This window comes from Marmota monax, unplaced genomic scaffold (genome assembly GCF_021218885.2).
Source record: "Marmota monax isolate L192 unplaced genomic scaffold, Marmota_monax_Labrador192_F-V1.1 WCK01_AAM20220418_F8-fsc00024, whole genome shotgun sequence".
NCBI classification, from domain to species: domain Eukaryota; kingdom Metazoa; phylum Chordata; class Mammalia; order Rodentia; family Sciuridae; genus Marmota; species Marmota monax.
Genome location: NW_026695224.1, coordinates 35,336,456 through 35,460,307, shown reverse-complemented (window position 1 = coordinate 35,460,307; position 123,852 = coordinate 35,336,456). Strand labels below are relative to the sequence as shown.

General features: G+C 64.0%; 2 protein-coding genes and 1 long non-coding RNA gene across 5 annotated transcripts; all 3 read right to left on the bottom strand.

Moving 5' to 3' along the window:
- Positions 1-24,855: 24,855 nt before the first annotated feature.
- On the bottom strand, positions 24,856-80,910 carry Zfpm1 (zinc finger protein, FOG family member 1). Of its 3 annotated transcripts, none has more exons than XM_046434594.2 (10): positions 80,803-80,910; positions 58,625-58,756; positions 56,366-56,494; positions 39,087-39,220; positions 31,280-31,382; positions 29,550-29,750; positions 27,349-27,582; positions 27,007-27,102; positions 26,780-26,926; positions 24,856-26,597 (listed from the first exon to the last, which is right to left on the bottom strand). In XM_046434594.2, exons 1-10 carry the CDS (start codon positions 80,840-80,842, stop codon positions 24,916-24,918), a joined length of 2,898 nt encoding a protein of 965 aa, XP_046290550.1. In that variant the 5' UTR covers positions 80,843-80,910; the 3' UTR covers positions 24,856-24,915. The 3 variants fall into 3 exon arrangements, with proteins under 3 accessions (XP_046290550.1, XP_046290551.1, XP_046290552.1); XM_046434595.2 differs by lacking the exon at positions 80,803-80,910 and adding an exon at positions 79,305-79,382; XM_046434596.2 differs by lacking the exons at positions 56,366-56,494; positions 58,625-58,756; positions 80,803-80,910 and adding an exon at positions 46,289-46,724.
- Positions 70,443-74,442, bottom strand: LOC124086423 (uncharacterized). Its single transcript, XR_006849797.2, has 2 exons — positions 72,989-74,442; positions 70,443-72,721 (listed from the first exon to the last, which is right to left on the bottom strand). It is a non-coding gene; the product is annotated as an uncharacterized LOC124086423 (long non-coding RNA).
- A 10,133-nt stretch (positions 80,911-91,043) lies between the features above and the next one.
- Positions 91,044-105,564, bottom strand: Znf469 (zinc finger protein 469). Its single transcript, XM_046435074.2, has 2 exons — positions 105,394-105,564; positions 91,044-103,431 (listed from the first exon to the last, which is right to left on the bottom strand). Exon 2 carries the CDS (start codon positions 103,302-103,304, stop codon positions 92,151-92,153), a length of 11,154 nt encoding a protein of 3,717 aa, XP_046291030.1. The 5' UTR covers positions 103,305-103,431; positions 105,394-105,564; the 3' UTR covers positions 91,044-92,150.
- Between the last annotated feature and the right edge of the window lie 18,288 nt (positions 105,565-123,852).

Genomic DNA, 123,852 nt, shown 5'->3' with positions numbered 1-123,852 from the left:
CGCAGCTCTGCGGCTGATCCCGGCGCGGGCTGGCTGCCCTGCGAGCGGCCTGCCCCTGCGGCCTCCCGGCCAGCACACAGCGGAAGCAGCCGATGTCCTGAAGGAAGGACAGAAGGTGGGCTGTCATCGGTGCGTGGGCATGGGGTCCTGACATCGGCTGGCCCGGAACGCACCGGGAAAACCCGGGGAGAGCGCAGCCCGCGGGTCACGTGGCGCGATCCCGGGCTCCGGGCCGAGGCCGGAGGCCCGAGCCCCGCTCCGCACTTCTCGGGTGGAGCGCTGGCCTCCAGCTCCTGTGTATCGGAGGTAAGGCCTCTAAGGGAGTAAGGCTGGACGGATTGAGGTCGTAAAGTGGAGCCCTGATCCATGGGAGTAGTGACCTTGTAAGAGGAGACACCGGAGAGCTCTTTCTTGCCTTCCACCCGGGAGGATGCAGGGAGAGGCGGCCCTCTACCAGCCAAGGAAAGCCCTCACCGTAACCCGCTGTGTGGCCCGTGATCTCAGCCTCTAGCCTCCAAACAGAAAATAAATATCTGCTGCTTAAATCACCATCTAGAGTACTTTGTTGTAGCAGCCCGAGATTACTCATCTATTTTATTTATATGCAATAACCAGAATAGGAAAATTCACAAAGTCAGGAAGAGTGTGAGGCGTGGAGAATATTTGTTGGGTACAAGTTGCTTTCCGAAGTAATGATTATGTTTGATTAGGGAACGGTAGTCCCACTTTGAGTATATAAGACTCATTGAACTAACTGCATGCTTTAAAAGGGCGAGTTTTGCTGAATGTGGTGGTGTACACCTGTAATCCCAGCAATTTGGGAGACTGAGGCAGGAGGATCGTAAGTTCATGGCCAGCCTGGGCAACTTACTGAGACCCTGTCTCAAATAAAAAGGACTGGGGATGTAGCTCAGTGGTAAAGTGCTTACCTAGCAAGCACGAGGTCCCTGGGTTCAATCTCCAGCGCCACATACAGAAAAAAAGGGTGTGTGTGTTATATAATGTTTGAATTATTTATCAATAATGATGATTTTTTTTTTTAAAGAAAAATGAGGGGAGATAAAGGGAAGGGGAAAGGGTAGGAAGAGATGGGGCAAGTCTGCCTTCTAAATGTATCTTAAATTGTCCTTCCCTCTCTGCTATCCACCCCTGGTTCCTGCCACCATCACCTGCCAGGGTAAATGCCACAGCTTCCCTATTGTGTGGTTCCTGCCACTGTCTCATCTTCCCAAGCATCGAGAGCTGCCTTTTCTAAATCTCATATAGGTTTTGGGTCTCTCACTTCAGCTTGAACTGGCTTTCTCTGGACACCAGATAAAACCCAAACTCCTGAGCATGATGTACCAGGTTGAAACTTACCTTCACGCCTGGCTTTCTCCACCTCTTTCTCTGCCCCCAGGTCTTTGCACAGGCCGTTCTGGTTGCCAGGAACATGGTTCCCACCTTTCTCCTTTGCATGGCTTGCATTTCATCATTCTTCAGGTCTCCCGGCATCCAGACGCTCTTCTCAGGAGCCTTCCTGATGCTCCTGAACTTTATTTGTCACTGGAAAAAAGAAAAAGAGGGTGAAGTTCATAATTGATGCTGAACAAAAAAGCCAAGTGGCAGAAGAAAACAAAGATGAAAATTATAAAATGAAAATCATGAGCTTTTGCAAGGATGTGGGGCAGGTGAGATTCACTGCTGCTGGGAGTGTAAATGGTGAATCGTCCTTGAGACAGGGTCTCACTGAGTTGCCCAGAGCCTTGCCAAATTGCTGAGGCTGGCTTTGAACTTGAGATCCTCCTGCCTCAGCCTCCTGAGCTGCTGGGATCACAGGTGTGTGCCTCCACATGCAGCAGTATAAATGTTATATAGGAAGACGCGCCAGGAAGTGGAGCTGAAACCAGTCACCTCTTGGAGTGGAGTGGGAAGGAAGAGGGACAGGAACCAGCTTTTTAAATCAACTGTACGAGTGATTCATGAAGTGTTGGGGGCAGGGGGGGCGTTTTCGCAAGGTGGCTGCCTCAGTCCCACCCGACTGTCATCACTCTGTGGTAGGGCCTGGCCCTTTGCTGTACAGGGCACGCCTCCCAGGACGCCTTAGAAGTTTTCCTCCAGTCCCTTATTTGTAGAAGGGAAGGCTGAAGCCGGGTGTGCCTGGCCACTTTTATGGTCAGATCTCCCAGCTCCTTTTTGGGTCCACTCTGTGAAGTTGCTTCCAAAGAGGATGGTGACTGCACAGTGAACTCTTGAGCAGAGGAGTAACAAATTAGCATGTAGGTAATTTTCTTTTGGTGCCAGGGATTGAACCCTGGGGCACTTTACCACAAAGCTACACCCTGAGTGAGCTCTTTTTAATTTATTTTTTGAGACAGACCTTGAATTTGTGACCCTCCTACTTCAGCCTCCTGAGTCCCTGGCATTACAGGTGTGCACCACCATGCCTGGCTCGTGTAGGTGATTGTAAAGGCCCTTGTTGATAACGCCTTTGTCCCAGTCACCTTCCAGTCTGTTGCAGTTGAGTGTCTTTTCCCTGGTTTTCGTGATCTGGTCCCTTTTGGGAGCATGCCTGGTAATGATTTAATGCTGGCCGTGGTAGATCTGTTACTTACTGTGAGGGGACCAGCGCAGTGTGGCCTGCTCTAGACTAGGTGAGGCCTCCCTATATGGCAGCCAACCTGTTGGGGCATCCTGGGGGCCCTGTTAAGGCTTACTCTGGGGCTTATAGAGCTGCTGTTTATTTGGGGAGCCCTTGCCTCTGGAGAGGAGACTTCTGTGCTCTCCTGGGAGATCCCTGGGGTGTTACCGGCCTTGCCTTGGTGGGCTCAGGGTCAGCCTGATCCTCGCACAGGGCGAGCGCGGGACCCTGCAGCTGTTCCTTCCTCAGGAGCTTCCCAGGCCTCATGCAGCTTGTGGGCAGGCCATAGCCTGTAGGGAGTCTGCACCAGGTTCCTGGGCTCCTTCTCCAGTTTTTCCCTTCTAGATTTGCCTAGCTCCAGTCCTGTTCCTCAGCTCAGCAAGGTTCTCTGTTTTCTCTTCTCTGATCCACCCTGGGAAGATGCCCACTGGGGAAGCCAGGGAGCACAGGCCCCCTTGTTTCCTTCTCTCACGGCCTCAGGCCTGGGGCGCTGGGTGCCCTGCAGGCCTCAGTGCTTGTACATGCGTGCTCACGCTGTCCAGCTTTCACAGTTGTCTTTAGCCAGAGGGTTGCACACAGCAATTCTCTCTGCAAGCAACATTTTATTTATGTAAGATTTTGGTGCATTATGATTTTACACTCCTAGGTGCACATACATAATCGGCTTATTCCCCAATATCTCCTCTCCCCCTTCTGCTTGCTGTGCTCCACTCTGCTGATAATCCTTCGATTGTTCTTCTTATTTTAATTAATGCGTTATAATGTGCAAGATTCGTTGTGGCAAAGTCCCAGGATTTCATTCCACCCCGCTTCCTCTTGGCTTAGAAGCTGCATTTTAGGGCAAACCTTCCCTAATTCCTCATGTAGCCACCAGAGGGCACATCTGCCTGCCTAGCTTGTGCTCAGGTGGGTCAGGCCCTGGGCCTGTGGGTGCGGCTTGGAGGAAGTCCTGCACCCTAGGCTATGTGGGACCCCCACTTCCACCACACCCTGCTTCTGCTGTAGGGAGATGGTAACCCACCCAGTCTCCTTCCCGCCCTAGAGACATGCAGGAGCCCCCAGTCCCCCTGCTTCCCTGAGGAGTTAAGACCCCCAGGGCACTTGGGCAGGATTCCTGGCCCCCCACGCTGCGCCAGGTAAGGTCCTGGATGGCCGTAGCAGGCTGGGGGAGTGAATGCCGAGTGAAAGAACAAGTGTCCTCTGCTTCTACCCAGGCCTGGGATTCACCGAGGCCTGGCATTTCTTCATGGGGTCACAGCTACACCCCAAAGTACTGCTCTGTGTTGGTGTGGGCCAGGGAACCACTCTGATCATCCCGGGCCTCCCCACTCTGATCCAGCCAGGACCTCCCCACCCAAGGCCTCTGCCATCCGCAGAGCCCTTTCTATAACAGTGGCTGTGGTAGCCAGTGTCCAGACGGCCCAGTAGACCACTGCAGGGATTTGTCCTCCTGTCTGTGCTGCCTGTGACTCCTAAACCAACAGATGCAGGGTGTGGTGTGAACCTCAGGGAGGCCTGGCGATTTCCTGCCCTGTAGGCAGTGTGGGGAGTCTGGCTACTCTAGCCTCATCTCAAGGAGAAGAGTCACCTAGCTGGCCCACAGGAGGGGAGACAGCAAGGCAGCAGTGCTGAAGCCCGCCCCAGCAGAGGGTGCTCACGCTCCACACGGCATGCCGGTGCCAGCTGTCCCTGCCTTTGGCCCACCTCTGTCACTAGAGGTCCTGCCTGAACGACAAGCCTACCAGCCTCATGTCCTCGTGCCGACCTCTGCATGTCTGTTTCCACCTCTTATGCAGCCAACACCCACCCCTTCCACTTAAAAAAAATTTTTAGATGTTGATGGATCTTTATTTTATTCATGTATTTATACATGGTGCTGAGAATCGAACCCAGTGCCTCACACATGCTAGGCAAGCGCTTCACCACTGAGCCACAACCCCAGCCTCACCCCTTCCATTTTTGGCCTGGACCTGCCCACACCTCTCTGACCAAATTTCTGCATAATCCACCTCCCAGTATTCCTGGGTTTTGCTGTCAGCTGACCAGAAGGATCACAGCAGTGGGACCAGAGGCTCGCCCTTGACTCCCAGGTTGTGGAGGAGGCCTGGAGGGTTTCAGGGTGGGGGTAGCCAAGGTGGAAGGCCCTTGAGCGCTCAGCACGCCATGTGGAAGTGGCCAGTGGTTTCAGAGCTGGCGCAGCCACAGCCAGACCTTCTCCAGACACCCTGCAGAAGTGTGGGGGCCAAGCCTCCTTTCCAGCTGCATTTGCACCACCTGCCAAGCCTGAAGCCTGAGGATTGGTGGCTGACCTTTAAACGGCTCACTGTGTCCCCCACCTGAAGGTGGAGCAGCCTGTCCCCCGGCCTGCCCACCTCCACTGTGCAGGACCAAGCACAGGAGAGATGCCACAGAGAGGCAGCTGCTTGAGCATGCTTCTCCCCGTTCATAACAGACAGGGAAACACGGGAACCCAGCTGGGGCCCGTGTTCTGCCCTCGGGCTTCTCCAGAGTCCTGTGGGAAGGAGGGCTGCCCAAGCCTGTGCTGAGCACAGCTTTGTGGAAGCAGAGTGTCCAGTGCCGGCCCTGCATGGCTGCTGTGGGCCTGAGCCTCACCTCTCTCAGCCTCTGCTTCCTTTTTGGAGAACGGCAGCAAGAGCTGTGAGAACCTGTGGGTGGTTGTGGCCATGCAGATGCCGGGTGCCTTCCCAGCACCTGGCTGGTCACAGTGCTGCTGAATGCTACGCTTTGTGAACTGTCCTGCACAGCCTGCCTGCACACCTTCAGGTGTCCTGTGGACGTGGCATCAGGCTCCAGCCACGAGTCTCCATGTGAACAGAAGCGAGCACTGGGGGGTGCTCTGAGGCCTCCTTGCTGCTGCCCTGCTGGTCCCGGGAAGCAAGTCTCCTGGTGCACACAAGGTGCGTGTGGCGGGAGGAGAGCGTCCCTTGGGCCCTGCGCAGGCAAGCTAGCCGCATGAGGACTGGGGCAGAAGCAGGGGACCTCCTAGGTTGCTGGGCAAGGTGACCATGGCTCTCTTGTCCTAGAGAGAGGGGGATGGAGAAAAGGAGGCTGCCTGTGGGTGAGCTTTCTTCTAGTTGTAAGCTTGTTTTGTTATAGGCCAAGGTGGTCCACGTGTGACCTTGACACTGTGCCCAGTGTACAGGACGCATTTGGTAAGTCCCAGCTGTTGTGGGAAGTCTCACTGGGCTCCAGGCTCTGGGGCCTGGGCAGGTCATAGGCTGTGGACTGGCGCTTTCCCTTCCACGTGGGGGAGCATGGGGTTGAAGGCCTTTGGCTCCTTCCTGGGCCACCTGTTCCTTTCTGCTCCAGGTTGGGTGCCTCTGTGGTCATGGAGCTGGGGTGATTTCAGCACCTGCTGGGGCAGACAGCATCCTAGGAGCCATCCCTGGGACTGAATTTGTGAGGGCCACCTGGAGCAGAAGACGGTTGCGAGTGAGGTGGGCTGGGCCAGCAGCTGGGATGGAGAGGTGGGGACCCATGTCCACTGCTGCAGCCAGTCTTTCAGGCCACAGTGGGTGATGGGATGGCCCCCTGCTGATCCAGGCAGCTCTAGGTGAGCTGTGGGGTGTTGACTGGGAGACCTGGGGGGGTCCACAGCCTACCAGGTGTGGTTATCCCCTCTGCCACCACTTCCTCTCCTGACCTCGCCTGCCTCCACTCATCTGTGAGGTCCTGAGAGTCAAGGCAAGTGGATGGAAAGAGCATCAGCTGGAATTCTTGTCCAGGGTGCTCCTGGCAGCCTTGTCCCAACCCACGACTGGAAGCAGCCAGGAGCCCATCGACGGAGTCGTGGTTGAATACATCCTAATGCAGCCTGACTGTGACCACGCAGTGGGCACATCCCAGTCCAGTCCGAGGATGGGGTGGCTGCATCGTCACATCTAGTCTAGTCAGCCCACATGGTGGGGAGAAGAGGAGGCACACTTCCATAGCACAAATGCCTCTCCAACAGTCGTGCCAAGCAGATGCTGTGAGGAGCTCCCAGGTGACAGTCTGGCGTTAGGCGTCACCTGACAGTGATGGGCTGGCCTGGAGGCTGCAGCAGTTGGCTCCTGGGCTTGGGGTGCTCCAGTGTCGCCCTTGTTGCAGTACACTATGATGCATGAGTGTGGGGCCTTGCTCTGCATGCTGCACTTCAGAATAATAAAATCAAGGGTGAGGAAGGCGTTAGGGGCCATTGGATTTTCTGGGGGAGCTGGCTACTAAAATCACCCCCATGGCATCCAGAGCCGGGGGTCCTGTGGGTCTAGAGTGCAGCCGGGAATCTGTGGCACCTCCACCTGGCTCTGGGGCCTGGAGCTGTGCCACTGGACTGGATTGTGCATTTTTAAACCTCTCGGCCATTTGAGGAGATAGTCTTGTGCCTAGGACCCCTTCAGACCTTCCCCAGCGCTGAGGACAGTGCCAGCTGTCCCCATGGGGGAAAGCTGTGCATCAGCCCTAGCTGGGAGGGCCTGGACACATCGTGCCTCTGTGTCTCGCAGCCTCCTGTACCAGCCCCTGTGCCCCAGCAGGCTCCCCGCGTGCCAGTCTCCTCCCAGAGGTCCTTGCCCTGTGGGAATTTCTGACTGGGCCACAGGAGCTGCCTGGCATCATCCCTCTGCTCCTTTGGTCCCAGATCACTGTGTGTGTGGGGGGGCCTGTGGAGGAGTTGAACACCAGAATCACCTTTAGATGCCAGACCCCTGGGTACCCCCACCCCATCCCTGTCATCCTGGCCGGACTTTCCATGGACAACAGGACCTGGGGACCTTGGCCCAGCACCTCCCTTGGCTCCTCTCTGGGTCTCTTCCTTCTCTCAGGCCAGGGATTGCTCAGCTGGCTGGCCTTCTGAATGGGTGATATCCAGGTCCTTGGCATCCTGATAAATCCTGGGGAGCCACTCACAGCCTAGGGGGAGCAAGGGTCCCTATGTCCTTGTCACAGGTCCACCTGCTGCAGAGGCGTGAATGCTAGTGCAGCTTGAGCTTTGCTTTGGGCTCTGCAGGGGGAGGGATGGGGCTGTGCACGTCTGCACATCGTGTTGCCTCAAATTGGCCTCTGGAGGGAGGGGGGCTGTTAGTCTTCTGATCAGGTAAGTTCTCGGTGCTTAGAAGTTTCTCTTGGGGTCTGGACTGGGAGGCGGTGGTCCCAACTGCATGAAGAGAAGGTTCTGTAGGAAAAGAGAGCAGGTGGGGTTCATGCAGATGAAGCTGCAGGGGCTGTTCCTGGAGGAGCCACTGTGAGACCCTGGTCCAGCCACTGGGAGCGGCAGCCTCTGTGGGCTGCGGTTTCTGACTGTCACTGGCTCCAGCTAAGTGCACAGGGCTCATTTTCAGGAGCGAGAGGACGGGGTTGCATGGAGCTCTGTGTTTGCTCTGGTGTGTGGCTCTGTGTGCTGGCTGAGTGCAGTCCTGCGCTGGGGAGGAGCTGGGCCTGCACACCTCTGCCTGGGCCCTGCACTATGGGCAGGGCAGGCACATGTTGCACAAGGTGCTGCATTGTGTAGCGTCATGTGGCCAAGCTTTGTGCTGTGTCCCAGGGGCATGCAGGTGTGTGGGTGGCATCCTAGGAACCATGGCTTCTCCCTCTGCTCTGCAGTGCCTGGAATGCTAGTTCCTGCCCCATGGTGGGCTGCGGGGGTGCCACTGGGTCAGGAGGGGTCCCCTGTGCTGTCTGCCCCCGTGACCCAGGGGCTTGGCCGCCACACTCTACACATGCTGCAGGGGCACAGGGGAAAGGAGTGTGTGTGCACACACGTGCACGCATTGTGCTGTGTGTTTATTGTGTAGGGGGCCGTGTGTATAGGTATGCTGTGGGTATTGTGCATGCTGTGTGATGTGAGTTGTGTAGGTGTGTCGTGTGTGTGTGTGTGTGTGTACTCCAAGCCCTCAGCAGTCTGCCCAGTCCTGGCTTCCACTCTGCTTGCTGAGCGGGTCCGACTGCTCAAATCCAACTGCTACCTGGTGAGCCTGGCCCTCATCATGCTGCTACCTTGGGCTACCTCACATCTGACAGCTTGGCAGGACAGTGGGTCTATGGGCATGTGGGCTGCCTGGGCATCAATGTCTCCTGCTGCATCCTGGCAAGCAGACCCTATTCTCTTCCTATCGCATCTTCCTCACCACAACACAAGGGACCAGGGCTGCAGAGGGGTCCCTGTCAGGCAGAGCATGATCCCATTCATCAGAGCTGCACCTGACAGTTCTCCAAGCAGTGTTTATCGGTACCTTGAGGTTGGGGACATCAGAGCCATCGTCACAATGACACTAAGAGGAGAACCTGGAGCACTGATGTTCCAGGACAGGAGAAGGGGGCACCTCAGCCCCAGAAGGCAGGGAAGCCCCTGTCCTGCATCCTTTTGTCCCACCTGGGGTCAGGGCAGGTGGATGGTGACGTCCACCTGGGTGATGGTCGTCTTCACTCACTGCTATCCTCCAAAAACACCCAAGACCAAACATCCAAGGGGATGACGTCTTCCCCCTCTCTGTGCCCTTAGCCCAGTCGTGTGGACATGGAGTCAGCCCCAGAACTGCAGTAGAGCTCAGCTCTCGGACCCCTCCTCCTGTTGTGCTGAAGCAGTCAGTTGGCAGGAGCCTCCCCCAGTCCTGGCCTTGTGACAGTGCCCCTGTGGGTCTGAGTGCTCTGACCTGCCCCTCTCCCAGGGAGCTCTGTTCACAGGAAGTACCACAGTGGACCACAACCCTTGGCAGGAAGGACATGGCCAGTGCTTCTAGGAGAGCAGTGGAGAGTCTCCATTGGAATGTTGGATTTGTGCTTGCAAAAATTTTTGCAAGACTTTTGGAAAACCTGTGTCCACCACTGTGGGGCCACAGCAGCCTCAGGCAGCAACTTCTCTGGTGAAAGTGGTGGGATCCCAGAGCTACGTTTTGGTGCCCATGGTGGAGTGTCGGCCACCTTCGGGAGGACCATGTGACTCGGCAAACTTGTATTTTCCAAGTGCCCCAAGGCTACATGTTCCACATCATGCCTGGCAAAAGGTCCGTTCGGATTGCAACACAGACCGATTGGATTTTCCTGTTCCAGGAGGAGGAGAAACATGATCACAGGCTGTACTTCACGATGCTTCCAGAACCTTCCATCGCTGAGCATCCCCGCCCTTCCCAACCACATCATTTCCCGAGTCTGGGTTCTCTGCGTACATTTCAACCAAAATAAATCTAGCAGTGAATTGAACGCAGACACGAATCTGCTGCCGTCCAGGCCCAGCCTTAAGGAGGTGAGCATCACTGTAGCACAACGCCCTTCTCACTGAATTTTCTTTTCACCTTGGAAACTACTTTTTTTTTTTTTTTTCAAATTGGTCTATTACATGTAATGGGTTCATTCGTGTAATTTTAAATAAAATGAATATTTACATATTCTCAGTGTTCATCTCTAATGTCTATTTATTTGGTACCAGGGATTGAGCCCAGGGGTGCTTAACCACTGAGCCACATCCCCAGCCCTTTTTACATTTTATATAGAGACAGGGTTGCTTAAGCCTTTCCTAAGCTGCTGAACTGGCTTTGAACTTGCGATCTTCCTGCCTCGGCCACCACCGTCACTAGGATTACAGGCATGCACCATAGATACACTATTTCTAGATATAAGCCACACAATTCAGAGTTCTTTGGGATTCTCAGTAATTTCTAAGAGTGTGAACGGCACAGACACATATGTCTGGGAGCCATGCAATCAGAACACAGCTGGGTTTTGAACTTTTAACCCGAATGATTCACCCAGGTGTATTTTCTTGCCTTAAATATTGAATTTTAATTGCCAAACTCCTAAGAATGAACTCAATGCAAAGGAGCTGATTTTCCTTTTCTCCCTTCTCATTTTGAGCGAGAGTGGATGGGCAACAGCCAGGGCTCTGTGTGGAGCCCCCAGGCCTCCTGTGGCCTATGTGGAACCCACCAGCCAAAGCAGCCCGAGTCGCAGGCTTCAGTGACTGGTTGCTGTGTCTTGCAGTCGTTTCTTGTGATGCTTGCATTTTGTTCTGGTGCTCGCCACAGTGTCAACGTGCTAAGGAAAGGGTGGCTTTAAATAGCATTACAACATCTGAAGTTAGCATGCACAGTGCCTGCCAAGTTCTTGATAAAGAATTATTTTTTTCCTTCTGCCTTGATTTCGGGAAACTGAGGCAGAGGTAGGAGAGACTTATCTAGGGTCACAGGCAGGACCAGCAGCTGCTGGTCTTCCACAGGACACTCAGCTCTGCCCACTCTCCACCCCTCCTGTCTCTTCCTCCCTCTCATGACTCCTGAGGGCAGCTGGGTGTCCTTAGGACCTGTGCAGAACCTACCCCGGGCAGAGCATGCCTTCCCACGCATGCCAGGGCCACTGGGATCAAAACCCTCAGAGAAGAGCCGGGTGCCATGGTGCACAGCTGTGATCCCAGCGACTCTGGAGGCTGAGGTGGGAGATCGAAAGTTCAAGGGCAGCCTGAGCAACTTAGTGAGACCCCACCTAAAAAACTAAAAAATTAAAATTAGATATTTAAAGCAAGAACAGTACATCTGGGGTGTGGCTCCATGGTAGAGCACCCCTGGGTTCAATCTCCAGCATGGGGGAAAAAAAGCCCCAAACTCCTGTGGCATCTCAGAGACTGGGCGGTAGTCCTTGCCCTGGAGGAACTTATGTTCCAGGCCTTAACCTCAACACAGTCACTGTCACTTTAAAGTGACAGAACAGCACATGCTCATCATGGAAACTGGAGAAAGTGAAAAGAGCGCACAGTAGTTCTCATTCAGTGTCCAGCACAAAGCTGCTCTGTCCCGTCCACGAATTTCCCTGCAATTCACAAGGGGGCCCCCACCCTTTGGTAGACCAGGAAGGCGTGGGGGCACCCGCGGTTGACTCATACCCCAGGCTCCTTCCCATCTTCAGCTGTTGGGGAACTAAAATTGACAGCCACCCTCCTGCCAGCCCAGAACTCCCCACAGGTGGAGGGTGGGGAGACAGACGCCTGCCCAGCAGGGGCGGCCCCTCCCACGCAGTCTACAGACAGGAGCTGGTCCTTAATGTGGGACCAGGCTGCAACTTTTGTCACGCACAGCCCATCCGAGTGGCTGGGGTGGCTGGAGGGTCTGTTGGCACCTGCCTTCATCTCAGCCTCCACAGGCACCTGCTGACATTGGGCTCTGCATTAGCTTTTCCCCTGCTATGACTAAAGGACTCGTTCACACAGCAGTAGAGGAAGGGCTCACAGTTCAGAGGTCTCGATCCATGGACAGGTGCTCCACTCCCTGCAGCTCAAGGTGAGGCAGATATCATGGTGGAAGAGTGTTGCAGAGGGAAGCTCACAGGATGATCAGGAAGCAGAGAGACTCCACATGCCCCATAGCTATGCCCCAATTCCCACGTCCTCCAGCCACACCTGCCCGCCTCCAGTTACCACCCAAATGATCCCATCAGGGATTAATTCATGATCAAGTTAAGGCTGTGACCCAGTCATTTCTCCTCCAAACCTTTTTGCATCGTCTTACACGTGAACTTGTGGGGGACACTACATCTAAATCCTAACAGGCTCCCTCCCTGGAACACTGGGAGAAGGCTCTAACTTCTCATTCATGGCTCAGAGGAATAGCCCTCAGGTCCTTGAGAAGGATGCCCCTGGATTGCAAAAACAGCTCTTATTTAGCTTTATAGAAATGTTCACATGATTCAAAGGGGGCACAGAAGAAGTAAGCAGCCATCTCTAAAGCAAATATACTAAGAAAAGCAAAGGGAAAGTCCCCTTCCCCTTTTGCACCAGGGAGAAGTAAAGTGTTTCCTGGTTTTTAGTTCACATTTGCCCGTCTGGAGAAAGGTTGGAAGTTCTGTGCCAGCTTACGTCAGACTGAGCAGAGCCAGAGGGGCAGATGGCAAGGGGTGGAGAAACAGGCCCAGGAAAGGTGCAGGAGCTCAGGGATGGCCTGGGGTTGAGGGGCCCTGCCAGGTCGTCACAGGGCCCCGAAGGTGCGGAGGATCTTGATCAGGTCGAGGGAGCCAGGAGCTGCCTGTGGGGTGCAGCTGGGCTGTGCAGGTGGAAAAGAGAGGCTGAGGGGGCAGAGGAGAGAGGAGCCCGGCGAGCCCAGTGTGGCCTCTGGGGCGCAGTGACACAGTGCCCTGGCTGGGCTGGGTCCGGCAAGGCCCCCTGAGATGAAGGCCTGGGCACAGCATCTGACTTTGAAGGTGTGAAAGGAGGCAGTGAAGGCAGGTTCTGAGCTGTGCGTGCCTGGCTCCGACCCGTGGGGCGCCGCTACCTGTGGCTGTCCTCTAGGTGCTCACTCCTGAGGACAGGAGGCGATGGCTCTCCACTCCTGCTCCATCGAGTGACAGCTGACTCGGGGTAACCACTACCCCCACCCACCCCCATTCTGTGCGCTCTGTTAGGCGGCAGAAAAGAGCCTGGTGGGGCCAGGCACGGGCATCCCCCCTGCAGGGAGATCTGAGTGAAGCCTGGGGCACAGGACAGTGGCCGGACGCAGGGAGGCGGAGACCTCCCAGCACACCCTGCCCTGCCTTGCAGGGAGGCCACAGCCCAACGGAGGAGAACACGCACAGCTGGGTAAGCAGCTGCACAGACCGCTGCTGGGGACGGGAGGCCATAGGTGTGGCCAGACAGCTCACCAGCGGCTGTGGACGTTCCTGTGGGCCACCAAGCAGCCTGCAGGCGCTGGGGGAGGCTGAGCCCAATTCGGGCCCTGGGGACCAGGGCTCTGTTCCACAGCAGGGAAATGGCTGCTGGGACCGCCGGGCTGCAGCTGCCAATAAGCAGGTGTCTCGATGTCCAGAACCAGGCCCGGGAGAGAGCTCAGCTGCTGAAGGGCTTGCCTCGAATGTTCAATCCGCAGCACGAAAAAAAAAAAAGAAAAAAAGATGTCCAGAACCACCGGAGCCCCCGAGTCTGCAGTCAGCTCAGGCCACATGGGAGACCTTCTCAGAAGCAAAATAAGATTTTAAAAAAGTGACAAGACGGATATGCACTGACCAGTGAGTGGGTGATAGATGTGGTCCACTCACACTGTGAGTGGCAGCAGACATGCAGATGGGTGTGCCCTGTGACAGAGACCAGCCTTGAGACATGTCATCACAGACTGGACACAAAGGCCAGCCGTGGCCGGATGCCCTTCCCTGGATGTGGGCAGCACAAGTAAACCCACGGGATGCCACGTGGATTGTTGGGGGCTGGGGAGGGTAGGGGGGGGCCTGCTGCTGGGGCAGGGTCCTGTAAGGGGGAACGTTCTGGAACCAGATAGAGGTGAAGGTTGTGGGGTGAAAGGGCCCTCAGGCTGCCTGGAGGGACACTCCCTCCCACCTTGGCGCCACTTCCCTCTGGGACTTGCCACCCTGACCCTCTGTTGGCCACCCCAAGGACAAGGACACGGGCTACTCCAAGCACATTGCCAGGGCAGAAGGATGGATGACCTTTCCCTCTCATTGAGACTGGAGTGGAATGCTGACCCCGAGTCTCCCTGGGCCATAGGACAAAGGGCTCAGAGGGCTGCCACCTAGCGAGTGTCTTCAAAGTCTGGTTTCATAATTTTGGGGTGTGTTGGGGAGCCTCTCTTGTCTGTGCTGAGCTTGGATCTTGGACTCCCCCACTCCCGAGCCCTGAGCTCCTGGAGGGTCATTGGCTACCCTGACCTTGCTCCACCACTGCTCTTGCTGGGCTTCTGTGAGACACGTCCAGGGCCACCAACTGCATCCTCTCTCCCAGGCTGGCTCAATGCTCCTTGCTGCTGGCCCAAGCCCACTGCACAGGGAAGACCTGAGATGTGCCCTCCTAGCACTCGTGGGATTGAGGTGTGTTTTTACAAAATATCAACAATATTAAACAACAATTTCAATAATTAAAAAAATTAATGTTGGGACTGGGGTTGTGGCTGAGTGGTAGAGCATTTGCCTAGCAAGTGTGAGGCCCTGGGTTCGATCCTCAGCACCACATAAAAAACAAATAAAATAAAGGTATTATGTCCAACTACAACTAAAAAATAAATATTTTTTAAAAAAATTAATGTCAGTATCTGGCAAAAATAAAGCAAGGCTGGCGCTCCCGTGCCCCGGGAGTGGTTATTGATGGTTTCTGGCTTGTGATTCTTTGAAGTCCAGCACCCCTGCTCTGAGGTGGGGCCTGAAGGGGCAGAGGCCCTGGGAGAGAGTTGGAGGCTGAGCTGTCCAGTCCAGCCAGATGGGACAGTCCAGGGCTCAGTCAAGCGGATTGTCCCTGCCATGGGGCCTGGCAGCACCTTCTTCTGTGAGTGGGTGGGCTGATCTTGTGGACAAAAGGACTGCAGAAGCCAAGGGCTGGAGCCAGGGCTGTGCTCCTCTGGCCACCAGTGGGCTGGCCTGGTGCCCACCTGTGGAGGAGGATGGGCACTGAAGCTGCCCAATTGATGGTTGCCATGAGGAGTGACCGGGGACTTCTGAGATCTGGGCCTCTGTGACACACTATGCTGCTTGTCTGACCCTGGGGACCTCCTGCCTTCTGTGCTCCCCCTTGAGGTCCTGAAATCTGGCCATAGAATAAGTGTACTCGCCCTGTTCAGGTTCCCCTGGAACCTGGTGCTTTCTGCTGTGCCCTGTGCCAGTGACCTCCACCCCCAGCTTCCCCGTGCAGCCTCTCCACCCCACACAAGGGCCACTGCACATCTTCTCCGGCTTTGGGACAGGTTCAGGTCTTGGTCTCAATCTGCTCGGTGGTGACTCTCCAACCCTGCGTGGAATCTCCGCTGCGGCCAGCTCTGTGTGGACGGTGTGTCCAGCCCACCCTCAGGAAGACCTGGTGAGGACAAGAGTCCTAGAGGGGAACCTCCCATCGCATGGCCTGAGGGGTCAGGGTGGGGTTCTGGCCAGGGGCATTCTTACCGTTTCACACCTGGACGATCTTTAGCTTTTGCTTTTCTCACCTTTGGCCTGGAGACTTGGGCAGAGGTTTCTCCAGAGCAGGCCTGTGAATGGACAGCAAGCACGGGCCAGGCACTCAGCCTCCTGGCCACCAGCTCAGCCACAGGCTCAGCTACAGGTGGTGCCACATGCAGAACAGGGCTGGGGGGACATGCTGAGCTGGAGCCCTTGCCTGTGGCAGGATGGGGAGGGGCACACTGTGTGGCAGCACCGCAGGCATTAGACCTGAGTTGCGTGGGCCCCAGGAGAAGGGACAACACAGCCACATGGGAGTGCGCTTTAACAGTCACTTCACTGTTGACAGAGGCCAAAGGAGAGCTGACATGTTGATGGACAAGCCAGAGCAGTCCACCCACAGGGAGTGCTGCTGAGCCTGGCCGGGCCGGGTGCTGACCCGCCACCGTGACGGCAATCCAGGCTGGCTGGAGGTGAAACTGTGAAAACCGATGGTAAAACACCAACACTGGAAAGGGGTCGGTCTCCCCAGCCTTTCTCCAGGAAGCTGATTAGCCCTGGCCCCTACCTTGTGATGGTGAATAACTGCCCTGGGAGTCTGGCCACTCCCCCTGGAGGTGTGAGCGTGCTTCCTGTTGGAGACCCTGCACAGGCCTTCAGCCCCAGAGATCAGGGATTTTTTTTAATACATATTTTTTAAAATTTTAGGTGGACACAATACCTTTATTTATTTTATGTGGTGCTGAGGATTGAACCCAGTGCCTCACACATGCTAGGTGAGCGCTCTGCCCTTGAGCCACAGCCCAGCCCCTAGGGAATTTTTTTTTTGATGAAGAAAAAAGCCTTAGGTGTATGATGGGTGAGTCTGGGCTCTGAATCTGGACTTATCTTTGGAGTTCTGCTCCTCTCCGAGTGCTGCTTGCTGCCTCTCCACTGGCCTGTTTCCAGCAACACCATGGCGTTGGAAGGACAGGGACACAGACGCAACAGGCCTGCGTCCTAGGCTCCTGGCACCCAGTGCCCATCAGGCAGATCCAGAGGTAGAGCGCGGTGAGCCCTGCGTGGGCTCCAGCACCACCACAGGGCTTTGTGGGCGCTGAGACCGTCCTGGAAACAACGGTGGGCGGCGCACAGCCCTGGGGGGCTGCTCAGGGTGGGCCTCTTGCCTTGCCTCTGACTCAGGAGCCAGATGGCTGAGGTGGAGCTCTGCCCCTCGGGGAGCAAGGGCGGCAGGGAGGCCCAGCCTGGAGGAGGGAGAGGCCGGGCTGCCAGAGCCCAGGTGGGACCCACAGCCCTTGCTCCCTCCAGGGCACCACAGGAGAACCCCAGGCTCCCTCCGGAAGCCTCTCCCTTCCTTCCTCCCTGCCTCCTGGCTGGGCACCGTGCACAGCTGGTCAGCACAGGGTGAGCACAGGGTGAGCAGGGCTCGGTTTCCTCCTGGAGAGCGAGGCTGGAACTACCCTGCCCACCGCCAGCCCCTGCCCTCGCCGTGGTCTGTCCCCCCTTGCCCCGTGGCTCTTCTAGGGCTCACTTCCTCTCTCTGCCCCTCCCTTCCCAAGTTGAGGAGCCAGGAGCCCAGGAGCTGGCAGAGGCTGGACAGGGCCCACTGGAGCCCCGAGACAGCACGTCTGGCCTCCGGACTGTGAGAAGTGTCCCAGTGTGTTGTCTCGGTTCTGGCTGCCCCAGAAACTCATCCAGGGAGGGAGTCACGTCAGAGGGGTCAGGAGCAGGGGGCAGTGGGGGCCCGGCTCACCTCGTCCATCTGCCCCTCCCCACATAGCCTTGTCCGTAGCAGCCTCTGCCCCAGGGGAGCAGGGTCCCGGCTAGGGGCCCCTGGTTCAGGGGAGGCCCCCTCCTGCTCCTCTGCACCCTCTGTCCGGCGGCCACCCACGTCTTTCTCAAGCGCCAAGGCTACCTCACAATGGCGCCAGCATGGCTGTGCTCAACAGGGTCTGACCGGCTCTTCCCCTGCTGACATCCTGACAGGCAGTGCGGGCCAGGCAAGCCCCACCACCTTCTCTGTGTGGGCACCTTCGGGGCAATGGTGGCGGCCTTGTTCTGAAGACAGCCAGCAGGCCATAGTGCTGGGACGGACCAGGTCCTCACATGCCTGGCACTTGCTCCACCTCTGAGCTACACCCCATGCTGGCCGTGGGCTTTTAAGCAGGGCATTCACCTCTGGACACCTCTTCCCCTGCGGATCGAGGAGGCACTAAGGGAGGGATGAAGCTCACTCTGGGTGTCAGGAAGCGTGGCTGGCTCTGTGAGGGCAGATGACGCAGAGAAGGGCACACTGCGGTGCCAGAGCACCCGCTCCTGGGATATGCTGGGCGTCCAGTGCAGTGTGAGCTCTTGTGTCTCCAGAGTTCCACTGTGGGGCTTTTTTTTTTTTTTAAGCCAATAAAAAAACTTGAAAAAGAAAAACAGGCGGCGGCAGCCTGATTTCTCAACCACAGGCTGCACCACGAAGGTTCACCACGCTGGCCTGGGAGGTGTCTGGGCTCTCCCCTCACAGGCTCAGTCACTGACCCTCAGATTCAGGGGCTGTCACTGGGCCGACAGGTGTTTCGACCTGGCTGACCACATGTAGGTCAGCCTGATGCAGGGGCTGGAGACGAATGTCAGCACATGTTGGCTCGCACTCCGAATTCTTGCCTTTTGGTTTTTAAAAGTGCGTTTAAACTATGCATTTGACACACTGTGACACAGGAGAGTCCCCTGTGCACCCCACCACAGTCAAGTCTCCGTGCAGTGGTAGAACTGAGGTGTTTCTCTGGGCAGTGGTGGGAGACGGGTAATTTCTGGAAAGTGCTAAAAGCAATAAAAAAAAGCACACAAAACTCTACTCCAAAGAGCTGTGTGTTCTTCCCCTCTGTGGAAAACCCGGAAGGACCCCTGCAGCAGTTGGGGGGCTGAGGCTCCACCAGAAGCCAGGGGCAGAAGGCAAGTGTGCTGCTAGGACGGTCAGGAATCACAGGCTGGGGAGTCAGGAAGGGGCTGGCCTGGGTCTTCGCAAGGTCTGCACCCTAGGAAGTGAGACTTAGTGGGGTCTGTCTTCTGGGGTGGACCTGCAGGAAGGTCGGGGAGGGAGGGAGGTGATGTGGAGGTGACTGAGACAGAGGTCGCTAGGCACCATCTTTCAGACCTGGGCTGAGGTCCCTGATGGACAGAAGGTGAGACAGGGTGGGAGCCTCATGCCCGTCCGCATTGACTTGGGAGATGGGAAGGCAGACTCAGCTCGGATCAGGATATCTGCCCCCTGACCCGAGCTCAGCCTCATTTACCCACATGTGTGTAAGCAGAAGCCTGTCAGCCCCAGTGGAAACTCACGTGGTCTAAAAGAGGAGAGGGCCCTGGCCCTCCCAGGGTGGGCTCGGGGGCAGTGCCTCACCCCCAGGGGCCTGGGGTGTGTCCACCACCGGGAGGTCCTTCAGCAGCTTGTCCTCTAAGTCTGATTCTTAGGAATCTGTGTTAGGTCGCATCCACAGCAAGAAACTTGGTTGGTGGCCTTGCTTAACCCATGTGCACTCCAAGCAGCAGGACACTGTTCTCTCGAGGCTCAGCCTTGCTGCCAGTGGCACCAGATGAACCCAACACTTCTCGGTCCTCTGCCCTGGGCAGACAGTGTGTGCCTTTGATACTGCTCCCTGTCCAGGGAGGTGCCTCCAGCAAGGGGGGGAGAAGGGAAGGGGCTGCCTTAAGCCACACCAGCCACCTGTGTGCCCAGCTGGGCAGAAGGCACACAGGCGAGGACAGAGAGCCACCCGGCCTGCTGTGCCGGCCTTGGCTGCTCGCCATTGCCCGCAGAATTCCATGGAAAGAGTATCTGCCACCTCTGCCAGCTGAGTCCTCCCCTGCCCTTTGGCTGATACCTGCCGGTGCTTTCTGAGTCTAACCCGACGCCTAGCAGGGAGAAGGTGCTCAGTGGCACATGCCCAGGGTCCTGACAGTGACACTGGCTTAAAAACAGGTTCCTAACAATGTTGGAGTAAAAGCCCACAGGCGTCCACAGGCCCCATGGCAGGCAGACTCCTGCACTGAGGAGGCTGATAGGCATCTGAGGTGCAGGACCAGGTGCAGTCAGGTCCTGCTTGCTGCCCATGGAAACCAGCTGCGCTGCCCTGGGACACCGCTGCTCCGGGAGCCGGCACGGGGCATCTTAGCAGCAACAGCTCCTGGGAGACAGGCCACTCAGGCCCAGCCCGGGATTCAGCTACGCGTTGCCAACACATACAGAGGTGCAAGAGTGGGTGTAGGCAGCAGCTGGCCCCAGCCGCCCACCCCTCATCCCCAGCAGAGGAGAGTAAAGGCTGGGATGGAATGGAGGCTGCCCATCAGCTGGCCTCGAGATGAGACTGCCCTGGACTGCTGGGTGGCGAGGAACACTCACAGGCTCCTGTGAGTAGAGAGGAAGGCGGGGGTGGTGTGCTGGCTCCAAAGAGGGGACCAGGAGCCCAGAGGTGCAGAACCCCCCACGAGCTGGAGAAGGCCAGGGTGAGATGGTCCCTGGAATTTCTAGGACAGCCCTGTGACCAGCACTGTGCTCTGTAGGCACCAGGTCTGTGGCCTTGGCTGCAGCCCCACAGGAAGCACGCCACACCAAACTCGAGAGAGGTCGGGCCACGGCAGGCATGCTGGCCAGGGCTTCAAGGTGTCCTTCAAGCTGGGCATGGACAGGTGCCTGAGCTTCGTGCCACCTACTCCTCTCTCACCCTTGAGGTGCCAACACCAGGACACCACTCAGGCTGATCTGGAGGGGAGACAAGAGCTGCGTCACTCCCCACCAGCAGGAGAGAAGGGTAAGTGAAGGCAAGACTGAGGAGGCTGCACTGAGGAGGCTGATAGGCATCTGAGGTGCAGGACCAGGTGCAGTCAGGTCCTGCTTGCTGCCCATGGAAACCAGGTGAGCAGGGCGGACGGACGCAGCTGGCGACACTGAGGAATGAGCTGGAGGGACTGTCCAGTGGGAGCCTCCAGGGCCAGGTGGGGGCGGGGACACTCTCCCAAAGACAAGGAGTCAGGGTCCTCAAGGGTCATCGTGGTCCTGTGAACAAAGGTGTCTGAAGGAGCCGTACCCCAGGGGGTCAGGTCACACACCAGAAGGACATGTGAGGAAACCAGCTGGGGCCAGGTCACACAAAGACCCAATGACAAATCATCATCCGACCTACAGAGTGAAACCAGCCCAAATAAAACTGAACCGTCGAGGACAGAGGGGGCTGGTGGGGGGGGCGGGCTTGCCCTGGGGGAGGTGAGGGCAATGCTGCAGATGCCCGTGCGTGACTCGAGGGCCACTCCAGCAAGGCAGGAAGAGCCCGTGGGCTCCATAACAGTATCGGAGGCCGGAGAAGAAGACCAAGGAGTCCTGGGAGGGCCGGGTGGCGGCTCAGTGGTGAGCGCTTGCCTAGCACCCGTGAGGCCCTAGGTTCAGTCCTCAGCACCACGGAAAAATAAATAAACAAAAATCAAGGTTTTGTGTCCATTTACAACTAAAAAAAAAGCACTAAAACCTGCGATCCATGGGAAAACAGGAAGGTGGGGGGGGGGGCTGTGGCCTGAGGGCAGGGGAGGCAGTGAGTGGCGGGTGGCAGAGGCACGCCCCTGGCCTCCAGCCTCAGCCCACACCTGGGAGGTGGGCTGTGTGCCGGGGCAGCAGGGGACTCAGGGATAAGGGGTGGGGTGCTGACCATCTCTCTTCGGCACAGGGAGAGTGCCTGATGCATCCAGTGGCCACAGGGTCCTCGTGCGTGGGGGCGGGGGGGCTGGGCACTACCTCACTGGTGCACTGTGCTGGGAAGTCTGTGCCCTTGCATGGGCCATCTGTGACCTCTGGGGGAGGCAGCTCTGCGGGTAGGGCCAGTCTTCCTGACTGCAGGTGAGCGCCCGGCTGCCCTGGCCTCTGGACGGCCTGGGGCTTGGGCTTGACCCAGAGCAAGTGGAACACTCAGGACACTTCTGAAGAATTCAGGACCCTCTTCCGCCCTCCCAACTCAGGTCAAGAGCCCCCACCAACTGACCCCCCACGGGCCATGGCGTCTCCAGGCTCATGGAGGCCCTCCAGGCACTGGTGGGTGGGACTGCAGAGTGGGGCCAAGGCAGGCTTCTGTGCAGGAAAGGGTGTGGCTCACTTGGGGCCCAGTGCAACCCCTCCCTGTTCCGCCCATCCCAGCTGAGGAAGGCTCAGTGGCTGACCTGCACTCTGAGGAGGAAGAGGGTGGTCACACTCGTACCTGCTGTGGGGTGAGCTTGCCAGAGAGGCTTCTGAGGACACCCTCTGTCCCTAAAATGTTCATTGCCCACGGCTCAGGTGATGCTGGGGCAGGGGTCCCAGCCCTGAGGCAAATGAACTCTAAGATGTGCCCAGCAAGGGCTGGCCCTCGAGCCCACAGGGCCTGCTCAAGGCTCTCCCTGGGCTTGTCGGAGTCTGGCAGGTGACCTTGGGGGAAGGGGCATGGCGTTGGGGCTGCCCCTCCAACCCTCCTTCCTCCTCAGGGAGAAGTGGGGCAGACCCAAGGTTGGCAGGCAGCACTAGGACAGGTCCACTGGCTGCTGGCCCCCTGCACCAGTTGCTGCTGCCCTCTGCTGTCAGGAGGCTTCACTGGCCGAAGTTCCTAAGGGCTGTTTGCTAGAGCAGCCTGCAGGGTGAAGGTGCTGCAGATGGGACCAGGCGTCCACCAGCAGACCCATGCATGATGACTGACAGCGTGCACACCCCAGAGCCACAGCTGCTGTCCTGCTCTGTGTGGGGAGGTCCTGGGAAGGGGGGATTGCCATCAGCATGGGGACCCCCATTTGCACACTTCTCTGGGCAGTAGATGGGGGCTGCTCAGCTGACCGCAAGTCGGGTTGGGCTGGGAGCCAGTACCCAGTAGCATGGCCAGTAGCTGAGAACTTGGGCATTGGGAGCAGGCAGATCGACATGGTCAAGGCCCAGCTATACCAGTGGGGTGCCCTGGGCAGGTGCCGGCCCCACTGAACCTTGGGGTCCTCATAGAGCAACCAGGAAAGCTCCACACCTGGCTGAGAGGGGTTTGAAACAGTGAGGGTCCCCAGAGTCCCTCTCATGCCAAGCATTGTACAGGGTGCAGGGATGAGGTGGACACAGTCCTGCCTGGCTGCTGCTGGCCTGGCCAGCACAGATGCACGGCTTTGGGCTGCAGGTCAAGCAGAAGGGGGCATGGAGGAAGAAAGGTGGGCCAGAGCCACCCTACCTGGAGGATTCTGGAAGGAGGCAGGCTCGGGGTGGGCTTACGCCAGTCTTGAGAGGGCAGGAGTTGGCAGAAAGGGCTGAGGGAGGCAGGGAGGCTCCCAGGGGCTGGGGGCAGGCAGCAGTCACCAGGGCACTGGCTGTACATGGGACTTGGATAGCGTTAGAGACAGTGGACTGTGAACGTGTTCAGTAAGTGGGGTGGCATGTGTCACTGGCGGAACACTGTGGGGGTGTGGCTGAGGACGGGAGACAGTGGGGAGGGTCAAGAGGATGGGAAAAGAAAACCTGGTGACCTGGAGAATGAGCTCACCATCAGGGGAGAAGCGGGTAGAGGACCCTAAGTCGGGTGCCCACACACGGGCACAGGGGAGCCCTTCAAGGTGCTGACCTGAGTTGCCAACCACAGCCAAGGGCGTAGTGGGGTGGGAAGGACAGTGCCCCAAGGGGCCTCCTCCTCTGTGCACCCGAGGGCAGGGTGCCACCTGCTTAGTAAATGATTGTGGACCCAGCAGTGGAGGAGGGTCTCACATGGGTAGAGTGCAACCCGGAGCCTGGCAGGGGACCAGGGCAGCCCCAGAGGTAGGGGTGTGTGGCAGCTGTTCCTAAAGGCCAGCTGGGGGAGGGTTTGGGGAGAGGGGACCTGGGGACAATGCCTAGGCTGAGACTCTGCAACCTGCATATGGTTTACCAGACTGGAGCTCTGGAGACATCAAGTTGCTCCGACAGCAAAGGCCAGCAGGACCTGTCAGCAGTGGGAGGGGCAGAGGGTGGGGAGGAGGCACAGTGCAGGGGAGCCACTCTAGGACCTGCCCTAGGAGGGCCTGGGGGCTGAGGTCTTTGAGCAGGGGGTCTAGAGCTCTGGGGCTTAGAAGATATGGAGAGATGCAGGGGCATCCCTGTGCTCCCAGGGCTCGGGGACAGTGTCTTGGGGCAGGAAGCAGGCTCCCTGGGGAAGTGGGAGGAGTCTGGGGCTAGTCTAATGTGTGCAATGGCTGCTGGGGCTGTGTGGGGTAGAGGCAGCATCCCAGAGGGATTTCAGGGAGAGTGGGGCAGGGGCTTCAGGGGACACAAGGAGACTAATGGCACCTGTGGTGCTCCCTGTGGAAGGTCTCATCCCAGGGGATGGGCACATATCAGAGCAAGGTCCTTGGTGTAGGTGGAGGCTGGCACAGGCCTTGTGTAATCCTAGGACTTGGCAGGGTAGCCAGTGCCCAGCCCTGTGCCATGGGGGGCAGCAGAGGCTAGAGAATCTGCTGCAGTCTGAGGCTTGTGCTGCTGGTGGTGGCAGGGCTTAGCCCAGGCTAAGCTCCCAGAAGGGGCCACAGGACTGTCTCCTGCCATTTCATGGGTGTGGAAACTGAGGCATGTGCGGGTGCTGGGGGGTCTGAGAGTTGGCCATCTTCTGTGTGCTGCAGCAGCAGTAGGGTGTAGGATGGGACAGGAGGGGACAGAGGGAAGCCTGCCTACACCTGGAGCCTGCCTTGGGTCTTTGGCCCCCACTTCCTGTCTGGCCTTTATGGAAAAAGGACCAAAGCCAGGCACCCTGGATCGAAGGATCCTTTCTCAGCCCATTACCCTGGGATCCAGGGCCATATCCCCAGCCCCCCATGCCCAGTGGCCTTGGCGGTAGCCTCTGTGGTCTGTCTCCATGGGTAGGGCCTGTGAGTCACGACTCTGGGGACTTTTAACTCTTGTACATACCCAGGCCCAATAGCCCCTCACCCCTGAAGGTTGGGCGGGAAGGAAACAAGCAGAGGAGCCACCTGGGTGGTTGGCTGGGTGACACCTCAGCGTTATTCCTGGAGTGATCACTGCGCCTCTGCAGGATGCCCAGAAAGACCGTTAGAATTGGTAGAAAAAGGGTATATTTGTTTTCTAGGTAAATCCAGCTGGAAGGTACCCTCACCTGCCCCGCCGCAAAGCCATGGCCAGACTGTTCAGCCGAGCACCGCCTAGGCCTGATCTCGGCCTGTGCAGGGCTTAGCTCTGGCAGAGTGGGCTGGAGGTGGTGCCCGTGGGGAGGTCGCTTTGGGCCTCCGCAAGCACGCGCGGCAACCTCCCAGTGCACTGCCAGGTGGCCCATGCCCAGCTAGGTGCAAGCCCTTCTTTTCCCGGGCGTCGGGGGCGGGGCGCAGGGACGGAGCTCAGAGAACCAGGCCCGCGGCCAGCGCGCTGGTCACAGCGAAAGTCTTTATTGAGTGCCCGGGTCCACGCGGGCTGGGTCCGCGCGGCTGGCTCATTTCACGTGCTCGGCGGCGTGCGATGAGCAGTAGTACTTTTTGTGCGCGATGAAGGTGGACAAGCTGCTGAACCTGATGTTGCACAGGCGGCAGTAGCGGTGGCTGGACGCCGCGGGCGCGGGCGGGCCCTTGCTGGGCGTCGTTGTGCCCAGGTCGGCGGGGTCCGCATTGGGAGCGGGCGGGGACGGAGAGCGCGGCGCTCGGCCCTCGGGGCTGTCCAGCGTGCTGGGCTCGGGCCGGGCCACGCGCAGGCCATGCGCCAGGCGCAGGTGCTCCAGCAGGTCGCCGCGGGCGCGCGCGCTTGGGGGGCAGTAGGGGCAGGCGGCGGCCGGCCGCAGCGGCGCGGCGGGACACGAGTACTGCTTGTGCGCCAGGTAGGCCTCGAGGCTGTGGAAGCTCACGCGGCACGCCGTGCATTCGTGGTAGTCGGCGAGCGCGGGCAGCGCAGCCGGGGCGTCTGGGGGCTGGCGCCGGGGCCGCTTGCTCAGGTCAATGGGGCCGTCGGCCGCGGGCTCGGGGGCGGGGCCTGCGATCCCGCTTCCCGGCCGCGGCGAGGCGGGCGGCTCGGGCGCGGGACCCGGAGGGGCGGGGGCGGGGCCTGCCGCCGGCGGAGCCGGACCTGCCGCGTGCAGCTCGTACAGCTTGCGGCGCCTGCGCGTGCGCACGGGCGGCGCGGTCAGGGCGGGCGGCGCGGTCCCCGGGGTGGGCGCGGGCGCGGGCGGGCGGCGGGGCGGAGGGTCGTGGCGCGAAGCGCAGTAGTAGCGCTTGTGCACCGTGTAGGTCTCGTGGCGACTGAAGCGGATGTTGCAGGCCTCGCACAGTGTGCGGCTGGGGTCGTCCTCCGCGTCGTCCACCGAGCTGCCCGGGCTCTGACTGCCCTCGCTGCCCCGGCCGGCCGCCTCGGCCTCGGGCGTGGCCGCACCGCCCGCCTCGTCCTCGCGCGTCCCGGGGCCCGGCGACGAGCGCGTCGCCTCAGGCTCGGCGGGCGGGCCGGGGGTCGCCCGCGGCGGGCCCGGAATCGCCTTGGGCCTGCGCGCGGCGGGCGTGTCCTCAGGCGGGCGGCGGCCGGAGCAGTAGAGCCGCTTGTGCACGTAGAAGTTGTTGACGTTGTTGAAGGTGATCTCGCACTCGAAGCACGTGGCGCCCTTGGCCCCTGCGAAGAGGCCGGCTGGGGTCCCGGCCACGCCCGCGCCCTGCTGCAGCCGGCTGTGCACCAGCTCCGACATCTTGGCCAGGATCTCGGAGGCCTGCGGCGCGCCCGAGGGAGCGCCCGCGTCTGGCCCGAACACGTAGTGCGGCAAGAAGAGCGCTCCAGCCAGGCCCAGCTCGCCGGGTCCCGGGCTGGAGCCGGGCGTGGGGCTGGACACCTCGGCTTTCACCCTGGCCGCAGCCGGACTGTGCGGTGATGGTGTCCGCGACAGGGCCTGGGCCCCTGGCTCTCCAGGGCCGGGAGCACGGGCTGCCTCTGGCTCCTCCACCGCCTCCACCTTGATGCTCCTGGGAGCTGCAGGGGTCTCACTGCCGTCGCCATTCTGGGGGGCCACTCTGGCCTCTCCGTTGGTGGCCTCAACCAGGACCTTCCTGTCTTGTCCTGGTGATGGGGCAGGTGCCAAGCCTAGGTCCCCCGAGGCCCGGGGGCCATGTGGGGCTGAGTGTTGCTGGATGCTGGCAAGACCGTCTGCAAGGTGACCACAGGGATGGCTTCTCAGGCCGGGGCCAGGCTCTGGCCGGGCCAGAATGGGAACAGGTGTGCTTGGCAGAGCTTTGGCACAGCTAAAATTGACCCTACCTGCCTGCCTGTGGACAAGCCCCCTTCCCTCCCTCCTTGAGGCCTGTGGGGCAGTGGCAGGGACTGCTCACCTGGGGGCAGCTTGGCAGCTGGATGTCCGGCCCCTGGAGAGTAGATCTCACCCTTAGAGCCGGGCTGGCAGACCATGTGGTTGGTCACCAGGTGGCTGTAGAGGATGTCCCTTGTGGTGGAGATGAAGCCACAGCTGTGACAGACACCTATGGGCCATGCTGTGGTGGTCAGAGCCCTGTGGCCGAGGTCGTGGCCCACACCCCCTCCCGTCCCCCAGCCCACCTACCACTGAGTGTGTCTGTGTGCACCTTGAGATGGCGCTCGCAGTTGGCCTTGGTGGTGAAGGCTGACAGGCAGATGAGGCACACGAAGGGCCGCTCTCCTAGAACACACGGGAGAGTCAGAGCCAGCTCCAGCGTCCCGCCTGGCCAGCAGCTCGAGGACCAGGAGACTGGGCCCTGAGCCAAACCTTGCTGGCATGGATGGCCTGGTTTGGAAGCCCCCTTTGGCCCCTAGGACCAGGCCTGGGCTGACTACCACGTGCTGGGGGAGCCCGGTGCCGGCCGCAGGGCGACGGCATGACTGCTGGGTGTGCTCGTGTGGCTGTGCTGGTCTAGGAGGGGCTCACCACTGTGGCTGCGCATGTGGATCTCCAGGGAGCTGGCACTGGGGCAGCTCTTACGGCACTGGGGGAAGGGGCAGACGCGCTCGTTGGGGTAGGACTCCTTGGGCTTTTCCTCCGTGGCCGCCGTGGCTGGGGAGCCGGCGCTCTGGCGGCTGGCACAGTAGTAGAGCAGGTGGGCCTGCAGGTTGCGCTCGCTTCGGTACCAGATGCCGCAGTCCTTGCAGGGGAAGACATCCTCTGTGGGGCAAGGTGGCACCAGCTGAGGGTGGGCACTGAGCAGCAGGTCTGCCTACCAGCCCAGGCAGGAGCGGGGCCTCTCCATAGAGGGCCTGAGATTGTCTCGCCCTGTGCGGTCACTTCCTGGCTCTCCTTTAGTAGCCCTGGCCCCATCTGATGGACTTTGAGACCTCGGCCATCCCCAGGCCAGCCTCCATGCCTGCTGCCTCGGAGACCCCTCCCAGGGGTGAGCCCTGAGGAGACGTCTCTGATGACCCCTCGCCTCAGATATACAAGGGTGGTGGCCTTGCCCTGCCCCAGGATGCTGCCTCGTTGAGGGAACCTAGCACCTGCTGGCGGGGGGAGGTGGCTTCTGCCCCCCATACCTAGTTTTTCTGGTGGCTTCTGCCCCAGCTTCTCCTGCTGTGCTGTTTACCTCTGTTCTTGGGTTTTGCTGATTTGGGTCTCAGGCAGCTCTGCTCTCTCTGCTAAGGCCTGTGGGTCTGGGCTCTGAGAAGCCACTGCTGGGGATTTGTCTGTCTCTGCCAGGTCACAGCTAGGAACTCCGCTGCTGGCTGGGTGAGGGGCAGGGGCTGCAGCCCTGGGCCTGAGCCAGGACGGCCACCTACTGCTGCCAAGGCCAAGCCCTGGGCAGATGTAGCTCCGCTAACGGCAGAGGCCTTGGGCTGTGTTGCTGCTGACCCTGAGCCACAGGGAGGACACAGGCCTGGAACCTGGGCCTCAGGAATCAACCTGGGTCTGGCTTCTCCTAGTTGCCAGACCCCAGCTCAGCCTCTGCCCACTGCCCCTGGAGGAGCTGGGAAGGTCTCAGATGACAAGGTATCCATCCCACCGTGGTGTCCTTCAGCTGGCATGTTCCGTGGACAGTGCTCTGTGGGATTGAGGTGCTGACACCAGACCCGAGACCCTGGAGGAGGAAGCTGGGGCCCTCTGCAGCCAGCCCTCTGAGTGGCTAGACCCTGGGGTGGGGGACACAGTCATGCAGGCTGAAGGGGGGACATGGGACCCTCACTAACCCACTGGGCCACTGTGTCTCCCTGGAGTCAGGTTTCCCAGGCACCCTGGGAGCCAGCTGGGTAGCACTCCCATCCCTGCCCAAGTCAGGTGGCCGCCCTGGCCACCCATCTCCCTCAAAGGCTCATTCCCGGGGGAGAGACCAAAGCAGACACGCCCTCCCCATTAGCTTACTGCCACCACTTGGCCAGAGGACCTGCCTTCTCCCCTGCCCTTCTCCTTCCTTAAACCCCGTGTAGAGTCCTTATCGGAGCCCCTTGCCTGAGCCACCTCTGAGCTTTGCCTCCTGTCAGCCTCCTGGGGCCATCTCCTTCACAGATGTGCCACTGTCTGGGGCTGGCTGCTGTCTGTGTCAGGTCAGGGAAGGGCTCTGCAGGGTGGCCCCACTGCTGTGCGCCATGCTGGGGCATAGGGTTGTGGAGTGTGGGGTGTGGGTGTCCTGTCCTTGGCTGTCCTTAGCTTTAGAGGCAGCTGTCCAGTCTGGGGCTCCAGGCGAGCCATAAGCTTCCTGTTGAGCATAGGGGGTGCAGAGTCCAGTCTGGACCTCAGGCCAGTTTGCCTCTTTTCCCATGGTGTGCCTGGGCTCTGGGGGCCCTGCTGTCCCTGCCCTGGGCTTTGCCCCCACTGCTGCCCTAAGGAGTAGTGTGCCACCTGCAGCCTGGCACCGTCTTGCCCTGCTCCCTCTTGTGGAAGCCTGCACCCAGCTGCGCTGTCCTGCCCTGGCAGCCCCCCTGTGCTCTCCAGCACCCAGGTGTCCCAGCCTTGGCTGTGGTACTGTCCCTCAGTTCAGTGGTCTGCCAGGGGGGTAACATTTGACCCTTTGGGGGTTCTGGGGGTGAACCCAGGGCCTTGTGCTTGCTGAGCAAGTCCTGCCCTGAGCTACCTGTGGCCCCACCTGCAGCCCCGAGCTCCTGAGCACACCAGGACCCGCCCTAGGGAGGCGGGGCACTCACTGTTGATGACTGCAGAGGCCAGGATCGATGCCATGCCGGCCTGCTGGGGCAGGAGCTGGATATCGGTGGGCACTGGGGCTGGACACTCGGGCTCTGCGGGCTCCTTCTTCACAGGGTGGCCGCAGGGCTCGGCCATGAGGAACACATGCAGGAGTCCACCTGCAGGCACTGGCTTGGTGACCCTACACCAGAGGGTGTCATCTGGAGGACACAGGCAGCCATGATGCTGGGCCTCAGTGGCCACTGGTCCCTCCCCAGCATCCCCTCCCCCGTCTGGTCCCCGAGGACCGCCATGCTGCCTGCGGTAGAGAGCAGGTTCCAGGCCAGCAGGAGGTTCTGCACCTGGGTTCCGTAGCTGTGCCTGGCTGGTTTCCATGGTGTGCCTCCTGCCCTCTGGTGGCCAGCCCCACTGCCTCATTCCCAGGAAAGCAGGTACATAGCCACGTGGGCTCCCAGGAAAGTGGCTGGAGGGTGGCCTCAGGTGGGGACCTTAGAATAGTTCCTCTGGGAATTGACTGGGTATGACTATTCCCACAGAGGCCTCTAGGGGGCAGTCTCTGCCAACAAAGCCCAGGAGAGCTGGGCCTGCTGGTCTGCCTTCTGGCTGGCAGTACATGGGCCTGTGCTTCCCTGTGCCCAGCTTGGCCAGGGAAGGAGTGCTGCTGGCCTCAGGAGCAGCAGCCTGCGCCTAGACTGGGGCTCCCTTGGCCCATCAAAGCCCAGAGGCCTTGGTGATTGTCATGTCCGCAACCAGTGCCTGGCTGGGGCTCCCAAGGCACAGCGCCACCCAGCGCAGGCCACCTTGTCAGCATGGCCACTGGAAGGAGCCTTAGCCTTCCCAGGTGGCCACACCTGGCCAGAGCCCCATTGTACAGGCCGCAGGAGGGGTGGGTCAGAGGGTGCTGACCAGCTCGTGCCCCAGGCAGGCCCACAGCTGCCTGTTCCCTGCCGGCACCCAGCCCTGGTGCCCAGGGCTCTTTCTAGCTGGTCTCTCCAGTCCCCAAGAGTGTCTTTTGGTGAGGAGGATGGGACAGGGGAGACAGGCTCATGGGGGCAGGGTGCTGGCCTGGGTCCTGGAGTCGAGGGCAGGCAGAGCCAGGTGCAGCCCTGCCCCAGTGCCTTTGGTTCTGCCTAGGGTGAGAGCTGCCCCTGGGAGGGAGCTCTGCTTCTGCTGGGCATGCTGCAGGTGACCCCCAGGACAGCGCTCGAGCCCCGGCTCTGGACAGGAAGAGCCGAGGGAGGGTGAGGACGGGCAGGGGCAGGCTGGCTGCAGTCCTCCTCAGGCCCTGCCCCTTCTCGGGGGGAAACCTGGCCTTGCCCAGTCCCACAACACCTGCAGGCACAGCTAGGTTTGGACTCAGCCCCCCAGCCCAGCAGGGTCAGTCAACACTGTAGCTGTCCACCTGTCAGCCAGCCTGGGCTTCCCAGAAGCCCTGGGAGCAGTCCCCCCGGAACCGGGAGGAGAGGAAGGAAGCACGTCTTCCCCAGAGGACAGAGGGCAGCCCAGCCTCCTTGGGCTCCTTTAGGAGCAGGTGGGATCTTCATGGGACGGCAGCTCCCTTGCCTGCAGGAGTGTCCATCAGGGTGCTGGGCTGTGGCCTGAATGTCTGGCCTCCCCAGCCTCAGTCCAGACAGGTGGGTTTCCCTTTAAGGGCCAGCCCAGGCAGAGCCAAGTGACCCCACCTTCCGGAAGGCTGCTGGGAGGGAGGGAAGCGCCACATGATACCCACCCTTCCTGTGGATCTCTGCGTTGGCTTCGGCCTCTGTCGGGGCCTGGGGCAGTGTCCTCAGCCAGCAGGCCTCATCCACCAGAAGCAGGGTCAGGGCCGGGCCCTGGGGAGAGCAGGGATGGATGGGCTCAGTCAGCCAGGAAGAGCCACTGGGGCTCCATGAGACAGGCTCCACTGTGCCTGGTGTGGCCAGGCTGTGGGGCTGCGTGTTGTGGGCGGTGAGTGGCTTGGCAGCTGATGGACCTGTGGCCCACATCCTGTGTCCCACAGCAGTATGTCCACTGCTGGGACTCAGAGCCACCGCAGGGAGCAGCAGCTGTAGTTGGGTGCTGGGTCCTTTTGGAAACCAAGGCCCAGGGTGGTCAAGCAGCAGGCCCAAGGTCACACAGCCAGTGAAGGGCAAAGCCTGAATTGCAGCGAGATCTGTCCCCGCCATGCCCACCGCCTGGGCGTCCTACACCCACATGCCCCTGCATCCTCCAGATGAGCTCTGGACTGAGGACATGAGCCCAGAGACCGACTGACCCCTCCGTGGGCTGCCTCTGTTGCAGAGTGGGGAGCAGAGAAGGGCTACCTTTGTCCCTGTCCCTGAGACTGGCTGGCCGCTCAGGCCCAAGGCCAGTGGTGTCATCTGGGTTAGCCCTGGGTCCACCTGGCCTATTTCCCGGGAGCAGGCAGCCTCCCCGTCTCCTCTGCCGCCTGCTCTGGGCTGGCCTCTCTTCCCGCACCCTTGCTGGCCCCCAGCTCCAGGGCAGAGAAGGCCCAGGCCCATCCTGTGCTGAAAGAGGGCCAGGGTGGGGCAGGTGACCCTGGTCATGCATGAAGGGTGAGGCGCAGAGTCCCAGCGGGCAGAGGGTGGGGCCTGTCTCCCGCAGCTGGGCCTCAGCTCCAGGATGCCCTTGCTGTGTGCAGTGGTCCAGTTCCGCCGGGGCCTGAGGACCGCGGTGCACTCCACACACGCCTTCCTGTCAGCCCACTCACTCCGTTTTATTCAGACAAACACCTTTTAATCAGAACTCGGGGCACCTGGAAGGCCTCTGCTTGATCTGTCCATCTGGGGCACCCGTGTCTGTGAGACAGCTGGCCACAGCTCCCAGCGGGAAGGATGAGCCTGAGGCTGGGGTGGGAGGTGGGTGGTGACTGCCAGTTCCTCAGCAGCCCCTGCACCCCCCTGCCTGGTCTTCCTCTGCCCCCAGGCCTGGCTGCTCACTCTGCCTCAGAGCCAGGCGGCAGGTCCAGTCCAGGCTCACCTCCCCCTGCAGCCCAGGGCCACTGCTCTGGACCACCTCTGCTCAGCCTCTGCATGTGGCATGCAGGGAGCCGGCAAGATAGGGCCTGCCGGGACAAGGCCCAGCAAGGTTGGGGCGGGAGGGCCAGGTGGCTTCTGCGTCACCTGCCTGCTGCCACGTGGCAGTCCTGGAGCAAGCGGGGGTGGAGGTAAATCAGCCAGTGGGCTGGGGAGAGCCCTGGCCTGGGAGGGGAGTCCCACAGCCTTAGCTGGAGCCACACTGTGGCCTTGGCTGTCCATCTGGAAATGGGGTAACACCTGACCCTCTCCTGGAGCTGCCGTGAACCCTGAGAGGGCCCTGAGCCCTGGCCTGCTCTGGGCCTGACAGCCTGCTGCTGGCCACTGCCCTCCCGCCTTGACTCAGTTTCCCCAGGGACGCTGGGAAGCAGGGATGTGAGTGTAGCCCTCTGAGCAGTGCCTGCCTGGGTCACGGCAGCACGTGGGCTCCGGCGGCCCTGCTGCTGGCTTCCCCTGGACCAGGAGGACCAAGCAGTCGCGGCAGCGCCTCTGGGTAGGACTGTCAGGTCAGGGCCAGGCAGTGACCTCCAGATGTCCACTGGGCCTGCTGCAGGCAAGCTGGAGAGCAGAGGGGCACCCTACCTGGGTGCTCGGGGCTGCGCACCAGCTGCGTCTCTGTCACTTAGCAGAGGCACCTGTGAGGGCTGGGAGCGGACCCCAGGACCGTGGCAGGTGGACGGGGCACACAGACTGGGGAACTCGGCTCCGGCGCCCTGCTGCGCGGGCCTGGGCTCTGGCGGGCGGGCGCTGGGGCTGGCCCTCCCTGCCTTGGCCTTCTGAGTCTCTAATGAATATTAATGAGTGGAGGAGGGTGAGAAAATTAATCTGCCTGATCCTGCGATGGGTGCTGCCGTAACGATATGAAATCTAATTATTCGTCCCAATATTTCTAAACCCTCAAACTGAGACTGACAGCCTCGCGGTCGGTTTAATGCTTATCGCCCTCAGAAGCAGCGTGTTCACAGCATGATAAAAACGCGTGGCTCTGCTGACGCCGCACAACCTGGTTTTCCCGTGGAGGTCTGGGTGCAGGCGGCACCAGGCTCCACCAGGCTCCAGCTGGCACGCTGTGGGTCTGGCCCTGGGGGCGGCTTGAGCAGGGAGGGCCCGGGGACCTGGCCACCCCACCTGTGGGCCACAGCCAGGGGATGGGGTGGCCACCACTCCCAGGCCAGCCCCGGCCAGCTGCCGCCTGCCTTCCCCTCAGCCCCTGGGGCAGCCGGGCTCCTCTGCTGGCTTCAGAGCAGCGCTGGATAGGAGCCTCTCTGGTGCTGAAGGCCCCTCCTGTCCTGCCCTCCCAGGGGCCACGGGGACAAGCTGTGGAGGGGCCTGTTCTAGCTCCCTGGCCTGCCGCGTGGCCAGAACATGGGAGACGGAGGCTGGACCTTTCCCCCCCACAGGCTCCTCGCCTGGCTTGGCCTGGCAGGCGTGTCCAGGGTTGGAGAAGGGCCCCAGGCCTGTCCTGCTTGCTGCCCCTCAGAGTCACTGTCCCATGTGGCTCCCTGGCCAGCCCCACTCCAGCCTGGGATGCCGGTCAGCCACTTTAAATTCCCCAGTGGATCTGAGAACCCTCCTGTTCCCCCAACAAAGAGGTCAGTGTCTCCGCTCTGCGGGCCGATAACATCGGAAACCCTATCTGCGCCACATCCGCTGTGACCACTTTCTCTGAGGCTGCCCCAGCCCTTGCTGTGCCTATCACCAAACCACTGGGAGGGGCTGGGCCGTCCTGGTGGGGCGGCCGGGCCCAGGGGACAGCGCAGCTCATGGAGGGCTGGGGCTCCAACCAGGGCCCGACCACTACCCTCTAGCCCTCCTCAGGTCCCTTCACCTGCCCCAGATGCTCCTCGTGAGGAGCTGGCTTGCGGGTGAGGGCTGAGGCCTGCGGAGGTGGCCACACAGGACGAGAACCCAGGGCGTCGAGGCTCTGATCCCCAAGCCTTGTCATTCAGTCCCCCACTCCACTCAGATGGTCCCCAAGCACCCGCTGTGGCCAGGTGCAGGGGCCACACGGGACGGGGAGCAGCTGGGGACAGGAGTGTGACTGGCTGTGTGTTGAGGTCAGCAGCTGTGCCCTGGGTCCCCACAGGCAGTGAGAAGCAGGCCCTGCTCAGTGCTGGGAGGCCCTGGAGGCTGTGGACAGGCTGTGTGCCCCTCTTGCTACCATCCAGTCTCAGCTGCCCGCCCCCTGACTTCCAGCCCTTTTCTTGGGGTAGCCCCTGGGCCCAGGGAGAGAGGCAGCCAGAGGTGGCCCGGTGGCCATGGCTGCCCTGGCCCAGGACAGGAGGGCGCTCCCAGTCCTTCACTTGGGTCTCTCTGGGGGTGGGGCAGGAGGTGTCCCAGAGCCGGGGTAGTTTCCAGGCTCCTCCTCGTGCAGGTGGGAAACGAGGCCTGGGGCAGTGTGCCCAGGGCCAGCAGGGCCAGCAGCAGGGCCTCCTGCCTCTCCATGCCCGATGCTGCGGCAACACTAGGCCCCGCAGGGTCATCCTGTGGAGGGTCACGGTCCTGCCTGGGCTGAGCCGCCTCTGCTACTTGCCAGCTCTGGGGAGTGGGCTGCGTGGGGCCTCCAGAGATGCCCATCTGGAGCCCGTGCACACAGCCTCGTTTAGAGAAAAGGTCTCTGTGGATGGATGTGTTCAGGATCTCAAGAGAGCATCTTGGATCAGGAGGGCCTAACTCCTGTGCCTGACAAAGAGGTGGGGAGGGTCAGGGAGAAGGCCACAGAGGCCGTGCAGAGTCCAGGTGATGTGTCCGCAGCCGAGCACCAACTGGGGCCACCAGAAGTTGCAGAGGAGCCTTGGACAGGTCCCCTCAGAGCCCTGGAGGAACCACCTGCCCCCACCTTGGTCCCTGACTTCTGAGAATAGAACTCTAAGACCCAAGGCTGTGGTGCCCAGGGGGGCTTAAGTGGGCATGAGTGTCTGGGCTTTGCCTGTACCAACCTCCAGGGCTTCCTGCGCAGCCAGGGAAGGCCCTTCAACCCTAGTGGTGCCCTCAGAGATCCCAGCCCTATCTCTAGGTGAGGGAGTCTCAGGCCACTGTGGCTTCAAAGGGCACTTCAACCCTCTCTGAGCAAACACTGGCCAGAGTCGTGTGGCAGGGGAGTCCACGTAGCCACCTCAGTCTCTCTAGCATGGCTTGTCCATGGTCCCAGTGTTGCTTGGTAGCCAGGGCCTTTCCCTGGTCTCACTGAGACCATGGTGGGCTCATGGCTAAAGTGAGTGAACTGTGGACAACAGGATAGACAGACGGGCAGAGCCAGCACAGACCAGGCTGCAGTCAAAGAGTTGGCTCATTAGCTCATCCCCCACCTACCCATTCATCTGAGCATCCACCCATCCCATTCCACTTACCTACCCATCCATCCATCATTCGTCCATGTACTCATTTACCTACCCATCCCTGTCCCATCTATCCATCCACCCACCATCCATCCACTATCTATCTATCCATCCATCCACCCACCATCCATCCATCCACCATCTACTTCCCTCACTATCTGTCCTCCAGCCATCTATCCACCTACCTATTCATCATCTCATCTACCCACTTATTCATTGTTCATTACCCACTCACCCATGCATTTACATCCATCAACCATCCATCCATCCATGTCTATCCATCCATCATCTATCTATTCACCATCCACCACCCATCCATCCACCATCCATCATCCATCCACAACCATCCACCCACCATCCATCCATTCACCATCCACCACCCACCCATCCATCAGCCATCTACCCACCCATCATCTACCCATCCATCCATCCACCCATCCACCACCCATCCATCCATCCATCCACCATCCACCCATCCACCACCCACCCATCTATCCGCCATCTACCCACCCACCCATCCACCACCCATCCATCCATCCATCCATCCATCCACCATCCACCCATCCACCATCCATCCACCACCCACCCATCTATCCGCCATCTACCCACCCACCCACCATCCATCCATCCATCCCCATCCATCCATCACAAGTGTTCCTTCTATATGTGAATATGAAGTCTGGAGCTGGCTGGGCCCCTGGGTCCTCTTCTCCAGTGCCTGGTTTTGCAGTGGTAGAAACCTCAGCTGGCTCAAGGAAGGGACAGCAAGGTAGACCCCCCCGTCCCCCTCAAGGCACTGTCTCCTTCCTGGGTGCCAGGATGGGAATGTTGGGTGCCAGGCACTGCGAGGGGAGCCTCCCCCAACTCCTGCCTGCTGTGAGCAGCCCTAACTCCAGCCTGAGTCCAGGGGGAGAGGGTCGTCCTATCCCCTCCGTGCCCGCTCCTCCTCCCTCTCCAGAGAGAGAAGACAAGTGCCCGGCGGCTGATAGGACAATCTGGGGCAGAGGCAATGTCTTCCTAGGGAGGCCCGGGGGAGAGAGCTGGGACCCATCAGCACAGTACGATAAGGGGCCGCCGAAACGTTAGCAAAAATATTTAGACAATAACCGAAGTATCAGAAAGGCGGGCGTATCTCTCAGAAATCAATCATCCTGCATGGTGTGTCTGGACGCTCGGCGCCAAGGCAGAGATAGGGCCTGCTGGGGAGATAAGGGTTAATCGAGGGTGGATTCTGCAGGAGACAGAGCAGGGAGCTGCTTCCTCTCAGCCCCTCGGCAAGGGCCCCAGCGGCGTCTGTGCTTGGCTCACTGCACTGGACACATCTTGGCCTGGGAGGGCTCCTGCCCTCGGCGGGTCTCGCCAGGCCCACCTGGCCTGGGGCCCAAGGGCAACCCTGGAGGGGGCAGGCGCCCGGGGAGGTTCCCGCGGGGAGGCTGTCTGGGAACCTGCAGGTCACTGGGGTGGGTGTCCTCCAGCTCTCCCCCTGCTGTTTGATCCTGGTCACTGGGGCAAGCCTTGAGCCTCTGGGGACTCAGTTTTGTCATCTGTAGAACAGGGGCAGTGGACCCCTCGGAGGGCGGGGCCACACGTGGATAGCATGTGGAGTGTGCCTGTCCATCCAGCAAGGGGCGCCCCAGGCCCAGCCCGGCCCTCCTGCCTTCGCCCTGGTCACTGCGTACAGGTTCTCGGGCGCAGTGGGAGTGCAGGGGTGGACCCCCAGAGCTTCTGTCCTGCCGCCCCCAGCTCCGCCTCTCAGCACCCTGTGTCCTGCGGAGCCTGCTCATCTCCATGCAGGCCCAGGGCAGCACCAAGCCTCCTCTCCCACACAGGGCTTCTGCTGTCACTCTAACAGGCCTGCACAGTGGCAGCCCACGGACGACCCTGCCAGGGGCAGGCACTACCCTGGTTTCTCCCCTCTAAACCGCCTGGGCCCTGGTGGGTGGGCTGCGGTTGGCTACACTGCACAGACGGCTGGCTGCTCGGTCCCCGTCTCCTCCTTAGGCAGGCGGAGGGTCCCAAAGGCTGAAAAATGGAGGCTCAGGCTGGGCAGGGCCTTCCTGGGGTCCGCAGCAGGGACAGCTTGGAGCAGGGACAGCCTGGGTCCCCGGCAGCACCTGTGGCTGAAAGGCTGTGCCGGAGGCTCAGCAGCCTTAGCGAGGCTGCGTGTGAACCTGGAGAGGCCTGGCCCGGCTCTGACCCCCACTCGGCTGGAGGCGCTGTGAGCAGGGTCCCGGGCTGTGCCCTGTTCTTATTGTCAGACACTGCTGTGCCTGAGTCCTGGAGCCTCCCAGGGCCTCCCCAGGCTGAGATGGCCGCGCTGTCGGGTCAGAGTGGGCTACCACAGCCAGGGCAGTGTTCTGCTTTCAGGTGCTAGAGACGTCCCGCCCACGCAGCTCCATCCTTGCCTGCAGAGGGCGCCAAGAAGGCTGCCTCAGACCCTCAGGACCAAGAAACCCAAGATCGTGTGACACTGGCCAGTCCGTGCCTACCCTGGATCAAGCCACACCTGAGTACCACATCGGGAAATAAAAAGGGCTCAAGATGTGCCCACGTGCACAGGTCTGCAGCTGCTGCCCCCTGCTCTTGCCCAGTGTGCTCAGCGAGGGCTGCCTTCCTCAGTTGAGGCACATCTGGAAGGGACCTTTGTGGCCCAGCAAGAGACCAGCCTGACCCACCCTGAACAGGGGGACCTCAGAAGCAGACCCAGCAAATGCATGGGATGGGGTCTGCCTCAGAAGGCTCCGCCAGGCAGGGAGGCCTGTGACCAGAGCACTAGGTAGCGGGTCCCCAGCAGGATCGTCACTGCTGTCAGGAGGAGGCACGGAGGCTCCGGCCTCTCCAGGCCCTGCACTGTCCCAGCGAGGTGAGGCCCTCCTGCTGCTCCCTGGGATGCCTCTCCCGGCTGTGGCCCGGCCTCCCTGCCAGGGCTGAGGCTGGACCCCGTCCTGACGTCCCAGAGGTCCTGCGTCCCCCCCACCGCCAGTGCTCCCAGGACCTCAGGTCCCGTCTCCTGACAGGCTCTGCACCAATGGCCAGAGCTCCTGGCTGGGTCTAAGCCGGGCCTGGCTCTGGGGGGCCGAGGGGCCCACACCCTGGGCTGAACACTGCCCTGAATTCGTGGGTGGGCAGCGGCTCGGCGGGCTGGTCAGGGTGGGCTCCTTACCGGTTCTGCGGGCCGGGGGGACGAGGCTCTGGTCTGGATGCTCCCCTGGAACGGGCCCCAGGACAGGCCCTCGGCGAGGCTGAGTCGGGCCTGCACGCACCTCCGCCCGTCCCGCAGCACCGGCTCCAGCTCCTCTGCGGAGAGACGCGGGGTCAGGTGGGCCTGGTCGAGCGACGCCGTGGCCTCCCGCTGGGCCGCACCCATGTCCGCAGTCCCAGTCCCCCAAAGCAGCTGGGTTGGGGGACAGAGAGGGAGGGTGGCCGGAGTGGCGGTGACAGTGGCCAGAGCCCGGGGTTCTGGGGCAGCCTGGCCCTGGGGGGACTCTGGAGCACAGTGGCTGCGGACACAACGGCAGGGAGTCCTGTCAGCCACCTTCGCTGGGGAGGGGCTGTGGGACCCGGCGACACTGCAGGGCCCTGAGGGGCTCAGGGTGGCCTCGGTGTGCCTGGGCACAGGGACGGAGGGATCAGGGCCGTGAGGGGAGCTCATCCTGGATCAGAGGGGCCGAGGGGGCAGCTGGCGGCCGCGCAGGGCATGGCCACACGGCTCCCAGAGCCTCTGGGGGGCGCTGTGTCCTGAGCCTGCGGCTTCTGGCCTCCAGAGGCGAGGGACGGGAGAGGGACATTTTCACCGTCTTCACCTCACATTGCTCATGTGTGGGTGGCCACAGGACGCTCACGTGCCTGGCTGTCACCTACCCTCCCCGAGCCTCGGCCTCCTGGCTGGACAAGACTGTGGTGGCCACTCCCTTGGCGGGCGGTGCCTCCCTGGCCGGCCACCTCGTGCCTCACCTGCCACGGGGTTGCCAGGTCCACGGAGGCCTCACATGGCCTGGCCCAGTCCCCTGGCCGAAGTGCCGCGGCGGCCCGGCTTCCTGGAGCCCCCTGGCAGCTGCGGCCTTAATGGGCGCGATCATCAGATAGCTGCTGCCTAATGGCAGAGATAAGGTGTGAATATGCCAGGAGGCCCGCGGGACGCTCCCCTGGGCCTTTGTCTTCCTCGGGCCAGATAAGATGGCAGCGGCCCAGCACCCGGAGGGAGGGCCCCTTATCAGTGCGAGGAGAGAAGAGCCAGGGGCTGGAGGGCCTCGAGGTGGGCTCTACTCTGCTCGTGTGGCCCACCCCAGCCTCCACAGCCCACCCAGGATGCCGGGGGCCTGGCCTCTCCAGACTTGGCACAGAGTGGACACTAGAATGGGCATCGTCGGGGTTGGGAGGAAGCCTGGACAGTACCGTGTGGCCTCAGGGGAACACATTATCCCTGCTCTGATGAGGAAACTGAGCCCTGAGAGGCCCCCGGATGGCAGTGGGTCCAGGTCTACCCAACACCTGACTGCAGGTGGCCCACGCTGTCCCCGCGTCCTGGCCTTATCTATGTCTCTGGTCCCCACTGGCCGGCCATCAGGGGACCCAGGGGAGGGCTCACAGGTGCCCACTTGCCCATCAGTCTGTACAGCCCCCCCTCCCCCCAGTGAAGCACCCATGTGCCCGGGCCCTGCTGGGGCCCCACAGGGACAAGCAAAAGAGTCCCCACAGACTCAGCATGTGAGGAGCGAGGCAGCTGGCCCGGGGCACCCAAGGGCGAGGTGTGGACAGTTCAGCCCCCTCTCCCAGCCTGCAGTGTCCACGGGCCCCTGCCTGTCACACCGTGGCCAGGAGAGGGCCCTGGGCCTGTCTTGCCCAGCCTGGTGGGGAGGTGCAGGAGTCAGAGCCGGGGCCCCGCCTGCCGCTCTGCCTAATCGGAGCCTGCGGCCATGGCCAGCCTCCCAGATAGCAGTGTGGCCAGCGTCTCCCACGGTGGCTGTCCCGCTTCCCGGGTATCAGCCCCACCAGAGACGGCTGGTGCTGATAAAGACAGCAGCTCCCCGGCCTGGGCAGGACCCGTACCAGGGCTTGCTGGGGCCAGTAGAGGACAGGGGTCCTGCGGAGCCTAGCTGGTGGGGCTGGGGACCTACACTGGTCATCACCATGCCCACCTCCCTGGCCAGGGCCCAGATGGCCATCTGAAGGCTGTGCATTGAAACGTCACCTCCTGTGGGTGGCCGCAGGGCCACACAGGCACCTGGACGGTGAGGGAGCACAGTGGCCTCAGCCTCAGTTCATCCCAGGGCCTTGTGCAGGGACAGCCCCTGCCACTGTCCAGAGGCCTTGGTGATGTTCAATGTCCAGTGCTCAGACTACCTCTTTGTCCCCTCAGTCCTGCCCCAGCCTGCCTCATCCAAAACACGGTCCGGACATTAGCGCCCCGGTGGCTCCCTTCCCAGCCAGAGGCACACTGCATCTGGACAGTGGGGCTGGCCGAGGCCGCAAGCTCCTGGCAGCTGGCACCTTGTGGGGCTCAGTCTCAGGCTGAGGACGAATGAGGACGAGCTGTGGGCAGGTGCCGCCTGGGGGGAGCTGGCGGGAGACTAGTGGGCACAGATGGCCAGTGAGCCCAGGGGCCCGAGGAATGACTGCAGCTCAGAAGGTGCGTGGGGCTCACGCAAGTCGCAGCCTCATGGGGCCACAGCCGGTGACTGGACGCCTGTCCCCCGTTACCCCAGCTGAAGACCAGGCAATGCCTCTGCCCAGGAGTGCCCGTCCTGCCACAATCCCTGGCGAGTGAGTGCCTGGAGAAGAGGGGCTCAGAGAGGACAAGCAACCAGCCCCAGGGTGCCCAGCAGGTGTGGGGATTTGAACCAGAGCCCCAGCCCTGCTCACAGCCAGGACTCCACACCCACTGCCAGGCACTGTGCCGTCTTGTGGCTGTCCCCTCGGTTTCCCGTCTGCAGACTGGCCTCCTCTGAGGTGGCCCAGCCTGTGCTGCCCACCGGGGGCTGGACCCCCACTCCAGGCGCAGCACCAGGACAGGGCTGAATCACACAGATGGACAGCGTCTGCCCCGCCAGCATCTTCCCGGAACCGAGGGAGAGGCTGCAGGCTTGGTTGATGTGACGTCCGCGTCCTGGGGTCTCAAGCCCTGATGACACCCGGGACTGTGGAGCCCAAGGCAGGCAGCTCCCTGGCCAGCAGGGAGCCCTGGGCAGGGCCGGGCAGGACAAGCAGGCTGCCGCGGGTCCTGCCTCGCGGGCTGGTGCCCGTGTATGCTCCGCCCGAGGCTCCCCTCGCCCTGCACAGGCTGGCGTCCCCGGGGGTCGCCTGGCTGCCACGCTGGGCACACGCGACCTATCACCCCAGACACACAGTGGGTAAAGCCTGGGGCTCCTCTGCTGTGACCTTGGGCCACTGGGTCCTGTCCCTAAGGCCGGAGAGCCCTGATGCCGCTGTTCCACAGCACACACAGTTCCCAGCCCTGGGGTGGCCCTCTCCCCTGGGCACGGCAGCGGCTGTGGGAGGCCCAGAAAGTGCCACACGTGGCTTATGGTCAGGTAGCCAGGAGTGGACCAGTCGGACAAGACCACTGCGCACTCAGCCCACCCTCCTTCCGGCCTCCCCCCTGGCCCCGCTGGCCTCCTTGTCCCAGGCCTCCTCGTCCCTGCTGGCGGCTTGCAGGCTGTGGGTGAGCTTGGGCTCCCTCCTGTACCTGCCAGGCCCTGTCTCCTGCTGCAGTCGGCCTCTTGAGCACAAAGTCCAGCTGCCTGAAGCCCCCGCCCTGAACAGTGGGCTCTGTGGTCGGCATGTGGGTGCCCACCGGTGCCCAGTTATCTAATCGGCCATCACCCCTGCCCGCCCCGCCCTGTGGCCCGCAGGCCAGCTGGGGAGCGGCCCTATCTCAGGGATCGCACTGTTTGCCTTTGATAGAAGTCAGAAAAAGAAAGAAAAAGGAGTGCGGGGGAGGGAGGAAAGTCCCAGGCTGGCAAGGTTCTAGAAGACTCTGGGTGTGGGCAGAGTGGGCATGCCTGGGAGGCCAGCAGGCAGACTGTGTGGACCCCAAGGACACTTGCTTCCACCCCGTACAAACATGAAAGCAAGGCCCAGAAAGGGCAAGCGACTCCCTAAGGCTACACAGCCGACTGGGAGGTGGGGATCAGCTGGGCTGAGTACTCCCTGGATCAAACCACACCTGAGCACCATGTCAGGATAGGAGAGGGGCCTGCACCGGATTCCAGTTCTGTCCCTGTGGCCACAGCACCTCTGGAGAGGCCCTGCCCATTGCAGGCCACAAGCTCCCCAGTGACTATCGGGAGCAGCACAGCGTGGGAGGATATGGGGAGAGTGGCCGTGTCCCCTGCTCTCCACTGAAGGCCTGTAGAGGGGCCAAGGACTTTCCCGAGGCTGCGCGTCCAGCAGGAAGCAAGCAGAGCGGAGCCCAGGCTGGCCCCAGCCCAGTGAGCGAGCGGCCTCGCTCAGCGAATCCCACTCCTCAGGCAGCTGGCGAGGAGGCTGCTCTGCGGCCCCCCACTCAGAGCCTCTGAGCTGGGCAAGGGGGCGCGAGGGAGCCCAGGTGGAGGGCCTGATGTGACCGCTCTGCAGAGGACAGGCCGCAGGAACTGCTGGCACCGGGCAGGAGCACCAGCAAGGGAGGCGGAGCCCCTCCAAGGCCGGGACTGGCCCTCGGAGAGCCCGGTTCCCACCCTGCCCCAGGGGGCCTGGAGTGCTGGGGAGGGTCTGTGTTGCCCACCTGCTGTATGCAAACACGGGTCAGCGGTCATCACCGAGACTCTGACCTTCATGCCATTTAGGATTCTAGCTGAGCTGGGAAACTGGACCCTGGGCTCCCGTAGGCCATGAGAGGCCTGGAGCCCAGGACAGTGCACGTCCTGCCCACCTGCTGTGCTGACCATCACGTGGGCATGCCTCATTCAGTGGTCAGTCTTGGTCACTATTATCAAGAACTGGGTGCTGTGGACATGACCATGGACAGCCCACTACCGGACACAGTGCCCCTCTGCAGCAACAACTGTGGCTCTCGCCTGCCCGCCCACCCAGCCAGGTCTGCTCAGTGTCTGTACCTCTGGGCTGGGCACTGCCCCGGGTGGAGCAGGCAGGTGGGTGACATTCTGGGAACTGATGGCTGCAAGATGGTGCGCAGCGGTGCTAGGGCTGTGGGTGCAGGTGCAGCGCTTGCCACGGCCTGGGCTGGGAGGGCTGGCCCACAAGGTGCTGCCTGGACGCGGGAGCCTCGGCAGCCCAGTTCTGCCTGTGTCCAAGCGGCCTCCTGCGCACGGGAGCAGTGAATCCTGTCTCAGGGTTCCAAGTGTGGGCACCTCCATGGGGCACTGGGAGCCCCGTCTCCCTTGTGAATTGTCTGCCCACTGGACTGCTGGCCCTTGAAGGTGGCCAGTCGTGCCTGGACACAGTGCAGTGGCTGTGCTTGAGGTCGGGCAGCTGGCTGGGCGCGAGGGCCTGGGCCTGTCCCTCTGCTCTGCCCACCCCCAGCCCCTGGGAGCTGCAGAGGCTGAGCTCTCCGGGCTCAGCCTCCTGCTCAGGCGGCCCAGAAGGGGCAGGTTCGCTGTCAAGCTGCCCGTCACGGGCATCGTGGGGCAGCAGGCAGGAGGCTTGGCCAGGGTCTGGGGCAACTGGAGTCTGCTGTGGATCGTCTGCAGGGCTGGGGCCAGGGCACGGGGGCTGCCTGTGCTGCAGCCCGGGCTCCACCCGCCCTGGGCCTGTGAACCCTCCCAAGCCCCGGGGCACCGGGGGCCAGTATTGATTTCTGACGCGACACCAGCCTGTGATATCGGCTGAACCCTGGCCCCGGAGACCGGCAGAGCGGGTCCACCTGGGCTGAGCAGGCTGCACAGGGCAGGGCTGCTCCCTGACCGGGGACTGCAGGGGGCATGTGGGGCAAGGCCCTATCTCCCTCCAGAGGGGCCTGCTGGGCAGTGGGCCTTGCTGAGGTCCATCGCCCTGACTGGGGTGGCACAGGGCCCCAGATACCTCCACAGCCCAGGGCAGCTGGCCCAGCAGGAGGAGCCTCAGGGCCTACGGACCTGCGGCCCTCCATGGCCCCCTGGGCTCTGAGGCCTGGCCCTGGGCTGGGTGCCTGCTCCCCTGGCCTGCCTTGGGCTGTCCGGCTTGGGGTGTGAGAGGAAGTGCTGCTCTGCTCTCTCTGGCCATTACCAGCCGGGGTGCCCAGCCCCTGCCCTGTGGGCCCATGTCCCTTCCTCTTCTTGGGCCCATCCTGGCCAGCCTGCCCTGTGCCCAGTGCTGGTCAGGGCAACCTGCTGCTCTGCTCGCGTGCCCTCTGGGCATTGCCTCTAAATAGGCAGGAGAGTGGGCTTGAGGGCCAGCGAGGGTCTGGTCAGTGGCCAGAGGTTCCAGGAACACTCCTGCCGCTCTGAAGCCTCAGGAGGGTCACAGTGCTCCCAGACCCCACAGCATGGGCTGGTCACTGGGCTCTGCCAGGGGAGGGTCCAGCAGAGTGTGTCTGGGGAGCAGACTCTGGGGGACCAGGGCCTCTCCTCTGGGAAGAGCCATCCTGGTTCCAGAGGAGCAGGTGGCTACTTTCGTGGCCTTAGCTCCATCAAGACGAAGAGATGGAGGGTCAGCGAGGACCTGACCACTTGGTAAGACGGGTGACTGGGAGCTCAAACCCAGGTTCCCCACAGGGCTGTCCTTCCTTGAGAGGGACTGGGAAGAAGGACACCCAGGTGTGAGCAGGTCACTATCTGGGAAGGGGGTGGCCTGGAGGGCCTGAAAGATGGGTCCTGCCCCAGGCCCAGCCCTCTCCTGCTGTGCCTCTGCCAGGAACCTCAGGGGTCCCCGGGGTCCCCCAGATCAAGCATCTGGCCCGCCTGTCCAGCAGAGCCGGGTGGTGGCCACTCCCTAAGGCCTTGAACCAGGAGCAGGGCGCTGCTCCCACCCCTTAGCAGCCTAGTGCTGGCCAGAGCAGGGGCCTGTCCTTTCAGCCCACAGGGCCGAGCCCTGGGGGGGCCGTGGGCAAGGAACCGGCCACAGGCACAGGGCGGCCACGGGGGCAGGAGGTCCAGGGAGGGGTTTCCAGTTCCTTCCTGTCCTCTCGCAGAAATTTTGCGGGATGAGAAGAAGGCAAAGCAGCCTCCCTGTCTCCCTCGGGACGGGCTGCCAGGTCACCTGCGCTGTCCACGGCCAGTCAGTGTTCCAGGGAAGACTCCTGGAAGTCTGGGGTAGGTCCTGAGCTCAGGCAGCCAAGTGCGGGCTGTCACCAGACCATGTGGCCAGGACGGGGTTGGGAATCCCACCGCACCTGCCCGAGGTGAGGGACAGGCCGAGGGACCAGGACGGCCAGCTGGGCAGGGGTGGGCAGGCCCCGTGAGACATAGTAAGTCTGCGATAGCATCTCACCTCGTCTCAGGCCCTTTCGTGCAGGATATGACCAGCCCTCGAGCCGACGGCGGACCCTTTGTCCCATCTCTGGGGACCGATCTTATCAGTGGAGTCCACGGTCATCGTAATGGAAAAACGCAGCGAGGAAATCAAAAGTTACGGGGAGAGGGAGGAGCAATAAATAGATAAACAGAGCGTCCTACGGCGGGCCGGCCAGGGCCTCAGAGGGCACCGCCGAGCCCTGGGAGGTGGCGGGCAGTTCCTGGGCCCAGTCCACGTACCAGCCTGCCCACTGGCATGAGGGCAGTGCTGCTGTGACTGGGCAGGGTGGAGAAGGAGCCAGACCTGGGGACCTGGGGACCTGGGGACCGAGCCGAGCCCCTCCAGGGAGGGCCGCCTGCGCCCACTGGGAGGAGGCCCAGGTGTTGTGGGGCCCAGCACAGCCCGGGCAGCCAGGACCTGACCTGAGCCCAGATGGGGAGGGTGCCCACGTGGGTATTGGCCCGCCTCTGCTGGCCTTGCCCATGTGACCCACACGGACCAGGAGACCTGAGCCTGGCCTGCACAGCAGACCATAGGTCTGCGGGACGTGGGGGGCGCTGGAGGCAGGTCTGCGGGGCCAGGGCCCACGAGCCAACCTGCCACCGGCAGTAACGGTGCTGGCCACGGTGACCCTGCAGGGACAGCCATGCCTGAGGACAGAAGCACAATGGCCGCGTGGGGGAGGGGGCTGGGGCACTGAGGTGCTGCACGAGTGGCCACAGCAGGGGCAGCTCACGGAGGGCACAGGGATGGCGCTGGTGGCACCGTGGGTGCAGTGGGGGGTGGTTTCCAGCTGGGCCCAATCTGTGCCCATCTTACTCCAGAAGCCGTGAGCTCGGAGGGGTGAGAGACACCCCCGGCCTCAGCACGGGGACAGCAGGGGACAGCAGGGGTGTCTGGAGCGCAGCAGCGGGGCTCCCCCAGGCGGGGCTGGCCTGTGCACTGTCTGGGCCTGCTGTGGGGACAGCTGGCTGGGCAGGAAGCGGTGGGAGGGCGGAGGAGGAAGCGGCTTGATTAGCGCCCGTGGCCAAGATAGGCCGCCCTGGCCACAGATAGTGGCTCCGGAGGTGGGTGAGGTCAGCAGGCCACCCGCGGCACGCAGCCAGGCCAGGCCTCTGCCACAGATACGCTCCCTGCTGGGCGTCCAGCTGTCCATTCACCCTGTCTGCAGGGTGTCCACAGAGAGCCCCTTGGGACTGGGCCTGTAGGGATGGTTGTCAGGTCCCGGGAGAGGCTGGGTCCAGGCTGCCATGCCCTGGGCCTGGGTCTCCTCAGTGCTGCTGCCAGGCCTCGGTGCTCTCCAGTCTCTGGGCCTCCCTGTCCCTGGCCTGTCCCATGACAGCCAGTGGACCCCTCCCCTGAGCGAATTGCCCGGCTCCCTCTGCCCTGTGCTCAGTTCCCTGTGTCCCTGCCTGGCTTTCGGAGCCTGCTGCCCCAGCTCTGCCCGTGAGCTGCTCCCCGGGTGTCGGTGGCCCCCCCAGCCTGCCGAGCCCTCATGCAGCGCGGAGGACCGGGCGGTCCTGCTCCCCTGGCCCAGGGTGCACTTCCCGCCCTTCCCTGTGACCGTGGGCTGCAGTGTCCTGGCATCCTGGGTGGGGCTGCCCACCTGACGCCCTGAGTGGCAGTGTGGGGGACAGTGACGGGTCTGGCCGGGGCCCTGGCCCTTCCCACAGGCCCTGGACCCTGAGGCCCAAACGCCCTTGTTGAGGGCGGAGATGGAAGTTGGCTCCGGGGCTTAGGCAGCCGGCCGTCCAGCACCCCTGACCTACCTGGCTGAAGCCTGTGGCCTCTGAACTCTGATCCAAGAGCACAGGCGGCATGAGGCCTGGCCTGAGCTGCCGTCCCTCTTTACCCTGCCCTCGGACTCCGCCAGGCACCCCGTCACCGGCAGGACGGCCTTTCCAGCTGGATGCGGCCCCGTTGGCCTCACCCTCCCACGCACAGCAGGGGCTCCTGGGGGCCGGTCTGTGTGGCCAACGGACCACCGGCCCTCCTGCCCGGGCCCTCTGGCCTGTGTCCCCTGCGCACCCGGAGGCGGGCCATCTGTTCTCCCTGCCCCCAGGGCGTGTGCCCCGCATCTGGGCGAGGAAGTGCAGGCTGCAGGAAGGGTCCCTCCCAGCCTCTCAGTTTGCTGGGCCTGAAGGGCGGTCAGGGCAGGCGCCAGCCGCCAAGGGTCTGCGAGGAACAGGACTCTCCAGGGGGCCTGGGGACCCTCGGGACACCCAGGAGAGGTGGCTCCCCGTCCAGCTGCAGGGCCTGGCCTCTGCAGCTGACCCCAGGCTGACCCCTGTCATCTGCCAGCGCCCCCTCCCCCGCCTGTTAATCTAAGACAAATAGGTCTATCGCCGGCAACGCCAGGCCGCGATAACAAAATAGCTGAAATGATTTTTCCCACCCACACATGCTGGCCAGCATATCGGCCCATCTCCCGGGCTGTCCATCAGGACAGGCCGTCCTGCCCCAGCCGCCCGCTGCCCGATAAGGAGCCTTGAGGTTCACGTGGAGACTCGGGCCTGTGAGATCAGTCAGCCGGGCGCAGCCCCGATAACCAGCCCGACGCCCAGCTCACGCTCCACGGGACGTTCCCAGCCTCCAGCAGCCAGGGACCCCGGGAGGGGGTCAGGACTGGGCCTGGGCAGGAAACGGACAGCAGACTCCTCTGGCCCATAGGACTGCACCTCTGCCCTGGACCCCAGATGCTCTGGCCCTGGCCCCTTCTCCAGAGGCAGCTGACCAAATGCCCCCCAAGCCCTTCAGAATCTTCACTTTATAGCCAAGAACTCAGGGCCTCAGTGGGGGGCAGCTCTGCAGCAGAGCACCTGGTCAGTGTGTGCAGGCCCTGGTTCCATCTCCAGCACCATGAAGAAAATCAGAACACGAGGTTCATCCTTGCCGTGCAGTCCCAAGCCCAGACCTCCCCATTTCTCCCATCCCCACCTGGCCTCTGAGGCTCCAGCCGCACGGTGCCATTTGAACCTCAGGCCCTTTGCATATGCTGGCTCTGGCACAAATGCCTACCCCACTCTAATCTGTCCTTGGGGCATCGGCTTAGAGATGGGGGTTGGGGCCCTCTTACGGTGCTACTATCCACCACAAATCACACTTGGTCTGACCTCGGGCATCCCCTCTGCTGACCACGGTTCCCAGGGACAGTTGCCTTCCCACCTCTGCCTTTAGGGTTGGGCTGGAGCCAGACAAAAAGCACCTCTTAGGGTCCGGCCAGTGCTGCCAGGAGTGGCCCAGGCCCTCAGAGGGCCTGGTGGAAGGGACATGCTGCCCGTTCCATCTCTCCTCAAGCCTGCCCCAGCCCCAGCCCATGGAGTCTGAGGGAGCCCCACTCTGCCCTCCTTCCTCAGGGAGGCTCTCGTTATGGGCCCAGGGTCATGGCCAGCCGTGGCCAGCCGGGTCCTGCTCAGAGAGGCAGCCCATCTCCCACCTGCTGACCACACCCTTTCCGAGGCCCGTTTCTCAAGGGCCAGGCAGGAGACCCCCCACCCTCAGCAGGCCCTCTGTGCTGACCCAGGGCAGCGGGCCACTGTGGGGTGCTCAGGCGGCTCTCCCAGGGCCTGCCCCTCATGTCCAGAGAACCCTGGCACCTAGAGCTCTATCTAGGGATGGCCAAGGGGATCTTCCTGGGTCAGGTGATGCATCCCCAGAGCCAACCCCCTGGGCATGGAGTGGGCACGTGGACACCTAGGACATGTGCACCTGCACTGCACTCTGCCCGACCTCAGGGTGGACCACACGTCCTAGTACCCTTCCTAACAGGCCCTGTCCACCTCGAGGCTCTGCCCAAGTTCTGTGAACATGGACAGAGGCTCCCAGGAAGGGGCTCCAGGCCCTGAAGAACTTGTGGGCTGCAGGGACCCTTGCCGAGGCCCTGGCCCCCAACTCCTCCTGGGCCCTCCAAGTGCCACCTGGCAGAGCTGGCAGGGACCCCGTGGGTCTCCCTACTCCCATCCAGCTCCTCTGCTGAGGCCTCAGCTGACCTTCCCACCTGGGAGTCAGGGCCAGAGCAGGAGGGAGGCTTGGCCAGCACAGGTGGGTGGCCGGGGCACAGTCTGGGACCTCCGGGCCACACCAGGGACCTGGCCAGGCCCGTTCCCCGAGTCCTCTGCCCTGGTGGAGGAGGGTGGCCAGTCACAGTCCCACTGAGGCTGGGAGGAGATCCTGGACCTCTGGGCCTGGCCCTGCTGGCCCCAGCCCCTTCATCTGCTACTGGACCAGGCCAAGGGATAACAAGTACTGCCTCAAGACAGAAGCCAAGCAAGGCCAAGGTGGTGTGGGCCAAGGTGGTGAGGACCAAGGTGGTGAGGACAAGGTGGTGTGGGCCAAGGTGGTGAGGACAAGGTGGTGAGGACAAGGTGGTGAGGACCAAGGTGGTGAGGGCCAAGGTGGTGTGGGCCAAGGTGGTGAGGGCCAAGGTGGTGTGGGCCAAGGTGGTGTGGGCCAAGGTGGTGAGGGCCAAGGTGGTGAGGACAAGGTGGTGTGGACAAGGTGGTGAGGACCAAGGTGGTGAGGGCCAAGGTGGTGTGGGCCAAGGTGGTGTGGGCCAAGGTGGTGAGGGCCAAGGTGGTGTGGGCCAAGGTGGTGTGGGCCAAGGTGGTGAGGACAAGGTGGTGAGGACCAAGGTGGTGAGGGCCAAGGTGGTGAGGGCCAAGGTGTTGAGGACAAGGTGGTGTGGGCCAAGGTGGTGAGGACAAGGTGGTGTGGACAAGGTGGTGTGGGCCAAGGTGGTGAGGACAAGGTGGTGTGGGCCAAGGTGGTGAGGGCCAAGGTGGTGTGGACAAGGTGGTGTGGGCCAAGGTGGTGAGGACAAGGTGGTGTGGGCCAAGGTGGTGAGGGCCAAGGTGGTGTGGACAAGGTGGTGTGGGCCAAGGTGGTGAGGACAAGGTGGTGAGGGCCAAGGTGGTGAGGGCCAAGGTGGTGAGGACCAAGGTGGTGAGGACCAAGGTGGTGTGGGCCAAGGTGGTGAGGGCCAAGGTGGTGAGGGCCAAGGTGGTGTGGACCAAGGTGGTGTGGACAAGGTGGTGTGGGCCAAGGTGGTGAGGACCAAGGTGGTGTGGACAAGGTGGTGTGGGCCAAGGTGGTGAGGACCAAGGTGGTGAGGACAAGGTGGTGAGGGCCAAGGTGGTGAGGACAAGGTGGTGAGGGCCAAGGTGGTGAGGACAAGGTGGTGTGGGCCAAGGTGGTGTGGGCCAAGGTGGTGAGGGCCAAGGTGGTGAGGGCCAAGGTGGTGAGGGCCAAGGTGGTGAGGACCAAGGTGGTGAGGGCCAAGGTGGTGAGGGCCAAGGTGGTGTGGACAAGGTGGTGAGGGCCAAGGTGGTGTGGGCCAAGGTGGTGTGGACAAGGTGGTGAGGACCAAGGTGGTGAGGACAAGGTGGTGAGGGCCAAGGTGGTGTGGACAAGGTGGTGAGGACCAAGGTGGTGAGGACAAGGTGGTGAGGGCCAAGGTGGTGAGGGCCAAGGTGGTGTGGACAAGGTGGTGAGGGCCAAGGTGGTGAGGGCCAAGGTGGTGTGGACAAGGTGGTGAGGACCAAGGTGGTGAGGACAAGGTGGTGAGGGCAAGGTGGTGAGGGCCAAGGTGGTGAGGACCAAGGTGGTGTGGACCGAGGTGGTGAGGGCCAAGGTGGTGAGGGCCGAGGTGGTGTGGACCGAGGTGGTGAGGGCCAAGGTGGTGTGGACAAGGTGGTGTGGGCCAAGGTGGTGAGGGCCAAGGTGGTGAGGGCCAAGGTGGTGAGGGCCAAGGTGGTGTGGGCCAAGGTGGTGAGGGCCAAGGTGGTGAGGGCCAAGGTGGTGAGGACCAAGGTGGTGTGGACAAGGTGGTGAGGACAAGGTGGTGAGGGCCAAGGTGGTGAGGGCCAAGGTGGTGAGGGCCAAGGTGGTGAGGGCCAAGGTGGTGAGGACCAAGGTGGTGTGGACAAGGTGGTGAGGACAAGGTGGTGAGGACAAGGTGGTGAGGGCCAAGGTGGTGAGGGCCAAGGTGGTGAGGGCCAAGGTGGTGAGGACCAAGGTGGTGTGGACAAGGTGGTGTGGACAAGGTGGTGAGGGCCAAGGTGGTGAGGGCCAAGGTGGTGTGGACAAGGTGGTGTGGGCCAAGGTGGTGAGGGCCAAGGTGGTGTGGGCCAAGGTGGTGTGGACAAGGTGGTGAGGGCCAAGGTGGTGAGGGCCAAGGTGGTGAGGGCCAAGGTGGTGTGGGCCAAGGTGGTGAGGACAAGGTGGTGAGGGCCAAGGTGGTGTGGACCAAGGTGGTGTGGACAAGGTGGTGTGGACAAGGTGGTGAGGGCCAAGGTGGTGTGGACAAGGTGGTGTGGGCCAAGGTGGTGAGGACCAAGGTGGTGTGGGCCAAGGTGGTGAGGGCCAAGGTGGTGTGGGCCGAGGTGGTGAGGGCCAAGGTGGTGAGGACAAGGTGGTGTGGACAAGGTGGTGTGGACAAGGTGGTGTGGGCCAAGGTGGTGTGGGCGTGGACCCTCATAGCTCTGTCCAGCCATCTAGTTTCTACTGGCCTTACCTGGGGAGGCTGGGGGAGCGGGACACGGTGTGTCCCCACTGCCCAGGACCTGGCTGCTGGGACAGCAGTGGCAGACTCTGGTTATGGCTCTTGGCCTTTGCGTGTCAGAATCACACAGCCATCCCTCCATCACCCCAGTCCCTTCAGAAACAGCTCAAACCTCCCTGCCTGAGCACCCTCTCCTTTCCAGGTGGACTCCAGGCTCGGGGTCAAGGGAGACCAGGTGGTGGCCAAGCGAGGGTAGCCCTAGAGCCCAGGGCCAGGGGAGGCTGTGCCACACGGGCCTGGCGGGGCCCTGCTCCAGTGCTGGCTCTGCTCAACCTCAGGTCCACCAGGCCCACCCTGTCCTCACTGCCCCTGCTCAGGCTTGGACCCCCGTGCCCCAGCTCTGAGCCTGGCCCTCCTGGGGCGTCTGACGGCAGGATCCCGTCTCACCCTGAAAGGCTCCTCACGGTCATCCTGGGGATGGTTACTCCTCACCCAGTGCACTGAGGGCAGGGCTGGTCTGGTCACCCCTACCTTGTGGCACACCACAGCCCACTGCAGCCTGTGGGCCTCTGCTCCGTCCCTGTGGCCCCAGACAGGTCTGCCACTGTCCCTGCTGCCCAGAGCAGGACATTGAGGCCACACTTTAGTGTCACCACATGGCTGGTTCTGCTGGAGGCTAAGATAACTGCTGCCATAGGGAGCAAAAGTGGCTTCCCCTGCCTGCGGTCAGCTGTCCAGGCATGAATGCAGGGTGCTCTCAGCCGCTGCAGGGTGTCCGCAAACCTGCCTCACACTCCCACGCCTAAGGAAGCCAGGGTGTCACAGGTGGATGACGAGCCCGAGGGCCCTAATGGGTCCCCTCATCACAGTGGGACAGAGCAGGAGACTGAGGTCCAGAGAGGTCAGCAGCCTGCCTGAGGGCACCAGGGCCTGGGCTCCTGCCTCAGATTCACCCACTGCTCTGGCTCGAAGCTGCAGTGCTCAGGAGCGACGCCACGGCAGCGGGCAAGGTGCAGAGCCTGATCCTGGAGTCTGAGGCCACAGGCACGAGGTGGGCAGGAGGGCATGGGACCACGCTGGCCACCCGCATGCCCCAGGAGCAGCACTCGAGTGTCTACGAAGCCCTGGCGTCCGAGGCCTCACTGTGCTGCCGTGTGAGTCCTCGGGGGGCTTCGGCCATCTGATCAAGGGCAGGACCACCAGGAGGCAGGACGGCCTCCTGACCCCACGGTCAGGAGGGAGGGACTCTGGCGGCTCTGCAGGGGCCGATGTCCACCTTCTGGGCCACACTGCACGGCAGCCCTGAGAGGCAGGTGTGAGGATGTCCAGACAGCGGAGGGCAGTGTGGACAGAGCACCTCCTGAGAGCTGAGCCCTGGACACTGGCTCTGGGATGTGACAGTCCCTCCCCGCAGCCAGCAGATGCAGTTGCACTGGAGTCCCACAGCCCTCCATAGAGACTGGCGGAGGGGCCTCCAGGGATGGCGCCCAGGCCAGGGGGTGCCCAGCCTGCACTGCAGCAGGTCAGGGGTCAAGGTAGAGACGGGGGAGACGGGGCTCGCACAGGACCGCGCAGAGTGGGGCCTGGGACAGAGGTGGGGCACCTTGGAGAGCCCGGCAGTCTGCAGGGTCAGCCACCGAGCTGGGCACTGCCCTCAGGCCCTGACCCTGGTGAAGCCCAATGTCGGCATGGGCGGCCCCGAGATAAGAGCCCACTGAGGCCCCCGGCTGCCCACCAGGCGATAAGCGCAGCCTGTGCGGGGCCTGATAGGCCGCGGCCACTGCAGCGGTTGGCCGGTGGCTGCTGATCAGCCCATCACTGCCCACTGCACAGAAATTCGTATCTGCGGGAGCCGATAGGGCGCCTCCAGCCCCGGGGATGCAAATAGTGCAGGAAACACGGGGGCGTAGCCCAGCCCCAAACCACGGCCCACCGCCACCCTGGCCCAGCCTTCCACAGACCGGCCTGCCGCCTGAGGGCTCTGACTGAGCAAGGGGACAGCCGATGCCCACGTGGCTGGGCAGGGAGGTGCTGAGGGCAGTGACGTCCACTAGCCGGCAGCCTGGGCTTGGGGCGCCTGGTGCTCTCAGATACTCCTTCTCCATCCCGCGCGGGGTCTCCTCCAGGAGTGGGGGCAACACTGCTGGGCTGCCCAGTGGCCATCGGGGTCCACAGCAGGCCATGCTGGCTGAGGGGATGCAGGGCGGTGGGAGGACAAGAGGCCCATCTCGCCACCCACTCAGGACGGGGAAGCGGACGGGAAGCCGGGCAGTCTGAGCGTAGGCCTGCTGCCCACCCCTGGCTCCCTCCTGTGAGGGGAAAGGTCCGCGTGGGACCCTGGGCTGTGAGACCTGAAGCTCTAGGCGTCCCCTAGAGGTTTCTGCCGGGTCACCCGGCCCTGCCCTGCCTGTCACTGGCTGCTGGGGTGGCAGAGGAGAGCCCTGGGGCCGCTGGCTGCGAGGACCCAGGGCCGCCTTGCCTGGCACCCTGCTCCTGGGCGGCCCCACACCCCATGGGGTGACGCAGTGTGTGGGTCTGGTCTCCACAGGCTGTGGGGCCACCACCCTGGTGTAGCCCCCAGGCCAGCACCCCCGCGCGCCGGCCACCCTGCCCACGTGGGCTGCCATCCATCAGTGCTCTCTGGAGAGCCCACGCGTCCCGTCAGGAGGCCTTCCTGGCCTCGCTAGCCTAGCCCCTGGGCCCCTCTGCCTCAGCAGAACCTTCCCGATGGCCAGCAGGGCCAGCCCTCTCCACGCGCCTTCTCCTCAGGTCGGCAACTGCTCCGCCAGGAGCCATGCACCCAGCCCCGCGCACCCAGCCCTGCGTGCGAGGCAGGTACTCGGCAAATGCCTGCAGCGTGCAGGGCTCCTCTTCTGATGCCCTCCTTGCCCGAGGACCTCACCTCTCGGCCTCCCTCCCTCACCGGCCAGCTCTGCAGGAGGCCTGGTACCCACCCCGAATGTGCTGCTGGGCCCAGTGCTGATTGACCGGGCAGCACCGCCTGGCTGCTGGCCTGTCCTACAGTCACAGGTCTATGGAATCTGCCAGTCCTGGAAGGGGTGGCCACAGGGACGTGTTCAGGACCTCTGAGGTCAGAGCTTGGCTCTGAGTGAGTCGCAGGGCAGGGGTGACGTGACCAGCCCTCGGGGACTTCCAGGCCCAGGCCTGACCCAGTTGGCAGCCAAGCCTGTCCTGGGTGGGGCTGCAGCCACTCAGGGTTGGGGTCCTCCCCTGCCCTACCCAGGGCACTGCAGGCTTGGAACCCAGCCCCTCTGTTGCGAAGCCTGGGCCCAGGTGGCTCTAGACACGCCCTTTTGAGTCCCTTCCTGGGGACAGGGTTTCTGCCACCACCACTTGCTCCTCGTTCCCAGCCAGGTCAGACCTGTCTTCCAGGAATCCTCCAGGTGACTCTCTGCCCCCGTGTGGCTGGGATCCAGACACCACCCGCTACACGGCCAGCTGCACAGGCCCCATGGACCTCCAGAGACTTAAGAACCGGGGGTGGCCCAGCTCCAGAAGCCGGGCCACGGCTGCCCTGGGGACCTGCTGGTTACCTGGCCCACTCCAGGGGCTGGCTGCTGCCGCGGCTGCCTCCTGAGACCGGGCCTCTGGCTCCTGCTCCTCCATCTCCTCAGGGCCTCCTGGGGACGTGGGGGTCGCTGGCTCTGAGGGTGGATTTGTGTCTGCAGAGGGGAAAACACCATCACATCCCTGCCGAGCCAGCCCCTGGGCACCGGGCTGCCCTTCCTGAGGCCGGGAGGGAAACTGAGGCCTCCTGGCTCAAGTTGGAGAGGATGAAGGGGACAGCCAGCATTCCCTCTGGGCCTTCTGAAACCCCTCACTGACTGCAGCTGCGACTGCCAGTCCAGCTGCTCTGGGTGACTAGAGCAGAGGCCACAGGTGTGCCAGGGCAGAGGCACGAGTGGCCCCCGGCTCCTGGTCTCTGCCGGCAGTGGCCCCTCCACCAGGCCCTGCACCCAATTCCAGCCCAAAGGGCATATTTGCCTTTCCAGCGGGGCCTGATAACCACCGGCCCCCAATCGATGCGCTCCCATAAAGCCCCCCGGTGACGTCACACGCCCGGCAGATTATTAATACCCGAGATAAGGGTGTGATTAACATCAAATAAATCAATCACGCAGTATAAAAGTCCTATTATTTTTGGCTATAAATCAAAGTGGCTGGCATTTGAGCTCCAGCCACCGGGAGGGAGCGCAGGCCCGCCTGAGCGCATAGGCTCCGCAGCCTTATCGCGCCCATCGCTGCGTTATCACCGGCCGGTGCCAGGTGCAGCCCTGGCTGTGTTTTCCAGCTCCTTCCCTGGCCCTGGCCCCGCCCCCGCCCCCTGTGCAGCCCCAGCTCCCAAATCAGATAAAGGGCCTGGCTCCCGGAAGGCCGGCCGGGCAAAGTCCACGGCAACCCGCCACATGCCCTTTGGCAGGTCTTGCCCGGCCCCTCCATCAGCACCCAGTGGTGCAGATGGTGACAGAGGCCGGGCAGCCTCCGGTGCTGCGGCTCCCAGATGTGCAGCCCGGGCTTGGGGTGATGTGCACAGCCCTGGGGCCAGGCCCCTCTGCTAGCTCTCCTGGGAGGGGAGTCTAGGTGAGCCCGGGGTGACGAGCCTGACTGGCTACGACTTTGGTGGCTCTGTGACCCCAGGGGCTGCTGCTGGCCAGTGGGGCTGGGGCCAGCCTGCTGGATGCAGTGATCTGGGCTAATGTGGGGGGACTCCGGCCTGTGGCTGTCCTGGGGACCCTGACACCTGGCCTGAGAAGTGCTGAGGCGGGGTTCCCAGGGCAAAGGGCCCACTCCTGGCCAGGGATCAAGGTCTGCCTGTGCTCTCCCATCCCTCCTCGGCACCCAGCTCCCGCAGACCACCTCGCACAGGCAGCACCACACACCCTGGGGTCTCTCTCCGGCCCCGACCCACCTGCACTCGGGTCATTCGCCCCCTCCCACCCTCCACCTGGCCGGGGTTGTGGCCACATCACCCTGTCAGAGGACAGTGAGGTGATTCAGACTGCAGGGAACCCGGCCTCCCTGGGGGGCGCTGTGTCCCCAGGACGGCTTCCTTCTCTGGAGCATGGGGACATGCCCTCCTGGTGCCTCCACCTCAGTGGCCCTTCTTCCTGCTGCCCCTGCCCCTGAGCAGGCTCCTGGGAGTCAGGCTGGTTCACTCCCAGGAGGGTATGGTCTCCTCCAAGTCTGCATCAGCTGGAGCATCACTCCAACCCTGGAACCGCCAGCAGAAGAGCCCAAGGAGAGTCTGGAGGTGCCTGGGGTAGAGGCCAGGAGAATGAAACCAAATCCAGAACTTGGTATGTGGGCGTCTGGCCAGTCCTAAGGGCCCCTAGACAAGTCACTTAACCTCTCTGGGTCTCAATCCTCCTTCTGTGGAGTGGGATGTAGTATGTAGGGGGTCAATAGGAGGTGCTGTGTACTGAGCACCCACTCTGTGCCGAGGCCGAGCAGAGCACTCAGTGAGCCACCCCTCGGCAGACCCCAGGGCCCTCCAAATCCCCATGTCATGGGGTAAGCTGAGGCTGACAGCGGGTGGCTTTCTCAAAGTCTCTCAGCAGCCCTTGAGAGCCTCCATCTCCCTCTGGCCTCAGTCTCCCCACCCACAGCGCAAGGGCTGGGCTTGAGGCCACGTGCTCACTGTGGGTCCGTCTGTCCTCTCCTGGCCGCCCAGCCCCTCCCTCCTTGGGAGGCCTCTGCCCCAGGGGTGGCTGGACCGCAGACACCGTCGTCGGGCTGAGGCACCCGAGGCCCAGCCAGTGGGTGGGCCTGGGGAGTGGAACACTGCATCTCACCTGTGCTGGGTGGACTCGGGGGCCTGGGCCCCCCTGCGGCCTGGAGCTCTGGTGCTGTGGCCTCCTGCTCTGTGAGGCTGCTCTCCGTGGCCTGGGCCTCCTCCTCTCTGGCCTCCATGTCTCCGAGGGAACCTGTGGACACAGCCCAGGGGGTTCAGTGAGGAGAGTGGCCCATCTGGGTGCAGGCACGGGCTCCGTGCCTGGGTAGCGTTGGCCCGGGTTGTGGCCACATCACCCCGGGCAGGGGCCAGCCGCCATTGAGGTCAGAGGTCCCCGAGACCTGTTCCACCTACTCTGTCTGAGCCCCAAACAACTCCCAGGCCTGGGGTTGGCCCTCCTTGCTGTCCTGACCTCCACTGGCAGATGGACTCCACTCTTACCAGGACAGGTCCCTTCCCTCCTGTGCCTCTTCCCGCCCGATGGCCCTGCCCCACTGAGCAGAAGTGTGGGGACGGCCACGGGGCCCCTTCTGGTTGGCCTTTGAGGGCCAGCACTCCCATCCCACAGACCCACGCTTCTGGCCCCAAGGCCCCAACACCCATCTGTGGCCTCGAGGAGGGACACCCGCAGAGTGTCCCTCCTACGCCCAGCACCTCCTATGTCCAGCTGTCTCACAGGAGCCCCCGAGGCTGGGGACTCACGCCCAGCAGGGCCCAGCGGAGGAGATGCCCAGAACCCGGGGGACCAACCAACCACCGACAGGCATGGGCCAGCCGGGGTGGGGGCAGGGCTGGGCCCTGGGCTCCCTTCCCTAGAGACTGCAGGGGACAGGAGCCCCTCAAAGGGCAGAAGTCATCCCAGGGGACAGGTGCTCAACCCTGAGTGACCATGGGGCCTGAGAGCAGGGTTGGGGTGCAGCCCATGACATCAGGCGGAGGTGTCAACTGTGTGACGGCGAGGACGAGCCCCAACCCTACCTGGCCCTAGGCCCTGGCCTGGATGCCTGTCCATCCCTGAGCTGTCCATCACTGGCCCACACCACTCATCCCCTGGTCATGGAGGAGCTGTGGAGCCTCCTGACTCACAGACACCCACTCAGGGCGGCTGGAAGCCACAGACCCCACCACAGCCAGGCCCCTGCCACCAAAGGAGAGGAGTCAGGAGGGGTCAGGGGCACGGGACCAGGGCAGGGCCAGGGTAGCACCCGCGCTCTGTGCTGGAGAAGCCCGGGGCGTGGGGCTGGCCCGGGGGCTGAGCTCAGTCTCTGGAGACAGTGAGGGGCAGCGGGGAGGCCACCAGGACTTGCTCCTCTGTGGCTCGGGGCTCCTGACCCTCATCCTGATCCAGTGCCACCCCAGACAATGTGGCCCCAGGTCTGCCCTCGAGAGGGCCTCTCGCTCACAGCTCCTTCCCGGAAGATGTAGCTCATGGAGGGGGACACAGCCAGGCCCACGCCTGGCCACAGTCCAGCACTGCTGCCCACCCTGGGTCCCTGATGCTTGTCCAGGTCAGGGGACAGATCTCCAAGGGCTGGGACCCAGGGGCCAGTGTGGCACGCTCTAGGCCGACCCTGAGGCCTGCAGTCCGCAGGAGGGTGGGCAGCTGTTGGGACTCTTCTCTCATGGTAGGTGGATGGGCAACTGTGACCAAGGCTCCACCTTCCTACCTCCCGCTGACCTCGAGGGCCAGCCATGTTCTAGAGTGAGGGGACACACCCTGGGACACTGCCTGGGACTTCCACGCGTTGCAGAGACAGACAACCACGGTGGCCTCGCTGGAAACAGCAGCCAGTTACAGGAGCACAAGCAGGAAGGGGTGCAGAGAGGGTGCCAGGGGGATGCTGCCACAGGCCCCGGGCGCAGGCCCCGAGACAGCCCCGGCATGATGCTGACCGCGGAGCCACAGGGGGAGAGCCTCCTCATCCTGGGGCTTAGGGAGCCATGGCGGGTCTCAGGGAGAGCATGGCGAGACCTCTGGACACACTGGCTCAGCCTCCAGGAACTCCTTGGAGCTGCCATCAATGTGCCCACGGGGCAGGCCTGGATGGGCAGTGGGCACACCCCAGAAGGTCCACCTGTGCCCAGGAGGCAGGGCCTGACCTGTGTGGCCCCCCTCAATCAGTGCTGCAGTGGAAGCCAGCAGGGCCAGCCCCGAGCAGACACACCCTCCAGAGGGCCAGAAGGCTCTCGCTGCCCAGGCCCTGGCAGAAGCCCCCGGCCCCTCGAGAGCTGCGTCCCTCCTGTGCACAGCTGTGGGACCTCAGTGCCTCTGTCGCCTGCTCTGCAAATGGGGACCAGGGGGCTTCGGGGACCAGAGCACGGGGCGGAGGGTGTGCATCAGGCACCCCAGCCCTGCCTCGGCCCCCAGGAAGGCAGCCCGACTCGGCGCCCAGCCACGTGGGCCTCAGATGCCCGGGGCGGACTGTGCAGGGTCTCCACTGGGGGAACAAGGGCACTGCTCTGCACAGGGCCCAGGAGACGGGTGTGGGAGAGACCGCCGGCCCCGCACTGAGCCCCCAGTGGGCTGTGGCGTGGCAAACCCTGCCCCCGGCCGTCTCGGCCTCCCGGGAGCTGGAGTCCCAGCTGGCATCGTCCTTCCAGACACACCGGGGCCATGAGAGCTGTCAGGTGGCCAGGGCATCGGCAAGCCACAGCTGGATGCTGCTGCCTCCAACAGAGGCCCTGTCCCTCTGGGAACCTTTATGCTACTCAGAGACCCCAATAGCTGGGCCAGGCTAACCCATGGCCAGGCAGGTGGACAGATGCTTACTGTGTCCTTGCTGTGTGACCTCTGGCCAATTACTGTACCTCTCTGTCTCTTTGGTCTCCTGGGCTACAAATGGAAGCCACCCCAGCTGCACCTTGCAGAATGAACGTGCTCCCACCTGCTCAGTGTAGCTCAGGGTGCCCGTGGTAAGGGCTCCGTGAACACCAGCTGTCACTATCGCTACACACTGCCACCCGTGGCCCAGCAGAGCCTGAGGCACGGGAGGCACATGCGGTGTCATTAGGCACCTCCTGTGACCTCCCGCCCCTGCAGCCCCGCGAGGTCACCCGACAGTCTTCATCTCGGATGGGGAAATCAAGGCACAGGGTTTGGTGGACAGATGTAGGGGGAGGTGTGCAACGTGTGGGGGGCCAGAGAGGGTGGCGGAGGAGTGGTGGCAGGGGACACCTGCGGCGGCAGGGAGGGTGGAGGGAAGGCAGGATCCTGAGGCAGTCACACCACCCCAGTTCCACCCCCCAGAGGAGAGCTGAGTCACACCACATCATGGGTGAGCAAACTGAGGCCCGTCAAGGTGACCAGCTTGCTCGTGGTCCTCGGGGAGGATGGGACCTGGGGCACATCTTCAGGCCTGTCCCCAACACTTTCCCAACCTCAGTGCTGCCTGGGGCCACACCCCCTACCCTGAGTGCCACGGGCAGCAAGGCAGACGCTGACCTCATGGCCTGGCTGGGGCCCAAGGCCACACACCTGCCCAGGGGACATCCTTGGGTCATGACAGTGGTCACCAGCAGCTGGGTGGCTGGGCGTGGCCCCCGTGGTGCCCAGAGCCCCTGGTTATCACAGTGAGCAGACGCCCGCGCGCCCATCCGTCCCCTGCTCATTAAGCCGGACCGGGATTGGAAATGGAAACATAATAGCTATTTGATTGGGGTGAGATACTTTGCATATTGGCTCAGCACTGATAGCGGGATTTCATCAACTCCCTGTTTTCATGCTTTAGAACTGAATTAAGGAGACAGCTCCATACGGGGGCTCGTCCCCACTCCCTTCCCAGTCCCCGCTGGCCACCAGACGCGGCCTCCTCCCAGCTTTGGGGGTGGCGTGCTGAAGCCGGTCGCTGGTGGGGAGGAGATGCCCCAGGCTGCAGGGGCCCAGACAGGGTGACCCAGGCTCCCGGGGCCGTCCCCAGGCCCTCCTGGCTACGCGGGGTGGGCAAGTCCCCTGAGAACGGCACCGTGGGCCGGGGCAGTGTGAGGAACAGGGCAGGCTCAGGAGCACTCCTGCCAGCCATGGTGCCGGCTGCTGGGGCCCCGTGGGCTGCCGGGCACAGACCCCTCTGGAAGGTGCGTCCAGGGGCCCCTCACCCCGGTCTTACTCAGCAGGACACAGAGGTGGCAGAGCACAAGCCACGGGCATGGGCAGAGCTGCAGGGGTGGCCTCCTCTCCAGGCTGTGCTCAGCCACCCCCCGTCACCCAGTGCCCGAGCACCACTCCCACACTAGGCCTTCCCTGAGCCGCTGGCATGCTGGAGACCCGGCAGGGCCCACACCTGCCCCCAGAAACCCTGTGTGAGGCCTAGCGCAGGGAGCAGGCCCCGCCAGGAGGCTGAGCAGTGGGCATTCCTCCCCAAGCCCCGTGGAAGACTGGGTGAGGCCAGGGAGTGGTCAAGAGCTGGGGTCAGTTCGCCAGGCAGGACCAGGTGCCCAGCCGTGCTCTCAGGACTGCCTCCCTCTGGCTGGGGAGGGGGAGGGTGCGAGGTGGCGGGCGGCCTGGGGAGGGGAGGGGAGGTGGTGGAAAAGACCCCCCCTCCACCAGTTGGCACAGGGCCTGCCTCCTCGGCCTGCAGGCCCCGGGCAGCAGGTGGGCAGGCAGGGCACAGCGTGGCCAGGAGGGAGACCCTGGCCTCCAGGCAGAACAGAGCAGGAGATAAGGCCTGATAACAGCAGGAAAATCGCAACAGACCCAGACTTTCCCACTGCCGGGCAGCGGGCACCTCAGGCCGTGGTGGGGCAGAGAGGGGACAGGACAGTCCTGCCCTCCAAGAGGCTGCACAGTTGGGAGCTGAGGGTGGCCGCGACCCAGCCAGGCTTGCGGCTGTGACCAGCCATCCCAGGAGTCCTGTGTCAAAAAGCAGACCCGAGAGTTGGGCGTAAAGCATGACCTCTGGGCTTCAGTGGACTCCAGGACCTCTGAAGAGTGGCCTCTTCCCGGGCCACCTGGTCAGGAGGCCTCAGCCCAGCTGACGCTCACAGGCAGGGAAGCTTGGATCCGGCACCCAGCGAGGTACACGCCTCGCCTCTCAGGAGGTGGCTCCCACCCCACACGCCATGCCCCCAGCGGCTCAGGTGATGCCCGAGACCAAAGATCCATGGACAGGGCACATTCAGGAGCGCTGGGCAAGCCCTTGGGCACAGCCCCCGCCAGGCCTGTGTCCCCGGCCCTCGCAGGCCCACACTGCCCACCAGGAAGAGGCTCGGCAGACACCCAGGGGCTGGGCTCCTGCGCTGGAGCCCGCTCCCACCCCGATACCCCGAAGGTGCCCTCAGCAAGTGCCCACCCTGAGCCTCCCCGTGGGGCATCTGTCACTGCTGCCCAAACCAGTGTCCCACCACCATCCCATCTGCTGGGTTAAAGCTGAACCCGCCCCAGGGCCCAGCTGTGTCCCCAGGGTCCAGGCCTGTCCCCAGGGACTCGGCTCAGCATGGCCTCCCTGGGCCCAGCGAAGTGCTGGGTAAGCCCCGACGGATGAGTGCCCAGCCTGTCGCAGAACCAGCCCTGAGTGGGCCCAGGGTCATGGCAAGCTGGGGCCATCGCCTCCGAGCTGGATGGCCTCCCTCCCTGCCCTAGTGAGTCTGAGCAGGGGACACACGGCCCATCAGCTTGACCCTCTCTACCCCACCGAGAACCTCACAGAGGGTACTCCATGCCCCCGGCGACTGGAACTCAGTGCTGCAGGCTCCTTGGGTGGCAGTGCCTGGAGCCTGTCCCCTCAGGTGGTTAGGGCCCCCTTGTGCAGTGGACAGCTACTGTTGGGGGTGAGCTCCAGAAAGGCCAACCCAGTGTGCATGGCCTCGGCGCAACCTGCCCCGGAGGCAGGCCCTGGGCCTCGGCCAGGCCTGGAGGGTCCCTGGGCAATCCTGGGGCAACCTCAGCAAGACTCAGGTCTCAACAGAGCCAAGCAGGCCCGGCTCTGAGCTCCAGGACCCACATTCTACTGAGCTGGGCTGCTGGGACGGACCTCAGCCTTCGAGACTCGCTGTGTCCTGTCGATGAGAGGCACTCTCCTCGGGACGCAGGCTTTAAAGGCCTGAGCTGGGGAGTGCGCGGGCAGCAGGTGCAGCCCAGGTGAGACGCAGGTGCCCAGGCTCAGGCTCGCGTGGAGCAGCACACCCCGCCCCGGGGTCCAAGCTGGCCAGTGCGTCCGTATGACATCACCTGCGTTTCTTTGCTGATTTTCACTGACCCAGGATTTGACGGGGCCGGCGCCTTGTGCCTGTGGCACCCATGGGCTCCTGACCCGCCGGGCGCAGGCTGCTCCGGCACTCCCGTTCCTCTCTGGACACCCCTCCCTCCGTGCCCACTTTCAACCCCTTCTTGGAGATGAGCTGGGATCTAAAGGAGGAAGTCAGTGGGTCTAACTTGCTGGGACATGGCCACTCAGGGTTTCTGGCTGGCCTTGTCCTCTGGGGGACAAGAGCCGCTCCAAGAGCGGAGAGGACATCCTGACGGAGGCAGGTTCTGGCTCTCATGCAGCTCACCTCGGGGCACCCTACTTTGCAGACAGGGAAACAGAGGCAGAGAGGCCTCTCAGCTAGCAGAGTGGGAAGCCCACCCCGCCCTGCCCTTCAGACTGCCCTTCAGACGACCTTGCAGAGTCGCCATGAAGAGGGGACAGCGAGGCCTGAGGAGCTCAGGAAGGCCTCGGCCTGGCCACTCACAACGGCAGCAGGCTGAGGTGAGGGGACAGGTCCAGCCCAGACGAGGAATGGGGGTCATGGACCTCAGCACCACACGGGCAGCACTGTGTGCAGGATGAAGAGCAGGTGGCCTGAGGGCTTCCTGGAGGAGGTGGCATTCAAGCTGTGGCTGAGAAGAGCCCAGGAAGGGTGTCTAGGCAGAGAGCGCTGTCAGGGAAGGCCTGAGGTTGGAAGAGCGGCATGGGGTGGGGAGGCCGGGGTGGGGAGGCCGGGGTGGGGAGGCCGGGGTGGAGAGGCCGGGGTGGGGAGGCCGGGCTGGGGCCTATTCTCCCAGCAGAACGCCGCTTCTCCTGGGTCCTCCCTCTGCCCCGAGCCTGCCCCTCTCTCAGGCCAGGGCCAGCAGGCTGGGCCCTCGCTCAGTCCCCAGGGCAGGAGCTGGGCGGGGCTGCACTGAGGAAGGCGGCAAAGCGGCCTGAGAAGGCCCAGCCCCTGCCCGGGAGCTTGGTTTCAGCCGAGCTGCTGCGGCTGCCAAGTCCGCATCCCCTCGGCGCGGCCTGCGCTCACTCAACATTCATCACGGCTGAACTCGGAAACTTTATCAACGCTGAGGGTTGGCGCCATCTCTGGGCCCGGCCACTCCCGGCCTCTGATGGGCCTGATAGCCGCTGATAGATTACACGAGATTGTTTCATTCTGGAGGACGGATTACGGATGCTGGGGGCGGGGCGGGCCGTGTGGGGCCGCGTGGGAGCTGCAGCCCAGGGCTGTTGACGCACTTGGGTAAGTGTGGCCCTGACCGGCTGTGGACAGTCCGGCCACGTGCCAGGCAGGGGCGGCCGAGGCCACGCAGGGCACGAGTTCGAAGCATCCTGGGAGCAAGAGAGGAGGAACGGATCCGGCGGCCGCAGTGCAGTCCTCTCCAGATGGGCGGTCAGGGCCCGGTGACAAGGCTGAGGCCTGACCAATGGAGCCGTCGCTGCAGCCACTGGTCAGATGGATGGAGGCAGAAGGCTGCCCAGCACAGGGCAGCTGCGGCGTGACAGGCCCTCTGGCCCACGAGGGGTGGCCCCAGCCCTGCTGCTCCCACCGTGCCCAGGGCCCTCCCAGCTGCCCCCTCACCACCCACTTTACCGACCTGTGAGGCCCCGTGGCCTGTGCTGGTCATTGGGGCACACTCACACGTTCCAAGCTGATCTCCTCCCCTGCAGCCCCTCTTTGAGGACGCCCTGCCCCCACTCCTGGCCTCCACGCTATCAGCACCAGCGATGGGGACTCCGTGGTCCACACCACAGCCCTTCATGGAATTAGGGGATAGGGATTCTCCTCCCCACCAGGCCGGGATCCCGGAGGTCACAGGAGTCCCTGATGGGGTCTCTGGCCAGGACTCTGGGCCACCTTGTACAAAGAAGCCACCAAGGAGGGCAAAGTGGACTTAGGATGCAGAGCCATGCTCTCCTCACAAGTCTCTGGAAATGGGAACTCGGGAAGACCCAGGTTTCTCCAGTGTGGCCACAGAGAAAGGGACCCAGGAGAACCTGCTGGCTCACCCCAGGTGTGAGTGGGGAGACCACGGCCACCGGGGACAGGTGCTCAGAAACCATCCTGGGGGCAGAATAGATCCCTTTCCCATTTACAGATGCCTAACAGAGGCTTGGAGGATGGACACCCCATCCCCACGTCCCGACCTTGGGCCAAGCAAGGTTGTGCGTGAGTCACAGTTGGAGGGCTGGGGTCAGGGAACAGCATGCCCAGGGCCTGTAGGGAGCCTGGAGGCCAGGGTGGGCCAAGGGGGCTGGCTGGGGTCGTCCCTACCCATTCTAGGAGCTCAGTGTCCCCTCTGACAGCTGTCAGATCTTGGGTCCTCCGTGTCCTGGTCCCCCTGATTCAGGTGTGAGGGTCTGGACTCTGACATTGTGCCAGGCAAAAGGCCAGCCCGGGCACTGAGGCCTTGAAAAAGCTGAGCCTGGGGGCATTCCCACCAGCAGCAGGGCCTAGGGTGGACACAGTGTCCCGCACTTTAGGGGAGGCCCCACCCGCTCCATGGAGGCCCACTCCACAGCAGCTCAGCCAATCCCTGGGCCTCGCTCCTACTCATTTGCATGCCCCATTTCTACTGGCTGCTAGAGGGTGGGTGAGAACGGACCCTGGGGGCAAGGGGTCCGGCCTGAGGGGCGGGGCTTCGGTGGGGGCGGGGCTCCCGGCTGCCGCCGTGTGGCTGGAGCAGGCCGCTGGGACTCAGCCTTAGGCTGCTGCGCTGGGGTGTGTCCTGGAAGTGGGGGGTTTTGAGTGACCTTCCCAGGTGTCAGGCTGCGTGGGGAGCGATGTTCCTGTGCCGGCTCTCCGCTGCCCTATGGATGAGTGGAGGGGAGATGCTCCCTGGGTGGCAGGGACTGGGCCCTATTCCGAGGCTCGCTCTTCCCCGGGGCAGGGCTTTCTGCGGCCACTCGCTATCTCCAGCTGCCCGGCTCAGGGCTTCCTTTGCAAAGCAGGGGCGCGGCGCCACGTGCACCTCCCTTCGGGCCGGGCCGTCGCCTGGCGCGGTGGGCGCGGGTGCGAGCGCCTCGCTTTGTTCCTGGCATTTGGGTGGCGAGATAAGGGGAGGCAGCCGCGCAGCAGATGGATAACGCGATAGCACTCGGCGCGCCGCCTATCGCACTTTCCATCGGTTCCCTTTTCTCTCTTTCTTGTTGGGGGCCGGGCGGGGTGGAACCCCACCCCACCCCCAGAGCCAGGGAATCGGGTGGGGGCCTCTTCTCCTAGGCCCCAGCCAGAACGGGCACCCAGGGCCTGCCCAGAGCTGACTGGGAGAGGGAGGGTCCCAAGGCAGCGGGAGGGGCAGGGTCTTAAGGCCACCAGGAGCAGCAGCAGCTGTGCCATGCTCTATCTGGCCCGCTGGCGAGCACCCACGGGCACTGCCCACCTTCTAGATGAGAGCAGTGAGGCTCAGGGAGTGAAGTTGCTTGCCCAAGGTCACACCGCCAGGGCAGGTAACTGGGTGTAAGCATGCCTCTCTGGCACAAGTCGGGTTGTCTGGAAAGGGGAACCCCCTTCTCAGACGGGTGGGCTGGTGGGGGCACTCAGGAGATGGCCGGAGCCCAGCAGGGACTCTGGGCCCAGGGCCTGCAGGCAGACTTTAGCATCCTCAGCCCTGCTTCATAGACGTGGACAGTGAGGCTCAGAACAGTGAGGTGCTCGAGAACAGGAGCGACGGGGCAGGCTGGGCCCCAGGCTCCCCCCCCCAGCACCCCGGAGGCTCTGCGCTCCCTGCGTGATTCTCGTAACCTCCATCTGGAGACACTGGTGACCAGGGGCTTCCAAGCAGTGGACAAGGGGTCACCATGGACCGGAGAAGGCTCTGGGCCTCTGCAAAGCTCAGCGAGGCCATCGGCAAATGAAGTCATTTGCCAGAAACCGCAGAAGAATGGCGGCAGGAGGATAGAGAGGAGGTGCAGGGCCCTTGCAGCCACGCGCGCCCCAGGTGGTGCCCACCACCTGGCCAGGACCTGCAGGCCTGGGCAGCTCCACCTCCTCCGTCCGCTTCTCAAAGCTGAGCATGCGGGGACTGTGCGTGTGGCCGTGGCGCAGGCGAGGGGACCAGGCCAGGGGTGTGTTAAGTCACTTGCCCAGAGGTGGGATTTGAGCTCTGGCAGCCGCACCCCACAATTATCCCTTACCCCAGAGACACCTCGTCTTCCTGAGACAGCTGACTTTCTTAGAATGTGGATATAGAGCAAAATCCAGAGGACAGAAACAAACTTCCTCATCAGAGGAGCCCCAAGAAATACGCAAGAGTAGAGACAGACCAGTCTTAGCCACAGCTTCCACTGTTCCTGGGACAGGGCTGTGGGCCCCAGCGGTCACTTTCCTTCTCTGTGCCTGGGCCTTTTTCCTTGAAATGGAGGTGGTGGGCCCACTAGGAGAGGGACCCAAGGCTGTAAACAGCTCAGAACCCCCAGCCAGATGGAGACCCAGATCTGGACCAAGCCTCTAAGTCAGAGTCCCTCTTGTTTCCTCTAATGCTGTGTGACCTTGGGTCAGTTACTCAGCCTGTCTGAGCCTTGAGTCATCAGAGGAGAAACGAGGTTAAAGTTACTCTTCCCAGGGCTATAGGGAGGCCCTTATTCCACAAGACAGGTCAAGCCCAGGCCTTGCATGCAGCCAGGACTCAATAAAGGGAGCTATTAATAGTGGCAACCATCAGGGTCATAACTGGGGAGTCCCAGAGACACGGAGAGATGTTGGGGACCTTGTCCATGCTTCCTGCCCTTGGGACCCCAGAGAATCTCACTTTTCAAGAGTCACTGAAAAATGAACCCAGAGGCCGACTGGGATCCCGAGTGGCCTCAGGAGGGCCTTGTGGAGCAGGGCTGGGCTCAGCCTGGCCACCACCCCAGGGAGAGGTTGTCCCCACTGGGCCTCTGCTTCTCCTCCCACGTGGCGGGCGCCTCGCCTGTCCCTCAGCGGGAGGATTAGCCACACGCCGGCCCTAATCGCCGTATCACACATCAGCGCAGGATCTCGGATCAGCTGAAGGAGACAGGCTTCATCCAGACAGACGCACGCGCTACCTGAGCCCATCTGGGCCCGACTGTCACCGACGGCAGCGGGCCAGCCGCCCAGGCCTGATGGCTGGAGTGGTGGGGGACAGCCCTGAGCCATGGGCTTCCACATGGGAAGGGGGTGACGTAGACGGAGCAGCCAGAGTTCAGATCCCGCCCCCAACGCAGCTGGGGCTCCGCTGGGGCCTTGGCATGGAGTGAGCACCTCCTGTATACTGGCCACCGTCCAGGGACCGAGGCAGGGACCGGGCAGGTGAAACCCCGCCTGCGCATATACCTTGACAAACGGTACCCACGGGACAGATGAGGCCCTGGGCACCAAGACTGCCCTGAGGACACAGCCCGGGCCTCCGGGCTCCAACCCCATCTGCCCACCACCAGGCTGCAGGAGGCCTGGAGGCTGCATCAGCCCGCTGACCCTGCCGCCTGGGGCAGAGGCAAGTCCAGGGGGGCAGAGGCTCGGTGCGCTCTCCTGAGCAGAGCCCTGCTCCAGCCACCCCAGCCTGGCCTGCCAGGGGCCAGCTCCCGGGGAGTCTCTGTGCAGAGCCCGTCTGTGCAGCCGGACACTGGTGGCTGCCCGCCTGGCCAGGAGCGTCGGCCAAGGGCTCCCCTCCGGGGCTCCGTCCTCCCCCCTTCTCCCCACCTTCTTTTTCAAAAACATAATTTATCTGTGTATTATCAAGAAATCCAGACACTTTAATCAGTGAGCTATGAAGTCAGAATTTCCATTCTTATCTGCGGGAGGAGTGGAAATGCAGGAGATAGGCCATCGCTGGTGGGGAATGCTAATGGACGGAGGCGGGGCGCTGGCCACGGGAGCCTATCTCCTCCATTATCGAGGCCGTATCTGGCCAACCATCGCGGCAGTAATGGGGCCAGTTCAACTTTCCGAGTTATCACAGGAGCTGAAACCTGCGCCCGCCAGAGGCCCGACGGGAGACAGTGCGGGGACCAGGCTTCAGCCGCAGTGGGAGGGGGACGGCCATGGAGCCGGCACAGTGGAGGCCGGGCACTCCCTGGGGAGGCTGCCTGTGTTGGGTGGCGCTGGGTGAGGGCCTGCGGCTCAGAAGGGGAAACTGAGGCGGAAGCCCCTCGGGATCCCGCGGCTGGGTGGAGCCCGGCCCACAGGCTGGGAGGAGGCAGGCCCCACGCGTGATGGAGTGGGGAGTAGACACTCACCCCTGGCCCTGGACGGCAGGCCCTGTTCCCCAGTGGCTTAGCAGGCCCAGCCCCGGGAACCATCAGCAGTGACCTGACGGGCACGGTGTCCTGGGGCCTGGCCCCGCAGCTCCCCACCGGGCTCAGGAATCCCAGCCCTGGGCCCTGGGAGTGCGCACGGGGCACCTCGCAAATGTTGGGGGGCTACCCACCTGGCCCGTGAGTGGCCACCTGTACCACGGGAGAGGGAGCCCCAGACCCACTTGTGGCCACACCCTGGGCTTAACCCAGGGTCTCACCCCAGGACACCAGCCGGCCAGGGCCCCGGTGCTGCCCAGCAGGGCTGGCCCACGGGTGCCTGGTGGAGCTGCAGCTCTGGACTCCTGCTGCGGCCTCTGCCCAGGGAGGAGGGAACTCGCCAAGGTCACGTTCTGGGAGGCACCGCGGGGAGCCCCGGGAAGACCTCCGTGTCCTGAGCGTGAAGATGGGCACCGCCAGGCCCAGCGTGGCTCGGGGACAGCTCTCCCCAGGAGAACCGCCCTGCAGTGCCCGTCTCCTGTCCCCAAGATAGGTGCCAGCCTGACCTTTACACTCCCTGGCCTCACTTCCTCCCGGGACCTCCCTCAAGACTGCAGGGGGCGCGAGGTCAGTCTGTGCAGTGCTGGGCACGGCGTGGGCACGGGCTGGGCTGCACGTGCTCGCGGCCTGGTGGGAGGAGGCTGGGCCTGGGGCGCTGGCTTCCCCCGTCACACGGAGGCCAGGAGCACCCTTGCTGGGGTGGAGTCCTCCCAGGCTCTGTCCCTGTCCCCAGAGGAGGAGCTTCGCGGGGGGAGCGAGGCCACCTGGCCTGGCCCCTCCCCGCCGCTCCCAGTGTCTGGCTCTGGGCACAGACTTCGTGTGAAAGTACCAAGGAGACCGGGGCTGGAATGGGTCTCAGCACCCAGGACAGAGGGCTGGAGGTCAGATGCCAGGAGGAACCGGCAAGAAGCAAGCCCAGGAGACTGGGAAGGTGCAGAGATGCTGAGGGGGTGGTCAGCAGTCGGGGGGAGAAAGGTGGCCCCTGTGCCCCTCCACTGAGTTGCACTGAACCACACAGACCCCACCCCCTGCTCTGCCTGGCCATGCCTGCTGTGGGGCCTCCGCCGTCCTCTCCAACCGCGAGGTGAACGATGCTGACCCACTGATAGGGGGCACCTGAGACTCAGGAGCTCCTGGCACGAGGACCAGGCACCCTTAGAGCCCATCCTGGGTCCCCGAGAAAGGCCCATTTTGCAGAGATGGAAACTCTGAGATCAACTCCCCATAGGCACAGAGTGGGACAGCTGCAAACCTAGGATGGGCCTGTCCCCAGCAGTGGCTGCTCACAGGGAACCCCCACTGTGGTTGCTTCTCAGGAGCAGCACCCTGCCCCCGGTTTGGGGGACACAGGTCCCCAGCCTGGGAGCAGGGATAGGGCTCATGGAGACCACCCCCACCCCCCGGCTGACTCTGTGCTGTGTGACTCTCAGGCAGCCACCACCCTCTCTGACCCATTTCCTTGGATGCAGAATGGGTTGAGACCCCTAGTTTAAGCAGGTGTCTGAAGAGTCCCAGGAGGGATGGCGAACACGAGTGAGCCCACCAGCACTGGCACCCTGGGCTGATGCCAGCCAGGGTCCTGCTCCCACTCCAGCCCTGGGGCAAGAAGCCAAGGGACCCGGGTTCCAGGGCCAACTTTGACCTCACCCAGCTCAGAGGCTGCATAGCCGCTCCATGTTGCAGGTGGGGAAGCTGAGGCTCGGAGAGGCTGCGGCCACCTGGGGAGGTCAGGGGAGTGCCTGGGGGCAGGCAGGGGCCGCGTCTCTACCCCACCAGCCCTGCCCAAGGTCAGCGCCACACTCCCGCTGGCCAGGCGGCGTCTCCCAACACACTGCTGAGGAGGGGGGAGGGAGGGGCCGCGGAGAGCTCCAGGGATCCCGGGGACCTCTCAGGGGCTGAGTGGACTCCACCCAGAGGCACCCCAGCCCCGGGGCCCCTGACCAGCTCCTGCATCAGGTGAACAAGTGGGGCCTTGGTCTTCTCACCTGTGAAGCTGGCCACTCGATGACGAGGCTGTCAGGCAGGGAAGGACCACGGGCAGGGCCAGGCGGCCAGGCCGTGACACAGGTGGGGGCCGTCTTGCCTCAGACAGCAGCACCTGAAGGGCAAGGCTGCTCCGGGGCCTCAGGTGCCCGCGCACACCAGTGGGAGGTGCTCTGGGGGACCTCCTGCTGCACACCAGCAGGCAGGGCTGGGCCACGGTCACAGCAGGCCGCTGGGCTCCCGGCCAGACTCCAGGCTGGGCTCCTGTCCCGGGAGGGCCCTGCCCTGGTCGCCTCTAACCCTGGAGCCCTCGGGGTGCAACCCGGGCCTGGGTAGGGCAAGGCTGCGCTGGGGGAGCGGGCGGGAGGGTCGCGCTGGGGCCGCGGCAAGGCCCCTCCCTCGCCACCATCAGCTTCCGCTCCTCAGCCACGGGCTGGAGAGGACAGCACCGTCTCCTCCCGGGTCTGCTCTCTGTGCTCACCAGGCACCACTGTATACCAGCTCACCAGGCACCACTGTATACCCATCTCCTCCCGGTCTGCTCTCTGTGCTCACCAGGCACCACTGTATACCCGTCTCCTCCCGGTCTGCTCTCAGTGCTCACCAGGCACCACTGTATACCAGCTCACCAGGCACCACTGTATACCCGTCTCCTCCCCGGTCTGCTCCTAGTCCTCACCAGGCACCACTGTATACCAGCTCACCAGGCACCACTGTATACCCGTCTCCTCCCCGGTCTGCTCCTAGTGCTCACCAGGCACCACTGTATACCCGTCTCCTCCCGGTCTGCTCTCTGTGCTCACCAGGCACCACTGTATACCAGCTCACCAGGCACCACTGTATACCCGTCTCCTCCCGGTCTGCTCTCTGTGCTCACCAGGCACCACTGTATACCAGCCCTGCTTGAGCAGGGGAGACAGCCTGGGTGGGAGGGCCATGTCTGGGAGCAAGGGCAGCAGCCACCTGCAGTCCTGACACTGGGGTCTGTGAGTCAGGGCCATGTGCCCAGCCCCAGGGTCACTCAGAGCCAGACCACCCAGGGCTGCAGGGGGCCTGGTGCCCAGTGTGCCTCTGCTCCGCCTCGGCGGCCCTTTAGCACTGGGGCAGCACTGACCTCGGGGCTCTGGGCCCCTTGGTTCTCATTTGAGAAATGGGAGATTGGACTGGGGCATGTGCCTTGGCCAGAGCACATGGGCACAGAGAGGGCACCGCACGGCTGTCACCTGGGCCCAGGAACACAGGGAGGAGCAAGAGAAGGGAGAGGATGAGAAGAGGACAAGGAGGGGGAAGGGAGGAGGAGGAGCAGCAGGAGGAGTACTGGGAGGAGGGGAGGAGGGAGAGCAGGAGGAGGAGGAGGGAGAGCAGGAGGAGGAGGAGGGAGAGCAGGAGGGGGAGCAGTGGGAGGAGGGGGAGGAGGGAGAGCAGGAGGAGGAGGAGGGAGAGCAGGAGGAGGAGGAGGGAGAGCAGGAGGAGGAGCAGTGGGAGGAGGGGAGGAGGGAGAGCAGGAGGAGGAGCAGTGGGAGGAGGGGAGGAGGGAGAGCAGGAGGAGGAGGGAGAGCAGGAGGAGGAGGAGGGAGAGCAGGAGGAGGAGGAGGGAGAGCAGGAGGAGGAGCAGTGGGAGGAGGGGAGGAGGGAGAGCAGGAGGAGGAGGAGGGAGAGCAGGAGGAGGAGGAGGGAGAGCAGGAGGAGGAGCAGTGGGAGGAGGGGAGGAGGGAGAGCAGGAGGAGGAGGAGGGAGAGCAGGAGGAGGAGCAGTGGGAGGAGGGGAGGAGGGAGAGCAGGAGGAGGAGCAGTGGGAGGAGGGGAGGAGGGAGAGCAGGAGGAGGAGGGAGAGCAGGAGGAGGAGGAGGGAGAGCAGGAGGAGGAGGAGGGAGAGCAGGAGGAGGAGCAGTGGGAGGAGGGGAGGAGGGAGAGCAGGAGGAGGAGGAGGGAGAGCAGGAGGAGGAGGAGGGAGAGCAGGAGGAGGAGCAGTGGGAGGAGGGGAGGAGGGAGAGCAGGAGGGGGAGGAGGGAGAGCAGGAGGAGGAGGAGGGAGAGCAGGAGGAGGAGCAGTGGGAGGAGGGGAGGAGGGAGAGCAGGAGGAGGAGCAGTGGGAGGAGGGGGAGGAGGGAGAGCAGGAGGAGGAGGAGGGAGAGCAGGAGGAGGAGGAGGGAGAACAGGAGGAGGAGGAGGGAGAGCAGGAGGAGGAGCAGTGGGAGGAGGGGGAGGAGGGAGAGCAGGAGGAGGAGGGAGAGCAGGAGGAGGAGCAGTGGGAGGAGGGGAGGAGGGAGAGCAGGAGGAGGAGGAGGGAGAGCAGGAGGAGGAGCAGTGGGAGGAGGGGGAGGAGGGAGAGCAGGAGGAGGAGGAGGGAGAGCAGGAGGAGGAGGAGGGAGAGCAGGAGGAGGAGCAGTGGGAGGAGGGGAGGAGGGAGAGCAGGAGGAGGAGGAGGGAGAGCAGGAGGGGGAGGAGGGAGAGCAGGAGGAGGAGCAGTGGGAGGAGGAGGAGGAGGGAGAGCAGGAGGAGGAGCAGTGGGAGGAGGGGGAGGAGGGAGAGCAGGAGGAGGAGGAGGGAGAGCAGGAGGGGGAGGAGGGAGAGCAGGAGGAGGAGCAGGGGGAGGAGGGGAGGAGGGAGAGCAGGAGGGGGAGGAGGGAGAGCAGGAGGAGGAGGAGGGAGAGCAGGAGGGGGAGGAGGGAGAGCAGGAGGAGGAGCAGTGGGAGGAGGGGATGGGAGCACTGCACAGGACGGGTGCTGTTGTTGATGCCCTTTTGCAGATGGAGAGCTGAGGCTCAGGTGACAGGCCTTGCCCATGAGCCCAGGGCCAGTCAGGGGCCCACATCTGCCCATTTCGTGCCAACTGTCTGGTCCCAGCAGGCCTGCAGCGTGGGGTGGGCCAGTGCCATCCCTGCCCTCAGGGAGCTCACGGGACCGAGGGGGTAGCCAGGGTTGGAGCCAGGCTGCCTGGGCAGGCAGGCACAGGGCGTCAGCAGGCACTGGGCTGGGCACCCCATGCACAGCGTGAGCAGGGAGGAGCCTGACCCCGGCCCTGCTGAGCTGGCTCCCTGTCCACAGGCCTGTGTGTGAGCTGAGCTCCTACCCCACCTTCACCTGTCTCCTAATGAAACAGCCAAGGACGGGCGACCAGCGGGGGGGTGGGCGGGTGGTGCCAAGGTCATGCAGCAGGGGACTCCTCCTGCAGGTGCTGTCCCAGCTCCCAGCCCCTGGGGACAAGGCCAGGCCTCCTGAGGGGGAGAGCCGGTGAGCTCTGGAGACATCAGGAAGCTGTAGCCTCAGTCTCCCTTTCTGTGAAATGGGGACAGGAGCCTCGAAACCTCCAGGAGACCAGGGCTATGGAGGGCAAGCAGCAGTCCACCCAGGGCCCGAGTTCTCCAGGATGGCCTCTAGGCAGGCCCAGGCCCAGGTCCACAGGTTGGCGATACCAATCGGGAGGCAACAGCTGCCTCTAGGAGAAGGGCTGTCGATGGCAGATAGGCCAGCCGGGAGTATTATTCACGGGCCCGTCAAGCCCCGGGAACGTCTGGTTGGCATAGAAACAGGAGATAAGGGGCACAATTAATGGCATTGCATTCCTCCTCCTTTCTTCCCCAACTGACCCACTTAAATCCCGGCGTGCTTGGTGCCATGCTGGGTCCTGGTGACCTCCAGGGAGGGGCCCTGGGCCAGAGGGATTGGGTCCCGGACTCAGGCCCTGGTTAGGGCTGGGTGAGGCCTCCCAGGGGCTGCCCTGTGCACTAACGTCTCAGGAAGGAGGGCAGCGGGAATTGAGAGGACAGGGTTGGAAAGACCCCAAGGTCCTCTGCTGCTCCTGCAAGCCCACTCACGGACGTGGAGGCCGAGGCGGGTGGCTGGAAGTGGTGAGGAAGCTGCATGCCATTCAGGTCTGGTGGCCGGGCGGGGCCAGGCTGCCTGCATCAGCTCTGGCTGGTCTTCTTGGGTGAGAGACTTGGTTTCTCTGTGCTGTTTCCCTGCCCGGTGGAGGTGGGCCAGGACCTTCTGTGGGAGCAAGGGCCCTGTGTGGCAGCCGACACCAGCCCTGTCATTACTCTCAAATGACAAGGTGAGCTGCCTGTCCTCCCCAGGCCCAGGAATGCAGGACAGCCAACGGCCAGGAGCCGGGGCCAGGCTTTCACAAGTGTCAGAGGATGGCCATGTGGGCTCCAGGGTCCACTAGATCCCTGGAGTCCAGGAGCAGGGCAGGGGCAGCAGAGTCCCTCCCCACCTCCAGCTCCTTCTGCTACCAGTCACTGGCCGTGTGCTCTCAGGACGTGGGACAACCTGACCTCCACTGCCAGGTGCACTGCGTTGCTGCCCCCTCAGGGTGGTGACCAGGGCTGGGGACAATGGGGCAAGGCCAGCTGAGGGCAGGACTTACACTTGCTGACCCTTGGATAGCAGACCTGGTTACACCGTTTCTCCAGAAGGAATCGGCAGTGAAGGCGAGAAACCTCGCTAGCACCCTCCCAGCACTGCCGGCCCCACGGGTGGGCGGGTGGGTGTTAATGCTTAAGGGAGCAGAGAGCAGCAGGTGGCTTTGAAGCTGGGGTGAATTAGTCACCCAATGATTTGTTTAATCAAACTGCTAATGTGTGAAAAACACCTCCCCTGCGGTGGGGTGGCAGAGGGCTGGGGCGGAGAGCAACTCCAGCATCTTCAGGAAGCCCCGGGCCCAGTCAGCCCAGCTCCACTTGGTATCCGGGGTCCACAGTCCCCCCACTGAATAGGGCCCCTCAGGGTCTCTGGCCTGACCTGGGGGCTCACTGCTGTCTGAGTTTTCCAGAGAGGAGCACTCAAGCCAGTCTTAGACTCCACCACCCCTGGCCTCACCCCACCCACACAGGCACAGCCCTCAGCCCTCCACACCACACGAGAGCAGGGGACTGTCGCTCCCTTTCCAGAGCTGGAAACTGAGGTCAGCCTCGTCTCCGGAAGGGCCCCAGGCTGGTCTCCCCTTCCCCTTCTGCAAAGCATCCCCGAACCCCTCCTCAGGCCCCTGGCTCATTTACTCAGCCCCACCAGAGGCCCAGTGCCGCACACAGCAAGCACTCAATAGATACTTGTCAGTCAAGGCAGATGGGGACAGACCTTTCCCTGACTCGGGACCCTGTGGAAAAGGCAGCAAGTGGCACAAACTGGGCTCCTCCCCAAACAGCTGGGCCCATGGAAACCACCTTGAGTTGTTCTTTAAGAAAACTCCTGCACATCACAGCTGATACTTGCCAGGAACCAACAACCCGACATGATTGGGGGAAACCACCCTCTTCTGCAGGTGACGAACCCTCTGGCCCGCAGCACCATCTAATAGGAATCAGGGGCGGGGTGTCCTCTCTCTCAGCTCCGGCCTGTGCAAAGTCAGTTTTCTTTCATTTTGACGGACTGTACCACCGCCGCAGGGGGAGGACCAACTTCTTGGCAATTAGGCCTGTTTGGGGAAAAGCTCTCCAGATGGACCGCGCTGACGCCGGCTCCCCCCACCCCGTAGAGCCTCCCGGGCCCCCTCTGCCCCAGCCGCGACACCCCCGCGCTGTTGTAGCCTCGAACCCAGCGGGGCCTGGTGGCCTTAGATAAGGCCTCTTATCGCTCTTGGCGATCGCCATCGGGCCGACCGGCCCACGCTTATCAGAGCTCACATCGACCGGGGCGGGAGGAAAGCTCCGCGGCCCGGGGCGCCGGGGGTCCTGAGCTGCGCCCTGCCCTGCTCACCCCGCCAGCGGCCCGGCCTATCGTCGCAGCCATCTGGCCGGCCAAGGCCGCGCTCCTGCCTCGCCCTCCCCCCGCTCCCACGTTTGAAGTTAATAAATGGAAGCGCCTATCGCGGCCGCCATCGGTTGCGCGCCTTATCAACGCGGCACATCTATCTCCGCTCAGAACAAAAGGCGCACAGAGGCGCGGGCAGCTGCGCCCCGGCTTTGATGGGGGCACGGGGGGGGGGGGCGGCCCGAAGCGCTCGGCCCCCTCCCCTCCACACCCTGTGCAGGGCCGCAGGTGAGGCCAGGGCAGCGGGCGCGCAGCTGCTAGGGCCGCACGCACAGCCGCGGGCAGAGGGCGGGCAGGCGCCGCCGCTTGGTGACAATCAGCGTTCGCATCTTAACGCGCTTAGATCTGTCAGGGGAGGAGGCGCCCTGGGCCCCAAGCTGCTGGGAGGGTCGCTGGGACTGCCTCCCAGGTCTGGCCCCTTCCCCGGCCCAAGTCCTGGGACGCGCCAGGGGGCTCCTGGGGGCTGGCCGGCGCAGTCCCAGTCCCCAGCCTGCGCGGCTGGCCGACCCAGCGGGGCCGGGCGCTCTCTGCTCCCGAGGCCTTATCTGCGCTGGCGATCGGCTCCTAACCTGCGATCTCCCTGCCGGAGTTATCTGCCGTTCTCATCACGCCGAAGCACACTCACACGCGCTCGCACTGAAGGAGCCGGGGCTCACGGGGGAGGAAGGGAAAAAGAAACCAGAGAAGAGCGCGCATCGGGACCGTGGGTGGCTTAATACTGAGTTGACATGTTAGAAGGCGACTTTCCGAAAACAGGTCCGCTTTGCATTTGGGGAGTCGGTTACGGGAACCCGGATTCCCACTTGAGCCCCCGCTTTCCGACACCTCAGGATGGAGACACTCCCACAGGCTAGGGCACTTGGGTCCTGTGGGTAGAGAAGGCAGTGTCCAGGAGCCTGGAGCTGGGCAGCCAACCGGACCCTCCTCTCACCACCGAGCTGGCCCGGATGACCTGCTGTCTGGCCAGTGGGAGGCGCTGGAGGAGGAAGCCCACGCCGCGCCAGGGCCCTGGCCGCAGAGGCGCGAAGTTATTATTGGCGTGGGGTGGGGAGGGGCGCTTCCTGTGCGCTGGCTAGCTCCTGGAGCAGCGAAGTGGTCGCAGCAGCCCAGTGGTCCAGAGAGCGCAAGACATGTTATCGTGTGGCCATGGGTAAAGCGGACGTGCAGTGGCCCCTCGGCCCGGCGGGGAACTGCCCATAGGCCGCACCTGAGAGAAACTTGGACAAGTGCAGGGGCCACGCCAGCGGCCCGAGTCCCCAGAGCTCCTTCATTGACTCAGGGCAGCGCCCATGGGTGCAGGCATACAAGAACACTGTTTGCTGCCTGGGCAGCGACACTTGTAGGGGCAGACCTCCTGGAGGTGTCCCCAGGCAGGCAGGGCTCGGGTTCAAACCCCCATCGCCAGGCGGGGGTGGGGGGTCTGGTAGCTGGGGCAGAGCGCTGGGGCTGCTGCGGCAGCTGCACACCCGCCTCCCCCAGCCATGCGGCTCTGCGGCCAGCACTCGCGGGAGGCGCCGCCTGGTCCCCGCCACCTCTTCACGCCGTTCCTCGCAGCCCCAGGTGCCCCCTCTCGCTCCCCGGTCTCTCTTTCTCCCTCTAGATACAAAGCCTGGGAGAGTCAAGCGCGAGAGATAAGATCACAATTTCAGCCCGTCCCGACAGAGCGATCTTATCAGGATGGGACTTGCAGAATGGAATATTTTAAACTTTATCTGAGCCCAGATCGGGGCCGCCCTATCGCCGCACCATCTCGGAGATGCGGGGGAGGGGCAGGCCGCGCGGTGTCCGGGCCGCGCCCCCTACCACCCTCCTCCGGATCCTTTGGGCGGTCACCCCCTCCGGGGCCGGACCCCCGGTGCCCGAGTCCAGACGCGGGGGCCCGGCCCGCCAGTGGAGATTAGATTACGGCGCGCTTGGCACACAGCGCGGGGGGCGCGGCGCGGGGTGAAGGTCGCCGGCGCTCGCGGGCAGAGCCGGGATGGGCGGCCGCGCGGGGGTGGCGCTCGGCGGCGGGGCGCTGGCGGGGGTCTGCGGGCGGAGGGGGACGGCGAGCAAAGTTTGACTTACGCTTGATCTGCCGGGGGTTGCTCTGTTTCCTCCTGGACATGTCTCCGGCGCCGCGCGCCCTCGCGGCGGCCGCCTCTAGCCCCTGGCGGGCGGCGGCGGGCGGCGGGGGCGCGGCGGGGCCGCGGGGCCGCTCATGCCCCCGGCTCCTGGGCTCCACGGCCGCCCCGGCTCGTGTCCCCAGCCCGCCGCGCCCGGCCGGGAGCCGCTGGCGCCGCCACGGAGGCCGGAGGCCACGGCCCTGCGCTCGGGCGCGCGGACTGCCCGGCGGGCGGGCGGCGGGCTGGTGCCGGCTCCTCCGCTCCCGCGCGGACACCGCCGCCGCCGCCCGGCTTTTCTCAATGGAACCTGCGGGCAGCGAGCAGCGAACCCGCCGCCACCGTGAGGGCGCTGCGGGAGGGCGGGCCGGTCCGGGGCGGGGCCTGCGCGTCGCCGGCCGCGGGCCTCTCGCCCCGCCCCGCCCCGCCCCCAGCTCCTCAGCCCCGCCCCTCCCGGCCGTTCTTCCCCGCGCTGACCCCGCCCCCTCCTGGCCCGTCTTTCCCCACGCTGGCCCCGCCCCAGTCGCCGTGGTCCCGCCCCTCCTGGCCGGTCCTTCTGTGTGTGGGCCCCGCCCCGAGGTAGATCTCTAGCCTTTCCACTCCCCTTAGGTCTCTAAGACTAGAGGCCACGCTGGGACTTGGCCACCTGTTCCGTCCCTGGGCGCCAGCTCCGCCCCCAAACCGGACCCGACGTGACGGTCTCTAGAGCTGGGCCTCGCCCCGCCCCCTCCGCTGGATAACCCGGTCCCACGGCCTTCGTCCCGCCCCGGGTCTTGGGCTCAGAGGCCCAGTCCACCTGCGCAGTGGGGACCGCTAGCGCGGGTCCGGAAGCCCGAGGCCTGTGCGCCCACATTTGTCCTAGGCCGTAATGGGGTGTGGAGGGGCCTGGCCCAGGAGGGGTTCCATCCGAGACTGCTGTGGAAGCGGCCCCCGGCAGCAGTGACTCCCTTGTCTTCGCCTTAAAGGGAGCAGGAACCTGGGCTCTTCCCCCGTGGGTTTGGACCTGGCCAGAAAGCACAGCGGGGTCCGGAGGCCAGCAGCCCCTGACGCTGCCCTTGGGCCTCTTTCCTCAGGCCCTCTTGCCCCTGCCGGCTCCTGGCTGGAGGCCCTCCAAGGAGGTTCTCAGTAGCACCTCCCAGATCAGGAACGGCAGGTTCGCAGATAAAGAACCCACCCTCTTGTTATTTGGGATATGTCCCTGAGGTCCCAGAGGACCTTCATTTTCCAGTGAAGTTATTGAATCTCAGGGATGCACTCAAAGTGGACAGATTTGAGGGTTAGCCCACTCCCAGGAGCTGCATTCTATCCTTTTGTTATTCTTGGGCTGCATTTGGACCAGGAGTTGGGGTACAGGGTCTATCAGGAAGGCTTTTCCAGAGAAGACCCGCTGACCTCCCCCTCCCCCCACAGGCAGTTAGTCAATGGGACAGCTGTCACCAGCATTGTCATGGGTACAGGCTTGCCTAGCCTGGGCGCTCCAAGTGGGAGCCCCCATCTTATTCCCACTTCTGTTACCAAGGCCCCTATTCTGCAAGAGGAGGGTATCTCCTGCCCCAGCCACCACCCCGAGGGAACTATGGAGGAGAGTGGCCAGTGGACAGGGGGCTGGGGTCCATTCCCTTGGACAGAAACACACTGAGGTCAGGAGTCCAGAAATCTGCGGGCAGACGCTCAGCTTGCCTCTTGTTGCTCTCTGTGCTGGGCGGTGGGGACTGCCCTCCTGTGGCTGGGGAGAGGGAAATATGTCCCACTGGTTCACTAAGCCCAGGGTCCCCAAATACTTGCCAGCTAGGCAGAGCACTCCATGTCCCCACCTCCTCCCCAAGGGCAGCTGCTTCACAGGAAAGGCCCTGGGAGCTGGGGGGGTGATAGAGGAGGCTGCTTAGGCCAGCCCTGTTCTGGGTTGAGGCTGGTGCACAGCCAGAGGCTTGAGTTGGATCCTGTGCAGTAGCTGGAGAGCTGTGTTGAGGTGGTTTCTGAGGCTCAGCGGGAAGATCAGCGCCAAGGCGTGGGGTTAGTGGTGACTGTCTAGGCTGTGGGTGACAGTGACTGTATACCTTTGGCTCCTTCTTTGCCTGCCTGATGTAATTTGTCAATCCCACATATGGATGAAACCTGCAGCCCTGGGAGGAGGGACACGTGCTGGGTCAGACACAGAGCCTGCAGCCTGTGCAGTATGAGAGCAGGCCCTGGGGCCGGCGGTCCTCGCCACATCCCGCCACTGAAGCCCCACTGGGCTGCTCTGCCCTTCACCCTCCCCTGCCTGGGGAGGGAGCAGCCCCCGCCCAGGTGGGACAGGAGGAGCAGGTGTGGGGTGGTGAGGGTGGCCAGGGGAGCCCCCCAGACACTGCCATCCACAGACTCCCACTGGGAGCCATTTCCACCTGGCCCTGCATGTCCCGGTCAAGGTCATCAGTGGAGGACAGGATCACATTCCCCAGAGCCAGGTGTCCTTGACACCTACCAGAGCAGGGGACTCTGCTCCCAGCAGTCTGCCCAGCCTGGTCCCGTAGCTCCCTGCTCACCAGAGGGCTCCCAGATGGGAGGGTGCCCATCCTGGAAAGGCTGCCAGGGGGCCATCGGCCAAGGGTGTCCACCTGAGAGGTGGCGTCCCTGTGAATGTCTCCAGCATGCCGCTCCCAGAATCCGGTGCAGCTGTTCAGTGGTCATGCCCGTCAGAAGGGGCAGGGTGGGGTGTGGGAAGTGCAGCCCTGGCAGTGCCCAGAGACCTCCTCTGGAACAGAGCCTCAAGAGGAGGTGTCAGTTAGCACAGGGGGCGGGCGGCGGAGTGCAGGCCTCAGAGTGCTCCGTCTGGGTGTCTGAGGGCCCGGTTCTGGACCGTGCAGGGGAGGGTCTCCTCCGCCTCACCCTCCTCACAGTGGGGGCAAGGGAAGAGGGCTCGGATGGCCTGAGTGGCCTCCCCTCCCCCCCCCGACCTGCATCAGCACAAGGGCTACCCTCCAGGACAGGTGCATTGTCAGTGGCTGGCCCAATGTCCCCATGCTGTCACATCCCGTGTGACCGATGCACAGCTCTCTGGGGCAGGGTGCACCTGCCCGCATGTTACAGATGCAGAAAGGGGTCTTGTTCCTCTCCAGGAGCCCTGCAGCTTGGAAGTGGGAGAGCTGGGAGGTGGCCCCGGGAAGCCTCGATGCGCCCCTCCTTTTCCTTTGTACTGGGGATGGAGTCCAGAGGTGCCCTTACTACTGAGCCACATCCCTTTTTATTTATTTTGAGATAGGGCCTCTCTAAGTTGCTGAGGCCAGTCTTGAACCTGCCATCCTCCTGCCTCAGCCTCTGATTGGCTGGGATCAGATATGGCCTCCCTATCTGGTTCTTGAGAGTCCCTCTTCTTAACTCTGGTCTGGAGGTCAGAGAACTGCCTTAGATTCTGCTCTGCTGCCTTGAGGTGACCCTGGGCAGGTTCTTGACCTCTTGGTCCCGTTTCCTCATTGAAACATGGTGGGCTGCACTGTCGGGGCTCCAGTAGCCCAAGCACCCAAGGCTCCGGGCTTGTGCCTGCTTCTGCCCTCTGTCAGGCTGCCCTCTGACGCTCGCTTCTAGCCGGCCTGCCCCAGGAGCGCTCTGGGTGGGCAGTAGCTGTGGGTGAGTGGGCCAAGAGTGGCCCCTCCCAGGTGCCACGCCCTGCACAGGCTGTTGGGCTGCCATCAAGGGACTCACAGAATGTTCTAGAAACTTAGACTGGACCTCAAAGAATGAAGAGGATGCTCAGGAAAGAGTGCTGGGACAGGAGCAGGTGCAGAAGCTGAGCCTGTGGCCAAGAAAGGCCTGAGGTCAGAGGTCAGGGCTCCTGGACACTGGACCGCACATAGGTGCCTCTGTCCACCCACTGCAAACCCACCCCAGGGTCAGCCCATGCCTAGTGTCTGTGACTGCACCTCAGGGGCTCTGAGATGCTGCACCATCACCCCAAACACTGTCCCTACTGTAGGCCAAGGCAGGGGTGGGCTGCACTGTCGGGGCTCCAGTAGCCCAAGCACCCGTGGCTCTGGGCTTGTGCCTTGCCTGCTTCTGCCCTCTGCCCCTCAGAGCACCCCTCTCGGGCACCACTGTGGTAATCTCACACATGCCTGCCCTCCCGAGGGCCTTGAGTCCCGTGGCCACGGGGCTTTGCACGAGCTGTGTGGGCCGCTGGGCGCATCTGTCCCTCCTGTTGCCTGTGCAGCCTGCTCCCCTGAGAGTCTCGCAGCACCACCAGACAGGACTGGGCCCCTGTCCCAGCTTGCAGCATTCTGGTGGCATCTCATGGCAACAGAGAGAGGAGCCCTTCCTCCTGAACGCCCTAACCTGAGCACTGATGCCCGGTAACTGGCCTCTGCCCACAGCAGCTCTCTGAGGAGCTGGGATTGCCCTTCGCCAGGCAGGTGAGCTGGGGCCAGGAGGTCAGCCACTCGCCTGAAGCCACCCAGCAGGCCTGCCAGCTCTGGACCCACCCAGGAATGGCACACACTGCCCAGAATGGATGCTGGAGGCTGCTCTGGGGGACGGCGCCTAGACCTTGTGTCCCCTCTGCCAGTCTCCCTGGGCACTGGAGTCACGGGCAGCTGTGCCAGGGGCCGTCCTGACACTCGTCAGCGCTGGCTCTGTGACGGGTTTAATTAACTTCCTGTTTCAATAGGGGATAATGAGTTCTAGCACCATGTGACTCCATAAGGAGGTCAAGGCAGTGAGGATGTCAGAGTGAATTAAGTTTGGAATTGGAGGCCGCAGCAGGAGGGCGGGGGACCTCTGCGCCACGCTGCCCCAGCACCCCCTGGGTGGTGGGTGGCTGCAGCCGACGGCCCTGTGCTGTTGGCTGGGCGGGCGCTGGCTCTGCTCCACAGCTGGGGACCTCCAGGCACGTCCAGGTGCCTGAGGACTGCAGATAGCCGGGGTCCTGCTGTGCAGGCCTCCTTCTGGCTCCAGTGGTCTCCTCTCTGTGGAGCCTGGTGCTGGGGCCATGGCCAGGACTCCCGGGCTCTTGTCTGGAGTCCATCCCCAGGTGTCTGCCGAGGTTCACCCTTCCTCGCAGCTGCCCGTTCACGGGGGGGCAAGGTGGTGCCGGCCAGGCAGCTAGTGCTGTCTGGACGTTCCTTCTCTGAGAGGCGTGGCCACGCCACGGACAGGCTCTGCGCCTGCCCTCCTCCTCTGTCCCTCTATCCTTCCCTCCCATCCAGAAACAGCTGCGGAGCCTCCATCTAGGCCCTGGAGCCCACAGTGGCCCCACATGCCCTGTGGCTGCAGAGTAGGGTCTGGCAGGAGGCGAACAATGGAGGTAGTGGGCAGGCTGCGGCATGGGGCCAGGGCCAAGCCTGTGGTGTGGAGCCGTTGGCCTGCTTTGGCCAGTGGGATGTCTGCAAGGTGAGCAGAGGCCCATTAAGTGGGCACTGACTTGCTGGAGTCTGCGTGCCGCGAGGAGGCCTGTCCAGCTGTTGGTCACCCCTGCAGGCCCGCCCCCACACAGCACCTGCCTGAGTGAGCCAGGTGAGGCCCAGGCCCTGCCCAGCCAGCTCCCAGAAGCACGGCACATCCTAAGTCCTTCTTTTTGGCCACCGGCTCCTGGGCTGGTGGTCACACACTAGTTGGAAGCTGAGACAGAACCAGTACGTGGAGCACGGGGCCCTACTTGCTCCGGGACTGGGCGGCCGGCAGGGGCTGGAATGGCTGCCCGCGGTGTCCATCTGCCAAGCTCTCAGCTCGGGGTGGTGGGTGGCCACGGTACTGAGCGCTCAGGCACGTGGCCAGCTCAGCTGTGGGCGGGCGGGGTGCTGAGGTGCCGCAGTAGCCGAGTGGCTTACGTTCGGTGCAGAGAGAGGACGCTGCCGGAAGGTGCCCTGTCCTCAAGCAGAGCCAGAGGAAGAGGCAGGAGAAGTGACGATCTCTCCAGCCAGGACAGAGCTCAGGGCAGCCGACTCCAAGGGCCGTGGGCAGGATCCTGAAGGCCGCAGGGCTGGGGCCCAGGACCCGAGCGGGCTGCCCCCCAGCAGCTGGCCAGTACAGAGGGCAGACAGTTGTCCATGGGAGAGGACACCTTGTCTGGACCAGGACCGTAGAGACATGCAGAGTCACCCTCAGGAGGCCGGACTGGGCTGGAACCAGGAGTCCAGTGTGACCTGGCTGGACTGGGTACTGCCCGGGGCGAGAGACTACTCACCATCCCTCCCCTATTTGGGGGTGTCGAGGGCCTCTAGCCTCGTCCTGTGTCTCACAAGAGAAGGTGCCCCCAGCAATGGCGTGGGCCTCACCCACTCCTGGCCTGGTGAGGACAGCAGACCCCAGGCTGGCCCCTGATGGAGATCCCGGGGTGGCCTCAGGTCATGTGGGGGGATGTTTTCCATGTGGTCAGAGAGCAGCTGTGATGGCTATACCTGGTGCCCTGACCCTCGGCTGGCCCTCGCACCGAGAGGCAAGGCCTGGAAGCTTGGTTTGTTGTGCTCTTGATTGGTCCTGGGGATTGGACGAGGGGCACTTTACCAGGAGCTCTGCCCACGCCCTTTCATCCCTTATTTTAAGACAAGATCTCAGCAAGTTGCTGAAGCTGGCCTTGAACTTGCGGTTCTCCTGGCTCAGCCTCCTGGGTCGTTGGAATCACAGGTGTGACCACTGTGCCCAGCCCAGCCTCTTCTTGAGTCTGGGCTCCAGGCTGCCAGTCCAGCAGGATGTGGCTGCCACTTCCTGTTTCCGGCACTCGGCCACTGCTGCGAGGGAGCCACGGGCCGGATGTGTGTGAGCCCTCGCAGGACTCCAGCGCGGGCTGCCCGTGCGGGCCTCCCAGACACAGTCGGAGCGCAGGGAGCCAGGGCTGCTCTGAGCGTCGGGGGCGGGTTTGCTTTGCAGCCAGCAGGACGATGGAGGGCTGGAGGTGCGGGTGGAGGACAGAGGCCCCGCCATGACAGACCTGGGGTGGTGGCAGCCCCGCGTGGCTCTCAGAGGCCTTGTGGGGTGGTCTGCTCTCTCTGCCAGCGGGGTCTGCCGGCCTTGGGTGCGAGCGAGGCTACCCGTACCTCTCCTTCCACCTCATGCCGGTCAGTCCAGGAGGCCCCTGCGGTCCCCGTTTCCGGCCCCGGCCTGCCCATTATGATCAGCTTTGCCCGGGGTCCTGTTCCAGACAAGGGCGCCTCACAGGGCAGGAGACCGTCGCAGGCATGAAGCCAACGGGGTCCTGGGAATCACAGTGCACTTGGACCTGAGCCCTCACGGGGAGATGCTGAGGGTCAGGGCTGGGAACGTTTTGCAGGGGGTCGTACCCATTCAGTAAGTGGGGAAACTGAGGCCCAGAAGGGACACTGGTTGGCTGGAGGTCTCCTGCCCCCGCCTGAGGCCTGCCACCTTTGGTGCCTCATCCCACAGTCAGGGTGTGCCTGTCTTCCTCCCTGGGCTCCAAACAGTGCTGGGGTCTCAGGCGGCTGGGCTAAGTGCTGCCTTGCACCCTGGGCAGACCCTGGGCTGGGGGATGGCGCTGCTGCCCCGTCCTGCCCAGGGGCCCCAGAGGAGGCAGAAGGCAGTAGCCTTGAGCTTCTGTTCAAAGGGCCACTGGTGGTCAGTGAGACCTGTGCTGTGGGAAAGGGGTGGGCCTCCGGCTCGCGGGCCTGGGGCCAGGTCAGGTCCCCCCAGGACAAGGGTGCCTCTCTGTGACGGTGCTGGCCAGTCCCTGCAGCTCGGCTTCTAGAAGCTGCTGTGTGCTGCTGCTGGGTCTCATGGCCTGCGTGCCACGTGGGGACAGGTGGTGTGGTCTGGAGGGGGCTCCCCGTGGCCACCGCACCTGGCAAGTCCCATCGCCCTGTGGGACACTTCAAGGAACCCGACCTGGTCCCCCGAGTTGTGAGCACAGCCCTTCCCTGGTGGCATCTGCTTCCCTGAGCTGCTCAGCAGCTCTCTGCACACCCCCCCCCCCCGGCTCTTGAGGGCGGGGTTCCGGAAGGTGCCTGCGGCCCCCCCACCCAGAAGGCTGCCCGCAGTGATGGGTTCTCTGGGGAACCAGCGGCTCCCAGGAACCTGTGCCTCAGGCCGGGAGAGGCTGTGCCAGCCAGAGGGCTGCCTGCGGCCCACAGCCCAGCCGCTCTGCTCGGGCTCTGCCGTCCTGTCCTGGGGGTGAACCCAGGGGCGCTGCCACTGCCCACCTCCCTGGGCAGGTTTGGGCCAGACCTTGGGGCCTCCGAGTGGACCCATCTGGTGACCTCTGTAGACACATGCCCTTGCCTGCCTGCCCTGCAGCTCCCATGGTGGGAAGCTGTCCTGGGGACAGGGTCTCTGGGCTGGGAGGCTTTGTGTGCAAGCAATCCTGACTGCCCACAGGGCCGGGGCTTTGCACTGCCCACTGCAGTGCCTCAACCCCAGCCCCCGAGCGCCAGTCCTGGGCTCCCAGCTCAGCTCAGTCCTTAGGGAGCCCGCCCAGACCTCCACACTGGACACACCTGAACCACTCACTCCAGGGGTCTGTGTGGCTGGTGGGTGGACACCTGTGTTTGTCCTGGGGCTCAGTGGGTATGTGCCTGGGGACTCCCGTCCATGGGGCTTGCTCCATGTTGGTGAGTGTGTGCAGCTCACCTGTGCCGGAGAGTGCTGTCGGGGGCCACGTGTCAGTGTCTGAGTGCAGAGCTCCCCGGCCTGCTCAGGTGTGGGTGGTCTGTGGTGGACTGAGCAGGTGTGATGGAGAGGCCGGGCTCCCTGGCCAGATGGATGCTGCCACCTAGTGGCCAGGCTAGGGCGGTCCCCGCGGAGGGTCTTGGCTGCAGAGTGGGCTGGGGGCCCCAGGGGGTGTACATGTGGACGGAGGCAGGGCTGGCTCATGCCGGTCCCTAAGCAGGGCCTAGATGGTTGGGGAAGGGTCCTTGAGTCAGCCCCTCAGGGCGTGTGAAAGGCCAGAGTGCCCACCTGCCCAGGACACCTGAGCACAGCTTCCTCCTGGGACCGGGTGACATGCACGTGCTGGCCAGGGATCTGAACAGGGCAGGACAGGACTGCTGACCGGGCCACCCTGGTCTCCACCCCCTTTCTGAGACACAGCTCGGATGGCTTACTCCCCTGACCTGCTCCCACCCCGAATGCTGATGCAGGCCCCTGCGGTTGAGGCCCTCTCTTCCTCCCCCTGTTCCGCCTCTCCAACCTCCGGGCTGAGGCCCTGCTGTGTAGCCCAAGACCCCCTGGAGACCAAGCCCCCTGCGCATCCCCCCAGTGTACTCCATGCCCCAGAACATGTCCGGGGTCCCTGGGCAGGGCTTGGTCAGGCTCCCTTGACATGTACCTGGGACAGGGGAGGTGACCACAACTGCACTCACAGAGCCCTTTTCTGGCAGGTCACTCTGTAGAGTGGGCCACCTGCAAAGGCTGGCCGAGGTCACAGGCCATGAGCAGAGGGGGACCAGTGGCTGGCTGGGGTAGAAGGTTGGTGGGGACCTGGAGGGGCAGTACTGGTGGAGGGGCTGTGTGGGCAAGGGCCAGGCAGGGCCACTCCATTAGACCTGTAGGCCTGTGGGGCAGATCTGCCATCAGGGGAAGAGGACACCTGGGCTTGGACGCTGTGCTGAGACCCCATTATGTCCTGTGGAACTGTGGGGCTGATCTTCCCCCAGCACATATGGCTGGGGCCGCCAGAGCAGCTCCCTCCTTTGCCCAGGATGAGACTGCCCTTGGGGGCCAGCCTCACCTGGTAGAGGCTTGGACCTGGATTTGGGGCCTTTAAGGATACAGCAGACCCTGGGGGTTGCAGCCAGGGTCAGGGGTCTGTGGGTGCCGCCCCTCCTGCTGGCCAGCACCCCCTAAGTGGGGCCCTGCTAGGTGCTCCCCAGTCCTCCCCTCAGCTCCCAGGGCCCCTCCCGAGAGCCAGGGACTATGGAAGCAGCAGAGGGACTCCACTCCACCCGCACTGTCAGTGGCCGGAGGACTGGCAGGCCTGGGAGGCAGCACAGCCAGGCGGCCTCAGGGACCCAGCCTGGCAGCTGTCTTCCGGGCCTTGCAGGCACCAGCTCTGCCAGGTGACCTCTATTGAGACCCCGACAGCCTGGGCCTTGGCATCCCCCCATAAATGGACGTGCTCAGCATGTCCAGCCCACCCCACTGTGCCCTCAGGTCCTGCCTGTGTCCTCACAGCCCGGGCACAGCCTGGCACATGGTGGCCCCAAGAAGTGCCCTGGAGGCGGATGTTTCCTGGCCCTCGCTCTGGGGCGCCGGGCGGGCGGGGGAGAAGGAGACGCCATTCAGCCGGGGTTTTCTGCGAAAATAGTGGGAATATATTTGAGAAGATGAGTTCGCTGTGATTTTTACAGTATGGCTTCAGAGTCTCCGTCTTCGTCCACACGAGATGCTCTCTGAGGCCCACAGTACCTTCTAGAGAGGCTGATTTGGTCTCTTTTGAGATGTCAAAATAAAGCCTTTGACACACATGGCACCAAGCTAAGAGCCACAGGACAGACAGCCTCGAGCCTGAGCCCCAGGGGGAGGAGCCTCCCACGCCTGCCCCAAGCTCCTGCTCTCCCAGGACCGCACCTGTGGGGGCAGTCAGTGCTGGGACGCTCTCGCCCACGAGGCCTGAAGGTGTCCCTCGCTGCGGGGACTTCAGGCTGGAGCCTGGCTGGAGGCCAGTGAGACTCAGCCGGGCGTCCTTAGCCTCCCTGACCCGGAGTCCCGCCCAACCCCCTGGTCCAGATTAAGTCAAGGCAGCTGTATTCACATTACAACACGAAAGTAGCACCAGAAACCTCAGCGCAGAGTCCCCGGGACAGAGCGGAGGGTCTGCGTGGGCGGGCCTCGCCTGGTGGAGCCCCGGGCACGGCCTTCTGCAGGAACCCGTGGGAGCCTGGTCGGCCCCCAGGAGCCAGGTGCAGCGGGAGCCTCCACAGTGTGGCCACAGGGAGGAGGCGTGTTGTGCTGTTGGGGACCAGGTGGCTCAGAAATGGCCCATGTGGAATGCCCTGCCCCAGGGATTCCAGCAGCGGCAGCAGCAGCAAGATTCAGAGGGGCGCCGGCCCCAGCTTACTTCCCCTGGGTGACGGGGTCCCTGTGCGACTCTCCCAGCGCATTCCACGGCCGGTGGCGCCTTGCCGAGAGGGCACACAGGGCTGGGGAGGGCACGGTCTACTTGCTCTTCAAGTACTGGGTACCAAGGAGGCGGCAGTGTGGTCTCAAAGGGACTGCAGCTGCCATCCCTCTCCCCTGTGCTCCGGCGAGAGAGGGGCTGCTGTGCCCGGCAGCCTGCACGGAGCACTGCCCAGCTCCTGCAGGCTGGGGCAGGCAGGTGCCCCGACTTTCAGCTACACCGAAGGAGAGTGGCGCAGAACCCGCGTGCCAGGCGCCCCACAGCCGCCAGAGCTCCGGTTACTCCGAAGTGAACTTCTTTAAAGGGATCTTGAAGCTGGTCAGTCTCTGGCCAAAGAGCTGGTTGAGGAGGTTACTCTGGGACTCCGCAGTGCGGTGGTCTCGGGCTCTGGTGGCCTCGGCACTGTGGACGGCTCTACCCCTCTTGGGGGCCCTGAGCGGGAGTCTGGCTTGGGGACTGTGCTTGCTCAGTGCCTCCCCCCTGTGGGCACGGCTGTGTGCCTCCCGCTGCTCTGAGGGTGGTGGCCTCATCTTACCGTTCTGGCTACTGGGTCTGGGCTTGGTGGGGAGCACGCGGCTGGGAGCAGGCTGTTTTCGGGGGGTCCGGAGGGGCTTGTCGGGGGCCACAGGGGCTCTGCCAGAGCCCCCCACGCCTTCACGCTTGGCCAGCTCCAGGGCCTGGCTCTTCCTCCTCTTCTCCCTGCCCTCGCCCGTCTCCCTGGGGCTGGGGGAACCGCGGGGCCCCTGGTCTCCAGCCTCTCTGGGGCCCTTGGTGCAGCCCCTGGCCTGGGTTCGAGATGGGGACTTAGCTGAGGTGGGGTTTGGGCTAGGGTGTAGGGGCCTGGCTGGGGTGCTGGCTGTCTCGCTTTGGAGCCGCCCACTGGCTGGTTGGGGCTGGCTGCCGCCTCCTGTCTTGGTGCCGGGCCATGGGCACCTGTTGCCCTGGGCGCTGGCTCTTGGCTTGGCTTTGGGGGAGGTGGGCTTCACCCTATCCTCAGTGCCATGGGCCTGCTCTCGGGGTGCCGGGCTCCCTATCCCCACGGGCTTCCTGGGTTGCACCAGGGGCTTGGGTGCATGGCTGGGAGTGGACGCTGCTGCTCCTTGCTTTGGTGGCTTGGTGGCACCACCCTTGTGGGAAGGACCCCTTGTACCCCTCTCGGGTGCCACATGGGGTGTGGACACCTGCTTCTTTTTTTGGAGCTGGAAGGGGTCTCCTGGGGAGCCATCAGACACACATTTGCTGCGGGCGCCCGGGCTCCTGTGTCCCCCTGAGAACAGGGGAGGAGGCCCCTTTTCCTCCCGGGGAGGCTGCTGCTCGCCTGGCCAAGCCTTGTCTTCAGGCCTCTCTAGGGTCGGGTCCGGTCCCTGGTCACAGCTGCCACCAGCCAAGGCAGTGGGGAGAGGTGACAGAGCCGGGGGTGGGCGCTCCTGACTGTGTGGTGGCCGCTGGTCTTCCCTGGCCGCGGGGCTGGATGGGTTGGGCCAGCTCTTGGTGGTGCTGGGAGCCGACTCTGGGCAGAGCTGGGGCAGGGCAGGAGGGCTCAGGGTAGGGCTGCCTAGGGACAAAGGCCCGGCCACAGCCACACCCAGCCCTGGGGGGCTGCTGGGCACAACCACCTTTCGCCTTTTGCTGGGCAGCACGCCCTCGAGGGCCAGGGCCTTCTGCCTGGGGGTCGCTGGCCGGCGCACACGGCGGAGCGCCAAGGGCTGCTGGCTGCCCCTCAGGTGCTTCTCCATGTGTCGGTCGAACTGCTCCTTCTTGGCAAAGGTGTAGTTGCAGGAGCTGCAGACAAAGGACCTTCTGATGACGTGCATGACGTTGGCGCAGAGCTCGCAGGCGTACAGTGGCATGTGGGGCAGCTCCCGCTCCTCCTGTAGCCCGTGCACCCCACCCAGGTGCGCCCGCAGCTCGCAGAGCTCGGGGTAGACGCCCGGGCACCGGGGGCAGAGGTAGACGCGCTGCGGGCTATGCACCGCCAGGTGGCGCTGCAGCTTGAAGGGCTTGGGGAACCGCTTCCCGCAGTGGTGGCAGTCTCTGGAGGGGTCCCTGCAGGCCGCGTGCATGGGGACAGCTGGCAGGAGCCAAGGGTCAGGGGCCAGGCTGGGAGACGTCTTGGCAGAGTGGGTGGCGGAGCTGCCGGTCGGAGCTGCAGGGCTGCTGCCGCTGGCCGGCCTCACCTGCCCCCTGGGGGCCTCCTCCTCAGCTTCCCGTCCCCCTTCTGCCGTCTCCCTGGGGCTCCCACTTGCTCTGTCCCCTGTGGGCCTGCTGCTGCGGGGTCTGTCCGGCTCCACGATGCTGTCCAGGAGGTGTGTGTGGGTGCTCTCGGGCGCCAAGTCGCGGGGCAGGCCCCCCCAGGGCTGCTGCGCCTGCCCCCTGCGGGCAAAGCGGGCGGCGTGCTCCCGCAGGTGCTGGTTGTACATCCAGACGTCGGCCACCTCCTTGAGGCACAGGCCACAGGCCCAGGGCCCCGCTCTGCCCTGCAGGTGCCTCTCCTGGAGGTGCTTCCGCAGCCGCTGCCGCGAGCAGAACCTGCGCTCCACGCACAAGTAGCAGGTGGGGGGCGGCGAGGGGCTGTGCGCCAGCTTGTGCACGTCCAGCTCGCCCAGGCTGCAGAGGCGCTGGAAGCACACCCTGCACTTGTAGGAGGCCCTCCTGCCCCGAGCGGGCAGCTCCCCGCCTCCAGCCTGAGCCGGCCTGGCCGCCCCCGGGGTCCTTTCGCTCCCTGGCCCCTGTGAGTCTGCTGCAGCCCTGGAATCCAAGAGGGGGCCCAGGAAGCACAGGTCTCGCGTCTCCAGCTTGGCACTGAGCAGGTCCAGGTCCTTGGCGGGACGCGGCAGTAGACTGGCACTCCCAGGAAGCCCGTCATCGTAGCGCTCCCTCTCCAGGTCGGGGGGCTCTGGGCTCTCGGCTCCCAGAGGAGGAGTCTCATCGTTGGGGACCCGCAGGCCCAGGCCTCGCCATGCCGCTGGGACCATGTGCAGTTTGGGGATGGCCTCTGACTCCGAGTCTTCTGCGCAGCAGGACGGGGCCTCTTCCCCAGGGCCAGCTTCCCTGTGGGGCTCCGGGGCCCACCAGCTGAGGCTGGGGGCCCAGGGGTCGAGGCTGGGTACCTTGCTGCCCAGGAGCCCATCCAGGAGGAAGGGCTCGGGCAGCACCGCGGCCTCATCCTCCCAAGGGTCCTTCGGGGAGAGGCAGAGGGAGCCCGAGTCGCTGAGGTCTGGGGGCAGGTGGGTGGGGTGCAGCAGGTCGCCCCCCTCGCTGCGGGGCTCTGTGGGTGGCGGGCGCTTAGGCCTCTTGCACCCCTTCCCATAGACACGGGGATTCTTCTTTTGGGTGAAGCGACCACCCAAAGGGAAGAGCTGGGAAAAGGACACTTCGTCATCAAGCGAGCTTGGAGGGTCCACGGGCCCTGGGCCCCGGGCATCAGGGACGGTGCCCTGAGGCCCCTGCACCTCAGCCCGGGCTCCTGGGCGGCTCCGAGGGCCGCTGCTGATGGTGTTGCCCACTACAGAATCGGATGCCTCTGGAGGGTCTGGTGCCCGCTCCCCTGTGCGCTTGCCTGACCTGCCCCTGGCCCCTCTGCTGGTCTCTGCAGGCTGGCTCCCGGCAGCCAGCTCAGGCTCTCTGATGTCTCTTGGTCCCCGGCACCGCCTTGCGGAGGCTCCCCGCCACCCTGCTCGCAGTTCCCCAGGCAACACCCCTTCTGTCTCCCCCTCCATCTTCCCCGGATGGAGCTGCTGGTCTCTGGGTGACTTTGGTGCCATCTCTGCACTCAGAACCCCCAAGCCTGTGTCTGCCTCGTCCTCTAGGACCTCAGGCCCCAGAGTGGCCGGGCGAAGCCACTGCCCCACACTGGCCTCACACGCTCCCTCCCGCGAGAGGCAACAGCTCAGAAGGGCTGCATGGTTGGCGGCTGCCGCCACTGGGCTTGCGCTGCGCCCTCCTAGACCCGCGCCTGCGGAGGCTGGGGCAGGGCTCTCCTGCCGGGCTCTCCCAGCCCCCCGCTTTCCCACCTTCCTGTTCCATTTCCCCTCTGGCTTGGGGGAGCCCAGGGGCTCTGCAGTTCGCCTCTGGTCTTCTCTGTTCTCTGTCTGTTGGGGAGGGAGCTGGTCCACCTCCGGGGGGCCTGGCCTTCTGGGCTTTGGGGCTGAAGCCCTCACACCCTCCCCCTGCTCCACGGGGCCTGGGGGGTGTGGGAGCTGGTCGAGGGGAGAACCTGGGGTCCTGGGCTCGCCAGGGCTCCTCCTGGCTTCCTCCAGCGTCTCGGGACCCAGGGTGTCCTCAGGCACTGTGGAGCCCTGGATGGGGGATGGCCCAGAGGTGCGGCCAGGGCTCGTTACTGAGGGACTTGGTTGGTCACCCCCAGGCCCCTTGTGGCTCCTCTTCCTGGGGCCCCGGCGTGCCCCAGGGCTGGGCTGGCAGGTGGCGGGCTTGCGCGGCGGGTGCTTCCTGGCCCTGTGCCTGCTCAGACCTGGCCTGGAGCGGAAGGAGGCCGAGCAGGTCTCACAGGTCACAGGTAGCCCGGGCCCGGCTGGGGCGTGGCTCTCCTGGTGGCCTGTCTCTGTGGGCTCTGGGTTCTTTTGGAAGCCTCGGGGCCTCTGTGTGGGGTCCTTCTGGGGTGTCAGGTGGGGGACGCTGGCTTGGCTCTGCGGAGAACCAGACCTGAGGTCACAGGCTGTGCTGCTGGAAGAGGCGGCTTGGCCCTGACAGAGCCCCGCGGGAGACGGGGGCCCCGCGGGGCCACTGGTGTCAGCTCTGGGAGCTCTTCTCAGGCCAGTGTGCCTGGCCCCAGGTGTCCCTGGGTCCCCCTCTCCCTCTCTGCCAGCCCCTGTCTCACCTCCTAGGTAGGCATGAGGGTTTGGCTCTGTGGCCCCTGGTGGGGTGGGCACAGCTGAGGGGCTCTCCCCTTCCCCGTGGCCAAGGAGGGGGGTGTTGCCTGGGGGCTCCGAGGAGGGACCCTCGGACACACTGAAGGGGCTGGTGTCAGTGGCTCCGCTCAGGTGGGGGTCTGACACCCAAAGCCCTCTGACCATCTCTGTGCCATCTTCAGTGGGAATGCTGGACGGGCCAGCAGCCTGGGTGATCACTGTTGGGGAGATGGCCCCTGCTGGGGGTGGAAGGCTGTGGTAGGCAGGAGGCCTTCCCAGTCCCTCTGTCTTGGAACCCTCTAGAGTTCTCAGTGGGCCAACTTCAAGGCCATAGTCCTTGTAGGTGGGGGTTAGGGCAGCACTGAGGTCAGGCTGGCAGCAGGGAGGGTCTTGGGGGCTTCCGGCCCTCAGGAGAAGGCAGCCAGGCAGGATCTCCTTGGGGCCACAATGGCTTGTTGTCAAAGATGGAAGAGCTGCCAGGGCCTCCCTGGCCCTTGCACCTGGGGGGGCTTGCACACCGCTGGCCCCTCCCACCTGGCCCCAGGCAGAAGGGGACGGCGGACCCTGGGCACAGGAGGTAGGTGCTGGGAGCAGCCCTGATGGCTGGCTTTGGGCCTCTGGGCCACTGGCGGGCATGGAGGGAGGGTCTTTCCCGGGCAGGTGCTCGAGGCTGCAGAGAGCTAGGGTGGCCGTGGCAATGGACGTGGCGTCATGGGTGCCCAGGTCCCCAGCGTGGGGTGCAGAGCTCTCCCTGTTGAACAGCAGCTGCGGGTCAAGGCCTGAGCTGGACACCTTCCCTGGACCTCTGTCCTCAGGTCCCTTTTGGGTGTGGGCTGCCATCAGGGCTGGTGGCGAGCGAGTCCCACTGGAGGACGAAGGGCCTGGAGTGGGCTGCGCCTGCTTCCCGAGGCCCAAGGGCGCCTGGCTTTCCTCAGGCTCAGGGGTGCCCCTGGCCGGCCTGGCCAGGGGGTTTCCAGGGTGGGCACTGAACCTGGCCAGGCTACCTGGGCCCCCTGGTTTCTTCCAGTTAACTGACTGAAGCCCGCTGGCCTCTCCACAGCCCTCCGGCTTCTCAGCTTGGCCAGGTGGGCCCAGTTGTCCGTCTGCCTGGGGCGCCAGCTGAGGTCCAGTGGCTGCAGGGTCAGCTGTTACCTGCTTGCACCCTGGGGAGCCGCTTTCCACACCGGGCCCTCCTGGGCCTGGGGGGCCCCTGTGCGGAGGACCATGGGCAGCAGCCAGCAGCACCCCCTGTGAGCCCTGGTTGCTGTCGTTGCCCCCGGCTCGCGCCTCCAGGACCTGGAGTGGCCGCAAGCAGAGGGGGGCCAGGGCCTGGGGCCTCTTGCTGGGGCTGGCCTGGGGCACCCAGCCAGGACTTGGTGTGTGGGGGTCCCGAGGCTCCCTGCCCTGAGGTGCTGGGGCAGCCCCCTTGCCCTCAAATCCAGGCCCCTCTGTCATGGGGAAGAGGAGCCCAGCCCCTTTGGGTCCTGCTGCTCCGCCCCCAGAGTGTTCCTCAGAGGTGACACGGTGACAGGCACCTGGAGGCAGATCCCCATCTGCCCGAATCGCGAGGTCGGGAGCCAGATAGACGTTAGGGTGGCCGCGAGCCCATGTAGGGGGACCTTGGCCGCACCCCCCTGCCTCAGGGGGCTCGGGGGAGCGCCTTCCACTCTGTTCACAGGGAAGCCACAGAGGGGTGTCCTCCGTCCCCTGTGTCCTGACTGTCTCATTAGGAAACAGAAGTGCCTGGTTTGGGCTGCGCCTGGCCGACTGCGTGGCCTCCAGATGCCCACTGAGGTCTCGGCCATCTCCTTCCTTCTCTGAGACTCTGGCCATCTGCTCTGCCTGGGAACTGATGCTGCTCCCCGGGGGCCCAAGAGCAGCACCAGAACCTGGGTCTTCGTGGGTGCTGGGGGCAGGCACTACTTGCCTTGGGTGGCCGGGGCCTGGACAGGGCCACTCTCCCTGGAAGCCCCCGCGAGCCCCTTCCTCCGTGGCTGTGCCTGTCTCTACACCTTCCTGGCGGTCATTAGATTCCCCAAGGCCCATGAGGTCCAGTGCTGAGACTGTGTCCCCGGGGGTCGAGGCTGGCTCTGGGCCTGGGCCGGGCCCTCCTGGGGCGCCCTGGGTGTCCTCTGTCCTCTGCAGCTGGCTTTCCAACTCGCTGACCAGTCTTTTGATTTCCAGTTCCTCCTCGGACAGACCGCTGAGGCTGCACTCACTTCCCTTCCCAGGCGCAGGGGGCGCGGGCCCCTCGTGGGGACACTTCTTACCCAGGGTCTTTCCCCCTGAGAGGCCAGGAAACTGGCTGGGCAGCATTGGCGCCTCTTCCTCCAACAGCAAGAAGGGTGGGCAGAGAGGGTGCATCAGAGGTTTCCTTGGGGGGGTGCCGGCTGGTGCCGTGGGTGTGTGGGCATCCCCGTCTGCAGACCGGCCATGGCACAGTGGTGGATCGAATCCATCCTCGGGCAGCCCCGCAAAGAGGGATGTGGACTCCAAGGTCAGCGGTGAGGGGGCGCTCCCCGGGGGGCTGTCAGCGGCGTAAGGTGAATGTTTGCGAGGTCTCGGCTCAAGGGTATCCATGCTGTCTGGGCTGAGGTGGCCGCGGCTGGCCCCCTGTGCGTGGGCAGCCGAGGGCCTGGAGCACAGGCCTCCAGGGAGACAGCCCTCGAGGTCTCTGGGTCGGAGGAGCAATTCAGTGGATGCGCTGCTGCTGGGGTGGGGCTCCTTTCCGGCAGGGGGGCCCCCCACGGAGTCTCTGTCAGGGCCAGCAGGGTCACAACCTGCATCAGCGTTCTGAACAAGCAGGACGTGGGGTTCAGGGTGGGCAGAGACGGGCCTCAGAAGCCCTCCTGGATGGTCAGCAGGACAGTCCTCTTTGTGGTGGGGCCCGGGGGCACCCAGCAGGTCCCCGGGGCCTGGGGCGGGAGTGCTCTGGGTGGACAGCGCGCGGGCTTGGCTTCCTGGTGGCCGGGATCTGCCAGGCTGTGTTGGTTCTGGAGCTGGTGGCCTGGCACCTTCTCTCTCACAGATGGCTGGAGAAAGACCGGGCCCGTCTCTGAGTCTGGTGGCCTCGGGGGCTGATTCTTGGGCTGCTGCAGGCCTCTGGGCCTCCTGGGGGAAGTCCGAGGGCGGCTGGTCTTCCTCTGGGCCCTTGCTGTTGGCAGGAAGCTGTGGACGATGGTTGAGCGGTGCCAAGGGGCCGTCAGTGTGCTTGAGGCCATGCTCCACAGCGGGGCTCTCTGATGGGCTGCAGGGCCCCACTGGGGCTGGGGTGCCCCTGTCCTTTCTGGCTTCTGGCCTCTGGCCTTTCCTGGGGCCCCGGGGTGAGTCCTCCTCCCTTTTCTCACCTCCCTGCCCCCGCCTATGTCCGGGGCAGGATCGGCCCCGGGAGCTAGCACCCCGTTGGCGGGGACACTCCTCCTCGGACTCAGAATTGCACTCCCTGAGCCTGCTGTCCTGGGCACTGGGCAGGGCCCTCTGGGTCCGAGGGGGGCCGGGCGCACCTCGCGGTGCCTGCCGCCTGGGGAGCCTGCTCTTCTGCTGCACCATCTTGTGGATGAGCTCCTTGCTCCAGGCGCCACCCCGGGCCCTCCTTTGCCGGGGGTCTTTCTTAGCGGGCAGACGCAGGCGTCCGGAGCTCCTGGTCTCTGCAGTGAGGGAGGTGGCTCTCGGGGCCTGGCTGTCTGGATCTGTGTGGCCCCGGGCCTGAGTTCTGAGGTCCCGGGTGCGGGGCGGGGGCCGCTCAGCGCTGTGGCCTCTCTTCCTGGGCCTCAGGCAGGGTCCCTTGGGGCCACTGGCTATGTCCAGTTCTTTACGAAGCAGCTTGAACTGCTTCCCTCTCCTCTGCGGCTTGACTAGGCTGATGGCATCTGCCTCCATGGGTACCAGGCCCAGAGAGCGGGTTTTGGGCCGATTTCCGGGTGGGCAGCTTCTGTCCCCAGGGCAGGGGGCTTGGGACTCTGGTGTGTCAGCTTTGGCTGGGAGCAAGTCCTCGGCACAGTGCTCTGGGGTCACCCCTGACCCGTTGTTGGTAGGTGGCCCAGGTCCAGGTCCTCTGGGGCCAGAAGGCTCCTCGTCGGCGAAGACATCGATGAAGCTGCTGTCTATCTCGGGGTTGTCCGACTGGTACTCCAGGCCGTTGAGGGCCTCAGTGATGAGGCTGTCCAGTTTGGCCTCGTCCTCCATGTCCAGGTCTGAGGCAGGGAGTGGGAAGGGGGTGGCTAGGCTGGGCAGGTAGCTTGTCCTCAGGGGATCATCCCTGGCTATCAGGAAGGGGACAGTCTGGCCGTGGCTGAGTGGGCCTGTGTGCATGTGGGCGGGAGCCTTGGGGGTGGTGGTGGGTGCGGGGTGCCCCGGGGGCTGCTGGGAGCCGTCCCCGGCCCGGGCCGGCCTGCAGAAGTGCCTGTGGGCCAGGAAGCCTGCCAGGCTGCCGTAGTTGCGGTCACACTGCCTGCACGTCAGCAGCACGTCCAGCTGGTCCAGGCTGGCACTGCTCAGGGAGAAGTGTTGGCCGGGGTAGGGGGGCGGCTCCCGGGGGAAGCCCTGCAGCAGCCCCCTGCCGGCCCCGGGACCCTCGGCGCCCAGCCCGTCTGTGGGGAAAGGGAAGGCCTTGGCCGGCTCCAGCTGGTAGTGGGTGGGGAGGACGTGGGGGGGCTCTGGGGACGGGAATGAGCTGCCAGTCTCCTGGGGGTGGGGGGGCGGGTGGAAGAAAGTCGAGGGCCCCAGGGGGCCGGGGGGCTGGCTGTCCTCGGAGCTGGGGTTGGTCGGGCTGTTGGAGAGCGAGGAGCAGCTGCTGCTGCCCACCGTGCTGGTGGCGGGCGAGGGCAGCGGGGACTCTCTGGGGGAGGCACCCAACACCCTAGGGGCAGGCAGGCCAGAGGCTCCTCGGGGTGATGCCTGGGCCTGGGCTCCCCCGAAAAGCAGGGGCTGGGCCCCAGGGTCACCTAGCCCGCGGTAGGGGAACAGCCCGGGGGAGCTGCCTGGCTGTCCAGGGCTGCTTCTCACCACCGCCAGGGCCTCCCCGGTCCTGGCTGTTTGGCAGGCAGCACTCAGGCCTGCCTGACTGTCCCCCTGCCACTCGGGGGTGCCCCGGGGGCATGGCAGCTGGCTCAGTATCTCCATTTGGTGGGGGCTTGGCCCAGGGGTTGGGAGCACTTGGGGCCAGGGCACAGGCGAGCTCTGCGGGAGGCACAGCCCCTGGCCTGGGCCAGAGTGGCCCTCAAGGAATGTGGCCCTGGCGGTGTCTGGGAGGCCCATGGCCCGGGTCGGGTAAGGGGCTGCTGTGGGGTCCCACCGGTGGGGCAGTCCTGTGGGCGGAGGCCCTGGGGTGGTCAGCTCACTGTCCACAGGCTCTGGGCTGGCTCCCACCCCATTGGCTCCATGTGCCTGCCCTGGAAAGGGCCGCCGGGACAGAGGGTCTGGGAGTGCCCTGGGGCTCGCCATCCCATCATGGGCTAAGGGGGCTCCGTCAGGAAGGACTTTGGTCAGGCTCTTGTGCAAAGTGTCGGGGAGGGGGCTTGGGGCCAGGTGAGTAGCACCAGTTGCGGGGAGGGCACCCCCAGGGTCTCTGGGGTCATCGAGGCCACCAGGCTGGCTGGGGTAGCAGGGAAGAGTGCAGAGGGCAGGCTGGGCAGGCAGTGGGTAGGCAGCTGTGCCCACGCCGGCCTCCTGCCATGGGCCCGAGGGCTGGCGGAAGGCGAACAGCAGCCCCCGGTCAGCACACTCGTGACTGGCTGTGTCTGCGGGGAAGGGCTTGGCGCCGGCCCCGGGCAGGGTCTGGGATGGGAAGGGGAACTGGAAGGAGCCCCCCCGAGGGCCGCCAGGCCTGCTGCCTTCAGGAAGAGGCTCTGGCTCCTGGGGAGGGACCCTGAAATCAGCACCTGGGAAGTGGTCTGCAGCAGCTCGAGGCCAGGCATTGGCCCCGCTGGCCTGGAACTCGGGGTGGGGGGCTGGCCCCTGAGGGCTGGTGCCGCTGCCCTGGGGGGCCCGCAGAGGCAGGGGCCCTGGGGTGGCCTTTGGTGAGGTATAGTCGGTGGAGGTAAAGCCGGAGGGGGTCTCCTGGAAGCACCTTTGGGAGTTGTGCTCTTTGGGGGCAGGGGGGGCCTCAGCCCTCGGGAGGCTGGGCCTGGGGTGGGCTCCAGCCCCTGGGTCCCCGGGACCTTCTGCTTCTGGGCCCCGAGGGGCCTCGCACCGTGGGCCCTCAGGCGTCTCATCTCGGGTGAGCTTGGCCCTGGAGCTGGTGACGCTCAGACAGTAGAGCTCTGGGGGGCTGCTGTCTGCCCTGCCCACCACCCACCTGTGAGCCTGTGGGTGACTCCGCCGGGGGCCGGCCTGGGTCCTCAGGAGCAGGGCCTTGGGCTCAACCTCCTTGGCTTGCCTGGGCTGGGCTTCGGGGAGCGCCTGGGCCTGGGCCCGGCCGCCTGCCTCCCTCGGGCCGTGGGTGGTCCTGCTCCCCGGGGTGATGAGGGGCTGTGGGGGACGCCCCAGGCCACTGACGGCAAGGCAGGGCTGCAGGTCTCCAGTCATGGTTGGGGGCGGTGCTCTTCGGGGCCGCTCCCCCGGCATGGCCCCACCGTCCTGGGCGCTAGGAGGATGCAGTGGTCCGAGGGGGGCCACAGGGCGTGGGCTGGGTGGCCATCCTCACCCCCTGGGGGTCCCTGGGGCAGCCTGCTCTCATGGTCCTGAGTGAAGCCTGCAAGGAAAGGGCAGTAATGAATGGGGGCTGGTGGGGCGGGATGGCCCTGGCCCAGCAGGGAGGCTGTGGCCAGGCCAGAAGCAGGCCCTGCTGTGTGGCCATCGCAGACGTCCTGCTTTAAGGGAAGGGTAGGGCAGCTCAGGGCCTGGAGAGGCCCTAGAGGGTTTCATGCCAGATGGAGCCAGGGACTCTGGGGGCTGCTGGGCGAGAGACGGGATGGGAAGGGGGAGGGAAAAAGGGGGCAAAATCGGAGGGGGAGGGAGGGACAGGGAGGGGGAGGGGCCGCCTGGGGTCTGAGGGTCTGAGAAGACCCCTGGGCTCTTCCAGCCCCAGAGGCGGCTGCCAGGCTATGGCGGGAGGCTCACGTGCAGGTGGGGTTGGGGCGAGCCTGGCAGTTGGGGTGGATGCTCACTCCTGCTCAGGGGCCTCTGTGGGCAGCCCAGCCTCAGGACCCCTGGTGGGGGACGTGAAGACCTCCTTGGAGGCTCACACCTGACTTTTGTGGGGGTCTGTGGAGGACCCGCCGCTACACCTCAGTCCTTGGCTGGAGATCCCTGCCTGGGGGTTGCCTAGGAAGGTCTCTAGCCCCACTCTGGGGAGTCCCCAGACTCAAGAATGTGCAGGCTCCTTTCAGGGCCTCCAGGACCCCAGCTCAGGCCTCTGGGGAAGCCCAGCATGGCCTCCCTGCTAGGCTGGGCCATTCCTGGTCTGCGAGGCCCGGGGCCTGGCTGCATCCCCTCCTGCTTCCCTAAGCACACTCCCATCTGCCCAGCGGTTCCGTCTTCATCTGGGTGCCCCACAGGACCTTGTCCGGGGGTTCCCTTCTAGGGTGACCCTGGGCTACCTGCCCCACCTCACGGATTCTCCCCCTTCCCAGCCACCAGCCAAGCCGTGCCGCCGGTTGACCAAGAGCCACTCTGATCTCATGTGTCCTCAGGACGGGACCCAGGGTTGCATGGTGGGTGCAGGGGTCAGGGCTCCTCTCTACCTCCACAGGCCATCGGCCCAGAAGAGAGGCTGATGAAGGGCAGAGGCGGTCACTGATGGAAGGCCTGCAACAGGGCAGAGGAGCCTGGACGCTTGCCCACCACCACACAGCCAGCAGGCAGAGCCGACTCTGCTCTTGGGGAGACCCAGCTGCACCCCACATGTGGGGCTCCCAGGGATGCTCAAGGGCCAGGCCCAAACCTGCACATCCAGCCAAGGACAGGCAGCCCTGCCCTGGAGTGCCCCGCCTGGGGTGTCCTGCCTTAGTTGGGGCCTGAGGGTCCCAGGTCTCTGCCTGGGTGCTATACCAGTGGCTCCCAGCAGAGGGCACCACTACACTCCACCCCAGTGCCCAGAGGGGGATGTGCTGCCCGGCGAGGTGCCCCTTCCTCCCAGGCCACCCCTGGGCCCCTGCCCATCCCATTGTGGGGGGAGGGCCTCTCCCTGTCTTGTCCTCAGTGATGACTGTTGGGTGACAGGTGGCCAGGCAGCAGAGCCGAGCCGAGCTGCTGAGCACCGTCTGGCTTGACTCCCTGGCCAGCCCGGTGGGTCTGGCCACCTTGCTGCTTCCAGACTCCCGCCCAGGGCCAGGCTGCAGGGAGCCCGCGTCTGTGGGTGACACCCTCCTCCGCTCTTGGGCCCGAGATCCTTGGGCTGGGCTGAGGAGGCTGCTGGAAGGCACTGAGTCCCACGGGCCTCGTCTCTGGCAAGGCCATCGGGGCCGGGAGGCCTGGGGTCTGGGTGCTACAGGACGCAGGGACCACTGGACAGCACTGCCACATCTGCCCCAGCCCAGAGCTGCGGTGTCAGGCCGGGGCCAGCCCCGGACGCCTGGCTCTGGGAGGTGGGCTCTCGGTCGGCTGCCCCGTCCTGTGTGGGGAGATGGAGGCCAGGTGTGGGTTCCTGCGGGACAGGGGCGACTCTGGACAGGGGCAGCTGCCAGGGTCCAGGCGGCTGGCCACTTGTACATACCTGGGGAGCTGGGGCTCCTTGGTGTGGTCGACACACAGCCTCCTGAGGAGCAGGGCTTTCCTGGCTGCAGAGAAAGGAAAGAGGGTTAGTTGCTGCCGGGCGAGGCTCTGGCCAAGCCCTGGGAGCCCAGGAGGGCACGGCCCCCTTGTCCGCAGCCACCCAGAGGCAGGAAGCTTGCCTGGGAGACGGGGGTGGCGGGCCCCAGGAGGCCAGCAGGCAGGTCAGCCAGTGGAACCCTGCGGTCTGTCATGGCTCTGTCTTAGGCACAGACCAATCATTCACACGACTACAAGATGGGTGTGGGCAGGCTCCGTCCCCCTCCCTGCGGACCCTCGCCCAGTCCTGCCAGGAGTCGAGGGTGCACCTTGTGTTTCCTTCCGAGGAGAAGAGGCAAAATGCCAGCCAGTGGGGTGGACGGTCCCCTCCTTTCCTGGACACATCTGCCCCACGCTGCCTGCAGCTTCCTGCCCTCAGTACCCGCACCATTCCAGGGCACGCCACGGAGGGGCTGCTGCCGGCCCTCCCCACCGCCACCCACACAGCTGCAGGGGGTCCAGGTCCCTCAGCCCGGCCTCAGCTGGGCAGTGGGTAGATGGAGAGAGACTGTCAGATTGACCCCTGTGGGCTTTAAATGTGGCCAGGTGCGGTGTGACCCTGTCCCTGGGGAGGTGCACCCCAGTTCCCCCCACCTGGATGTGGGTTTGGGTGGGGCCCAGCACTCTGCTGACAGACAGGACCTTGCAGGCCGGGCCGTGAGAGCCGCTGCAGCCGCCCCTCCAGCTTTTACCTGGCGCACAGGGCGAGTATGTGTGGGGGTGGCCCCGTGTGGCCCACAGAGGTCTGAGTGGCAGGGAGCCCCAGCAGCTCTGTGGCCCTGGGAGCCTTCTACGGGGCCGCGTCCCCTGCTGACACCCCGCCTGCAGCCTCTGGAGACCTGCTGGCACCCCTTGGGCCGCACCGCCTCCCTGACCCAAGACCACAAGGCAATGAAGGGCGGTAGGCCACTGCTCCCCGAGAGTCACTGAGCGCACAGGCTGCTCCGCACCAGGTGGCCAGCCCAGCACCCCAGCAAGCAGGCCTCTCCCGAGGTGGGCAGATGTCCACCATTCACTCTCAGGCTTCACATCTGCACCAGATACTGTGCTGGGCACTGGGCACGTGGCCGTATGTGGCCAATTCGTGGCCTCCCGCTTACCAGAAGGACAGAGTCAGCAATAGCTACAGATGAGGCGGCTGCCTCGGAGAGTGGCCTGGGGGAGGTCACCCGGCCAGCATGTGGCCTAGCAGGGACCAGGGCAGGGGCTGTCCCTGTGTCCCTCTGTGCTTGACACACACCGGCTCGGTGCCTTGGGAGGGGGCTCCAGGCCAGCAGTTCCATCACCTTGTCCTTCCTACCCCGACTGGTCCCAGGTTCTGGGGGTACCCACCTCCATCCCTGCCCATCCTCGGTCCTCAGCGGTGGGCCCTCATTTCCTTCAGGACCCCAGGGCTCGGGCGTGCCGCCGCCAGTGCCCGTGCAGAGCCTGAGGACCAGGGGCAGTGAGGGGCAGCACAGGCCTCGTCTCGAGTTCCCGCCCCGCCTGGGCTCTTGGCGATCCCCCTGCGTTGGTGTGGGTATCAGAAGGCTGGGCCCTTTGAAGTGGGGAGACCAGGTCCCAGGCTGGCCCAGGGAGTCCTGGAGGAGTGGGGGCAGTTCCTTTTCTCTCAAAGTGACCGGTTCCTCCTGGACTGGCCGTGCGGGCACCCTGGTAACTCAAGACCGGGGTTCTCAGGCTGGCTGGCTCCGCGCGGCAACGGGGGCCGCCTGCCCCAGGAGGGGTGAGCCCACAGACGCAGACCCCTGCACCTGCCTTCTCTCCCTCCTCGGGCCCACACTGCCTCTTCTGACCTGCCCCAGCCTGGCCTGGCCTTCCTGACCTGCAGAGCTGGCCCCCAACCCTGGCCTGCTCCTGGCCCTGCCTCCCACCTGGGGCCTAGCTCCAGAGCCCCCTGCACAGGTGCCCTCGCGGCTCCCGGAAGATGCCACGGGTGGCCTTGGGCTCCACAGACGGGCCCCCAGCCTCTCCAGGGCCTGTGGAGGTGGACCATGAGGTGGGCTCTTGTGGGGTGCAGTTGAAGAGCTCAGCAAGCCATTCCACACTGGCAGCCCCAGCAAGAGGCCAGGCCCTGAAGATGGTCACCCAAGGGGGGACCTGAGGCCAGCTCCTCCGGCCCTGCCTGACCAGCCCTGGGGCTCTGGTGTACCCTCACTGTGGCCTTGGCTGGTCTGGTGTTCTGAAGGGTCAGTCATAGCCAGGTGCAGAGAGGGAGGCTCAGGTGTGCGGGGAACCGCAGAGTCGGGACCATGTTAGAAAAATGGGGAAATGTCCATGTCCATGACACAGTGTCCACGTCTCTGTGTCAGAGACACTGCAAGTGTAATGACGGCAGTGTGGACGCCCCTGGCCCACCGCCAGGCCCTGTCCATGCATGGGCTTCCTGCGCCCAATCCCCCGCCCCACGAGGTCGGCACTATCCTCAGACTGACAGAGGGACTGGAGGCCAGGGGGTGGGTCACTTGTCCAGGTCAAGAGGCGGGCCTTTCGGGAGGGGCAGTGGGAGTCCTGAGGGAAGCTGAGAGAGGACAAGGAAGCAGGTTTGACGGGGCAGAGAAGAGCAGAAGTCCTGGGGCAGGGGTCTGGGCCCTGGAGACCACAGTGGGAGCTGCTGGGCGGGCAGCTGCTGTCTACCCCGACAGCAGACCTGGCCCTGGCCACTCCCTTGCCGTCCCCAGACCCACGTGGATACGAAGGAGGCGGCGAGAAGCCGGCGTCGTGGGGACGGGCCCTGGAGCTGGGGACCTGAGGTGGAGAAGCACAGCAGAGCCCAGACAGGACCCTCATAGACATGTCCTCTCTAGGCTGTGCTCCTGGAGTGCTGGCCCCGTCCAGGGGCCCAACCCGTCCACTCTGAAGGCTGGTCCCTTGCTCTGCCTCTGCTGGCCCACCCTGGCGGAGTCCGCCTGTGTTATACTACGCTGGACACTGAATCCCAAATCTGGCCTCCTCAGCCTGCCCTGCACTGACCTCTGGCTGGGCATAGCCCTTCAGCCGATGGTCACTCTCTGATGGACATGCTGGTTGAGGCCAGATGCCCCTTCCACACTGTCACCCACAACGGTCTCAGCCATGCCCACGGGCCTTGTGCGGGGTGCTTGACCTTGGCCCTGCCCTGGGTGTCTCCCTCTGTCCCTCACACCCATCCTGGCCCCGTCCACGAGGGCCGGGCCACCTGGAGAGTGGAGCCATGAGAGCGACACCCCGGCCAGCCTGCGTCCTGGGCCGTGGCCGGACAGGCTGCCATTATTCCACAATATTCCCCTCCTTTCCTCCGGGCTCCCGCTTTTCTTCAGCAGCGGTCACCTGAGCACGCAGGTAAGTCTGCAGGTACAGTTACCTGTGCACCTGGAGGGCAGGCTCGGGCACCCTGCGCTATCGCTGCATTTATCTTAATTGCTCTGGGGAAGTGGTGAGTGCCCGGCCGAGTGCCCGGCGGGAAGCCGTCTGTCCCGCCCCCTCCCGGTGGCTGTGGGCCGGGTTCTGCTGGAGCACGAGGCCTGCGGCCACCAGTGGGCTGGGGCTTGGCGTGGGGCCCTGGGCAGGAGCCGGCAGCCCTCTACCCATCCCTTTGTGCCACAGAGGCAGTATTCAGGGCTGGACATTGCTCCTGACCAGCCGCCTCGCGCCCTGAACCCACCAGCCCTCCAGAGGAGCGCCAGGTCCTCCTGACCCAGCCCACAGCCTCAGGGCAGCTCGGCCCCTGGAAGCCCTCCTGGACACTGGCCTGCCTCTCCCGGCCCTGCAGTCCTGCTCTGCCTCAGGGGCACCTGGAGGGTCAGCCTGTCCTGACCCTCAGCCCAAGTCCAATGGCTCCTCCCTCAGCCTCCTGGGCACCCGCGCGCGTTGGGCTTACAGGAGTGGACAGGGACTGGTGGCCCCAGCTCCCCAGCCAGCCGCGGGCACAGAGCCAGACTAGGCGGCTCTGAACCCCAGGAGTGGCTTGTCCTAGGGCTGCCGGCTAGCGCCTGGAGGGCAGTGTGGGCTGGCAGGACACAGTGGTGCCCACCGCAGTGAGCCCCAGGCTCTGAGGCACCCGCTTTGAGACCCAGAGACGGGAAGTATTTCCCTGAGATGAGCTGTCCAGCAGTTCCGCCCGGGAGCACGGGAACAAGGAGCTTTGGGGGTACCTTGACCAGCACGTTCACTTCACAGATGGGAAGAGTAGCTCAGAGAGGGTGTTGGCCTGCCTGAAGCCACACAGCGGCAGACTGGCTCTGGCTAGAGTGGACACTAGGCCACCTGACCCTGTCCTCCACAAGGAACGCTCAGTGCCTGGGCCCCAGCCCCTCAGCCTCAGCCAGCCTGGCCCTGTAGGTCACGTTGAGAGGACTGGGAGGGTGGACAGTGCTGGAGGCCTTTGTGGGGACAGTGGCTAGCACTCCATCCTCACAGACGGCCACCAACACGTGCTGCCTGTCCCGGACGGCAGCCTCTCCTGGTGAAGCCGCACCCACTCCTGTGACTGACACACTGCCCGCAGGGGAGCCCTGGGCTGAGCGGTGGGAGGCCTGCCGTGTCACCCACCACACCTTAACCCGGAGTGGGACCCGGCAGGTGGGATGGGAAGCAGCCAGGGAGAGCGAGGGGGACGAGCTTGCAGCAGAGCCTGGACCTGTCCATCCTGAGCAGAGGGCCACCTGTCTGGCTTCTGGAGACCAAGCCCATCTCACCCTGGCGAGGGCTCCGCCTGGGGAAAGGGAGAATGTGGCCCTGCTGGAGGTCACTGGTGCCCACTTCCTCTGAGCCCAGCAGTGGCAGCTGAGCTTTAGGATCCCGTCTCCTGAGTGACAGATTGATGAGCCCCCTCGGGCCTTGGGGCTGTGCTGATTACTCTCCTGCCGTGGCTCAGAATCCTATCGGCCTCTTTTTTCAATTAAAAATGATGATGATTTTGCTTCTCAGGGACAAGAGGATTAGCTGGGCCGTGGGAGGCCGGGCGGGAGGCCGGGCGGGAGGCCGGGCGGGAGGCTGGGCAGGCGCCTGCCGCCTCATGGCACATGTGGGTGAGGATTCCCAGGCTCTGGGCAGCCCGCGGTGTGACGTTGCTGCTGCCCCCATCACGGCCACACTCCTGGCAGCGGGGACTCGGTCACAGCCTGCAGATGAGGAAACTGAGGCCAGAGACGCGGGGCCACTCCAGGTCGCCCCACTCCCACCCCAATCCCGTTCTCCTGTGGCCTCTTGTCAGCTCCGGGACAAGCTGGTCCCTGTCGTGTCCTGGAAGATGGTCCAGGTGACCAATCTGGGATCACCCTGGGGACACCTGCACAGGGCGCCCGGCGGCTGCAGTCCCCCCTGCATGGCAGTTCCCGGTGGGGAGGGTCCTGGTGCGCACCACCCGGGAGACGGGGCAGGACCTGGTGCAGCAGCAAGCTCGCCACCTTCCTGGCAGGCCCAGCGGGAGGGGTGGGTTGGTGAGGAGGGAGGACTGGGGCCGGGCGGCAGGCCTGACTGGCCCTGGTCTGGGGGGCCCATGCTCCAGGGTCTCTCTTGCACCACAGCCTCCATCCCCTTGAGAGTTCGGTTCTGCACGGCTCAGGTGAGAAACCAAGGTTCAGAGACCAAGGGGCTCCCCTAAGGCCCACACCAGGGAGAGGATGCGGGTCAGGGGTCTCTTGTAGGCGCTCAGGCAGTGACCTCCCCAGGGCTACCATCTTCTGCAAGGTTCCTGGGTGGCAGGCCAGGTTTCTGTGTGGCCTCAGTCTCTGGGCACTCCGAGGACCCACACGGATCTGGCTGACCTACGGGCACCCTCTCCTGAGGGCTGGGATTCCATCCAGGAAGGGCCGACTGGGTGGTGGGTGGACATCTGGCCAGGCTGTTCGGAGGTGGGCCCCTGGCTCTGCAGAGCCCAGTTGTGGGCCGCCCCCCTGCTGGGCATCCTGAGTTGTCCTGTCCCCAGGGCAGCAGCCCCGGCCTGAGAGGGCAGAGGGGCCCTGCTGCTGCCCCGGCTCTCTCGGCTCAAGCTGAATCAAGGGCACCATCACTCCTGTCCTTCAAGGCACTGTCTCTGGCTGGCCACAGGGCCTTTGCTCTTCTGTTCTCTTCCAGGAACCCATCACCTCTCAATTCCCACGTCTGGTGGCTGCTCTCACGCCTCCTGCCCAGGCCTTCTGGTGGCCCATTTGTGGCCCCAGGCTCTTCTGTGGAGATGTGGAGTGGTGCTCCCTTCCTGCTGTCCCATGGGGACCCCGAGGATGCAGAGGGGCGTGGTCTCCGAGGCTTGGGGGTTTTCCTGAGCGCACGCTGGCTCCCTCCTGCCTCGCTCCACCCACCGTGGCCCGCAAGCTGCCGGCTGCCGTGAAGCGAGCTGCACTCCGCCCTCCTGGCCACGCTGGCCCTTCACCCACCCAGGACGAGTAGCTGAGCTCCAGGCCCCTGGCTGGGCAGCGGGTTGGACCGAACACCCACAGGAGCCACCTCACCTCGCGGGAGGGCCCGACGGCGCTGCTCTTCCAGAGGCCTGGGTCTGCAGGCCGACGGGGCTGGCCTTGACCAACGTCCCTGCTCCTGGAATCCAGCCGTGCTGGAAACTGGCCGCCAGGACTCAGCCTGGGGACAGCCCTTCCCAGCGCCGCGCCCGTCGGGGCCTGTAATTCACTGTCTATACGGCAGCCCTGCCACCTGGAGCCAGGAACCTCCGCTGCCCGGCTGGCCCTCCTGGCCACCAGGGCCGCCACTTCCAGAGGGTTGTCCGGGGTGGGGGTCAGAGATGGAGGGCGGTGGGCCAGGCCCGGCCAGAGAGAGAGGCGACCTGCCCTGGAGCTGCCCCTTGGGGCTCCTCCCTGGCTCTTGTCACCTGGGCCCCTTCCGCTTGGACCCCAGAGCTTACCTAGCCAAAGGCATGGAACCAGGTAAGCGCCACAGACAGCTTGCATCCCGCGTCCCCGAGCCAGGGACAGTGACGGGAGGGGCCTCGCAGACGTCTGTCCAGGGAGGCTCCATCCAGCCGGAGGCTGCAGGTGGGGGACTCGCCTTGCTCGGCCCCTTCCCACGGGTGCTGTGCAGGGAGTGGGCGCCAGGTCCTGCCGGCCAGAGGTGCCCGGCACTGAAGCCTTCCTGGGTTTTCAGGAAAAGCCAGAAATCCAGGTTTTAAAGTGAGATCTCCCCATTTTTGCACTCTGGTAACAACTTCATATAAAACAAATGACTACTGTGTGGGCTGAGGCCGTGGGGCCAGACCCAGCCTGCACGGGTTGGGGTGACCTGTCCCTGGCAGGGCAGCCTCCAGGCCATCTCTGCCAGGCCCCGCCCGCCCACTCCTCTAGCCAGCACTGAGGGAGGCCTGGGCCTGCTGGGGATGAGACGGACACACATCTCTGCAGGCCCCGAGAGGCCACCTGCCCCATGCTGTCTGAAGGACTGCCATGCTCTGGAAAGTTCCAGAGATTCCAGAATCACTACTGGGGCAGTGTGAGCTCCCCATGCGGCTCAGAGAGGGTGAGGGCGTCACACAGCAGGCCGTGAGAGCCCACCAGCAGGGAGAGCACCGGGCTGTGGCCAGGTCTGGGTGCAGAGGGGCCCCATGACCAAGCGGACACTGTGCAGCCCTGCAGTCTGGCCTGGGGCAGGAGGGGAACGAGCTGGAGGCGCGGGCCTGAGGTGGGGGCCGTGGGGGCCCCGCAGAGGGCAGGGTGTGTGACAGGCCCCCAGCACCTCCTGGTCTGCGGCAGGACGGCGCCAGCAGGAGACCAAGCAAGGGGGCAGGTCCCAGGGGCAACCAGCACAGGGCAGCTGTGGGCGCACTGTGGGGCCGCCCACCGTGGGCCTGGAGCCAGGTCAGGCTGGCATCTGTGCCAGGGCTTCCTGGGAGTCGCACCGAGTCTGCAGCCCGGGGCTCCTGCACCACCCCTCAGCCTCCTGGGATGCTGCAGCCCCTCAGGGCAGCCAGGACTGTACGGAAAGAGGCTTCCCGCCCCCCACGGTGCGCCCACACGGCCAGGCAACCTTGCTTGCCATCGGCTCCGCTGGCCCCACCAGACGCCCCTGCCCTTCCTAGGCAGCCTCCTCATCAAGCCTCACGTCTCCGCTTGGTACCTGCCCTCAAAGTGCCCAGGAGACACACTCACGTGGCAAGGTGTGGGCACGTCCCCTACTGCTGGGTGGCCTCCTCCTGCCCGTCCTGGGCCTGCGCTTCGAGGGCGGGCTCCGGGTCCTGTCTCGAGGGCCTACTCGCCCACGCCTCACAAGCCCTCCCCACCTTGCGGATGAGGGACAGTCCAGTGTGTCCCAGCAGCTGTGTCTGGGGGCCTGGCCCACGTCCCTGGGCAGGCACCCCCGCTCCAGGCCACACTCCCGGGTCTCTGGCCGCAAGGCCCAGGCTGCTGCCCAGGGCCCAGCCCCAGCCCTTGCCCCAGCAGCCCGCTGCAGAGGGGCCCGCGGGCGGGGCTGGCCGGCCGGATAAGGCTGACATTCATCCCGCACTGCTCCCTGGGCCTCTGTGGGCGGCGCCAGCTGCATGGCCCGGTCCCCCCACACCCAGGGCCTTCCTCCATCAGCTGGAGGATAGCAGGCGGGAAGCAAGCGGGATGCTCTGTGGGACTGGAAACACCCAGGGCCGGTTTGCTTTGACGGGGTGCAGGAGGCTGTCTGGGGCAGGGGCAGCCCGAGAGCCGGGGCAGCCCGAGAGCCACGTCAGCAGGATGACCAGGAGCGGCTTGAGAGGGGTGCAGGGGTGCAGGGGACAGTGGAGCGCCTCAGTCGCCACCGTGTCTGCTGACGGGTCTCTGGTCAGTCCAGCCCCTCGCGTGGGCCCAGGACACCATCCCTCCCCTCACGTCCAGCTTCACTTCTCGAGACCTGCAGAGGCGCTATCGAAGGCTCGGGGGACACGGATCAGGCCGCCGAGACCGCCAGGATGTGACCAGAGGCCTCGGAGGGCCGAGTTCTGAGTTCTGGCCACCAAGGCAAGCAGGGAGCAGGCGCCGCGGGCTTGGCCCTGTCCCTGCGGAAGGGAAGGGCACCTGCGGGTGGCAGTGTTCTCCAGGAACACCCACCCACCTGGGCCCCAGGGCCGTGGTCAGGGAGGCACCCAAGGCACATGCTGTCAGGCGATGGGCCGCAGGGCGCTGTGCTCCCCGGCTCATGCCCACAGTGTGGCCAGGCCTGCCCACTCCCATGCTCCCTCCACTTCCCGCTCCAGGGCCCCAGCAGACCCTGCCCAGCTGCAGGTCTCCAGCCACCCTGAGCCTGGGAGGCCCACAAGGCCCTGACCAGCCCGGCCCCCTTCCCAAGCCACATGGGTCGGCCACTTGAAGGCCTTCCAGCCCAGACCCTGGAGCTCCGTGTCCTGAGAGGGACGCAAGAGACCCTGAGAGAGGCCTGGAGTGGACAGCAGAAGGCAGTGGGTGGGGCACCTCCCTAGGGTGAGGGTGATGGGTGGGGCCGGCTCTCTGCCTGCCAGGCTGGATTGGATGTCCCTGTCACTTAGGAAGGAGGAGGGTGGCTTGATGTCCCTGTCACTTAAGAAGGAAGATGGTGGCTTGAGAGCAGGTGGCCAGCATGGACAGCCTCCTCTGCCTCCGTAGCCTCCAGGTCTGGAGCATAGACAGCACCCAGGAGACACTTTGCCAGTGGCTCTGGGTAGCCGCCAGGACCTGCCTCAGCACCCTGAGCCCTGACCACTGTCAGCAGAAGCCCTCAAGGCAGGCTGACCCTCAGAGCAGGACCCTGCTCCCTGCTGGGTGGGGCCGCCAACCTCTGGGCCCCCGTGCAGTGCAGGTGCCAGTGACGGGCAGGGACGCCCACTGCTTTGCTATGTGACCTTGGGCAACTTACTTAGCCTCTCTGAGCCTCGTGTGCCCGCCTGCAGATGGCCTGGCAATCGCCCTGCCTGACAGGGTTCGTGGGGTCCATCAGATGGCGCATGCAGAGCAGTTGGCAAAGGGCTGGCCTCTCAGAGCGCCAGCGACCGCCTCGCCGTCACCATGCACACGCTGGCCTGCCCTCCCGCTGCCCCAGCAAGTGCAGACAGGCCTGTCCACTTTCCTGACAGAAGTGAGGGCACGGCATGACCTGACCCTTGGTCCTGCTCAGCCCCGTGTCCCGGGAGGTGGCCGGCCACAGCCCTCCTCCTGCTCCACGCGGCCCCTCCTGCAGGCTAGCTGCGCAGAGCGGGAGGCCAGGCGGGCGTGAGTGGGTGCCGTCCCTGTGGCGCGGCCAGGTGGCGTCCTTTCCTCCTGCCTCAGCATGCAGGACAGGGCTCAGGAGGGGTGGACACCAGGCGCCATGGACCTGGCGACTGGGCGCTGCAGGCCTAAGGCACCACCACCACCTGGGGTGAACTTGACCCTGGGCACAGGTGGGGCCTGGGGGCACTGGGACCCCCTCAGAGTGCACATAGCATGGAACTGGATGCCACCGCACAGCTCCTGCCGCGCCCTCTCCAGGGACCACCCTTGCCGGAGGCCCGGCTCCTGGCACAGACCTGGCCGAGCTGGAGACAGCCCGGGTGGGTGGCCGGGAGCGGGTCGACACAGACCAGGACTATCCCCCGGGGCTCCAAGGCCCGGACTCAAGGCAGAAGCTGCCTCCGGCCAGGGAGACCCCCGCTTGCCTGCCCCGGGGACCGCCACACTGCTTGGCCACCAGGGCCACGGGCCACGGGGTGCTGGGCTTCCCCAGGAGGCACAGTGGGTGGAGGGCAAAGACCCAAAGGCCACTGGCCGCCCCAGCACTGGGCGGGGCCAGTCCGCAAAGCCCCATCTCTAACAGTGCAGAGACAGCCAGTTTGTCTTCTAAAAATACCGTGTCCACGCAGCTTTCTAGGTAAGGAGGACTGTAGGGGCTAAAAGAAAGTTCCGTCCAGGGCCCAGCAGCCGCGTGGCCCTGTGAGCACACACAGCTGCGGGGAGGGGAGGGGCCGGCCACGCAAGGGCAGTGGCCCTGTCCTCCCTGGCACGACCTGCTGTGGGCCCCTCTGTGTGGCAGGAGGGGCGCAGGGGCCCAGGGAGGGGCTCAGGGCTGGGCCAAGCCCCCCGAGACTGTGCCCCAGAGCAGCGCCAGCTTTTATAACAGGAGGAACAGGAAGGACGTGCAGAGGCCTCTGCTGCCTCTGCACCCGCGGACACCTGCTGGACGGGCAGCCCTCAGCCCCCCACCAGGGAGCTCCCTCTGAGGAAGAGGGCAGCGGGCCAGAGGCTCAGCAGGGTACCCAGGGAGTGGGGTAAACTGAGGCACGCGGAGGCCACCTGGGAGCCACCAGCACAGAGGCACTGCACACGGTCACTGGAGGCCCACCATGTCCTCCCACATCGTTTCCTGACAGCAGAGGCCTTAGGAAGGGCAGTGTCCCTGCTGCTCTCACCTCTGGTCTGGGTGGCTGGGCCTGGCTGGGGGCTGACAGGAGGCCATGTTGGTGTGATGGCCCTGGCTGCTCCCTCCTGCCCCCTGCGGAAAGCTGTCCCCGGCTCCCCACCTCCAGCTCCCTCCTCTCATCTGATTTTAATTAGCTTCCTTCAGAGTCCCCAGGGCCATCAGCCATGTTATGCTTCCCGGCTGCCAGCAGTGCCGTGTGCCCGTTCTGGGGTCGGGGACGCAGAGCCGTCCAGCTCTGAACTGCAGGCCCTGTCTGCTTTGGGCCAAGAGCGCAGAGCTCTGGCCTGAGTCGTGGGGCAGCAGATGGGCTGTGGCCAGCACAGCCGCAGTGGCCCATGGCAGCAGGGGGTGGGGCTGAGCCTGGGTGCCGGACACTCCGAGCCCCATCTGCATTTCTCAGGGGAACGCGGAGCACCGGGGTCTGCGGGGCCAGCCGCACCCCCTGCTTCGCCCCACTTAGTGCTTGAGGCTCCCTGGGCCCTCTGCACACCCTCTCCCAGCCCCTCCCCATGGCCCTCCCTAGCCCGCCAGGGTGCAGGGTCTTCCCGCTTGGCCTCGTTTCCACCCTGGCCCATCTTCATGGCTGCAAAGGTCCCCTCTGTGTGGACATCTGTTTCTTGTCTGCCCACGGCCGGCCTCCCAATTGTTAGTAACACCTTGGTTTCTTCTAGGAACTGCCTCCCCATCCGTGTGGGTCCAGTGGGGCTGAGCCTCCCCTGGTCAGTAGATCCTGCCATTGCTTGAGCACCTGGACCCAGCTCTGCCTAAGGGCCCCTTGCACTGGTTGCTTACTTGAGCCAAAAGAGTGGGCCAAGACCCATCCATCATCCACCCACCATCCATCCATCATCCACCCACCATCCATCATCCAGTCACCCACCCACCATCCATCCATCATCTACCCACCATCCATCACCCACCCACCATCCATCCATCATCCACCCACTATCTATCATCCACCCACCATCCATCCATCATCCACCCACCATCCATCATCCATTCACACACCCACCATCCACCCACCATCCATCCACCCACTCACCATCATCCAGCCACCATCCACGCACCATCCATCCATCATCCACCCACCCACCCACCATCCATCATCCACCCACCATCCATCATCCATCCATGCACCCACTCACCATCCACCCATCATCCACCCACGATCCATCATCCATCCACCCACCATCCATCCATCCACCCAGCCACCATCCATTCATCCATGTACCCACCCACCATCCATCCATTCACCCACCATCCATCCATCATTCACCCATCATCCATCCATCCACTCACCCACCCACTCTCCATTCATCCATACACCATCCGTCATCCACCCACCACTCATTCATCCATCATCCATCCATCTCCATCCATCCATCCACCCACCATCCATCCATCATCCACCCACCATCCATCCATCCACCCACCATCCATCCATCCACCCACCCCCATCCATCCACTACCATCCATCCATCATCCATCATCCACCCACCACCCACCAACCCATCTATCCATCCATCTAGCCCTCCATCATCCATCCATCCCTCTATCATCCATCCCTCTATCATCCATCCATCCATCCATCATCCACCCACAATCTATCCATTCATCATTTACCCACCATCCATCCATCCATCCATCTATCCCTCCATCATCCATCCCTCTATCATCCATCCATCATCCACCCACAATCTATCCATTCATCATTTACCTACCATCCATCTATCCACCCACCATCCATCCATCCACCCACCCATTCATCCATCCATCTATCCCTCCATCATCCATCCCTCTATCATCCATCCATCCATCATCCACCCACAATCTATCCATTCATCATTTACCCACCATCCATCCATCCATCTATCCCTCCATCATCCATCCCTCTATCATCCATCCATCCATCCATCATCCACCCACAATCTATCCATTCATCATTTACCCACCATCCATCCATCCACCCACCATCCATCCATGTGTTGTGGGACTATAATCTGGGTGCTGGGACCCATGTGCTGTACTCCGTCTCTGGCCCACTGATGATCTGGGTAAGCAACTGCTCCACTACCCCTTAATGCCCTGACTGTCCCTCACCTTTATCTGAGGACGTGGCATTGTGGGAGCTAGATGGCAGGGGCACTTGCAGGACTTGCAGGTGGAGCTGGGGGCTTTCCTGAAGACCTCTAGTTCTGCCTGTCTCTTAAGGATGAGAGAAGGGACCAGCTCCTCCTTCCTGGTCAGCTCTGGTTCCTTCCTGGTCAGCAGGGACCTTGTCCAGCCTTCTGAAGTCTGGATTCCCCTTTTTGCTTGAAACTGCAAAGGGTCCTTGGTTTGTCTGTCTGTCTGTCTATCTATCTATCTATCATCTACCATGTGTCTCTGCCTGTCTCTTTGTATCTATCTCTGTCTCCCCATTGCCTCTTCTCTCCATATCTATCCATCCTTTCATCTCTGGGGCCATCAAAGTCTGAGCCCCTAGGCCTCTTGGCCACCCTGAGGAAGTACTCCTGGGGTCAGAGACGTGTGGGGAAGCAGAGCCCAGAGGTGAAGGCAGCACATTCGGATGGTGCTGTTTGAGAACCTGGCGACGACTCTGCCTGAAGCTGCTCATTCTGTGGACTTTGCAGTCTCGCCAGCCATAAATGCCTTCTGTGCTGAGTTGTGTCTGTCGCTCATGCTCGAGAGACACTAGGCACAAGGCGAGGTAAGGGACAGCTCAGCGGCCAGAGGAAAGGTCATGGGAGGCAGCACTCAGCGGATCCAAAGCAGGACCAGAAACGGAGGTGGGGCTGGGGGCTTTCCTGGAGACCTGGACCCACGGAGGGTACAGGGGCCTCACTGCCCGGTGCCTGGGCCCTCGCTGATCGCAGCACACACTCTGACGGACAGCAGAACCGCAGGCTGGCGTGGGCCACGCCCTGTGCCCTGCCAGCCACGCGGCCCGCCGTTCCCAGGGGCTGCACGATGCCCGGCGTGGAGTGAGGAGGACGCACTGCAGAGGGCTCCTGTCGGCTGCCACCCCACCTCCCTGCTGGCCACAAACCTTGGACAGGTCACCTCAGCTGCTGGGCCTCAGGCGGGGACTGCAGTGCCGCCCATGTCCTGCCTGGGGGCACTGCGAGGATGGGCACTAAACAGCAGGCGAAGTGTGGGCCCCACGCTGAGGTAGAGCCTGGATGGCCTGCAGCTGGGGACCCTGCGAGGGTGGCACCTAACACCATTGCCAGAGCAGGGGCACGTGGACCCGGTGGCAGCTACACACCGGCCTGAACACAGTCCCTGACCTGCTCTCCATGGGGCATCTTCTTCCCGGCCGTGGCCTCCTGACGCCCACGGTCAGACTTCACTTCCACACAGGGGCCCCAGGGCTGTGCTGCCTGGGACATGGCTGCGAGCCCAGGCCCAGGACGGCAGCCGACCCAGGCAAAGCCATGGCTGGGCCCGGGGAGCAGGCTGGGGTGCAATCAGCTGAGAGGCTTGGGGGGCCCTGAGTGGACAGAGGTGCCTGCAGGGCTGTGAGGCGGGACCTTGTGAAAGCCACGTGTTCACAGGACTCCAAGTGCCTGCAGACACACGGCCACACTCCCCTGGGCTCTTGCTTGCTCTTGGTCCCTGATGCCAGCTGTGCCTCGGCGGGGCAAGACAACCACAGGTGCGGCCAGTATGCCACACACTCACCAACCGGGAGGCCCTGAGTGGCCCAGCGGCCAGGACGGAGATCCTGCCTGGGCCTACAGGTCTAACCCTTGCTGCCCTGGCCTCAAAGGCAGGGTCAGAATCACGAGGGACGTCCCACGGAGCAGGTTTACAAGTCCAGTCTAGGGGCTGGGCTGGGCTCGGGGCAGAGCAGCTGACCAGCACGTGTGAGGCCCGGGTTCCATCCTCAGCACAACACAAAAACGAATATATTAAAGGCCAGGGGCCATGCTGCTGGCCTGTGTCCCCCGCCACCACCACCCGGGACGTGCTGAGCCCCGGTCCCTCAGTCAGAGCAGGTGAACCCTGAGCCCTCCCTGTCTGAGGCCAACACTCATCTGCACTTGGGGACCTGATGGCCTTTCCCGGGTTGCCAAAGGCTGGTGGAGCAGTGCCCTCTCCACCCTCCGTGGTGACAGCGATGGCTGGTTGTGGCCCTTTCAGACCAATCGCCAGCCACAGGGTCCCTGTCCACCCAAGGAGCCAGGCCTTGTGACGCCAGGGCAGGAAAACCTGGGCTCCCGCAGGTGAAGTGCCTCCGCAGCGCCCTGGCTCCGTGCTGAGCCCCGCTGGCCCCTCCTGGGGCACACGCAGCAGCACCGCCTGGCCAGGCCACCTGCCTTCCTCAGCGGGTCCCGTCGGCTGCCCCGGAGGTGCAGCCCGCAGCCCCCAGAGACTCTGATTAGTCCCCAGGCCCCCGCCCGGCATAAATACAGCCCAGACACCAAAGAAAAGCAGGCCGTCGGCACAGGGAGCCCTTCCAGAACTAAATGTGGCCTCCAGGGGCTGGGCAGGCCCTGGTCAGATAGCACTCGGTCGCCAAGGGCCTGAGCTGACCTGGGTGGCATGTCCCCACTCCCCGGGAGTGGTCGCCTCCGCCAGGCTCAGGGGCCACCAGCTGCCTTTCTTCTTCTGGGAGGGCACTCTAGGGCGGGCGGGGCAGGAATGCCTGTGGGCTGGTCTGGGGTCAGAATGTATTTATAGCCTGTCCGGCTGCCCGCCGAGTGGTGCCCGGAGGTCAGCTTCCTGCCAGGCCCTGTGGCCAGATGTTTACTGAGATTGCAGAGAGCAACCCACCCACACATGCCTGGACCTATTCCATGTCCACACTCCTGGGGACTCTGTACCAGAGCCTGGCTGGGCTCCTGGACTCAGGACGGTGACAGTGATGATGACAGTCTTAAGCCCCAGGAACCAGCTTGCAATGGTAGATGTACAAAGGGACAACAGAGGTCCTGGCAGCGCCCAGTGGAGTGGGTTCCGCCGAGCACTTCAAGCGACCTACAGCAGGTGCCCGTGCAGGGCCTGAGCAGGGAACTGGGTGTGGGGACAGCACCGGCCAGGCCTGGGACTGGGCTGCGAGGGCCATGTCACAGGGCCACAGCCACAGGTGGGCACGTGGCCTGTGAGGAGGCAGCCCCGCTGGCTGGGAGGAGGGAATCCGAGGGTCATCCAGCTCCCAAGTCTGATCCGGGGCTACTGACCCCACCCTGGGAAGTGAGTCCCGGAGAGGGAAGAGGACGGCGGCCACCACAGACGCGAGAGGGCTGCAGAGCGCAAGGAGGGCCAGGGTGAGGGGCAGTGGGCGGGGCCAGGCCCTGGAGGCCCTGGCCAGGCCGAGTGGCCAACAGAGACCTGCCGTGGCCGTGTGGGCACTCTACCCAAGAGGCGCGCGTCAGGGAGACTTGGAGCCAGCTCTCGGGGACACGGTGGCGTGCTGGAACGGCGTCTGGAGCACACTGTCCAAGGAGACCGTTTCACCTGCGCCTGTTTCCAGGTGCGGCCGGCGGGACACTGAAGGCCACCTGCGTAGCCTTGTCTCGCGGCCCCTGCCAACGGCCTGCGTGTGAGCCGAGGCTGTGGGCACGTGCGGCAGGCCCCGCCCAGCGCACCTCGCCCATCTCCAGGTGCAGCCTCCGGGGGACGTTCTGCTTCCCGGGTGACCTGAGCCATCTTCTCACACCCTACATTGGGTGTTGCTGGGGCAGCGCTGACCGAGGCGCACTCCTGGCCTGCACAGGGTCCAGAACATTCTCTCAAAACTTCCAGATTAGTTCCTGGCATTTCAAAACAGGAGACTGCACAGGAAGGTCCAGATTCCCGCCGCCTCCTGAAAGTCCAGCAGAAGAGGCCATGCCGGGCCTGCTGCTCGCAGGGGTACACGGGCCACTGCTTCCCCCTCCCCGCACTGGGTCCTGGTGCCTCCTCCGTCTCAGTGGACCCTGGAAGCATGGAGCCTGGCCTCCTTTGCTGGTCATAGGGGTCAGGGAGGCCCAGCAAGGGACACGTGTCCTGGGAGTCAGCAACATGGACTCCCTGGAGTCCTCCCTTTGTCTGAAAGGATGACCTAGGACTCACTGCCCCCAAAGGGCTTCACTGAGGTCAGATCTGAGCCCAGACGCCAGGGCCCAGGGAAGCGCGAGGGCATCTTCACGGCCCTCCCCATGTCCTCACCAAGCTCATGACCGCACGTGCCACTCAGCCCCTCCTGCCCTCATGGGGACTGTCCCTCGGGCCTCGGCACATGCCTCCCCATGGCCTCGGCCCCACCAGGCTTCCTGCTCCTGTCTCTCCATTGTACAGATGAGGGACCGAGCCTCTGAGGTGGTGTGGCTCATCATGGTCTCCCAGGAGGCGGGGACAGAGTGGAGTCCACAGCCTGCCTCCTGACCACTATTCCACAACAGCCAGCAGAGGACAGGCTGTGCCCCGGGCAGCCACTGGGGTACATGGGTGTTCAGCGCTGGGTCGCTCAGAGCCCCTGTGTGCCTGCCGGTCCTTTTTGGGGAACTGTCTCTCCCGTCATGATGCTCGGTGAACTCCTAGTCATCCTTCAAAATCCAGCTCAAACACCCCTTGCTCCAGGGAGCCCTACTTGGGACTCTGCCTCCTCTGTGGGTTTGCCCTCTGAAAGGGGCAACGTGGGGCAGTGTGCACACCAACTACTGAGACCCTGGCAGCAGGCCAGGCTGCTCAACCAAACGCCACTGCAGACAGACAGGGATGCGCAGTTCAGTTTTGGTCCCACTCCAGACGCTGCTGCTGCTGGGGGTCGGCTGCATCTGAGGAAGGTGCCCTGCCTGAGTGAGTGCTGTCACGGGAAGGGAGACCCCTCGTGAGGCTGGCCGTGCGGGTTATTCCTGCCTGTTTCTCAGTCTGAGCCTCGTGGGAGCTCAGTCACTTTCCAATGCAGGCGGTGCAGGTGCCCGGGGCAGGGGCGCAGGAGGTCCCCTCTGCCAGGCCCTTGGGGTGACAATCCATGCTCAGCATGGGCCACGCGCACGGGGCCAGCATCCCGCCGGTGCCAGGCCTGGCCGGTGCCCTGCAGGCACACCTCACCTGG

Bases quoted from the DNA above. Each gene is read 5' to 3' on its own strand.
- Zfpm1 (XM_046434594.2), bottom strand. From the start codon at position 80,842: ATGTCCAGGAGGAAACAGAGCAACCCCCGGCAGATCAAGC. The intron at 29,751-31,279 runs GTGGGTATCATG...TGTGTCCTCCAG, and splicing joins CGCAGAGATCCACAGGAAGG to ATGACACCCTCTGGTGTAGG. The intron at 26,598-26,779 runs GTGAGCAGTCCC...GTCACCTTGCAG, and splicing joins AGCTGCCAAGCTGCCCCCAG to ACGGTCTTGCCAGCATCCAG.
- Znf469 (XM_046435074.2), bottom strand. From the start codon at position 103,304: ATGCCGGGGGAGCGGCCCCGAAGAGCACCGCCCCCAACCATGACTGGA.